This window comes from Corapipo altera, unplaced genomic scaffold, assembly GCF_003945725.1.
Source record: "Corapipo altera isolate COAL_440 unplaced genomic scaffold, ASM394572v1 63, whole genome shotgun sequence".
NCBI classification, from domain to species: Eukaryota; Metazoa; Chordata; class Aves; order Passeriformes; family Pipridae; genus Corapipo; species Corapipo altera.
In genome coordinates, this window is record NW_020884928.1 from 4,493,571 (window position 1) to 4,637,749 (window position 144,179).

At 40.9% G+C, this 144,179-nt stretch overlaps 3 protein-coding genes and 2 long non-coding RNA genes across 26 annotated transcripts in view; 4 read left to right on the forward strand and 1 right to left on the reverse strand.

Moving 5' to 3' along the window:
• RSU1 (Ras suppressor protein 1) overlaps window positions 1-3,283 on the forward strand; it is a 104,826-nt gene extending 101,543 nt beyond the window's left edge. For 2 of the 3 annotated variants that reach the window (XM_027658657.1, XM_027658658.1), the window contains exon 9: window positions 2,810-3,283. In XM_027658657.1, the coding sequence (XP_027514458.1) occupies window positions 2,810-2,912 (103 nt within the window). In that variant the 3' untranslated portion in view covers window positions 2,913-3,283. The remainder of the gene's footprint in view (window positions 1-2,809) is intronic. The other variant, XR_003530188.1, reaches the window with a different exon arrangement.
• A 25,460-nt stretch (window positions 3,284-28,743) lies between these two features.
• Window positions 28,744-37,406, forward strand: C1QL3 (complement C1q like 3). Its single transcript, XM_027658653.1, has 2 exons — window positions 28,744-30,105; window positions 34,626-37,406. The coding sequence occupies exons 1-2, from the start codon at window positions 29,518-29,520 to the stop codon at window positions 34,803-34,805; spliced, it is 768 nt and encodes a 255-aa protein (XP_027514454.1). The 5' UTR covers window positions 28,744-29,517; the 3' UTR covers window positions 34,806-37,406.
• Window positions 37,407-37,540: 134 nt separating this feature from the next.
• PTER (phosphotriesterase related) lies at window positions 37,541-59,630 on the reverse strand. Of its 20 annotated transcripts, XM_027658632.1 has the most exons (8): window positions 59,425-59,456; window positions 58,983-59,036; window positions 51,971-52,014; window positions 50,246-50,353; window positions 48,072-48,548; window positions 45,437-45,702; window positions 41,917-42,057; window positions 37,541-38,389 (listed from the first exon to the last, which is right to left on the reverse strand). In XM_027658632.1, the coding sequence occupies exons 5-8, from the start codon at window positions 48,501-48,503 to the stop codon at window positions 38,179-38,181; spliced, it is 1,050 nt and encodes a 349-aa protein (XP_027514433.1). In that variant the 5' UTR covers window positions 48,504-48,548; window positions 50,246-50,353; window positions 51,971-52,014; window positions 58,983-59,036; window positions 59,425-59,456; the 3' UTR covers window positions 37,541-38,178. The 20 variants fall into 20 exon arrangements, with proteins under 20 accessions (XP_027514433.1, XP_027514434.1, XP_027514436.1 ...); XM_027658633.1 differs by lacking the exon at window positions 58,983-59,036 and having other exon boundaries at window positions 59,425-59,498; XM_027658635.1 differs by lacking the exons at window positions 58,983-59,036; window positions 59,425-59,456 and adding an exon at window positions 58,469-58,708.
• Window positions 59,631-59,920: 290 nt separating this feature from the next.
• On the forward strand, window positions 59,921-77,693 carry LOC113954459. The gene is made up of 3 exons (XR_003530203.1): window positions 59,921-60,880; window positions 62,358-62,466; window positions 77,643-77,693. It is a non-coding gene; the product is annotated as an uncharacterized LOC113954459 (long non-coding RNA).
• Window positions 77,694-80,563: 2,870 nt separating this feature from the next.
• Window positions 80,564-87,568, forward strand: LOC113954460. Its single transcript, XR_003530204.1, has 3 exons — window positions 80,564-80,618; window positions 81,975-82,013; window positions 86,459-87,568. It is a non-coding gene; the product is annotated as an uncharacterized LOC113954460 (long non-coding RNA).
• Window positions 87,569-144,179: the final 56,611 nt, after the last annotated feature.

Here is a 144,179-nt window from a genome sequence, read left to right on the forward strand (position 1 = left end):
TGAAACTTCCTTGACATTTTGCCAGGAAAACCTAAGTAGATGTATTCGATTTGCTTATTTCAAACCCAGTAATTATTTTCCTGGATGAAACTTCGGTGCACATGATGATAGAAGTGGTTGGACGTGAGAATAAATAAAAGGAATGTGAAATTTTCTGTAGATGCCTTCAACTCATGTACATCTATTACTACTGGAGTATTTGCATGGGGCAAAGGGAATCACTGGAGCACCAATAGCACTGAACATTGTGAGGAGCAAGTATCAAAGAAATACCAAAACTCCATCCAGGTAAATTGGGATTCTTACATACAGTGACCACTGGATCTCATTTCACAGTCAAAAGGCGTTACCCACGTAGACTTCAGCAGAACTCTGAAGTTCATTCAAAATTGTCAATATTCAGTTTCTGCACTTGGAAAGCATCTGTGTAGTCAGTAGAATCCCCACCACACCCTTTTGCTTCAGGAAAAGTTCACTACCAGAGCTCTGCCAGTTCACAAACTTTGAACATTTGCACTGAGAAAGGAAGAAATGAGAGGCGTAACAAATGCCAAAAGGGTCACCTGAGAGGGAAACTCACGTGAAGTTTCCAAACCAAAAAAAGAAAAGCCTAAGCAACCTGTGCAAAAAGAGGGTATGTAATAGCTGAGAACCACTAAAGCTATTTCAGTCCTCTCTGGGTTGGCACTAACAGGACAGAGGAGCTGTGAGGCAGCAGGATGTGGAAGACAGGACAGTGACAGGGGACTTCTGTTCCCATCTGTGAAGGGGTTTTGTGCTCAAATATGGTGGACCAGTGGATTCTCTGTTAATTCAGTGCTTAAAATCCCAAATGAGGACTTTGTTATTCTATGAAAAAGAGCCAAAAAACAGCTTGAATGTTAATTTAGTATTTAGCTAACTATTGGTGTTCACAGATTTGAGTATACATTTCTACTTCTCTGTTGCTAACTTCTTGGAGTTACAAAATTATTGCTGACAGTGGTTCAAATGCTGCATTGCATATCGTTGAGAACAAGATACTGCTTGTTCCCTGACATTTTCTACCCTGAATCAGTCTCTTATGGGACAACCTCCTTGAATATCACTTCTGTGCTCTTCTACAGTGATAGTATTTCCTAATACCAAACCATCTCCTTCCATATACTCCCTCCCTCAACTCACTTAATGCCTTCCAAAACAGGACGGTTATTTAGGATAGATGTTTGATTAGTATGCATACTGTGTACTTGGATAAAATACAGTCCTGTGCTTTTGGGGCTCTATCTCTTATGAAATAGAAGAAAAATATGACTGTTGTAGCTAACACGAAGCATGTAGTTATCACAGAGGGTCAGGGCTCTCTGCATTCGTCAGGAAATGGCACCTGATCCCTTGTTGACAGTAGGTGAGGACACGTATAAAATTTCAGTAAGGTGAAGTAATGTCGTAGTTTACAGTTGTATTTTCCTTGAGCAAGGCTGTTTTAGCTACAGTACACCTTGACTGCAGCCTGCTTAGCAGTGTGATGTAAATCTTCGGCTGCTGAGAAGGTGAAAGCTAGCACTTCCTCTCCACCCCACCCTACAGGAAGCTCTAATCCCACTCCATGGTCTAGGAACCACAGGGTTGCAGTATCTTCCAGATACAGCAAAATAAAGCTCAAAGTGGGTGATAGCTTTTAACGTCCTGACGTATAATTAGAATAGTAAAGAAAAGAATAAAGTCACAGAATCATGAAGGTTGGAAAAGACTTCCAAGATCACATGTAATGGTGACTTGGGAAGACAAACACCATCACTCTGAACGTCCTCCCCTTCCTTCTTCCCCCAGCTTTATATGATGAACATGACCCCCTATGGCCTGGAATATCTCTTGCATCAGCTGGGGTCTGCTGTCCCAACTTTGTCTCCTCCCAACAACTTGTGCACCCCCAGCCCACTCGCTGGTGGGGTGGGGAGCAGAAAAGGCCTTGGCTCTTTGCAAGCACTGCTTAGCAAAAACAAAAACATCTCTATTATCAACACTGTTTTCAGTGCAAATCCAAACCACAGCCCCATACCAGCTACTGTAAAGAAAATTACCCCAACCAAATCCTGTGAAGCGCGTCTTCGAAAAGCGCATTATGTCAATAAGGGAAGTTAAATTTGAGCTGTGTTTATTTTGGGTAGGTTTTTAATTTAGTTTAATCGGGATTACTCATAAATTATCTATCAATTACTGTGTGATATTTAGCAAGATCCTCTCAGCCATGTAGTCTATTTAGCTTCACAGTGAATGCCAGTGTCTTAATTGTAGGATACTTTGTCAACATTTAATCAGTGGTACTTACTAATGTGGCATTGATGTGTTGGTAGCTGTCCCAGTGCTATCAATCATGTGTGAGCAGCAAAGGCTGCTGTGACACCATTGCTCTCTGTCACATTATCAAGCCCTTGGGTTTTCTGGTTAGGGATGATGCTCACTCTGCTCTAAGCAGGCACTCTATCTCTTCAGTTCAACCCAATTTTTATCATTGTCTACTTGAATACACGTCCTTGCAGCCTTCCAAGCCTTAATCCCATAACTGCAGAATAAAGGTTGCTAGTTTCTTAAGGCAAAACTGATTGCTCCTTCACTGCTCCAAAGGCCTGCTCTTACTGGTGTTACTACCCTGAAAAGTCACGAAAACCCAAATGTTAATGACTGCAGCGAGATCTAATAGAAAATTCAGTGTGTTGAGACAAAATGTAGATCTTACTTTTTTTATTTCTAGTAACTAGATGCATTGTTTAACATGCTGCAGAGTAAAATCCTGTATCACAATTTTTTTTGTCTCATTTCCTTACAGTCTTTATGGCAGACACATGCAGGCAAACCCTGAACCTCCAAAGAAGAACAATGACAAGTCAAAGAAGATCAGCCGTAAGCCTCTGGCAGCCAAGAACAAATAAGTGCCTGGCTTCTGCCTCTGTTTTTATATCTTTTACATTGCTTTTGCATGTGCTTATAATATTCCTTCACATCTCCTGTTGCTTATAAGAAAGCAGAGACTAGAATTAAATGCAATTTACTATGTATACCGCTTTAGAAGGTACTGCTAGAGGGATACAAATTTATATATTCTCCTAATTATGGTCACATTTATGTAACCATTTAATACATCACTGTCGAACATATTTTAGCTTTTCTATTTATATGTATATTAATGTCCTCTCTTCACATGTGTCACATGCTGTTAATATCAGGGGGTTTACACCTATATTATATGATATTAAATTTCATATTGTATTCCAATTGATTTTAATAAAGTTTTTAATTTGTATTGTTGTTTTGTTTTTTTAAGTAGGACTTCTGAAATAGAAAATTCCTTGAGGAACATAATGTGTCCAGTTTCCTGTAAGGTGTTCATTTCTTCTGTAGGAATGTGGTAGCATTTTATCTGATACAAATTAGTAAAAATGCAAGGCATTTTGTTTAAAGAGTGAAAAATTTTAATCAGTTTCTTTTTTTTTTTTTAATGTTGCTGTATCTTGCTCTTTTTGCCTTGAAGGTTATTTTGAAATCAAAGAGTAGGGAAAGGGAGACAGGAAAGAAAAAAAAAATTGTCTTTGTAAAGAGCTGCCAATTGCCAGCCCCAGTTTGGGGAAGAGAACTTTGTCATTGAAGAAACTGGTAATTCTGCCAATTTTTTAAGTGATTTTTTTTTCTTTAGGCAGAAAACCCAAATAATGTGTTTAATCTCTGCTGAAAGTGCTTATATTGAAGAGCTATTCCAAATGGCTTTTGAAAATGCCACAGGTTCTATATTTGTCTATACAAAGCTGGCACTGCAACCAAGCTCAGAAACTGCAAATTGTTCAACAGCTCAAATAGCTTCAGGTCTTACCAGTGGGGAAGGAAAACCTAAAAGCCAGTGATTTCCAAACAATTTTAGTCTTAGGAGAACAAAAGCTAACAAGGGAAGTCAAGAAGCAAGAACACATATTCATACCTAGATCGCTCATGTTGGGACCTTCCTGCCTTTGATTTCCAGTTCCATGAATTTCATACTCGAGCAACCCATTGAGAGTCGGCTGCTATCCGGACAGCAAGCTGGGAAGCATGCCCAGACTGCCGAGACAGGCCTGTGGTGTTCAGTGGGAGAAGAAAAGGTTTTAAATATCTCATGCTAGAAGTGATACCTTCTGCAAAAGCCATTTTGTGTCTGAAGATTCTATTATCAGCACCATCCTCTCCAGCGCATTTAGGATTACCCCAGCATTTAAGTAACATGGTTGCCTTAGTCTAGGAATAAATGTATTGACATATATTTTGCAACAGATTTTTTGAATTGGCAAGTGGGGCTAGGAAGTTGGCATCAAGCTTTAGACACATTTTAAGTGGTCTTCAGTACTTTAGAAGAATGAGGCAGTCTTGGTAGGCAGATGGAGAATAGTAAAAATGGTAGACTTGTCAGGAACAGTCAATTCTATCCGTTGTATGCTCTGCAGAGGATTTTCCAGACCTCTTAAGTGATTTGTCTAGGGAACAGGTCCAACTGAAACAGGCCCATGAAGGTGCTAGGTTGGTTGCATGCTAAGAATTCACAGCAAGAACTGGCCCCCATCTGGAATGCTCACAATTAAATCATCATCATCATGGCTGGGCTTCGCGAACGAAGATTTGGGGAGGGCTCTATCTGTGTTTATTGCGAGCGCGTTGGTGGCTAAAAAGGCCAATGCAAGATAGACATATCCGGTTGCAAAAGGTACAGCAGAAAGACTCCTTAGGTGGTATTTTCTGCAAGGCATGATTCTTTCTGCACTGTCTTTTCTCCTCAAGAGTGATCCTGCATGCATTGAAGATAGCGTGTCTCCAGACCTCCCGATTGGAGGCCAGAGTAGACCAGTGATGAAGATCAATATGGCCAAGGCTGAGATGTTGTTTCAGGGAGTCCTTGTATCAGTGTTTACAGAGCCATAGTGCTGTCTACTCTCTTATACGGATCTGAATCATGGGTCATCTACCGCCACCACCTGCATCTCCTAGAACGCTTCCATCAACGCTGTCTCTGCACAATCCTAAACATCCGCTGATCGGATTATGTGACCAATACATCTGTTCTAGAACAAGCAGCAATCACAAGTATTGAGGCCATGTTGCTGAGAACACAGCTGCGCTGGGCAGGACACGTCTCCAGGATGAAGGACCACCACCTCCCTAAGATCTTGCTTTATGGTGAACTTGCCACCGGCTGCTGCAAGAGAGGAGCCCCGAAGAGGAGATACAAGGACTCACAATTAAATGTTATGTAGGCATTAACACGTGAGGGGACCTAATGACAGTAATAACTGTGCTACAAGAAGTCCTGATGAAATGACAGTGAAATGTCAGAAGATCCCCAAACTACTATTACAGATTTTTTTGGAAACAAAATAAATAGCAAGGGCACATTTAGCAGGACAGGGTGAAGAGGCTCTAGACTCTTCCCTGGCACTGAACACTACCCAAACCCTCCCTCGAGGGTGGCACTGTCCTCAGGGTGGAGCCACTGTTCTCCTGACAGATCCTGCAGCCAGGGCTAGACAGCTTCTTTGAGGCTTGAGGATGTTTTACGTACGCTCACTTCCAGCTGAACTGGATTCACTGCTCTTCTGGAATCTCCCTGGTTATGCCTGGACATGGTTTTCTGTGAGCGGGGCAGCATTATGGCTTTCCTTTGACTTGAACAGAAATCCATCCAGAGCTAAAGGCTCAGGTGGTATCTGAGACTGCGTCCGTCACCTGCTGTGTCCAGGGGTTTGGAAAAAAAAAGATGTTGCTACAGGACTACAAGGGTTTCAAAACATGGAGTAGAGTCTCTAATGTAAAATTAAAAGCTTGTTGGGGAAGGCCTGGTGATGTTATTGGTGGGAAGCTACAGCACTGCTTTAAAATAAGCTTATGATTTTCAAACATTAGTCAGACTTCCATTAACTGCAGTTGCAAATTTTGAAAGTGTTAAAAGACTCATGCAATCTCTCCTCTGCAGGGTTTCGAAGTATTGATTGGAGCATTCCTGGGTGTTCATAGCAAAAAAATCCGCCCAACCTTCCCACTTCTTCCCTCATGAAGGAGGAAGAAACACAGTTTTGACAAGCAAAAGCAGGAATGAAGGGTCTGGGGAAGAGTAAGTGAAAGGCTTAAAGATGTGAAGGATAAAAAGAAATCCTAAAGGGAGAAGTATTATACTGAAGATGGTGGCAGATGGGGGAAAAAAAGAAGTTTCTTGAAAAGAAAGATGAAAAAATAAGATAATGTTCTGAGAAGACGATGAAAAACTGAAATGCATAAAGCTTTACAAACAGAAAACAAAATCAGTAAGGAGTAGCTCTTCAGAGGCTCAGGACAGAATAAAAGACAAGGGGAAGAAAAGCAAACTTTCTGGGTTGTAACATGCTAAGGTTTTAGAGTTTTTAAAAAGGTACTAGCTTCTTAGAGCAAACTACACAACAGTTTTAATATGAGTGTATGTATCTGTTCTCTAAAGTCATTGCTTTTTTAATATTTAAAAACAATGTTTTATTTTACTGGGTCACAATTATTTCACCACTGAACTTCAAGGAAAGGAGCTGCTGTTTTCTACTGTGATGAACCAGTTAATGAGCACTGCAGCTCGTGATGGTGCCTTTGCTGGTCCCCATAGTCATTTCTCCAGAGGATCCATCAAAGTGAGGCCCCTTCCAGTGAGCCCTTGGGTGCTACCCCTAGGTGAGCATGGGTGTTGTGCCAGTGGGAGCACCAAGCTCTGGAAAGGCAACCCTTTGCTCTGCTGGTCAGTATTGTTTCACTGGCCTAGTTGACAATGAGATCCCTGGTCTCGGGGTGCCTTGAAAAGAACATTTTTGCCATCCATTCTTTCATGGTCACTTGTTCAGATGCCTCTTTGGGCCACCCTCTGATACAGCCAACAGCTTGCCACTTCAAGGGGAGAAAATTATTCCTGTGAAGAGGAAATTTGTTTTTTATAACTTTCCAGTACGTGGGAGCTCTTTGAAAGCAATTAAGCTGGTAATTCTCTGTTTTGATTTTGCACATGGTGAACTGGAAAGAGTGTGGCGATTTTTTTCGCATACAGAGGAAGCTTTTTTAAATTACCATAAGATGGATAGGATGTGCCTGTGCAAAGAGTGGCCTGGGAAATTAATTCTCCTTGCTAAGACAGACAAAATGGAGCCAGAAAACCTGCATGTGCACGCACCATCCACACTTTTCTTGTACTTACAGTACATTATTGCCTCCTGCAGTCCTCCTGATGGACAGGTAACAGTTAAAAACAAACAGACAAACAAACAAACAAATCTCAGCTCTGGGAACATGGGCGCTGCTGTTACTCTCTTTCCTGTTTAAAAAAATATGTGAGGAACAGCACTGTGATTCTGAAGTTTTACCTTTTTATGATTGTTAGTCTGGGAATATGTTTCCAATGGAGTCCCTTTGCATCTTTATTTTGGTTTTAGTCAGGTCTTTCCTGTTAAGGAAATGACACTATAGCATCTGTTCGTCAGTTAGCTTCCAGCCTTACAGCTGGCAAATCACACCAGCAGCATGGGCATTTCTCCTGAAATGGCAGCTTGTTTGGAGGTACGATCAGAGCCAGCGTGGCCCTCACCTCTCCTCCCTCCAGCACTGCCTGTGCTCCCCATCCTGCTCCTCCGGGCCCTCCCCACCATGGTGCCATGCATGGGGCTAGATCCTGGGCCCCTGGAGGATCTGAGGAGAGAGAGAAACCTTCCTCCTGTTCTGCCAGACACTCTGCTCCCAGGGAGCTGAGTGAGGTCAGGAGGCATTTCCAGCCCCGGCAGCACTTGGGTGTTCCACACTGGCTCATGGCTTGGTGCTGGTATGGAAGCTGGGAGGGCGAGTCTGTGCTGTCCCCACACTTGCTGAGCAGCAGGAGCTCCAGAGATGGGTAATATTTCTAGTTTGAAGCGGGTGGTAACTGTTAATATCCTCATGACAACCAGGAGGAGTGAGATTGTCATCGGTTATATTAGTTGTTAATTTTGTAAATATTAACAATTTCTAGGATTATGGCACAGGATGTGAGCTGTCAACTTGCTTTATTTTCCTCCTACTCCCTCTTGTAATGACACATCTTTTATACTCCCAGATTCATGCCATGTATTTGTTACTTTGCACTGACACCAGGGCTGGCAGATGTTCTGGGATGAAACCACGATAACTTCCCAGAAGTTAGATTTTCTTCCCCTTCTGGATACTTTGTTTCCCCTGTTCAAAGGAGAAGTAATTTGCCTGTAAAGAACAGTGATTTATAAATCTCTGTGGTTGGTTTATATCCAGTGCTGCTGCCAAAGCCGCTGCCATTGGCACAGCTGAGCTCCTGCTTTCCTTTCCAGTTCACCTGAGTGCCTCAGGCAGGTACCGTCACTCTGGTCCCTCCTGGAGCAGTGGCTGAGTTACAGCTCACCAGGAACTGTATCCCTATTGTGAGAAAACCCTTAAAACTGACATTTTTACCGTATATCTCAAGAGCAAAATTTTAACTGTATTTTTAGATCACAAAGCACGTTAATTGTGTGAGTGCCAGTCGCAGGAATCACTCCTGCAGCTTGGTGGACATGTTCAGAGGCAGCTTTTGTGACAGTTTGAGGTCGGGGGGAAGCACCGGGGCAGGTGGCTGTGCCAGGGTGCTCACTCCTCGTCTCGGCTCCCTTGCTACTGGTGAGAGCTTCCCTGCCCACTCTGCCCCGCTCCTGTGCCTCCGGCAGCCCTGAATGTACAGCCAGTGCTCAGCCAAGCAGTGGTGAGCCCCAGGCTGCATGTAGCTTCACAATTTTCCTGACATCCCAGTTATTCAGGATAATGTTTCAAATGGCCTGGTGCCAGGGCAGCCACCAGCGCAAGGATGAGTGGGGAGCGTGGCTGTGGCTGACTGGGTGCCAATAGCGGGACAAGCTGCACCTTCCAACCTGGAGTGATTAGTGCCTGCAGATGGCACCATGCAAGTACTGGACTAAATACCCCTACTGTTTCAGTAATGCCTTCTGCCAGGGTGAGTGTCCTGCAGGCCCCCAGGGAAAGTCTCGCCCTCTGCCTGAGCCTGAGCGATGCTGTGCTGCTCGTGGTATTGCTAATCTTTGCTTTGCTAGCGTGGATATTGCAGCCTGGTAGCAGTGGATTTCCCAGTGGCACAGAGCTATTGCCAGGCAGAGCCTGAGGAGCAGGACACCTCCTGCCCTGGTGATTGCCCTTGCCATCCTCGCCTGAAATTCTGCACCCACAGGAGCCACACTAAGCTCGGTCAGCAGTGCTTCCCAGGACCGAAGTGCCGTGGAAAAAGTCACTCCTAGGAACCACTTGTGGGGCAGTGCTCCAACAAAGACCAGCCAGAGGGGAGTAGAGCCAAAGGGCTGCTCTGCAACCCAGAACACCACTGGAGAAAGGGCAATGCTCTAAATAAAGGCTATTGTTTGTGTTGGGTCGTGAGTGGCTCAGGTTCTCAGTGGGAGAGTAGATTTTAGCTTAATACTGGACTGTGTTTTCCCTCCAACTGAGTGGTTTAGGATCTAACATCACAGCAGTGACACAGAGGACTGGTGATCTTGTCAGCTGCTTGCTCAGAGGGGTAGGGTTTAGAAACCCTACTCTTGGTAGCCTGGTTTGAGCATCCTCAGCCACTTCTTATTTGCTCTTATATCGATCCAGATATTTTATTTTAGATACTCAAACACACCTGGCATATGTGAGTTCTCAAGATCACACAGAAATGAGCATCTGTGTTTGGAGCAGAAGAGAGCACTGATTTGGAGGCATGCGGTGCATGGGTACTTACTGGGATATGATTTTAGCAGCTACCATCCAGACTGTACAAAGTGACTTTCCTGTCTTAATTTCTGGTCATCATAAGCTCCTCAAAAGATCTCTGCTCTACTGGTTGGTATCCAGAGACACATTAAACACCTTGTAGATCAGGAATTCAATACTAATCCATTCTGAGGGCAAACATAAAAATCAAAGCTTTGATTTTAATCCTGGTACTTTGCTGATACCATGCGGGCTTGGAGTCCAGCTGTCAGTGGCTCTCCAAGCTGCCTGTGCAGCAATGGAGGATGCCTGGCAGCACCTTGGGATGCACTTTCTGCCTGTGCCAGCAGTGGGGGCAAGAATACAGCTGGAGAGGCGAGGGAGGGAACACCAGAACAGATCCAAAATTAAGGCCTGAAATCCTTTTCATTCCCCGTGTTGCTGGTATAAAAACATGCCGAGACAGTTCCCAGTGAACACAACTGTCACCCCCAGGCTTGGCAGGGTGTCCCCAGGGAGGTTCCTGGTATTTCCTTTCCCCTCACTTTGCTTTTACATCAACTCTGCCAATTAAGAAACCAAATAATTCAGAGGCGATCATGTGGCATCAAATGCTGCAGAAAGGGATAAAAATAACCCCAGAGCCTCAGGAAAAATTGCTCCAAGGGCTGTGCATCAAGCCAAGCCCCGTTGCAGTGTGTGTGAAGAGGATCACAGCCCTGGCTTGCCCCCCTTTGGGGGTAGCCAGACCCCCAGCAGCTGGCCTGGCTGTCCCTCCACACAGCTGGATTTGAGGGAGCAGGAAAGCCCATGAGGGCAGGCCCTGGCAGCATTCCTCTTCTGCACCTCTTCATGGGAGAGGCCCCGAAATCCCGTGGGGCCAGGAGTGCCAAGGCAGAGCAGGGAGGTTCTCAGGGCCCCCAGACACTCAGTGCTCTGAAGCAGGGGCCTCGAGCCAGCTTCTCCATCCCCAAGGCAAGCACTGACCTAGAGGTGGGTTCATGAGCTGGGCCTGGGTTTTGGACCTGAGGCTGATGGCTTTGCAAACAGGGAAACATGGAATAAAACTTAAAAACATCCTTTTTTATTTTTTTTTTCAGAAAGAAAACAGAAACAGACAGGAAATAAATATTGAAAAATAATCTCTCCAAAATCCTCGAAATGAAAAAAGCCGTTGAGCTTGGGAGAAAAATGGAATTTCTTTGGAATAAATAAGGAACCAGGGAAGGCCAGGCCACCTGACATAGCTCCATAGCTAGACCCACACTCCTGCCAGGTACAGGCAGTAATGAAAAAAATAAAATAGTGCATCCAGTTCTGCATAGAAGTTTTCTGTTCTTGTAAACCAAATGAAATTAATCATTACATTTATCTACAGGGTGTTCTATAAAATCAATAAGTTCTAGCACTGCATAGCAATCAAAATATGACAAGGCACTTAAACTTTGCCAACTCAGTCCAATTAATTATAACTTCGTTAGAAAACAGTCATTTTTATAGAGTCAGTTGACTCTTCAAGGACTATAATATGAGCTTGATATAAGCTCATTGATTTTTTCTTTATGATTTCCAGTTGAAAGCAAACAGAGATCACTCGCTTTATAAAACTGTGAAAATATGTGTGTATTTAACATACCAATATTATTTATAAGCAGCAGCTAATATTTAAGTACCTCTTGTACGCCTTGATAAAAGTGGTTCATGATTCAGCCCTCTCAGATGTTCAGAGGATGTTCTTCCACATTATTGCTATCGTCATTTGTCTTTCCCCTCTGACGTGCAGTTTTTTATGCAGGAAAACTGTAGATGGGGCTTGTCAGAAAGGAGGAGGGCAGCCTGAATACCTATGAGGTGTCACTGGAAACTGAGCACCTCCGGACATTCCAGATGGGCTCTACCATCTTTTTACGCAACAACCTAGCAGCTTAAAAGGCAGAAATGAGACCAAGGGATCCTGAGGAAAACAAGAGTGGAGGAGTATGGTGTTAGACATTGCAGGTGTTTGAGGTTGGAGGAAGTGAAAAGCTTAGTCAGTGGTAAGGAATTTTCAGGGTAACAAGTCGAGGGAGAAAGGTTTGGTTTGAGGTAGGGATTGGAGGGAGGAGAAGGACCCTGAGATTCGCTGGGTGCTCATAAAGCTCACAAACCCTCTGGAAAATGAAAAGACAAATACTGGAAAACATACAACAGGCATTGAATCCAGCTGCTCTCTAAAGAGTGCAGTTGGAGGCCACACGCTGATGGTGGCTGCTGTGAACATGTGGGTTTGAGAGGGGTGTTCCCATGCCATGTTGCCCCTCAACCACCCCCTGCATCGAGCCATCCCAAACAGATAGGCCTGAGCCTGAGCCAGAGCCAAGCCTTGATGCTTCAACAGTGCAAATCAGAGCTGAAAACCGTAAGTCACAGGTAAAGTGCCCACATAAATGACACCAGTGAAAACTCGTGCTCAGTCCCAAGGGCATGGGGATTGCACATCCTGCACACAGGCCCGGGGAGCTGGTCAGGCTCAGCTCCCTGCCAGGGTTTACAGGAGGTTTGATTTCAGTCCCCAGGAGCATCCAGGCACCAAGAGGCAGACAATGTCTGTGTATGCTGCAGAACAAACCTGGCCAAACAAGGTGGCTTCCTCCTGTCCTCCATCCCTGCACTAACCTCAGAAAACAGACTCCAGCATTTGAGTTAAAAAAACAGATCTATCACCAGCAGCAAGAACACCAAGGTAAATCTCATCAGTGCCATATGTTTCTTAGGAACAGTCCTGACCATGCAGGCAGCCACATTTGTAAGTGAAAAAAATCCCTCAGTAATTGCAAACGCTTGGGTTTTGCTGGTTTATTGTCATTAATAAGAGGCTTTTGATAAATATCTGGATCTGTGAGGGAAGGATGAGCCATGCTGCTTCTGTCCCATCAGTGCCTAGATCTTCCAAAAATTAAAGGAGAGTGTCCATGGAATGAGGATCTGAGGTCTCAAAAAAAAAAGATGAAAAACGAAGAGAAGACTGAGTTTTGTTTCCTTTCTAAAACATGACTCTTGTTTTCAGTCATGGTGCATCAGATGCAGATGAAAACAGAAAATAAAATTGCATTTCCAGAGTAGTTATTTGCAGCTCCATGGTGCACTACTCCTACTTTCTTGCCTTTCAAGGTAAAGCAAGCATGAGGATGTCACTAGCACATGCTGGAGATTGCCACTGATCACCAGCAGACAAGGAAAGGCACAGGCAGTGTCTGCCCTGGCGCCAGGCACAGGCTGTGTCTGCAAGCAGACAAATCCTCTGCCGTGGTGAGAGAGCTGCAAAGGCCTGACACCAGCCAGGGATGCTGCCATCTCTAGGGCATGGTCACCTGGGCTTGGCTCAGTGGGTAGGGCTTGGTGGCAAGAGCCACTTGTGTATTGCGGTGTATAAAAGCCTTCACATCACTGTGAGCTCGAGTCTTCAGGGAGGCAAGTTATAACAATCACAGAGGAAAGCTGGTCTCAGACATAAACTGCTCCTTTCCCTCTTCCCACCAGTTTTGGACGCTGGAAGAGGTATAACAGGGTGAATACCTGAATGAGTCTCAAGCCAATTTTTTGATGGTCTTGAAATCAGCCAAGTTAATGGGAGTTCCTCAAACCAACAACAGGGGAGGGGAGGAAAAAGCTGTGACAAAGGAGGTGATTATCAGGTGGCACCAGAGGAGCTCAGCCCAAGCTGGGGAGCTGCTCCAGAGCTGGTCCCTTCTCACAAACGTGGAGGCTTTCTTGGGATGAACGATTCACCCCAGCCAGGATTAAGTGCAAGCAGCATAATGGAGGCTTCGGTGCCACCTGCTGCTCTCCTGAGGCTGAGGGTCAGTGCAGCAGCTGCTTCCCTACCCTCGACTGGGTCCCTGGTGTGGGCCAACCCTGTGCAAGGCCAGACCTGTAATTAGGCTGAGGGCAAACAAAGGAGAGGCTGGATGCAGTGGGTGATAGCGGTGAGAGAATATCCCCACCTGTGCAAAGCCTGTCCAGTGGCCTGGCTAAGCCCTGCTCCAAAAACCATCATCCTCAGGACAGCAGCAGTGAGCTGGGGGACAGTGGCACATGGGAAGCACTGCCCAGCTGCTGTGGCTGGCCAGGTTTGGTGTGTCCCCGCAGAGGGAGGCTGCCCCTGCAAACACAGTGGCGAGAAATCCCTTACAAGAGTGAGTGACAGTAATTGGGAGTAATTGCAGCAATGCAGACATAGAGATGGCTTTTAGTAATTCACCACTTCCTATAATATAATATGAATAATCCCCCTCTAAAGTGATGGTTATGACTGCAGCCTCATTATTTTTTTTTTCGCATTTTGCCTTAAACTGGTTGTAAACTGAGATAATCAGGTCCTGTGGGATTATTAAGAAGATAGCACATCTATTATATATCTCAAATAAGCCGTTTTCCTACCTTGTCTTTACTTAGTGTCATTTTCCTTTTATACACCCTATAAAAGAAGAAAATTAATGTCCTTTGTCACTCAGACCTCTTCTCCTGGTTACAGGTGCCTTGGCAGACATTTCCTACCAAGAAGGAAAATAAAATTTGGCCCAAATTCTAAACGCTTTCACAGAGCTCACAGCTTCTGTCTCTAAGGTCTTGCAGTTTCCTCCGTTTGCTGGAACATGGCGTGACACTACAAGAGACAGAGGTGGGCATCAGCAGCTGGAGCAGGAGCTCAGGGTTACCTGGAATTTGGGGTGAAGAGTGACTGATGGCACCACGTAAGACCATTGTCCAGATATGAGCCTTCAGGACTATTTTGGGTGCAAAACTGCTGATGAAGCCCAAAGCACCTTTGCTCTGCCTCATGCCTTATTTTTTTTTTATCTGACAAGACTTCCTACCTTCCTCCTTCTTACCTCACATGTTGTCTGGTGGCTGTTCCAGGAGGATGGAAGGTACATTTGTAACCTGTAGCATGAATGATCAAAAAATTCTAATGTGGTTGAGTAGGAAATGCTCATGTTGTGTTTGGCATAAGCCTCGTGCAGTCAATATTTTCCATTTCAGCATAGCCAGCCAGCAGAGGAGGCTCAGCTGCCTTCAAGGCTGAACAATCATGTTGCTGAGAGACCTGAAGCAGTGGCTGGTATTCACCCTGGCTTGGGAGTCAGGTGCTACCATCCCAAAAAAAATGGGTATAGTAAACCCAGGGCAAAGGCTCAAGCTTCTTACAGGAGTGGATGAAGGTGGAAGCCCCTGATGGGAGTTACAAGATGTTATGAAGAGAAATAAAGTTTCAGGGCCAGGACAGGAAGTGGGTGCCCTGCTCAGGCTGCACCAGCAGTACCCTGCCTACCGCTGCCTCTGCGAGGACTTGGGGCTGAAGGCTCCTCAAAATGAAAAGTCCTCCATACATGGGGTCTGTGGCAAAAAGAAGTATTGCCACATTTCTGAAAGCCAGGCCTCTCACATGGGTATCTGGAAAGGGCTAATGGCACAACAGTGGGAATCCTCTGCCTTTATCTCACAGAACATGTCTCTCATGATTCCAAAAATCTGGTGTTCTTGTGAACTTTCTTCCTGGATAAAGTATACTAAACTGCTTCTGAGTAGTACAAAATACTTAAATCTGAAATATGGTGTTCTGGTATATGTCCTGTATTCTTCTTTCTATCAGTCACAATTCCCCTTTCAGGCAGCCCGGGAAGTGACTTCCCCTTCTGAGCATGCAGGTGGGCTATAGAAAATGTGAACAAGTTGTAAGCAAACTTGGATGTGACTTGCCACTGCATTTCTGGGGTTACCATTGGGGTGCACACAGTAAACCAGGTGGGCTGTGGTGGGTGTGTGCAGCTCAGAAAGAAGGTGAATAATTCTGCAGAGCAGAGATTAGCACCTAAACCAAGGAACAGAGGTCAGAGCAGCACAAATAGAACATTTGAGACAAGGAAGATTTAGATCTGGATTTTTTTAATTCTCTCTGGCCTCTCTAAAGAGTTCTTTGGGAAAATGGACAAACACATTATGCATTATGATGTATAGCATATGGAGAATCTTTGTTCTCTCATGCCTGTTGGGCGCTGGAATGCCAGCACTGAAGTCCAGAAGAAATTCCTAGTAACATTTTTATACTGGTAGTGAGCAGGTTTTCCTTCTGCAGACAAGCCCTATCAGTGAGCAGAGAGCCTTCTGCGAGGCAGGTCTTGGTGTCTCTTCTTCCCCCTCTTCCCCTTTGGAGCTGGCCACAGGACTTGGATGACTGTGAATCTTTGAATGGGATTCAGCACGGAGCAGTGCTCTGCTTCAGGATCTCTCATCCTAAACAGAAAGCCTACATCCATCTTGAGCTTACAGGGAAAATCTGCCCCTCTGTAGAGTCCAGAAACTTGTCTCTAAACAGAAATCTAGGCACCATCTCTAGAAACAACCTAGCCTATTCATATGATGGATTAAAAAAGGAATTTTCTGTCTAGCAAGCTCAAATAACTTTGTATCTGTCATGCTGGAAATAGCTCCCAGATATTTCCAAAAGCTCACTCATCATGCAGACTCCTTCTATACCACTATATAATCCTTTTAATTATCCTCTACAGGATGACTTGCCTGCCATGACACAAACCTGTTCAACTCAACCACTATGGATGTAATAGCACTTTCTTGGGCACTCTTCAGAAATCCCACCAGTGCCTAGCTGGATTTCTCTATTTATAGGACCTACAGGCACAGGCTGGTGGCTCTGATCGAACCTTGCCAAAGCTAGGGGCTTGGGTACCCCTAATCAGTCCTAAAATACAGTTTTTACAGTTGTCTCACTCCCTGCATAGTTTTGGCATCCTGATTTCAAATAAAGTTGCTAATTTCTGGAACAAAATGACAAAGATTTTTTCACAAGCAAGCTACCAAAAGCAACTTCTTTGATTACTAAATAAGGCAAGAACTGAATCAGCTTCATTTCCTTGTAGCATTTTTGGTATTCTGTTGGTGTTTCTAAGATTTCTCATCTCCTTATACACTGAGACATTCATCTTCAGTTACAGTCAAAACCCACAGGTTTACAGAAAAGTCAAAAAATTGTCCTCATCTGCTGCCTATGATGTAGTCAAATGTTTCAACCTAGCAGCTCCAAAATATCTCATCCCTTTTGCAGTGTTTTTTCAAGCATGTCCACTTCTACCCAGTTCTTTGCTCTTCTCATGGTGTTTCTCAGCCAATGGCTGTGTTTGAAGAGGGCTTCACTTAACACTTGCAACGTTACAAACATCAGCAGCCTTCGAGATGCTCTTTGAAGAGGCTTTAAACAACAGTGAAGCTGTAGGAAAAAAGTGGGAGCAAAAGTAACATCAGCATGGCGGACCAACCTGGTACTCCTCACAGAAACACATCAACAAAAACAGGAGGGATGATGGAATATCAGGTCAAACACAGAGCTACAAGATAGTGCCAGTGGGAGAAACACAGAGACAAATACATTTTTCAGAGGGAAGAAAAAAAAAGAGACATTCTAATTCTGTGCAAAATTCTGAAGTGGAATATACCTTCTAGCTGTTGATTGTTTTTCCCGAGCTGCTGAACAGAATAATTCTTATGGAAAAACACAGCAAAGATGTGAAGAAAAACATATTAGGAAATCAGAACACATTTGTCAATCTAAATCACTGAGCTTTAAAAAATTACCAGATACAAATGGCATCAGTAGCATTATCTGCACACATGTGCTCAAGGACCAGATCCTTGGGGTGCGAGGGAAAGGTATGAGAAGGTAGGGAGGCATTTCAGGGTGTGGTGGCTCTTGCTTCTGGTGCCAATCCTGCTCTAAATGCTGCAGCACAGACCTGCCAGCCAGCAGCTGCCTCCTCCCTGGAGGAGCAGAGCATCCCTCTGGCCCTGCTGAGCTCCTGTCGATGTGCTTCAGTTCTGGCTTGGGAAGGAAAATGCCAAACCATGCCCCACTTGAGGGAGCAGGCCTCTTGTACAGGGAAGAGTTTGCTCACTTCTATAGTCCTTGTCGCTGGAGAAGACCTGAATTAGAGGGATTTTTTTTCGGTCTGTCTGCCCAAGGACTTTCAACAATCAGCAGTTAGTGTATCCAAATCACGCTCCCAAACCAACCAACGTTTAGCTCAGGTGTCCTTTCGGGGCATTAGTTGCGTGCAGACACATTTATATTTCTATATTTATGCATTTCTATCACACACTCAGAGCTTCCCAGGCTGCTCTTATGTGGTACAAATCCTGTCTGTTTGCCTGAGCTTGGCCCTGGCAGGAAGAAGAAAATCACCCTCATTCAGTTGCAGTCACACAGTGCTTTTGGGGAGACAAAATTGCAGTTCCAGTGAGCTTCCTTAATCTAACAGAAACAAATACCACTTCTAGACATTGTCCTCCCTCCTACCTGACTCTGACAGGTTTGTGACTGTATCCCTGACTGACTCTGATCTGGACTGACAGGCACACTTTTTAGCTGTAAAAGAGAATACATTTCATTCATATAAAAAATGTATAGCACCTGAGTAGGAAGTGCATTGTGTATTCCTGTGAACTGGAAAGAAATGCAGGCATTGTTGGCTCCAAAATCCCTTGGGTAATTAAACATTATTCCAGAGCTGTTTGAACAACAGATGCCCTGAATTAACTACATCAATTAGAAATCAATTTTGTGTTACTGGCCTGGACACTGCCAGCAGCCAGAGTTCTGTGTTTTGGGTTAGCTGCAGCTGGGTAGAAGACTAAACCAATTTAGGTAGGCAGTGAGATGGCTAGTGTAAACAGGGTGCTGGTGCTGTCTGACACTACATCCAGCACCATTCCTGGAGGAGTTTGCTTTGATATGAGGATTTCTTTCCAAGTCAAGCATCCCTAAAGCCTGACCAGAGGTTGGGGTAAGAAGTAGTAATGCACTGCATGTTTTTACCAGCTACAGTGTACTTCAGCCCAGCTCGAGCATGCTCTTCCCATTATCCCTTTTCATGTAGCAAAAGGACAGTTCTACCTGGCACTATGGTAGGCCAAAATCCCCTTTGCAGCGGGCAAAGGAACTGTCTGTTCCCTTTCTCCTAGAGCAGCTAGGAAATTGTGTATCTTCAGGAAAAAAAATTTCTTAAAATACATTTTCTTTTGGAAAAAGGCTGTTGCTAAAATTTTCTTAAAGTCTGTGGATCTACTCACCTTCAGAGTGTAACTGCTGATCTTTGGCCAGACAGACACTGGATGCTGCCAAACTGCAGACAAGCATGCCCCTTGTAGACAAAACTCAGCACTGCTTTAGTGGCCTCGCTACTTGAGGAACTGGCGGCTAAGCTGCTTTTTCTGTGGGTCCTACATCCAGCTGAGCACTCTGCTTCCCTGGCACAAGTGGGCAGCCTCATCCTTCTCAATTTCGTGAGCCATGAGAGCCTCCAAACAGCATTCTCTTTAAAGGGGAGCAGTCAAGGAGAACTATGCTAATTATCTTGGGTAGAGGATCCTTTAGGTCCTTGCCAGTTTTTATCAAAGCATAAAAAGCAATTATTAAAATTAATGCAATTTACCATGTGTTCTACTTCTAGCAAAGCTATTTTTGGCAAGGGTTTCCATCTGTCCCATTCAGCAAGATCAGCCACAGACTTTTGCTCTCTATTCCACTTTCCAGAGTTCTCATGTGGAGCTAGGCAAACACATGCTTTGTTGCAGAGTCAAGTACCTCCCCTGCAGCGTCTACCTTACCTGAAAATTGTTATCACCTGATGGTGAGTGTCCTTGGCATGACACTTATACTTCTTTCCCTGTTGCTATCTGCTGGCACTGAGGATGAGGAAATGCTCCACCCTCTGCCTTGAGCAGGTGTCCAGTGGGAATGGCTGTGGGGCCAAGTGTCAGATTTGTCAGCGGGGTGTCAAAAACCAGCTTTTGTCTGTATTTTTCACTGTTCTATAGCCTATCTTACTTGGAGCAATTAGAAAGTAATTCATTTACATTGTCATACAAATGAAGACAAAGAGAGCAAGGAGAATGCATTTGTAGGGAATAAAGACCTGACTCCAGGATAGTGTTCATGGGCCCACAGATATTCAAAGTGTTCTCACAGGAGACTGGAAACCTGGCACAAACACCTGTATAAACAGGAACACAGAAGGTGTGATCATCCAGAGTGAAGACAAACGAATCTTTCAGGTGACTGGTGGCGGTTTTGCATTTGCTGTCCCCTCGCAGTCCTCTGGCAGCAGCATCCTCTGCACTGAGACCTCATGCTTATACAAGTGAAAAAGAACCTTGCAAAGGAAACAGCAAGGGCAGCTCAGTCTATCCTTTGTGCCACTCATCTGAAGTTGGGTGGATAAAGAAAGTCGGGTAGATGAAAAAGTCTAGTCTAACATGACTAGTCATGCTATTCTAACATGAATAGTCATACAACAAGTATGACACACTGAAGTCGTAGAGGTGAGGCAGTTTATTTTCACTGGAAAATAATTTAAAAAAAAAAAAAAAGGTATTTTTACCTGTCCAGTGAGTACAGCAAGAGGAAGGAAAACCCGGATGTGATGCTGTCCCTGAGATACCTACTTGCTGACTTCAGACTAGCTATTTATTAGCACTTCAAAATGAGAAAAGCTGTAGTAGATTGAGTGAGGAGGTGTGATGACATAATTAAGAATGGAAACCTAATAAAAGATACATGTTAAATGCCAAATAAATGCCTGCCCAGCAAAAAAAAAAAAAATTAATCTGGGATGTAATCCCTAAGGAGATGGTTAAATACATAAAGAGGAGACTCTAACTCAAAGTCTTTAGATTTGGTCTGGCTGGTGGCTGGATCCCACAGTGACCATGCTTGGCAGCACAACAGCATATTGCTTTCTGCTTGCCATACTTCCTGAATAAAGGAACCTGAGTGACAAACTTGACAGTACAAATTTGGTTTTAGCTTAAAGCCATTAATATCCCTACCTGATTGGAGACAAATGTTGGAGTAGCACTTACCAGACAAGTTGTCTGAAGAATTTGCTCAAAGCTGCCTGGAAGTTACTGTCATTCACCTTTGCTGCAGCACTGCTCCCTGTGCCAAAGTACAGAGATTCCTCCTGCAGACATATTCTCTGTGCTGCGTTATGTCTGGTTCAAAATTAGTTCTCAAAGTAATGCCTAAGTAAGTTTTTCTCAACATATTATCACTGCAACATTATGGCTAGAAATGCTGCTTTCCAGAAATTACATTCCCTTTTTAACCCAGGTTCACAACAGTCTCCCAGTTAGACGGTCTAACCTGTTCATAGGCACTGCCCTCTCCTCGGATATCTCCTTCTGGTTCCTTTCAGCATTGCAGGGAGAAGCAGCATTTATCAGGATACTCAGTACAAATTCTTTCCGCTTCATTTTCTCTCTCAGGCATTAAAATCCATAAAAGGTTCTTTCCTCTTTTAGATATTTAAAGACTGTCATTAGTGATTTAAAGTTAATTAAACAGAAGATTCCAGGCTAAATTCCATTCTCACAGCAGTGAAACTGTAATGTAAGTTCAATGAGCTTCACTGTGTAGCAGCACAGGAGCGAGGGTTCCTTCCAGGACTCGTGTCAAGTGCAAACTGCATTTGGCACTCTATCAATTAACTCAGTAGAGTAACTCCATATGCATGTCAGTGATTGAGACTATTTTCATGGGATATTGGGATATCCTGTTCTTTTGGGTTACATTTAAACAATAAAACAGAAAATAGCAGGTTGCTGAATTGTGATAGTCATAGCTTTCAGTGTTCTGATTTCAGAAAAGCATACACATTTCTATTTTACATTTATATGCGCACATGTGCATGGGCATATGTGTGCCTCTCCATATTGAAAACATATGTATCTCAATACATGAAAGGAATATCCTATCCGAGATTTTATCTTCCTGGAGATTAGAAAATCTGAGTCCCTAAGTGGTAGACATGCTCTCTAGCCAGTCGCATTCCATTTCTCACTTGATGTAGTTTGGATTTGTGCAGTAATCATGCATACTAGAGTTTTAATACTGCTTAGAAAGAATACAAGCACTCTAGCTGAAAATGTATGCATTGCATAAAGACATGCATATCTCAGGAGGTGGTAAATACTTCATTTTTTTCTCTCCGATCTGCATCCTTTACTTATTATTATTGCTAAATGCATACATGTAAGTTAAAATAACAAATACCAAACCCAAAGTTACATCCAGTACAGGATAGCCTATTAATAATTGCACTGGCAATACATTATACTGGGAAACCTACACAATGGTTCCTCTGCATGACTGTATCTCTACAATGCCGCGACGAAACGTCCTGGTCCCTCTCTCATTGTGGAGGCATAATCAGTCCCTTTGGGGAGGAGAGCACTCCCTGTGATTTGAAACCCTGTTGCAGCAAACTGATTTTAGCAAACTGGGTGAACAGAACTGAAACTGGATACCAAGAATGTAATGCAAATAGCAAACCCAATTCTGATCTCAGATGCATTAGTTAACATCTCATTTTACAATTTACTTCAATGAAGTCATGCCTAATTTGTGATGGATCAGACCTGCAGAATAATATTGCAACGTGCCTTTTTTAACAATACAAGGCCAACTTTCACAAAATTCTGAGCACAGTTGCTTACCATAATAATCAAAAGCTCAGCATCTTGCAGAATCACACCAAAGTCCACTGTATGCCATCTTGTTGTAGAGAAGATTGTTTGGGATCAAAGGCTCTCCTGCTTTAACTAATGAACAGATAGGAAGAAAAATTAATGATCAGAAGTTATTGCAACTTGCAAAGTAAATTACACCATTAACTACTCCAGAAATCAATAATCAGGCACAAAAAGAAATTCAGTTGGGGGATGACAGAAGAAAGAATAAATCTCTTGGGCATCTTGCCACTCCGGGGATTTTAATTTTGAGTTTTCCACTCCCAGCTATCCATTCTTATTGCCCATCCATCAACTTCCTGATGAATATAAAGGACTCCAGAATGAAATGCCAGAAGATTGCTGGGTTGGTAGAACAACAGAAAGGGAGTCTTTCAGGTTTGGAGGAGGAAGGGTAAATCGCAGATGACAGTTTAGAAAACCTTGTCTCTGCTCTTCCTTTTTGCCCCTAACATCTCTCTTTAATAGCACTGGCAGTCTAATAACCGTTTCAAAGGTAACCAAAATCATTCTCATGGGCAAATCATCTTGAAATCTCTTCCTGATTGACTCTAACTACTGACATAATTTTTAATAGAAGTGCAACATGATAAATGCCTTTGCTTATTGGTATAGTTTTAAGCAGGGACAAAGTGGTTCTTTAATCTTACTCCCATGTTAGAGGCATTTATCTTCCACCCTTTTGTATTTACTATTTACATCTTCATAAGAATGCTGACATTGTAGCCTTCACTATTAGCAATACTCCTTGATTTAATAGCATATTAGGAATATCTATATATTTTGGGCTTTATTAATGACCAATGTGTGTTCTTCTGTGTGCCTGCTTATGACAGGTTATCTGCTATAGATTTTGATCAGAAAGGAGTTAAGAGCAGGGGGGATCAAGCAAAAAGACTACATGGAAAACATTGCCACCACTGCTGTGGTTACATAGGCAGCTGCAGAAGCCAAGACTTCTACGTTAAAAGAGGGTAATGAGTTAAAATGCCTATCCTACAGGAAGGGAAAGGTGGGGTAGAGAAAAAAGGTGTTTTCAGCTGAACTAGACTGTGAGCTGGACCCTGCTGCAAGCAGATACTCTCATGGTGTCTGGGGGCACTGGATGCCCAGGCTTCTGTGAAGAAAGCTGAGTGGGAGTGCTGTGTAAAAAACCCTTACTGTTGGAAACCCAGTTCCTGAAATGCAGTGCACTTACTGGCAAATTGAGGCTATTTACGGAGGAGGAATTTACTGGTTGGTGCAAGCATTGCTCAATTACACCTCCATAGCACCATGGCTCTTAGAAACCCATCCAGAAACTCTCCAAATCCCAGCTCCTCCTGCAAAGGAAAGTGTGAACCTGCCACTTGGAAGGGGGGATCAGAAAAAGATCTCAGTGAGTGCAGCTTTACCCAGAGAGCATGAAACTGACCCCAGGTACAGCTCTAGCAGTTCCATGCCATCACTGGTGCAAGAACAATCAACTGGTCAGGCATCACTGGGGTTGGAGAAGTTCTATCATTATGATCAAAAATACTGCCAAGGTTGACTGTACACTTCCCCGTGCACCACAGCTTTGTATTTACCACCATTGATCACGGCTCTGGAGCGATGGAATAGAGAGAAGACAGAGAGCAGCAGGTTTGCAGGTGCATGGAAAAGAAGAAACCTGAAAGAACAATCTTTTATGCTTGCAACTAGTGTTTTAATCTTTGGAATAAACAGGGGCACTTGCAATTATGAGCATCTTTTATGATAAATTACTGCTATTTATGTTGGTAATTACCAAGTGTCATACATGATTATTTTATATTCTTAAACTTTGTCAGCTGAATGTGTAATCTTTAGCTCCCTATGTGTTTAAGACTTATTTTTACACACACAGTTACGTTTTTATATCTGTGGTAATTCACCAGTCAAAACATAATATGCATGACTTGGGTTCCAATCTTCCCATTTTAATTCTGTCCCCCCTCCCCCAGTAACTAGTCACGTTTGACTGATCTTTTCAGATTAAAAACTAAAAAGGAAGAGATATGTCGAATTTATTTGCAAATTCTTCTTGTTGAGCCCTGTCACTTTTGTGACAGCCCTCCCTGCATTCCCCCCTCATTTGGATCTGAAAAGTGGATGTAACCCTTTTAAGGCTGGACACAATTTCTTTGCATCATTTTTCTGTTTGCCTTTGCATTCAGAAGCTGATTTTCAAAGAGCTTTATTAATTGTGATAATCCAGAATATTTCAAATTGCATACACAAAGATGGCTTAAATCCCTGAGTAGCAGAGAATACCCTGCAGAAGGACTTCCTATGTTCCAAAGGACAGGTAAAAGCTTCAAAAAAATCAGCAAAGCAATTTTTTTCTCTTACGTGCAAAAGCTGATTTTCCTTCCATGAGCATGAAAATCCTAATTTTATTTAAGAATACAGCATCTTGCATCACTATAAACAAAGATGGTTTTCAGTCATGCTGACCAAAACAAGTTTTGTGAGTGTGTAGTTAACAGTGCCTGTATGAGCATTTACCAAAACTGGTGCAGGATGTGGCTTTCCAGGACCTACTGACACATGTGCCACCACTGAGATTTTACCAAACTAGATGAACAGAACTGAAACAGGATACGAAGAATGGTTTAGAACACCAGTATGTTACTGCCATGTCACCGTGGTACCTTTGAGACACCGATACTGGTATGACTATTTTTCCCTCTATGATTTATTTCGTAGTATTGAATCCGCATACCTGTTGGAGTGAGTGTATGTTTTTCCTTGACTGTACCACTGTTATCCAGGTTAAAATGCTAACCTTTAGATGCATAATTAAACCAGTGTTTATAACAGCCCAGTGTAGCAAAGCCTTAATTTTCGAATAGACTGAAATTTAAATGCTTCTCTAAAATAATAATAAAAAGGAGTGAAAACGTAAATAAGAGCAAAACAGAGGCAGACAGGAGTGAGCAGAAGCAGTACGAACCTGGTACAGCATTCAAATGCTCCTTTGGTAGGCATATGCCTTTTTCCACGTTACTCCTGCTTACTGTAGTTGGTAGAAGGTTGCCCTTCCTTACAGAGTATTTTTTCCCCAGGCTAATCCTTTGAATTTAGCGCTGCAGGAGCAAGGAGCCATTTTGTGCTTGGTGCAGAACGTGTTCCTGTGTGCCAGTGGGAACAGGTTCTTAGATGGTTTTCTTCAGTTTTCCCTGAAGTTAGTGCTGAGGCAATGGCACACAGGTAAAATGGACATACATGTTATGCTGTACATCTTTCAGTCTGTGTGAATATTAACTAATTAGTCAGTAAGAACTGTGAGAAGGCTGTTCCAAATGGCAAAAACTGCAGGGGACACAGCTCAAACACCAACTGCGTGTCTGAATGCTTAAAGGGCCCAGAGAACTGGAAGGGAAGCAAACATGCTGAAAGGCTGGAGCAAGCCTGCAAGAGGGCTCAGAAAATACAAATAAATTTAACACATTAAAACTGGCAGCATCTCATGCAAATATAACAGTTATATTAAGAATGGACTGTCAATCTGGACTGTTAGCCTTCAGCATGGAGAGATTATAACACAAGTGCTACCTAAGCCTTAATTACAGCAAATCAATGTTTTGACACACCACTTCAGGAAAACAAGTGTCCTCTGGTAAAAAGAGGTTTCTACATTTCTTTTTACTTTGCACCAGACTACTGAGACCTCCAGTGCATAACTTCTGAGGCCTTTGGTTTCCTATTCTCAGTTTTCTTGGAAAATACAATTTTTCCTTGGGAACTAAGGATAATCTGGTAACTAAATCCAAGGTCTCAAGTTATATTCCCAGTTAACATACAAGCTCCACTGACAAGCCAGCATCATTACTTGCCCTGTTCTCTCTATTCTGCTTACTCTGGCTGTGATTTTTGTGACTGTCTTCTCTTGGAGAAAGTCTGCAACAGTTCAGAGTGAATGAGCATCCCTGGCAATATGCACAAGAATAATAGTACCTATTAAGAAGGAAAACGTGGTTGGTATATGTCCTAGCTAGAACAACGGGTACCAGTTCATCACTGGATGGGTGTAACCCAAAACTGTGTATTCTATAGCTTTCCATGCCATTTCCCAGAAACTGTTATCAATGAACCATTTACACCATCTGCACATAGAGCCTGACTCCTCAGGCTATAAACTAGGTGTTAAGAGGCCTGAGAGATAGGAGGTTGCTCTTGTCCTCACACCCATTAAGGAACCCCCTGCCCTGAGGGAGGTACTGAGCATTCCTGCCTGAACTGGAGGATATATAATCTTGGAGTCTTAGGACTTTTTTAACCACTCGTGGGATCCAGAGGAAGACTGCAGATCACCGCTCTCAAACAGACTGCAACCACCACCCTCGACCAGACTGCAATCACCACTCTTGACTGCACCAGCACTCTCACCAACAGGTTTTTCCCCTCTCCTTTTACTGTGGACTCAGGGGGGCCAAAGAACACCACTCCGTTCATGCCCCAGGGTGCTGGGTTATATATTTGGGTTTTGTGGGTTAAAACCAATTGTTTGTCTGTATAATCCGACTTATTGTATTATTTTATTGTTATTCTAATTTATAATCTCTCTTTTGAGTTGAGTTCATCTCCCCTGCTGGTTTACCTTTAAACCAGCACAGTATAGTAGGACCTCACTTTAAAAATCAGGCTTATCATGGCTAGAGTAATGAATTGAGGGTGTGCTTGATGCCAGTAGGCCATCCAGCATCACTATGACTTGACAGATCATGATAGGTTTGTGTCTATTTGAGGATGAGAAGTCTGCTCTTTGCCCAATGTGTAACACAGCCATTGAAATGGAGTTTTATGCACACCCTGATGTCACAAAAACCACTTGGGTTAGGGATGACTAAATACAAAACCCCAAGGGCCCAGCTACAGGCTGAGACAGTCTAGTCACTCCTGGCCCAACTTTTTTTTTTCCTGCCCAGAAAAAAGAGCAATGCTGAAAGCCCTTTCCTATGGGGTAAAGAGAGTGATGAGATATGAACAGAATCCTCCAAGTGTGTTCAATGCTTCCCGGGTCTTGAGAGGAAGCTCTTAGCTGAGGGAACTGGCTAGTTTGTGTCAGTACCAGATAAAGAATTTTTTTAAGACAAGAAAAAAGAAAAAAATTATTAAAAAAAAAATAAAAAAAGGAGGGAGGGATATTTACAAGTGCATGAATGGAAGCTTTGTCAGGAGTTTTCTAGGGAGATAAGGAGCTGGACTGGTCCATCTCTAAGCAGCATGGACCCACTCACTGCCTTTGAGTCTCTCAGGAAAGAGTAAAAGGAGCTGCTGACATTTCTGCTTAAAAGGAAGAATCAATGAATCTTTGTTTCCCACTGCCTGCTTGTTTGACCTTCTTGTGTTATGGAATAGAAAAGAAATAAAAAAGAACGGGTGAGGGGAGAGGGGATTCATGTTAATAAAATCCAAGACAAGATCACAGCCCTCTGATCATCGCTGGAGATGCCATTATTTGGTTCTTGTCCTATTTGCTGCTGTTGCTCATTTCTGATTCTTGCCTTGCTGTAATAAGTCACACTCTTTCCAGCCATCATCCCTGTATTGACAGGCAAATGTCACCCACGTTTGATTGACGTCCATTGCTCCTGAATACAGAAGTATGATTTAGGAATCAATTCTGTTTGTTTATTTAAACAGCTCTTTGTGTACCTTGTATGTCTGTAAGCAGGACAAGTTCCTTAATATTTTCTCAGCAGCAATGCCACTAATATTGCACATTCACCTTCCCCACTCAGTCACAGAGGTGCTCACCAGACCTTGGGGGAGGAGAAGACTTTCATGAACACACACACACACAAAGAAAAGAGAAAACCCCAAGATTTAACAAAATGCTTTGCTGCCCCCAAGTTAAACCAAAGAGATCTATTCCTCGGGTCCAGGCATCTGTTGATTTGCATATGCCCCGCACTTTTCTCTGGCTTCTAAACAAAAGGGAACACTTTCCCTAGGTGTCAGTTTGCAAGCAAAGCAGTGGCTGGCTTTAACACCAGGAAACACTGCTGCCAGTGATGAATATGTCAATTTTAATTCCCAGTAAGAACTATTTCTTTCTCTGTCTTTGTGGTTGTAATCGGGGTGAGGGGGAAGAGAGAGATCCGAAATTGCCAGAGATGTTAATCTCTATTATTGTGGAGATATATTTTCAAATAACTTCTACTTGAACAATGGGTAAAGCATCTCTGCATTTAAAGAGGTATTCCCATAAAACACCAACATGGTAGGGTGGCCTCAGGGAAGCGTTAAGCAAGAGGTAGATTGACCTTTTAATTCTCGATTGGTGACCTGAAGGGTATCTGGAGGCTGTTAAGCACATCTCTTCCCTTTGGTTTGCTCCGGGAAGAGCTGTCATCGCAAGATGCAGCTAGTGAGTGAGGCTCACGATTTCGCTGTTCATCCGTTTGCGGGAGGGGTGGGGGAGGGAGATCAGAAAAAAAAAATATGTATTTCCCACACTGACAGAGTAATGCCAAACTCTCTGCGAGTGGGAAGAGCAGAGCAGATGCTGGAATGAGATGCCAAAGCAGCTCCCCTTTCCCCTGCGCTTTTGGGTGCCTATAAATTGCTCCAGCGCGCTCGTCAGCCTCCTCCTCTCCTGGCAGGTGGCACCCGGGCAGGATCCCGCTCTCCCTTCGGCTCCGGCTCCGGCTTCGGCGCGGCGGCGCGGACACCGGGCGGCGGGCACCGGGGCGGCGGGGAGGCGCGTCCCCGCTGAGGACAGTCGTTTCTGCGAAGAAAAAAAAAGAGAGAGAGTGAGAGCGAGCAGGCGAGCGAGGCGATCGCGAGAGGAAAGGCAAGTTCCAGGGAAAGTTGACTCGGACTGGCACAGCCTGCAAAAAAAAAAAGTCGATCGCCAGCGGGAGCATAAAAGTGCGGGCGGCCGAGGCGCGGCGGCAGCTCTCCCTCCTCTCCCTCTCCGCTCCCGTGCCCACCCGGTGGCTGCAGCGGCCGCAGCGAAGCGCCGCGACCCGCGGGAGCCCCGCGCCACCGCCGGCCCGTGGGAGGGCGGCCGAGCCCCAGGGGAGCCGAGCTCGCACGGGCTCGGCGTTTTTTCGGCTCTGAGGAGGAACCCCGCCAACCATCAAGATTTTGTCCAAAAGCAGACAAGAGGATCGCCCTGCGCTGAGCCGGCTGGTGGGCAGCAGGCGGCGGCTGATCGCGGCCGGCGCGCTGGGGGTGGTGATGGTGCTGCTGCTGGTCATCCTCATCCCGGTGCTGGTCAGCTCGGCCGGCACCTCGGCCCACTACGAGATGCTGGGCACCTGCCGCATGGTCTGCGACCCTTACGGCGGCACCAAGGCGCCCAGCACGGCGGCCACGCCCGACCGCGGGCTCATGCAGTCCCTGCCCACCTTCATCCAGGGGCCCAAAGGGGAGGCCGGCCGGCCGGGCAAAGCGGGGCCGCGCGGCCCGCCGGGGGAGCCGGGGCCGCCCGGCCCGGTGGGGCCGCCGGGTGAGAAGGGCGAGCCGGGGCGGCAGGGCCTGCCGGGCCCCCCCGGGGCGCCGGGGCTGAACGCGGCCGGAGCCATCAGTGCCGCCACCTACAGCACCGTCCCCAAGATCGCCTTCTACGCCGGCCTCAAGCGGCAGCACGAGGGCTACGAGGTGCTCAAGTTCGACGACGTGGTCACCAACCTGGGCAACCACTACGACCCCACCACCGGCAAGTTCACCTGCTCCATTCCCGGCATCTACTTCTTCACGTACCATGTGCTCATGCGGGGTGGCGACGGCACCAGCATGTGGGCCGACCTCTGCAAGAACAACCAGGTGGGCGCCTCGCCGGGGGCAGCCGGGGACATGAGGGCAGCAGGCGCCCGGGGATAGCCGGGCTCCCCGAGGGAGCGGGCGCTGTGCGGGTAGCGGGCGGAGCGGCGCGGGAAGGGCGGGAAGCGGGCGGGGAGGGGGAGCCGGGCGGCCGCTGGAGGCGGCGCGGTTGCGAGGAGGGGTGAGCCCCGAGGGAGCCGGAGGGGACCGGCGTTCGTCTTTCCGCAGCCGGCGGGGACCCTGCGGGCAGCGCCGCCCCGCTCCGCCTCGGGTGCCCGAGGACCACCGAGGGCCCGGGGGTTCCGCGCAGAGCAGAAAGCGGACTCGACGCTCTCTCCTCCCCGAGAGCCGCGCCGCAGGTGCCTTTCCCAGCCCGCCGTCCGGGCCGCCCCGCGGGCACAGCAGCACCTGTTCGGCGCCGCTCCCAGCCCGCCTGGGACATGGAGCGCTGCCCGCAGTTCTGCCGGGACGAGAGCGGGGGGCGGGCACGCAGGCAGCGCTGCCCCCGCAGGGGTGAGCATAGCCCGGCCCGCGGCCCGGCGTTCCCGGGAATGGGAAACTCCCCGGGAAGGAAGGGGAGCTGGAGACGGCGGGTGAGCTCAAGAGAGGGTAGTACTGCGTGGGGAAAGGGTGAGGTGGGTGGGAGGAAAGCAGGCATGGCAAGGGGCGCTGGGTTTGACACTCTCAGCCCCCCGGCGGGAAGCGTGTCACCAGCTCACCGCCCGGGAGAGCTGGTGACAGAGTGAGCTCGGCGGCCGCAGAGCTCGGCCCTTGGCGGGCCAGCGCCAGGGGAGGCACCGGCTGATGGATCGTGGCGGGGAGACACACCGGGCGACCGGAGAGCCCAGGCACGGCCCGGGTCTGTCGGCATCCCCCGGGGCAGGATGGAGACAACGGAAATAATTAAAGGTCTTGCGATGTTACCTGTCTGAAAGACACAGGAATCATTTCTTTTAATTAGGATAAACGTTGCCACCGTGCTCGCAGAGGCTGTGCCTACAACATTGCCTCCGGGGAGCCGTCCTTTGCAATTTTGCGCCTCTTCCGTACGTAGTTAACGGATGCGGATAGGTTGGCTCTAATTCCTACAGCGCTTAGCGGCACCGCCATCCCTCTGGCTCTGGGTGCCCGGGGGCAGTGCGGTGTGTGCCCGGGCGTTCCCGTGTCCATGGAGTTAGGCGGTGCTCCCGCCGGTCCCCCGGCCCCCCGTGCGGGGGGAGGGCGAGGGACCTGCCGAGCATCGGCTGCTCAACAGGTCCCTCACCGTCCGAGCCGCCCCGGCACCCGGTGGCTGAGGGGCCGTACGTCGGCTCTGCCGGGCTCCGAGAGCCCGGAGCCAGCGCTGTCGCTCTCCCCGGGCTGTTCACCCCCCGGCAGGGCGGGCTGGGGGACTGATCAGCTCTGTGCTGTATCCGTGAGACTGAACATCGGCCCCGTGCCCCCGCCGTGCCGGGCGGGTCGCGGACGGGCTCGTTCGTTTGAGCGTCTCGTCCCACGCCGAGCCCCTCTGGCTCACGGCCCTTTGTGCTCAGCGCACACCGGAGCGGCGGCCGCCAGTAAATTAACCTGATACACCACTTAACCTTTTGTTTATGGCTCCTCAGAAGGACTGTGAAAACAGAATAATGAGGACATCAGCGGCAATTAATTAAGTTAGAAAATACCGTCTCAGCAGATAAACCAGGACTAGTAAAGCAAAGTATGTCGCAATACATTCACTTCGATACCTTCATACAAAGGGAAATCTTGTATACTACAAGAATACCATTTTACATGCAAATAAAGCATTACTCTATTTTTTTACCCCTACTTATAATGTTTTAAAGTGTTTATTTTCACAAATCTTGAATATATATATAGCAGTACTTTTAAAGAAGTACCCAGTTATAAATATTAAATTGAGCCTGAAGTCTAACCATTCCCAAACATAGCTACTTCCAGTACGAGACAGACAAATTAAACTCGTAGTTATTCAAAGAAGAAAAAAAAAAAAGGCCCGGGCTTCTGTGAATATATTTGTATATACCCGTGTGAGACAAGTATTTAGGTAATATAAACTGCATATAAACTGTTTAAAATGGACCCGCAGTTTTAATTCATCAGTGATTATGATTTATACTTGAAACACTAAATGCCGATGTGACACTTATAATACACTTTGTGTATTATTTATAAGAAAGCTCAGAAATTTTGGAAGTTGTGGAGTGACAAAGGTAACGTTACAAATCCAGTGTTTTCTAACAATGAAAAAAGCCAAACCATTGGAAAGTGTATATCAAATATCATTTCTAAGCAAAACATATGTGGAACCTCAAGGTCCTCGGTGTTAATGCTACTTTAATGGTTATCAGGCTTGAACAGGGAAGTGCTGAGATGGCTCAGCAAATATGTGTGTGCAGCCAGAGAGCATAGCTTCATGAAAAAACTTGCATGGAACTTGTGAAATGTATTGTCCCTTAATGGTTTAATTTTGAGTTACATTTACTGTCTCGCAGCAGTACACTCACTGAGAATTCATTTGAGACTGTTCTCCTAGGCTTTAAAAAGAAATTGCTCTGGCTAACCAAGCAAGGAGGTAAAACCCCTAGGAATAGTGTACTGGAGTCTATGGGACCTTTGCTGCTATACACAGGGCAGTAAGATCTGCACTTTGGTTTCTTAGACTTTCAATACCCAAAATATTTTTTTTTCAGCCAGTATGTACTATGTAGAATCTTAAAAATGAAATATCCATTCCTGTTGTAGCCAGTGTCCACATGCTGACTCCTTTAGGATAGTCACTAATATAATTTGAGTTCTCCTTTACTATCCACAGAAACACAACGTTTTATACAAATCCACAAAGTAGCATTTCATTAGGATGTAAATGGGAATTGGAAAAGTATATTAAAACCATCTGCTTGCCAGTATGCAAGACACTGGAAGTTTTTCTAGCTCATGTATAGTCTTTTCACTTTTCACTCCTCACCATTTGCCCTTTCCATTTACACGGCCAGCAACCATTTCAGTCTGTTATTTTCTCTGGAAGGTATTTCCAGGGTTAATGACCCAGAGAGCCTTCGACTCCACCCTGCCCGTAATTAATCCCGAGAAAACATCCGGTGCTTAGAATAATTATCGCTTAAACACTAGCAAAATAGATCAATAATGGTAAACAATACCAGGCAAGTCAGAATCAAGAAGTCCTGAAATAGTCGGGGTTAATCATCATGCCATGTATCAGTTTAAATTTGCAGCCTGTCACAGCACTGCAAGCTCTTGCAGCCTTTCTCACTCTTCTTACAGGATGCATAAAGAATTTCCACCTACTGTGATCTTTAAGCTGCATAATGCCATAAGATCCTTCATGGTAAAAGAACTCCCTCCTTTATAGCATTTCAATATTAATGTGAAATCATATCACATGAAAATTTAATTTGGAAATTTATCATGTAAACTTTGAAAGGAATCCATGGAAAATTGTGACTTATAGCCTATTTTTTCAATTCAGAACAGATAAAATCCCACATATAGTACGCCAAGTCATGCATTATTACTTAGTTCAGCTTTGCAATGCCACTAAATCATTTACTGCTCTGTAACTACGCTAGAACAAAGACAAGCAACAAGCAGATGACGTGTTACACTGAAATAAATCACATACAACCATCTTTAAATATTTTACCAAACACGGTCAAATTATATATAAATGATTTGGAGACTTACAGTGGCACAGACTGTTCATTGCTGGAAAGCAGCATATATCTTGAAACTACAGATTACTTCCAGTTTGCAAGAAATGTCAAATTTAATCAGTAGTGGAATAGCAAGGGAGAAATGGGAAAAAAGTATGTTTAAGGGAAAGTTGCAAATGAAAAGCCCTCAATGACATGTAAATTCCAAAAACCTCTTAAAGCAAATAGTGACTTTCCTGTGATTTTTTAAAGCTGCGAACACAGCTTAAAACACAGCGAAATTAAATTTTTGCTTACTGAAATGTGGCAATAGGAGTTTTTTCAAACCTAGACTAGGATCCTTACCTGCTTGTGTGCATGTGTGTGGGTGGGTGTGTATTTCTTGTATTCTTTTCTGCAGCATGATCCTATTACTGGTATGACAATAAACTGCCTCTGGAAAAAGTCCAGCTAGGGAGCTCCCTGTGGATCCTCACCATTGTCAATCACTTGTCCCACTGAAATAAAAGTTACACCAATGTAAAACTAGCACATGACCATATCCAGTTCTCCCAACTCCAGTTATTCTTACACATATATTTAAAAAGGTTCCAGACATTTACAGGAGATCAAGAAGTTTTGTATTCATCAGATGACTGAGAAAGGAGCGTGTTATTGCTTTAGTTTCAGATGTTGTGTTGTAGGAGAAAATAAGCAACAACCATAGGAAAAAACATGAAATATAGGTTGCCAGATGTTTAAAGTGGCAACTCATGCATGGTGAATAAAATACTGAGGATATGCTATAAGTTCACAATGCAAGAAAAGCCACCTGAGTTTTCTTAACCACTCATTATGTATTTTATGTAGGTTCGAGCTAGTGCGATTGCTCAGGATGCTGATCAGAACTACGACTATGCCAGTAACAGCGTGGTGCTTCACTTGGAGCCAGGAGATGAAGTTTACATTAAATTAGATGGAGGAAAAGCACATGGAGGAAACAACAACAAATACAGCACATTTTCTGGATTTATTATTTATGCTGACTGATAATGAGTAAAAAGACCCACCAAACCGGTCCAAAAATGAAGCCTGCTCTTCTAAGTGATGGATTTGCGTGGCAAAAGTCAATGAAACAAGTACCCCAGCAGAGAGCGACCACCAAACACCTCAGTAGTGGGGGAAAAAAGTCAAATGCTACCTGATTCACATCTGTACAACACAGAGAAATCTTATGTTAAAAAACGACAAAACAAGCTCAAAACAGATGTGCGATCCACTACCGCCAAAGCAAATACTTCCTCATTGTTAGTGTCCATGTGAATGAAGTTCTACATAGATCAAAGTTTTATAGGAAAAAAGCCCACCTAAGGACGCTGAGTTATTTCTTCAGTGTATATGATACTTTGATGTGTTATGATCTTGCTGCTTTATCCATACTTCAGCTTTGGTTCTTGTGACTTACTTGCTAACAATGATGCTTGGATTCCACTGATAGTGTGGTGAGGAATGATTTTACAATAAACGGAAGAGGTAATCAAAATATACTTTCTCTCTGCAAAGAAATTGTTTGCCTTGTACTTTTCTTACCCTTCCACTTAAAACTAGAAACTAATCATCTTCAAGCCTTAACTCAATGTTCCTGCTTTGTAGGTTTACATTAGACTTTTAACATAAAATCAGTCCAGTGGAGTTGTTTAAATTTTGTCTTTCCCTTAGCTAGCTGTGTTCTAAAAGAAAAAGGAGGATAGAAGAAACACTTTATTTTCCCCTGAAAAATGTAATAGTTCACAAACTATTCTGTTGGATCAAATCCCTGATTCCCTCAAAGCCAATGGCAAAACTCCCATTGCTATTAGTGGAAAAGGGATTTGGCTTTTTTGATTTGTATACGTGTAAATATATATTTAGACAATTATTACAGGCCCATTCTTGATGGTTAGTTGTGTAAATATTTAGAAAGCCTATCATCCACATCATCACACTAAGGTAGAGTGTTTTCTTTGCAGCAATTAGTTTTCATTAGTCTTTTAGCACTTAGTCTGTACTTGGGTACTATTTTTAATAAAGTAGTTATGGATTAATATACTGCAGATGTTCCACTAGAATTTTGTAGGAATATAATGGGTCAAAACCTTAATTGTCTTAGGTGTCTTGTCTCACTGAAGTTAGTGGGATTCTTCCCACAAAGGAGGAGTGGGAGATCTGACACATAAGAAAATGCTGTCACATAGACCTTTTCCATGGAAGCTAGTTACCAGTCTGTAGTAAAGTGTGCCTATGAGATGGACACAGTTGAGCATATTACCAAAAATGATTAACACATATGCAAAGAAAGAAGCAAATATTTACATGCAAAAAAAAAGTGTGTATTAAAACTTATTTTTCTCATTAATATATGTATAGATATAGATATATAAAATCTAAAAGAGGTTTAATCCATATAGAGGATTAATGGCTTGGAGAATTAAACTAAACACAGATACTATGAGTTACATAGTTATAAAAATGCTTTAGAATCAGTCATACCAGTAATGTCCACAGAATATTTTTATTCAGAAAATGGATTTATTATTTGTTTTGGTTTTGGGAGGCTGTCTGTTTCTCTCAGGTTAAAACTCGCAGATTTCATTCTAAACCTAAATTTTAGCAAGATTACTAAATAGTTCTTTAGCACAGTTGGTTATGTTATTTATTTTTAACATTTTGGCAAAATCAAGGCAACATTTCTATAAATCATTAAAGTGTAATAGAGGCTACCCCTACCATTGCTATTTCATGTACTTTGCCACAAGCAACCTTGTCTAATGTACTAAGGGTACAAACTCAGATTTATCTGCACTAAAATGTCTGAAGTGTCTGCCACTGTGACAAAAAAAGCTCTCCAGTGTTGGCTGCTCAGTAAAAGTCTGATAAAGATTGTACACATCTCTCTAAAAATCTCATCTGAATAAGTGACGCTTCTCTTAAACAAAGCATGTTACTCTTTGTTTCTGAGTCGTCCAATTCAAAACAAATGCCGAGTGAGTCTCGGCTGACAGGATCACCAGGCAAACTCATGTAAGGTTTATAAGGGGACATAGTGCTGCCAGCTGCTTGTGTATTATCCCACCAGAATGGTTAACGCTCTTACTTTATGACAAAGTGCCAACCTGTATCTGTACATTGTAGTGATTACTCCTGTTTTATTTCTATGAGGCAATTACTTTAATAACAAATGTGTAACTGAACTTGGTCTGTTCGCTCCACTGTTGTTTTACTGGTCAGTGCAGTCACACAGCAGTGTAGCCAGAGATCCTCTACGTAGTGCCACACACCGATGCACCAAGCTAGAGATCATTCACAACCAGCAGTGTGTATTTACTAAGGTGTTTATTGGAAAGGCTCAATACTACAAGATGTATATGGTCAAATTTGAAGAAGCTTTTGAAATCAGGCTCCCACTGCTACTGGATAACACCATTTTTTGAATAGATCACATGCCCAGGTTAAAGTTAGACAAGAGCAAAGAACACGCTTTATGTAAAAACCACATATAAGGCAAACATTTCTTCCTTTTTCATCATATCTTGATATACTGATTTGTAAAGACTTATATCACAGCCTTTGTTATAAATATTAGAACTCATTAAAACTGTATTATGTAATATATTTTGACTTCTGGTGTTGCATCTTTACAAAAAGAAGCTGGTCTGTGTCAAGTTTTACATGATCACTGTGAGATTCCAAAAGTTCATGATAAAAAAAATGTGATTAAAAAAAGACATCTGTAATAATACTGCACATAGTTTAAGAGATCATCAAATTGCTTTATTCAAAAATATATTTTTCCATGTATTTTTTACACTTTCAGTTAAAATTAAGTAAATTGTTAAACTATAAAAAAAAATTACCTTTTTAGATTTATTTGAGATTTCTTTTGCCTTGTGTTGTCTACAGAAGCTATTTAAAAGTTACAGACCTTTCATCAAGCATTACTCAAAGAATACAAGGATAATGAGAAGATTGTCAGTGTTACAAAGATTAAAATCAGCCCCCAGAGACAGGAAACTTAACTGAAAACCATAATTTCTTTCAAAGTCCAGGTGGTGCATCTTCAAAAGTAGTTTGGGGTAACATTCAGTAATAGTATTAGATTACGCTCTTGAAACAATTATTTTAAAATTTCTATGAAAAAGATTTTGGGGTAGGCTCCTATTCAGTAAATCACTCATGAACAAATTTCCAGAAGGGAGAAGATGCAGAGACGGTACTCAATTTTGATGTTCTAATTAAAAAGAAAATTTATAATCAGTTTGTTTGCATCTCCTTAATAATTTTCAGTTTCTCTGAAAAGAACCAAATTTTAAAATGACTGCTCTCTGGAAAGAAATTTGAATTTTATCAAGCTTCTCTACAGAACAGGAATAATTATTCATTATTCCTACTTAAAAGTCAACCACCGCTTTGGATTTGCTCGGAGTATTTTATCAATTTTATCTTGGGATATGCCTCTAATTAGCATTTTAGGAACTATATTTTCAAAGATATGTGAATATCCATGACCTCCATATTTCATCAACCTGTTCTTGGTGTGCACATCATGAGCCATCAGAATTCTGTCTTCATAGCCTTCATCAATCAGTGTACGAATCCTGAAAAATTAAAAGCGCACCTGTCAGTGAAAGTTCTCATTCTGCAACAGCACAGAAGCAACCAGGATTTACATTTCTTATATTACTGTACTGCTGGACTCTATTATAGCAGAATATAGTTATTTTAGGTGCTCAGAAAACATACTCCTTATATTTACTTGAAATTAAAACACATTTTTTATTGCATGAAAAAAACCCACGTCTGAAAACATACCACCACACATCTCAAAATGGAGAAGGAAAACTCTTTCCATTTGGCACATGGTTTTGCATTCCCAGTCCCATGAAGTTCACAGAGGAATTCAAGAGCTTCAGCATCACCATGCATGGGACACAGGTTTTATATATATGAGTAAGTAATAATTTCCTACCTAAACTCCTTCTCAGCAGGTTACTTCTTGCTGCCATCACAAAGCTGATCCAATTACATTTGCTAATGACCAGACTGTGTGTGACAGGTCCTTTAAGAAGCCTGGCTCAATTGCACAAATACTTCCACATCTTCAGTTAAATCCCATTTAGCAAACCAGGTTAATAAAAATATGAAGTTGCCACCATCATGTTCCATATAGACAGTTATCATCCAAACACATTTCAAAGATATTCATTAAAGGAAGAACAGAAATAAGACTGGCATGGCACAGTGCTAGCATGTGCCAGGAAATAAGAGGAGTGAATATGGCAACCCAGCTGAACAGGTTTGGCAAAATGACAAGTCAGCTTGGAAAAAGAAGTAATCCGTCTGGTCACTCCCTTGTATCAGGACTGCTATAGGTCCTTCTGTTTCATGTTTCACTCAGGTAGCCTTAATCCTTGATCAGCTAATTTTTTAGAATTTATTAGGTGAGTCTGAACACCTGTATTACACAACTGTTAAGCTTCCCAGTAAGCTTCAGTTTAGTTTGGCAGTAGAATCCTGCATTGAAGTGGCAGAGACAGACAGACCAGACCTGGAAAGTGCTTGTTCCTCATGTAGGCCTCCAATTCAGTCATTTACCAGCACTGTGAAATTGTGATTCTTACCTTCCTGACTGTGCTTTGATCAACAAGAAAACAGATACTAGTTTTATAAGTAACTACACTGTATCTGAAAGCCCTTACTGTCAGTTTTTATTGCAATTAGTTATGAGGAGATACATGTAGCAGGATCTAATCAATATGGGCAGCAGGAAGAAAGCACATAGGATAGATTTTGGTCAAATATTATCATCTTTCAGAAAAAAACACCATAACTAGTGCCACAGAGTGCACAACACTATGTGCACCATAGCATTACAACATCACAAGTATCTACTCCAGCCTGAAATACAGAGAGACTATAGAATAGTATTATAGAATATGATGAGTTGGAAGGGACACATCAGGACCATTGAGTCCAACTCCTGACCCTTTGCAGGACACCCCAAGAATCACACCATGTGCCTGAGAGCTAAACGCTTCTTGAACTTCGGTTTGGTGCTGTGACCACTTCCCTGGGCAGCCTGTTCCAATTCTCAACAGAGAGTAAGAGCAATGGCACTGGGGGAGCTAAGTTGTTTGCTGACCAAACATCATTTAGAATCATCTTCTTTCATATTTGGACTAATTTCACGGGTTGAGGAGGCATATGATCCTTTCCATTTCGTATTCATTGCTCCTTTTTGCTCATTCTTTTAAGTTTAGTTAGTACTTTCTTCTGATTCAAATTAAAACTGTCCCTGAACAAAAATCAGTATTTTACTTGCATTAGCAGTAGATTGCAGTCAAACTGCCGAAGTACACAGATGGCTAAACTGTGTTCAGTAGATACATTATGACTACATAAGTTTATGTTTTGAATAGAAAAGACCTAAAGATATTTTTTCCCCTATGTATTTTCATATAGAGGTCAATTTGATTTCTACCTCTCTGAGTTGTTTCACAAAACAAAACCCTAAGGATATTGCCACTGCCATCTCGAGTCCATCGTGGGTGCATCAATATCCATTTAGGGGCGTTTCTAACTCAAATGCACATTTTCACACCATACAATGAGAAGACAAACTTTTCGTCACTTCTTCCTGTGAACAGCCTGCAGCAAGAAATACTCAAATGCCAAAGAGTTTAAGGAGAGACATCAGTGGCTGAGCAAGTATTACGGATGGAATGAAAACTCTGCCACGGTTGAACAAGCACTTGTTAACCAAGGCATAGTCCAGTTCTCTATATGTATTCCACAGTGCTTCCATAGAAGCTGACCTTCCATGGCACAGGAGAGGGGAGGAGGCACAGGAGAGGGAGCAACTTTATCCATTCTAAATGTGAAAACTGCAGATTCATTGCAACAGTTTAAAATACTGAGTGCCAGACTGAGAGCACTGTTAAGAGAGAGAAACTATTCCTAGTGTGAAAAGCAGCAGCAAATGCTTGGCAGTGAGTGGAAGAGTAACCACAGCACCTTCTTAGGAGGGAACAGTTTGAAAACAGAGATTAGTTTCAAGGTTAATCTGACAATGAGGGGGAGAGAAGCTATGTCTGAAATGTAAGTGGAAGCTAGAATTTACTTCATTAGTGATCAGAGATCATAAAATCTTTCTCATCAAGGAGAACATAAGAACCATTTTTGACTCTGGAAGGTAAAAAGACACAGGCAGGATGGCACCTCGACCCTCAGAAACCTGCCACTTCACTGCTCACAAACACTGTGGACAAACAGCACAGAAGGATCACACCTCCAGATGGAGTGGAAAGAGTGAGGTGCCCATTCCCAGCTGATCCTACCTTCTCTCAGACAGTTTCTGCACAGAATGCATCTTCTTGGCAATACCTTGTGTTAGCACAGCACAACAGATTTGCTGTGCAGCTGAGCTGAGACTGCAAGTGCTGATGAGAAGCAGGGAAGAGGTATCCTGCCAGTGGGGCCAATATTTTCACATTGTGAGTGAGTGTGAGGAGCATGAGAGTTCTGAGGAGACAGGACCTGCATCCTTCAAAAGAGAGAAAGGGCAAAAGGAAAGGGGGTGGAAAGGTGATAAAGTGCTTGGAAAAAAAAAGGTAGTTTTTCAGGAGAGAAGCACAGGATCAAAACCACCCAAAACAACCAGGAAGTTTTGCTGGGTTAGCACACTACTGAGGAGATATAACAGGCTCAGATGATGCTTAGTAGCAGCACTAGGTTTCCAAGGCTATGTTTCAAATAAAAGCCAAACCCTAACACAAATCCAGTATCACCAGCCTTTTTTTTTAAACAGACGGTATAAATGCGGTAATTTATAAAATTCAGCCAGATCAGCATGGAAGTAAGACGGAGGATAAAGTTAAAAAAGCTTTTGATGTTCTTCTCAAGTAACTTTGTACAACACTATGATTCTGCATCTTCCTCTGCAGATAGAAGAAATGATACATGCTGCTCTACGGCTGTGACTGCAGCAGGGGGAAATGGCATTATTTTAGTACGAAAGAAGACAATTTTGAACAGCAAGCAGAATCACTATGTGATGGTCTTAAGTACCAATAATATGCTTTTGTCAATGGCCATGCTATAGCTTAAACTGCATGGGAGCAGATACCTTGCAATTCTTTCATTGTCGCTCGGCATGTCAATATCAGGATGGAACTGGTAGTGAAGAAATTCTGTACCAAATAGGTCATACTCTAAGTAGCATCCAAGTTTAGCAAATTCCAGAAGTTTCTTTGTATCAAATATGGTCCTGTAGAACATATATAACACAGAGTCAGCACTGTAAAACAGGAGTAAAATATCTCATGGCATGAGGACAGTAATTTTGTGACCTCCTACTTGTAAGGAAAAAAACCAATAATCTAAGATTTAATTCACCCTTTTGAAAAACAGGACTCCTACTTGAAACATGCAATCTAAGCTGATACACAGTATTGTCTTTCTCACATTCATTTGGGATTTCATGCATTTAAAAAAAAAAACCAAAAAAACCCCAATTCTTTCCCCATGAAATAATGAAAACATCTATGATAATCTTCAAATGGAAAGAGGAAAGTTACTTACTTTTGATATCATTAACCCTCTCAACAGACAACCTAACCAGGAAGGACATTAAAGGAGGAGGTTAATTCATAGTGACATTTAGAAAAAAAAAAAGACAATGGATTACTTACACAAAGCAGATTTACTTTCCCAAAAGACTTATAGAAGACAGCTCCATCCAGGGCTTGTTTCATCCATCACACACCGGTAATACACAACTTTGTCTTTAGTTTCTATTCTGTACAGTGATGTTTCTAGATTGCCATTAGAACAGCAATATATCATTGTTTGCACTGGGATCTGGCCAGAACGCCTTAAGGAAATGCTCTCACCAAAATATATAATGGCACTGTGAGTACCTGGGACATGGGCTTTACAGCAGATTTGAAAAGTGAAGGAACAAAGCTTCTAACACATATCACCCATTTGGAAAAGAACAGCAACAGAAATAAGAGCTCCCTGGAATATTCTGGGTTTTCTTTGAACCATTTTTACCAAGTGTGTAAGTTGTCCAAAGGAAACCAAAACCACTCAAATGATACAATTTAATCTTTATAGCCACAACACAATTTTTTTCAGCTAATTAAAAACCAAGTTTCCACAAGAACATCACAGTTAACCAAAAGGGCAGTAGTTAATTTTTTTTTTATTATTGTAGATATTGATATCACAAAGCAGTTTTACCCTATACAATTACATCACAGTCTGTTGCTATGGAAATGACTGATGTCACATTTTCAATATTATGACTTAACAACGGGACTAAAAGTAGGAGGAACAGATGGGCTGAGAGAGACAAAACCCTTGTTCAAACAAGCCTGCCATCAGCAGGAGTCTAAGACTTGCCAACTGTAATTAATAAAAAATGTTATTTTAAAATAAATATTACAGTTTACAGAGACTGAACATTTATTACCAAATGAGTTTTTCAAGTGCAGAGCAAGACAACAGGTTATTTTAGATCCAGCCCTGCTTGGTTCATGGGAAGACAGCCACCAAGAGTATTCAGTCCTGGTGGACATAGCAAAAACACCCAACAATACATTTCAAAATCACAGCCCAACAATTTCTTTTTAAGACTATTGTTACTGCCATGCTTTTGGTGCTCTGTCCCAACGAAGAGCTGGAGAGCTTAGTTTCATCAGCCACTGGGTCCCATTGTGAGCTATGGGGATGTAGCAACAGCAGCAGTACCCAGCTCAGATTGCGGATCTCTGCGCTGGAATTGGATGTTTGGGCAACACTGTACCTGAGCTGCCTTGAGCTCATGGAAAAGGACACAGTGAAGCATTCTGTAGTTTGGGCCTCATCTGTAAATCCCCATGGGGACAGCCACCAAACCATTATGAAGCCCATATTCAGAGCAGTTGCTGTGAGCCTTCTAACAAAAGCTAAAAGTGAATGAATGTTGACCCCTACCAAGATACCTTTTTAACCTTAACCCCTAATGAATGGTCAAAGCCAAGGCTCAATACCTTTTGCTTCCCAACCTTTAACTGCACCATATGGACACATATTCCATTATGGACACTTGCTACCTTTTGTTCTAAGATGCTAAATTGCAAAACATGGTAGCCAGTATTTTAGCTTTATCATTTCATTGTAAATCCACTTGCAAACTACCATTCTGCCTACGTCAAATGCAGACAAGAAATGTGGAGCTATGTACAAATTTATCTCGCATTTAAAGGACTGGGATGCTCCCACATGGATTTTTCTCACTGGAGGAGACTTAAAATGTTAAATGCACATTGGAAAGCCAAACTTCACAGTAGTTTATGTTATAGCAAGTGCCAACCTGAATGTGTGAAAGTAATGATAGAAAGAGATATAAGGAAATGTCATATTGTGCATCAGTGGCTGTAAGTGAAACTGCACCACTGTCTTGACTATTTTCCTGCTTATATTGCTTAACTTCCACCAATAAATTACTTAATTCTTAAAATACTTAATTCAACAATTTATAACAATGTATAAAGGCAAAAAACCATAACTGTATCTTTATGTTTTATCAAAATGGCTATGTAAGTACTGATATCTGCAGCCTTCTCAGTTGTCTTTCATTAGAAGATTTAAGTGATCAGTTTTTCTTTAAAAAGGGAAGGAAAATACAGCCATAGATACAATGGAATGCAGGTAAATACATAAAGGAAGTCTGTATCATTTATAAGTAAAACAAGGAGCTTCCTACAAAACACCTGTAGCTCAAGTTGCTACCTCTTAGAGCCTACAACTATCAGAAATCTGGAGCACAGTGTTGTTGCCTATACTGCAGTCACACTGAGGGCAAACAATCCAATTGCTGAGAATCATATGACCACAAACAGTCTCCATTATTCAGCAACTGGCCAAACTAATCAATGCTTGGACATATTCCAGCTCACCGTGAGCAACACAAGGTCATACAAAACTGATTTGGTAATAGAGGCTGTATTTCTAAGCTGGAGACAAAAAAGTATCCCAATTTCTCTCCATGCCTGATGTGGAGCTCCTGGGTTTTGTTCTTGAGAAAGCTGTAAGTTAGCTACCCGGACTACACTATGAACTATTCAAAACCCAACTATTCTCTTTTTAAGCAATATTTCTTTTGTCTGGTAGCAGAACATTAAAAATTTGCCTTCTGCTTTGACCCAGAATCCAGCAAAATCAAGTTTTCCATTAGCTTCTGAGAGATTTTGGTAAGGCCCTTAAGAGCGATCCAGTTTTCAAAAACGCTGGAAGCCCAGCAACTTCCCACCCAATTTGGTGAGAGCTGCTCAATGTCCAATGCTTTGTAAATACAGGGATTTGTTCAGGGATACAAATTAATGGAATTCTGATTTTTAAAATGTGGTTACAGTTACTCCTAATCTCTCTCCCAGGCTTTCAAAGAGAGCATTTAAAATACCAAAGCCTCTTCATCAATAGGAATCTAAAAGTTGATCCTGACTGAAGTGCTGGACGCCAACCAAGCTCTATTAAAGCACTTATTTTTAAGACAGTAAACTTGAAGGTAATACTTCATGTCAACTATATCCAGCCTAGTTCCGTAAACCCCAGTGAGCTGTGGCAACACTGCTGGATGGACAGCAGAATAGTCTGCTTACCTGTCCAGGTGAGACATGACCGTCTTTGAAGCATCAGCCCCAGCTTCCTGCAGAATGCGGACAATCTGGAAAGGCGAGTCACTGCTCCTGCCAGGATGGATGATAACAGGGCATCCAAGCTGGGACTGAGCATGTGCTGTTGCCTGGAGCACACGGTGTTCACTCTCAGTCAAAGGCCAGGAGCAACCTATTTCTCCCACCACACCACACTTGATGTTAGTCCCATCCGCTCCTTTGAGCATCTCATCAACAATAATGTTTGTCAGCTAGAGAACAGGAAAATGAGATTTTTGGTTATTAATACTATTTGTATTAAATAGCATCAAATTTGGCCTATGGACACTGTACTTGTTATACTCCCAAGGTCTTTCTGAACTTATTTAATTAACAGTTGGGTGTGTGAAAACACTGTAGTTAAAATCTGGTTTCTGTCAACTAATGTTATGCCGGCCATTTACGAAGACCAAAATAAAGAGAGAAGCAAATTAATTTAACAGTATCCGTTCGCACATTTGTCCAGGTTTGCCAAGAACACTGGTCTACATATAATTTGTACTGTGATTTAGCCTGAGATAAGTTCTCTTTAAAAGAAAAAGTTAGTTTATTCCCAAACCTGTGCCTTGCACTCGTGAATTGGCTCCAGACACAATTCAGTGTAATTTCTTGCAAAACAAGGGCTCAGAGAATAAGGAAACCTTGTCATTCAGACAGGGAAGGGAAAAACTCTGGCAAAGACCCTGTAAAGACAAATTTAAGGCAAATCCCGCTTATGGGAATGTGGATGTAAAACAAGAGGAGCTCTGCTGACTTCAGGACCACAAAAACAAAGCTTATCTTACAAATTTACAAGGTCAAAATTAGCTTGCTTTTAAAATATTCACAGGAAAGAAAAGACATCAGAATCTCTTAATAAAAGTAGTTTGTTATAAAATCTTTAGTTATTCTTTTCCAGAATAGGCCACACATCTTAAGCATACACTCAGAACTGAGCAAAAAATGGCTCTGATGGTGACCTGCCTTCTGGACTGGATGAAGTGCTCAGTACAGGACATCTGTGGGTCTCCATCAATCTCCCAAATACAGAAGGGAAACCTTTGCCTCAAGAAAACTATTTGTATCAAATTTCAAGTGATGGAAAAACATTTAGGAAAAGCAGGACTGTTGTTACAGTTTGGGCCAGCTAGGGTCTAATTTTGGTGGCAGCACTGCCCAAGTTTTGACCATTGATTTTTAAAATAAATTTGACTCATTTGTGAACTGTAACAGATCTTTAAAATCTTTCTCAGCTCCATTCATTCACATTCACAGCCTCCTGCCTCGGAGAGTTCTGTTCCCTCTTGTCTCCATCATCACATTTTCTTAATAAAAGATGAATGAATATTTATTATTATAGGAATATCTGGGGACCTCAGTTATTATTAACACATTGTCTTGGGCACCATACAAACAACCTGACGTAGACTCCCCTGAAAAGCCTGGACAAATGACAGAGAGGAGAGATATAACACACAGCCTGAGCAGACCAATGATTTACAACTGACCTATAAATATTGCGATTATTTATGCTTTTTACAAGAATGCTGGGTAAACTCACTGGGAAACAATTAGCCAGAAAAAAAGACAAAAGAGCTAGCAAAGATATACTCCTTCCTTAAAAATAGTAAAAAAAGCCAGATAATTGGTGTTGTACCAGATGTCCACACATGAAATACTTTATTTTCCCTTTACCGTTGCATTATAATAAATCCCTCTGAGAAAATGGAGCTTAAGAACTGGAAATGCTGACAGATAGCCCCAGCACATGCAAGTAGTGCTGCTCCAGCTATATTGTTGCCAAATACCTCAGAAATCATAGGAAATAAAAGAACCCTCTAATATTGTCTTTTTAGTGTTAGAAAGCAAGGCATTTCTTTATTTGCAGAGCTGGGTGTCCATGTGGCCCACAAAAATCCTGTCTCCATACAGACACCAATACAGCACTTTTTCACCTATTTATACATTTTTAACAAAGAAATTAATGTCCATTGGTTCTAAATTATATAATTCCCTTTCATTAACTACAATTCTATACACTACTGGTTATAAATCTCTTGTTGCTTATGCTAATTAGTTCACACTTTTAGTCTTTTTAGTATCTTTTTCCTTTGGTAGGGATTTTCCAATACAAATACTGAGCCTTTATTAACCTTCTTAGTTATCTGCTGGTTTCTGCAAAAGGTCCTTGTTTCCAGATGTCCAGCTTCAACAGTACATCTTTCTCTCATGGGCTTTGTTCATTGAAGGATATCAAGGTTAACTTTAAGAAAACTTATTTTTAGTACTTTTCCCAAGCTATGTTCTCAAAAAAGTTGCTTATGACAACCTTTTGCTATATGCTGGCTAAAAATGATTTAAGGCCTAACACACAACCTATGATTAATTAAAACAACTAATTAAAAGGTTAATTAGGATCATTAAACAAATCAGGAAAGTTATATAATTTCCAACAATATCACACAAGCAGTAATGCTGTTCCCAAGTTTTTCACATTGAGAACCTCTGTATTTCATCTATTTTGTTGGAACTTCTGTCCAACTTTGGCTTACCCAGGGATAATTCACAGGAGAGGGACACTCAAGCAATGGTTAAGACTTACCTGCTCCACTGTCATGGCCTGTGTTTGAGAAGAATGAGTGGAATCTACATAAAACCCAGCACCAGCAATAATATGAACTCCAGTTTCTTCAGCAAGTTTCTTCAAAGTATTCATATCCCGACCAATTCCTGTAGTTGTGTTTTCCACTATAGTCCCACCACCTGCTGCTTTGAAATGCAACAGCTCCTCCTTCACAGCATCTGTTTCCTGATACAAAAGAAGGTTTTCTTTATGGCTGTAGGGATTTTGCTTAATCCAAAACAAGTTCTTCATCTCAATGGGCCCATCAGACAAAGGCTCTTGGCCTGGAGAAGGTGGACAAAAACAGCTGCTGTAGTTCATAGTCAAGTGCTCATGAGTCAGTGTATAGCCCAGGCAGTTTGGCTCCACAGGGCCCAAGACAGTCTGCACTTTCCCTCTCAAGGAAGGCATTTTTCTTCAACAAAAGGTTAAAAAAAAATCAGATCCTAAAAGAGTCTGAGAAGGAAAAAGAGAGGAAACAAAAACATTTCAGAAAACCTTTCTCAGGCAATTCCCTCCTCTCTCTCACACACATAACTTACACATTGTGTGTATTCGCCCGGGATGTTTTCAAACATTGTTCGCAGCAGAGTGGTCAGGATGAAAACCAAAGCATTGATTTTACCCAACTGCACTTGTGCTGGTACTCCAGCAACGTAAACACATCACATTCCAGTAAAGGAAATCATCATCATTTACTGTGCTGCAGTCAGCATCACATTAAGACAAATGTTTCCTATTTAGTAACAACCACTGTATGTTCATTTCAGATTCATTGCTCCTCAGCAGCTGTCAATTCTTGTCAGCTTGAGCCACCAGATGAATACACTTGGCACCAAGGCTGAATATTTCTTACTGGTATGTTCAGTTTATTTATCTCTGTCCTCCAAGACTCACTGTCTCCCTCAGATACCAAGGAAGCTGTTTGTGTTTGGGCACCTTGTCTGCTCCTCTATATGCAGAATGCAGGGATGGGGGTGATCACCTGCTCCTTTGGCTTCAAAAGGGCTCAGGTTCTCCTGCAGCTGCATTGTGGAGGTCTGGAACAGCCCAGGACAACTCCTCTAAGGCTGACAACAGTTGCAAAAGATGTAGTGTGGCCCCCAAAGAGCGGTGGAGAAGTCAAAGTGCTTCACTGGCCAAATATTTTATCATTTAAGTACAGACCTTAATCTAACACTTAACTTATATGGCTCAGCATCTCAGACACTTTTTTATTCATCTCTAACATGAAGGAAACAGTGATATTTCTCAAAACCTTAAATGAGCAGTGGCAAAGACAAACATTGAGGCTACTGTCTGCAGCTGGTTCATGTCAAAGGCCCTGTGCCAGTTTGGCCTGACTCACTGCAGGTTGGAATTATCTGCAGCTCTCCCCATTGGGATTTTGGTTTTTTTTTTCCTTTTGGGAGCAGGAGTTCATGTTAGATCTTCCTGATGCTAGTCACAAAGGCTTGAGGATATATAGTTAAAATCCCTAGTCAACCAAAATCATCAGTTATGAAACAAAATACATGTTTAATCATGTCCAGAGGAAAGGACTAACTAGAGCATGCATTATTGATTAAAGAGAGAGGTCTTTCCCATTCCTGTCTCCCTTTTAGGGAATAATGTCATAAACACGGGTTTGTTACTGGTAAAGCCCTCAGAGGACATTTTCCTTTTAACTGCTAAAGTTAATCCACCAGGATGACAGAAAAACTGAAATCTGAAGGGCACTGAACTCTACATATCAAAGGGCACAGGAACATCAAGACCTCTTTGGAGGTACTTTGATCTCAGGAGAAGCAGTCACTGTCAGAACACCAATGCACAAGAGTGACCCAGCCCCTGGAAAAGGCAGCTATCGCCTGCCTAGTGAAGTCTGTAGTGTTGGCAGTTCTTGCAACATGAAAACTTGGCCATCCATAAGAAAGAAACGACTGACTATGTTTACTTGCCTTGTGTAAAAGCAGACTTACTTATGAAGAACTGTTCTTTCAGGAATTTCGTTTTTAAACTAGTGTGTTAACTTGGTTGAGAAGGCAGAAGAATAATTACTCTCATAGAACAGACTATTGGCTGATTAATATAATGATTTATTTTTTTGCCAAATAAGAAGTGCATGATTTCAGAAAATATTATTTTTAAGCAAACAATTAAAAGCAAAATACCTGTCTCAGTCAGAAACTGCTGCTCACTGCAATTCAATTAAGCTGTCCAACCCAGTCATTAATTCCATCCTTGAACAAGGCTTGTGTTCTACAGAGTAACCTACTATTCTGGAGAAGGTTCAATGATATGAGTCATTCTTACATGCACAGCAAAGTGAATGACAATTCTAAGCGTTACCTTTGGGTTTTCTGCCTTTTTTATTTTAAATGTTAAATATCTACACTCTGGCACTCAGTAAACCCCTGACAGCATAAAGAGTGATAACTACACTCTGCATCAGAGACACACTTTTCTTTCCCCATGTTCACTGAGAATTTTCCAATCAATTTATTAAGTTAGCAAAACAAACCTATATACAAATTTTTCATACAATTAAATATACAAGTATTTAACTTCTTTTGATAAAACTTGCACAAATTGATTACAGTCTGTTTCCTTAACAATTTTCCACTTCAGTTACTTAGTTATTTAATAGTGTAGTTACTAAAAAAGGCCACTCTAATTGAATGTGAATTTTTGCTCACTTTCAGATTATACCTTTGATGAAAAGTTGACTTTCAGTATTTGTTCCCACTAATTCCTTTCTGACACAGTTAATTTAGACTACCCTCAATTAATCTGGTTCGCCCATTATGAAGACCTGTGGTTGCACATGTGAGATCATCTTATAGCCTGAGGCTGCTGTCTTCTGATTTATAACAGCAGGAAACATCTAAAATTACCAGTTCCAGGTTTCTCTTGTAGACACAAACCTGTTGATTTTTAGGCTCTAGATTTCATATTACAGCTCACATACAGAATTTACAGAACCTTTTGATTGAGATGAAGGATTTTATAAATATAAGAACCATCACAAAAATGGAAACTGACACAAACAGCATTTAAAGTAGGTCTAATTTTATCTGCATGAAAAATATGATTAATATTAATGCCTGTGCCTGCTTACTAACACAGATTTAGAAACCCACTGCTTTTAATAAAAGAATTATAAAACATAAAGACAGTCAACAACCTGTGACTGGAATAATTTTTAAAACCACTGTCTTGATATCTTCCCTACTGTCATTTACACAGACAGCCTACCCTCATTATGCAATAATGATACATTACTCCTAATAAGATTCACTTAGTGGAATCAGAATTTAATTGAGTGTTTTTAAAACAGATTTTAGGTGCAAATAGCTTTTAAAAGGAGTAAAGATTGCTGCTTAGTTTAAGTATGTATATGTTACTACAAAAATCAACTATCATATGCTTTACTAATGACTCGCATGCCACGTTTTCCACAGAACTTTCTTTTGAAAAAGTTTCTTCTTTCATACACCAAGGACTGAATTCATATCACCTCATTTAGCCATCTAAAATGATGTATGTCTTTTACAGAGCAATCATCTAGACCATTTTCATAGTGGAGATGGAAAGACATATTCACAGGCAACTCATGCAGGCTATTTTGAGTGTTTGTAATAGGACAGGACAAGTTACTTTTTGTTATATTATCCTCTTTCCATGGACTAAGGAGGGAGCCAAGAAACAATCTTGGACAAGTATATTCTAGATGGTCCTACACAGGACATGTGAATTATATTTCCTCAATCTTAACCCAGTCTGATGTGAGAGGGAAAGGTGCTGATTTCTATGATGGAAGATAAACAGGTAGGCTCATATATGGAAATAATAGCTATTTTGGTTTTGAAAATCACTAATTTATGTGGTGGTATTACGAAGGTGCTCCTGCATAGACCAAGGCTTCTGTCCTCCAGATGCTCTATAAAGAGAGAAATAAATATTTCCTGAAAATTACATATTCAGACAAAAACAAAATGAGAACTGCCTTAAGATATAACCAAAACTTGTATTTTTTCACAACAGCCTTGAAACAATACCTTAACAGTTTTGTGATAAACTCTGGACAAATCTTTACAACCACCATATTTTATGTATGGTACATAAAATACAACTCTCACCATCAATTATTAAATATTGCTGAAGTAAATATTTTTCCTAGAGGTATTGTTAAAAGAGACTTGCTGCTAAAAAGGTCATGGTACTGCATTCCTGAGTCTGGTAAAAACTCCACTGAGTTCAATAGATGTTTTGCCTGAATACTGATGACAAGATTTGTGTTTCCTCTTTTCCCATCTGAAACTTGCGCTTCAGTCATTGTGTCATTTTAATGGTCTTGTAATGGGAAGTCTCCTTGGGTTTGGATTAGTTGCTTCCTACAGTAATCTCATATTGCTGAAACATTATAATCGCATAAACACAGCTTCCACATGCTAATGCTGCATTTGTTTTGATTCGGTAAGCACATTTTAATGGCATTAGCACAGATTCTCTGTAGACTGGTATGGGAATCATTTTATTGCCGTTACATTACAATGTGAGATCACAGCAACACTAAATCCAGACTGCTGTGACATAAAATTTACAAAAAAGCAAAAAGAATGGCTCAAGAGGTATTTACTGTATCCAGAAAAAGTTAAATACGGCTGCCATTTAGAAACAAGGGCTGCCCTGGCTGCATCAAGAGCATTTTAAGCGGGTCGTTCCTTTTTAACCATGCAGTCCTGGGAAATGTGACATAGTGCAGGTTCACTATATATTTACAGATGGAGGAAATGTTCTGAGCATTCAATTCTACTTTGAGCAACCCCTACAGAGCATGGAAAAGCCACAAATTAGAAATATATGACACATCTTCAGGTAATTACCATCAGCTAGCCTGTGCTGTGTTATCTCACCGTTCCCTAAATATAAACATTTTGCGACAAGGGAAAAAGTCAGCAAGACAAAGGAAGACGTGAGGCAGAGCATAAGAGAACACAGGTAGACTATGTCAGGAAGAATTTAAAAAAATTAACTTCTCTCCCCCTGTTTCCGCCAACCCTGTAGAGGTTTACAGGGTGGAAGGAACTCGATACTGCCAGCACGGTTCTTCCTCTTCCCCAGTAGACAAGCAAGTTTTCTAACTTCTCCAAGAGATGGGTGTCAGATCTGCTTTACCTTCTTCAAAAATGTATTCACAAGTGCTAATTACAGGACAAACATGCCTTAAACATTCTCTCATACACAGGTTTCAAATAAGCATGGCTTTTTTGTTCATGCACAGCGTCAGGGAAGTACAGCTACAGGGGCTGTGGAGCAGAGCTCACCACAGCTGGCTGGGTGAGAGCAGCAGTATGACTGGATTTGCATCTGCTCCAGCACAGACACAGGCTCACCTGCCATTTAGTCCAGCAATTACCTCTGTGTCAGTCCCTGCAAAGGTGTCCAACAGCCTGTGACATTGCACTCCTACACAGGCGCCCTTACACCACCACTAGTTTGTCTCTATGTTACATGAGACAACAGCTTATCTTATGTTGCTTTTGGGTTATTTTGCCCAAGAAACAGAATTTGAAAATGGGGTAAAAGTACTGACAAAATGCAAATTGCTGGGCAAACTTCTGTCTCTTCTGCAGAAACGGCAGATATACTGCTCTGAAGGTGACAGATTATTCTCATTCAAGTCTTAAATGTTCTTCCTCATCTTCAGAATTGCCATTGGTCAGAAGAGACATTGGTCTTTTTCCTCTCCCAAAATGGAACTATGAGATCATCATGATTTCCTGAACTTCAAGCTAACTCAGAAAAATGAGCCAAGGAAAATAATCTTACCTATTCAGAAGTAGTGTTGTTGTTTTTTTTTTTTAAACTACCTTCAATCATGACAACTTTTCATAGTATGGCCCCCTGCCTAGTGCAGAAGTCTACTAAGGGGACAAGGGCACACTAGTATGAACACAGGCATCAACACTGAGGCAAGGTTTTGTGTCCTAAGGAACAATGTCACATGGGAGAACTTTCATGCCTTGAATAAAGCTCTTATCAGAGAGGAAGGGAACATTTACAGTGCCTCTCTCCTACACAGATCCTGTCTAACCCCACAGGAGCATATGTTGCAGCTCTTCCCTTAGTGGGACACCTGCACTTTCCCACCTTTGGGTGGCTGTATCTTCGTGCAGTGAGTAAGAACCTCACCATTTCAGATATGTGTAATCTCTCAACCAGGTAGAAATTGGCCAAGAGATTCAAAGCCTAGAGACCTCCTATTTAAATATTTAAAAAGCATCATCTATCCTTACCTTGCTACATTTTTTCACAAAACACACTCAGAGTAGTGGGTTAATGCTGTAGCCCTCAACAACTTACCTCTGGTCCGCAAACCATTCAGAAGAATATATTTCCTTAAGAAGTCAAGCTAAAAGAAACACTAAATATTGTTTTTCACTAGACTTTCTATATATGCATTAAGCAACCAAAAAATCTTTACGCTACGGAAGTGAGGAGGGATACTAAGACTTTATAAAAAGTTACTGTATGTGCTATGAAAAAAAATTAGGAGAGCTTTAGCCCAAGCCTTATATAATCCTACAGTGATAAAAGGAAGTCTCAGCAAAATATGCAAGTACACACACCACACCATTTACACTGCTTGAGTTACATTACATGTTTTACAGCCTAAAAGCAGTCACTTAAACTTTAAGAGAAATTTAAACACTAGTACACCTATGGGAAGAGCCAATATATTGATCCCCTGACCTCAGAACCTCCAGAAAGCACACTCTGGGGTGAGAAGCTGGTAAGTGAGAAGCAAAGCTTTTAAATGCTCCCCTGAAAGGTACGTGAAAATTCTTACTGCGTATTCCCTTCGTGGCTCAGTTAGTGGCAGACAGACAGACCTTCCAGCTTCACCTGGTCTGAGGGTCACATATAAAAACCAGATTGCTTCCTTACATTTGAACTGCCACACCAGACCAAGTGCAGCCCCTCAGTACTGAGGCCAAACCTTTGGATCAAAGCAAGCACATGTGCTCAGCATATGACCGTGTATGCCAATAGTGATTTGCCCCAAGAAGCAGAATCTAAGCCACTTTGTACTATGCGCAGTTTTTCAATTTGGTTAAAGTTTAGCTGTTGTGACTAGAACAGTCAGACTTCTATTTTACCTTATTTCTGTGCAGATAACAGTCTCAAAATCTAGGCTTCTCTAAGCAAAGTCACATTGAAGTTTCTCTTCCTCAGAGAGACCAGCATACCCGTAAGTGTTTTTTCATTAACATCTCCTTTAGAAGAACTTCAGGGGATTTTACATTTTGGGCAGCTTCCAAAATTACTCTCAATAAAAGGTCAGATAAAAATTCTCCTCCAGGGTCAAACATTACATTAATTATATTTTACATGCACACATAGTGTTTTTAGGCCAAAAATCAGAACTGAAGTCACATTATGCTATATGCAAATATGGGCTATGTCCTGCATGTTGATACATACATTTGTATTCTTAAGACTAAATGGAATCATATTTGCTTCTCATGGGTTCTGGGCTACAAGCACATATGCTCTTTCCTGCTAGGACAACAGGAAGTAGGAAAAAGCCTGTGCTTTTCAGAAATGGATATCCAGTCTTCATTCCCTCTAAATTTCAAATTTGAAACCAGTATACATCAAACACTACTCTTGCTGTTATTCTCATTGACCTTCATTCGTTTTGTCTCTACTTAAGGTCACATACACAGATTTTCACGTGACCTTAAACATTTCAGTAAGCATGTTGAGCGGAGCATTATCATTCAGTTGTACAGCCCTATCACCAAGAGCCACATAAAATCACTCTACAATCTTTACATGCAGAAATAAGGAGAAAAGGGATGGAGGTCTAAGACACCAAAGAACAGATATCACCCTTCTCACCACACAAATCTCTAAGCAATGGATGACTGATGTGCATTACTACCTCCTGATCAAGACTGGACATTACTAGCTAGTAAATTCATATGAATGAACCTCAAGGTCAGCTTTGCCACAGAACATACCAGTCACTGATCCACTGAGACCTGTGAAGGTGGAAAAGAGCATGGGGATTGAGTTTAGTGTTTCATTCAATACTGCAGATTGCAGCAACTGAGATAAGCAGAGACTTTCAGAAAACCACCTTCTTTACTAGTGAGTGACAAGCTTAGATGCGCAGAACTAAATTCAATGTCCCACTACTGCAAACAACTACCTCACAAAATTTGCAACCAACCTGAAGACCTACTGGAAAAAAAACATCCTCAGAAAAGCCTCAGAGTTTCTACTGTTATTGTTCTTTATGGCTGTGTAAGGAAATGGAACCTAAACGCCCTTCTCAAGGTCCGCTTCTGCTCTAACAAGAAACTAGCCCACAAAAGAAAAGTTAATGAGAGTCAAGGGAAAATGTAAAGGTGATGTGTGTAACAATGAGTATCTTTTAACTTAGAGACTGCCTTTACAGAGTCTGCATGCTTTGTCAGTGGTCAAAGTCAACAACCTCTTGCTTGCACAACTTCTGTTGTTTTTCAGTTCTTACCCCCAACAGGGTACAGCAGTGGAATAGCAGGAACAACCAACACATACAATTAAAAAATCCTTGCTACCCAGTCTAAAGTGAATAACTAAGAACAAAGTCCTGCAATAAACTTTACAAACCACCAGAGTTCAAGCATTAAAACCAGTCGAACATTTCCAGAACCATCTGAAAATGACCCATCAGCCAGAAGGTACACAAATCACAGCAAGGAAGAGTCGAATTCCTTTCACTGGGTGAATCATCCTCACTGCAGTGACACTGGACAAGGCAAAGACAACTGTAGGATAAAACAATTCTCCTTTTACACTTTGAGGTAAGATGCTGAAAGAGCAGAAAAAGGCAGAGTAGTTCAGCAGTACAATTCTTCTTTGGTCCCCCCTCCTCCACAGAAATTAGTTCAGGAAAAACCCTGTGGCTTTGGTTCGACAAAACTAGGGCTTCAGAGTGTCTTTGAGAAGAGTGTTTCTACAGGTCTCTGACATCCAAGTTAAAAATTGTGATTTACTTGAAGCTGTCATATAAGGGATGATGGTGGTGGCCTTTCTTCTTGGCAGTTAAATACTTGTAAAAAATATCCCAGCTGTTGCTAGGATAAAATGCTTTTCTTGGATTATTATCCACGTATATATTACTATCAGACCAAAGACATGGCCACTCCTTAGAAAATTCTGAGGAAGCTTTCTAATTTGTGACCAGAAAATGACATTAAAGAAGAAAACCTACCCTACCAGTTTTGAGAAGATGTAACTTAGAACCAGGGAGATGGGACACTCCCTTCTCTTTCCAATATAGCTAGCAATCCAGTTATCCAGAAATACAGAAAATGTAAAAATGTTCAAAACCGCTCTGAATCAAACTAGGGACTTGAACCTTAGGTTTCCACAGTTTAGACAGATTTCTATTCTCCCCCTACCAGACAGGTGGTCAGTCTGATGAAAGTAGAAGTCTCACTGTTTTCATGAACCTTAAGAAGTCTTCGTTTCAGCTTACTAAAAAATGAACTTGTTCAGTATTTCAAGTTTTGAAAGGTGGGAAAAACATTTTAGATCTACATCAAGTGAAATAAGGAACAAAATTCACAGAATGTTCAGAGAAATAGTCCTTTAATAAACACAGAACTCACTGGTGCCATATGCTTCACTATATACTGATTTTTATGTGTGAGAAGCAAGCTGATGGCTCCCTAACCACAGAGGGAAGCAGTGACACTTGTTCCTGCTCCACCATGCATTAATTTAATAAGTTAGAACTGGTCACCTACATAAAATATAATTAAGCATCTGAATGCCATTATTGCCATCTTTGATTACAACTACAAAAATGAATGTGACGATGGTGACATGATGGTAAATATTATGTCTGTTAAATTCCAAACCATGAGAGGCATTCATAATAATAAATGACATTTATGTACTCTTTCATAAAACAATCCCAAAGTACCTGACAAAATGATACAAAACTACCTATTAGAAGCATCACTTCACCCATCACTGAAACAGCCTCCAGCAGAAAGAAGGCAACAACCTTTAAACACTACAGAACATATTACAACAGAGAACATTGAATAATGTATTCAACACAAAGCAGAAGGGAATTCCAAACAAGTAAAATAAAATTTCCCAAATCCAAGTGACCTCTGGCTAAAAATTTGTTTCGTTCAACAGCTATGACAAGCCTCTAGCATACAGAAGATACCATCCCTAACAACAGACACCTAAAAAGAATAATTGTTCTTACAAGTATCTTAGAGATCATATATACATTCAAATACTTGCTAGGTTCATCTGAGTTCCTCACCAACAGGACTTGTATGCTTCAACTTGAGGTCAAATTCATCACAATACAAGACCTGCTGCAGAGGGGTTGCCAAACACACAAGGTGACTGCCCAGCAGTGGCTTGGCTACAGTACTGAAGCAGACTTGGCAGGGGGACCTAAACCTCCCTCGTTCCTGCACTCCCCTCCGCACTCACCAAACCCATGCAAGAGGAGGAGAGAGCAGAGTCTGTCACAGCTGTGGCTTGTAAAGGGCAGCACGCCCCAGGCCACGGAGAACATGCATAGTGTGTGAATCCCAACAAGGCTCACAGGCAAGTCTGGCGCTTTGCCGTTGAGCCTTGTCAAGCTTAAGCAACTCTGGAAGCATCTTGCACAGGGATACGGGTGCTTCCAGATGGAGAGTGAGCTGCAGGCAGGCTCTGAAGATCCTAGTTTTGGATTGAGGCATTTGTTCCTTCCCAGAGCCACCCTCGGGGACTGTCGGGAGGGAAGTACTAGAGGGGACGTAGTTCCAATATTTAACTTGTTATGACAGTACAAATATTAAAAATCAGCGGTAAAAATAGCAGCGTAGCTGCACTCACACAGTTAAGGCGCCTGAGCTCGAAGGTTACTCTGCTGGTAACTATCATCTGGTCCTGTGAAACGCTTTTCCAGAGAGAAGGAGGAGTTCATCCCCTTACACTCCTGACTCAGCGCCCTGTCCCGGCCACGCTCTGCCCCTCGTCCCGCAGCCGCCCCCTCGGCCGGGGCTGGGCCGGGCCCCGCCACAGCCCCGACCCGCACCGAGCAGGGGCCCCGAGCCCCGGCACCCGCCCCTGCGCTGCCCAGCCCCTCGGCACCGCCAGCCCTTCCCGCTCTCCCGCCCCGGCTCTCCCGGGCCGGCAGCGTAGGGCTAGAAAGCCGCTCTCGCCCCTCAACTCCGGAGAAGTTTCCCGGCCCGGGCGCCTTGTCGGGCCGAGGGCACCAAGGGCGCGCCCGGGGGGCGGCTCTGGGCCGCGGGAGGTCACGAAACCCGCCTCTCACCCCACAGGCAAGAGCCTCCACGGAGCCTCCGCCGACAGCACCGCACCCCGGCAGGGCCCGGGCTGGCCGGGAGCCGCGACCGCCCCGAGCGGGGCGGGACTTCCCGGGCACGGGAGCGAGTGGTGGAGCGGGCCGGGAGGGGGGTGGCGGGGGCTGCCAGGGGCCAGGGAGCCCGGAGGGCGGGCGAGTGAGAGAGCGCAGGGGAGCGGAGCGCTGCCCCACGGCCGGGCACCGGGACGGGACTCCAGCGCTGCCCCACGGCCCGGGAGCGGGACGACAGCGCTGCCCCTCTGGCTTCCTGCGGGCCCCGCCCGGCTGGCTGCCCGGCGCTGGGCCCCCTCCCCGTTCCCAGGAGCCCCGTGGAGTGAGGTGCAGCAGTGCTTTGTGCCAGTCTTGGCTCCAAGTACAAATGAGAGTCGGTGGCTGTGAGCATCCTGCCTGTCCTTGCGCGTACCCCCTGTTTACACAGTAGGAAGGAGACTGGGATCCACTGAGTCATTTCGGGGGGTTGGGAGCTCGCGCTGAATGCTCGGGCTTGCAAGTGGCAATATTTTCTAATTTGCCCTTGCGATGCAAGTAACTGGGAAGGTTGAAGAGGTGCTTCCCAGTATCCGCAAACAGGATGACAATGACAGTAATTCTGGAAAAAAGTGCAGGTGCAAAGTATGAAATGAAAACAGAGCTGACACCAAGTTAGAATCATCAAGGTTGGAAAAGAACCAAGTTCATCTAGACCAACCTTTGGCCACCACGTTAACTAAACCATAGCACTAAGTGCTATATCACGTCTCTGGACAGCCAATTCTAATACTTTTTAACCCTTTTAGTCAGTAAATGCTTCCTGATGAAGAATTCACCTTCAGTATCCTTCATCCAGGATCTCAAAAGTGTCTTATTTCCCTAAGGCTCACAACATCTTGTGTGGTACTATTCCATTTTATAGAAGGGTAAACAGATGCTGGCAACATGACCAGCAAAGGCACAGAGGACAGTGAACTTCTCTAGCCCTTACACACAGCCCAAGCTGCAGCAAAGCCACCCTGTGCACTGTGCAGACATGTTACCTGAAGTCAGGTGGGAGACCTTTTCTGGGGAGAGAGGCTTTCCTGGGAGAAGTACTTGCTCTTCTCGTTGTTATCTGTTCTGCTTTGACTCCTTCCCTGTCCCGATTTGTACCAGGTTGGGGCCAGCACTGAGCACAGTGCCTGCAAATGGATTCTGGTGTGCCTGCCTTTAATATGGCTTTTCATTGCCTGGGGGAGATAGATCCTAGCTTTTATTCAGATCCCAGATAATCCTGTGATGCAGAAAGTGAGTGGGCAAAACTGGGAATGAAAGCCAACGCATGCCGATGCTCAGGCCGTTTATCATCTGTCTTACAGCAAAGGACAAAAGTGGAGGTAGCGGATGAAAAATGAGGAGGGTGCCAAAGTAAACAACTTTAGAGAGGTAGGAGGTAAGAGAAAGTTGTGCTTTTATGAAAGTGATAGAGAAATGGAATTTTGTCTTTAAAAAAACCCCAACCCAAATAAACCAAAAAAAACACAAAAGAAAACAAAACAACAATAACAAAACACAAAGAAAAAAGGCATTGTGAGAATATTAGAAGTCAAGGGTTAGAGTCCACAATGACTGGTGATACTGGTGTGGGGAGGGCTCAACCTGTAGGGTCTCAACTGAAAGGCAAATTACTGCCCAGTGAAGGAAAAGTAAAGATGAAGACAGTGAAGCAAGTGAAATGCTTAGGATCTTTTGAATTAGCAGCCACTCACCATGTATATGCAGCAGTGATTAATACAAATAGATGGCTAGAGCTAAGCTGCTGGGATGGTTCCAGTTGTCAGTGTCACGTATTTTATTTGCTTCTCACATGAAGTCAAGGAAGTAGAGGTCCTGCAAAGATTAAACAGAGATACGAAAGTCGCTTATATTGCCTTGTATTTCAACGTGTTCATATTGCTGGGCAATCAATGCAGGAGAAATAATGTATGAGAGTTATGTTAAAAATAGTCATGCAATGCTTTATGGGACATCATTTGTCAGTGGCCATATCAAACCTGTTTTGAAGATTTGTGATGAATTTTACATAAGGCCTGTACTTCTACATTTCTTTTGTGTTTTAAAATATAAAAGCAGTATTAAAATTTGAGTAGGTACAAAGTAAAACCATGTTCAATCTACATTTTTACACATGCAGAGTGAGCTTCTTTTTAAAGCAATCTTCACTATGTCCAAAGCAAAGTTAGGTACTATATTTTTATTTTTTACGTCCTTGACTTCAACCTGCAACAAAACCGAGGTTTGTAAACATAAAGTAACAAGACTGTCTTGTTCAGACGAGATGCATAGTGAACAGTGAAAACAAGTTAGCAGCTGGCAGAGTCTATACATATGACACTGTATTCACAATTTAGGTGATATACAACTGTAGGTAATGTATCTGTCATTTGTATCCACTTTCCTGAATCTGAAAACCAGGCTACGGGCTTTTTATTGAATTGATTACCACGTTAAATGGTTCATGATACTGGGGAAACAACCCACTACCCTTGTCCCCCAAGCCCCTCAGCTATACAAATAGCAGCAACAACTGTCAGTAACATCACAAGCTAATATCCATATTGCATAATTCAGAAAAAAGGAGAAGTAGTTTACTATTAAAAAAAAAATAAAGAAAAGGTGTTCTTTGTTTTGTCAGCAAAGCTTGCTGTCAGTACAGTAGCTTTTGTAGAAGTTACAGTCTGCTCAGGGCTAAGTCATGCCTGTGCTTTTGTCCCCTTCAATCATGGAGTGACCAAAAAGGTCACTGAAGCCCATGTTCCTTTTTCCATTTGGGATACTGTTGTAAACTCTGTCAACTAACAATTGACACAAAATAAGGACCGAATACTTGCAGTACTTGAGCTTCAGTAGCATCTCTTCTCTTTCCAAAGGTGCATGAAGAAGAGAGCAGATCAACAGCTGCAATGCCAGGTCAGGCTGACCCAGGGGAAAGTGCTCTCAAGGGACCATACCCAGAGAATGCAGAGGTCCCAAAACCAGGTGGGATTTCCCAGGGCAGAGAGGCTGTGACAGCCATTGCCACCTGGGTAGTTATGGCAACAGCTGAGCCACTGCACCTGGACCCTGGGGACTGAGTGATCTTCTCCAGACTGAATTCTTCTGCTCCGGGGTCAATTACTCAGGTGTTGCAGAAAATATAAAAACCATGCCATATTTTAGGTTTACTTAGAGAGCAATTGATAATGTTTACACTAGCTTAAATGTAATATTTTTCTTCTTTGAGACAAACCCCCTTTTGAGAGGACTGTGGTAACACTGAAACATTATAGCACTCATTAGGCCAAACTCATTAGGGCTGCTCAGGGAAGTTGTGGAGTCACCATCCCTAAAGGTATTTAAGAGACATGTAGATATGGTGCTTAGGGACATGGTTTAGTGGTGGGCTTGGCAGTGTTAAGTTAATGGCTGGACTCAGTGATCTTAGAGGTCTTTTCCAATCTAAAAGTTCTATGATTCTAATGTAACTGGAAAATCAGACAAAATTCCAGACATAAACAAGCACTTCTTCAATATCATGTTGTATATGAGTTTTTCTTCTGGTATGTCTCAAAGACAAGGAAATTCCAGTTTGCTTTAGTAAAAATTAGTGACCGAAGGCTAGAGATTACTGCTATTCCTTCTTCAGAAAGATAATAAGGACGGAAAGAAAAAAGAGACAAAATGTAACTTAAGCAGTATTTGTGCAAGGGCCATTGGAAACATAAGCATTTGCACATACTGTTGAGGAATGGGAAGTGAGAGTATCGTTTGCATGCATGCACAATATAATCCACAATTTACAAGTTGGTAGTAGAATAAATAGGAATCCCAGAACGTAAAAAACGCTGCAGAGAAAATCCATTTAGTAAGGGTAAAATATGAAAAATTTAATCCTCCAGGGAAACCCTTTATTGATCCTTATAGCAAAATTCCCCCTGCTCTTTCCAAAGGGATTCCATGGACTGGGAGGGTTAGAAAGAATAATTTGCTAGTCAGTCTGGCATGTACCTGTTGCTTTTAAATGACAGAACAACAGGAGATGAATTTTATGGTAAGTAGCATATTAAAATCTGCTGTGACTGTTTGGAAGGGGCTTCAGGTATGTCTTTTTTGTTTAGGAAGGCTTTTTTTTTGTTATTAACAGTATTATTCAGTGGCTGATTTTGAAAAATTCTGGTATGCTAAAGATGTAGGTACCAGCCTGACTGTTAAATTGCAGGTGCTCCAAGGAGCAAATAAAAATTGGAAGTTGTAGGCAATACAAAATATTTAAAAGGAAATAACACAAAGCTATTCATTAACAGCAAAAGTAAATATGTCTCTGGAAGCAAAAGGCAGAACAACGTTAACTTTGACTAAAGACTTACTTAATCCTACATTCTTAGTTATTACTTGAGTTAGTGGAGGGTATTTAGAAATAGCTAAGCTAGGCTGATCATTAAGAAAGTTTGCAGAATTCAGCTTTAATATTATTTCAGAATGCCACTGAATTCAATTCTCTCAGCACCTTCATCTGCTTTTTCTTTGTCTGACTAGGCTAGAAACTGTAAGCAGGTTATATGATGGTACCTCTTCTGTTATCTTATTGATTAATATTTTAGGAGGGAAAGTATTCAAGCTTTTGTTTGATCTAAAAAAGATTTTATTTTTTTCCCGGAGAGGAGTATGCAGACAAGTATTCCTGGGAGTCTGTAAGCTTCTGAGATATTTTCAGCAAAAAAGTGCATGTTCACTTTCTGTGTTAAGAGGAATTTTTTCAAAGACATATACGTAAATCTATTCGATCTAGATGGCAAGTGACTATGCAGACTTTTTTTTAGTAAATGACAGGTTTAGCAGTCACATATAATCTTAAACTGCAGGTGTTTTACTGTTGATGATTGCACGGTAGAGGAAAAGAAGAGGGAGAGGAATGAGAAGGAACAGGGAAGGAGAGGAATAGTTCACTGCCAGAGTGGAAGACAGGATGGTGGGGCAATTTGCATAATTTATATTGGGCTGCTGATCAACAGTAAAAAATTCCCAAATAAGCATTTCCATCTCTTTTCACTAAATATTACACAGCAATACAATACAAAACAATATTAGAGTGAATATTACTGTTTCACTCATTGTTATTGATTTCAGCATCATTTTATAGTACTACATGGAGGAAATCTTGAAACAATTCCTGCTTTGTTTCCAGCTCAGTGCTAGGATGACTTCATTCAGCAGCACAAAATTCAAGCTTATTTCTGCTGGTGATCAGTGATAACACACATGAGTAAACCAAGAGTTGACAATTCAGCCTGCCACTTTACCTTTGTTCTTTTGATAAATCCCAAGAGCTGCAAATAAATGACTTTGATACCATCTCTACTTGCAATTAATACCAAAGTTACAAATATGTTCGTGTGGATGTAATTGAGGGCAAAACTTGAGGCTGCTAGATTTCAATTCACTGTACAAACACAATTTCTTCCAGTTAGCTGACACCTTTTAAACTTTATGTCTTTAATGAGAGAAACTGAGAATGAGAAAACTCCTTAATGAGGGGAATTGAAATGGAGATGGCTCTACAGGTTCAAAGTAAATCATAAAGAGAGCCTAGACTGTTTTGTTTTCCCACTAACTCATTGGATCAAATCCTATCTCCTTAAATCAGTTCCTTACCTCCCATTTCTTTATTGCAAACCAGATTTGTCCTTTATAACCTCAAATTTCCATTACTTAGGAAAAGGGCTCTGAAGGTCATGAAATTGCTTATATTAAAAAAAAAATTGGCTTGCAAACCTTTGTTTGCTTAAAGCACATTTCTATTTAGTTTGGATATGTTTCTCTGCTAATTTGGGCACAGAAAGATGCTGTAAGTAGTGTTCTTTAAACCTAGGAGTGAATTTAGGGGCATGGGATCAGGTCTTCTATGCCTCATTCTCTAAGTAGTCTTAAAATTAGTGAGGAGAACACTGCCCTTGTTCTGTCCAGATGGTTATTGAATTATGAACATTATTTAATAGGAGATACAACTGATGGCAATTTAGCAGCGTATGAAGTTAACATGAAACATCCAGGCTGCAATCCAAAGTGGAACAGATGGATCTGAAATTGGTTAATGCTAGATCAAGGAAAGCTCAAGTATTTGTACTTATTGATGCTATCTAGGTTACCCCTGGTGATGATGATGCAGCCATGCATGCCTTAGCTTGCCTGTACTTTGCACTAATCTAGCCTAATCCAAGAAACTACACAGGCAATAGAGGAGTTGTCACATGATGCCTTTAATCATTTCCCTGCTGAGTAAAACTTTGATAGTTCTGCCTCCAGCCATCCACATACCAGAAGTTTTATTTGTGTTGGCTTCTTTTTGTAAACTTATGTTATTGGTATATATTTTTTCACAAGTAGAGTTTCTTTATTTTCCCTTCTTGCAGCATGGCCATCTGCCTTCACTTCAGCTTTAACCTCATCTTCTAGATTTTTGTTCTCACTTGTTCACTTACCCATTGTTTTCACCTGTCTCTCTAAGTAATAATAAACATACATCTTTCCATGCTTCAGTGTCCAGCTTCTTGCTCTGCTCTATCTTCTCAGTTTTTGCTCTTTGTCATGGCTCATGGGTCACACGGTTCAAAACTTTCTTTTAGAGAAGTGAAAGATATTGTATTTTCTCCAGTCTCACTTTAACCTTGATCTTTTGTCTGATTTTTTTTTTTTAATAAACCAGTGCCTACCACTAGACCGAATAGTTGCCTCCCCACACAATGTAATATGTTATTATTTCATCTTTTATTAAAAAAATTATATTAATTTGTGCTTACAGCAAAAATGTAATACAGCTTTAGGCGTTACAGAATTGTGTTTAGCAGATTATAGAACAATTGTTCTGATCCGTGAAATTAACTACAAAACACTAATCACAATCAGATCTAGCACAATAAAAGGGAATTCAATTAAAAATTTAAATGCCTGAGAGTTTTACTTTCTGATTTGTAGAACTGCAGCTCACTCTTACCAACCTTGACTATATTGTTTTTTCCTGATACCTGCATCGAGAACAGTAATTTCCATGTGGAATCCTCTCTTTAATCCCTCTCTTTCTGGCAATATCAGTTTATTTGAAGGGACAGTCTCTCCCACTCTTACTCCACTGTCATATTTTCAGTCAGTAAAGATACTGTGATGGTAGGTCTGTAAGTGACCTGGAAGCTCCCCTGGGATCAGATTGCTGTTTAAGAATTGAGCCCTGTCAGTCTGCCTGCCCTGTCAGGAACTTGCTCTTATCTATGGTAATTGCTTTTAGAGCTGGAAAGCAAAAGGGCTCTTCTCTGAGATTCCCATGCTTCATCCTTGCTTATGGCAGACCAGTTTCACAGCTGCTCCAGCCCACTTAGGAGTCATTTTTCTTTCACCTAGTGGATATAAATCTGCTGCGTTACGCCTACAATTGACTGTCCCTCTGCTTTGCTTCAAGACTTGTCCATTCAGCATTGCTTAATGATCCTGCAGTCCCTTTAGCATTGGCCATAAGTTGGGTGGGAGAAGGGTCAAGTTTTAGGCTGATTGATAGAAGCAGAAGTGACTGCCCCTTTCAAGTCAAGCTAGGGTGAGCCATTTCTGCTGGCTTGCTCAATCTAGGGTGCAGCTGCAGTCCATGCTATTTAAAAGCAAATGTTTACAGGAGAGAACCAGTTTACACAAGGCAAACAATTTTCTCTGGTTCTAACAGATTTTCTAGTTATTGATCAGCACAGCTACTCTTTGAAAGGGAAAGAAAGAGTTCACTGGGGTGAGCAACAAAGTAGCAAAATTTACACTGTATTAATTTATGTGATACCAACTGTATGCTCAGTGGTATTGCTTCCAGCCATATTACATAGCTGTAGAAATTTCAAGGCTGAGTACTGTCACTTCAGGGGCTATAGCAGCTTCTGGGAATTGTTGGAGTGAGAATGACCTGGATTTACCTTTTTCCTGCATAATTCTTCAGTTAAAAAAATTCTAAGAGGGACAAGAATCCAACTCTGAAAGTAAAAATGTTTCCCTTCTGCTTTGTGCACACCATGCAGGAATTGGTGTAGCCATGGGAAAAGGGGAAAACTGACAGTTCTTTAAGAATAACCAACTGGAGATCAGGCAAACAAATAAAAGGGATTTTCTCATATTGAATGTTCGTGGGAGAACAGGACAAGAAAAACATTTTTTTTTTATTTTCCATTTACAAGAATCTCCTTGAGTTTTTAGATCTATATTGTTTTTTGATCTTTAGTCAAGTGCCTGCTTTAGACAACATTTTGCATCATTAATTCCCCCGATCCTGCTGGCTGCTGCATGTGGGAAGCCCTGTGCTCCCATGTGGAGCCTCACCATTTTTAATGGTGTGCTGTGTGGGCAAAGGCAATTCCCCCTGGAGAGAAACTTTCAGCATGAGGTGCATTAGTCAGTCTTCCCTTGTTTATGTTGATCTTCCAGGAAAAAAAAAAAAAAAAAGGAAGATAGAAGGTAGCAAAGAACTGAAAGCTGCACATGCATCCTCGTCCACACACACGCGGAACTACACATGCACAAAGACAAAGCAGATATCAAAAGAAGCTATTCTAGTTAATTTTTGTGTTGTCTAAATTATGAGCTGACAGTATCCCCTTGTATCCTGAAACAGCATTATCAATTGCAGCATCTCACAGGGAGAGATTTCTCATTTTCTCGTGTTTTGATTTCTGAGGATAGAGCTACAGTTATTTTATATGTACATTTTAATTTTTTATTCATATTTGCTGTTGAATCACAGTTTTACATCCAGATGAAGAAAGTCAAGGGCAGTTCTCTTTCAGCTGAAAACATTCTTTCTTTAAAAATTTGGCTGCTGTGTTCTTTGATTTATTGCCTTGCTTATGTTTGACAAGATACCAAGTCTCAGGCCACAATATTCTTATTATGAACAGGAGTGGGTTTTTTCTCCTCACTTGGTGATAGATAAATCAGAAGAGCTTGCACTTTAGGAGGGAAAGTTACAGTTTCTGAATATTATATTAATTATGTCAGACAGTGCACTTGGGACACTGTACCTGCCTGTTTAATTGCCTTGCAGAAGCTCTAGGTCTGAGTTCCTATATTGTCATGCAGATTGTATAGCCAGTTACTTCTGTGCAAAGGAGTGTGAATATTCTACTTAGTGAAATTTCTCCTCTTGTTTTAGCAGTGACAACAATTATACATGGAAGCCCATGTTTACAGAGAGATCATTTTCTAAGGAAATCAAATGGGACAAACTAATCAGAGATAATACATACATTTTATAAATTTAGAGTATATTTTTGTTTCCTGTTTGAAAGTCTATCATTTCAGAAATGTTAACTTGGTATATTTATAAAATTGTATGTGACATGGGTGCCACTTTGTTAGAAATATGCAGAGCCAGTTCCAGCTACTTGTTTCCTAACAATTTGTGGCTTCCTCTATTAAATTTAGGAGAATACTTACGACCCAGAAATGATTACATGAGTTGTGGACTCAGCCTGAGTCAATATGATTTTCCAGCCAGTGGCCCTCGAAACACTATCCAGATGATGAGGATCCTGGTCATACCTTCCTTTCAGTCATATCATTTACCCCAGGGACTCTGAGAAGTGGATTCCTCATCTAACAAGGACACCTTTAATTACTGGAAAATATGATGTTCTGTAAAACAACAGGACATTTGTTGCTTATTTGTCTAAGTTGCCTTAAATAGCTACTTTTGTCTACAAAAGAAGGAACTAAGAGACGGCTCCACAGCCAGTAGAGCTCTGTTGGTCTTGCTGTTGGGAGCACAGCAGAAGGAGTACACACTAGGTCAGCTCCAAAATATGTCTGCACATAAAACAGAGTTGAGAGAAAACAGCCATGAAAAAACCCTTTGTCATTGCCTGCATCTGAACCTGATGAACATTTAAAAAATCTGGTAATTTTTAATAGAATGAAGACATATTCAAAAAAGCACTGAGCAGGATAAATATTTCTATGATCAATATCATGAAAATAGCCAGTCTTAGGAAGCATCAAAGAAAGGTGTGAACATATCCGTAGGACTGTTTATAACCCTAGCTATCCTCCCACGGAAAGACCCTATTAAGTCAAGGTAAATGTTGCCAACTGCCCTAAAATGGTGCCTGTCTCTTCTAATTTTTTTGATGCTGCAAGTTGAAGTTTAGTGTGATAGTGATTGTACTGACCCATTAAGGCTGAAATGGATAGGAAAATGCAGTTTTCACCTACAGCTTTGTATTTTGGTGCAACAGAAATATTCTTTTCTTGCACCATTCTTGCTTGGAAGAGACACAGTGGGCCCTTGCTTTCACTGTCCAATTAGGTAACACTGGTACGTTTTACTATAAGGTTGCATTGTAAATGTTTTTTTTTAAAATGCATTTGGCAGCCTGAAGACACTACCAGAACAAATTAGTTATTCTTAGTGCTGCATTCGAACAGTACCTTTTCAACTGCTTTGAAAATAGAGTCACTCCACACTTTTAGTGTTTTATTACAACTCAGTACAACTTGTGTCGTTCTGCTTAAACTGGCTTGGTGACTCTTCCCTTCTTAATTTTTTTTGTGTGAATTTAGTGTTCATAAAAGATGCCAAATGAACAGCCTTGGAGGTTTTCACTTATTTTTCCAGAGGAAATTCAGAATACCTGCAGTGAGAATCCGGTGTTTGCTGCCCCAGTAATTTGACATTTAGTTGTCCAGCCAGTGGAAGGAGAAGGTAGTTCAGACTCATGCAGGCTGGGTCTTTGCTTGTCCTGCTCACACTGCTTCAGCAGGAACAGTGCAGTGCTCTGTGGCATTCAGAGCTGAAATCATAGATTTTTCTCCTGTCTGCCATGTCTTCTTTCATAACAAGTCAATAGCTTTTCCTCACATTTGCCAGGTCTGTTGCTTGCTATGGGGAAGTGTTTTACAAGGTTTGGTTAAAATGCTGCACGTTGATGACTTTGTAGGAATGAGTTTAAAAAAGCAGTTAAACATAGTCCTGCAGAAGAGAATGGGCTACCTGTCTTAATTTAAACCCTTTCTTAAGCGTTCTATTGATCTCTGTCCATTCTTCTTATTTTACTAAAAGCTCTCTGATACTAATCAGTTTTGCTTAATATTAAAAGTTGTTGGGTGGTGATCAAGTCCTCCTATAACCCTTTATAAAGCCATGGAAAAAGCTTGTGTTTTACATATCAAAGCATGCAGATGTCTGAGGGTACAGGACATTTCCACATGTGTTTGACTTAGGAGCTAGCATCTTGACTTTTTTGAACATATTGTTTCTAGTGCATACAGGACTTCAGGTTCAAAGACATATATTTTTGCAACCATGATATAGCGGGTGTCAAGCTTTGCTTCCCTCTTACACTTAGAATTCAATTGTGTAAACTTTACACCTGAGTACTTGGACCATGAACAATTTATTTGAAGATACCAGTCAAACAGTTGGCAGTACAAATACTCCCAAATGCACCTGCATTTGATTTTTCATGTACAGAAAGAAAACTGGCTTTCAGTGCAGATGAAAGCACCCACATTTTGTTTCTTAATTAAAACTTCGGGGTTTTGAGTTTGGTTTTTTTATAGATGCATAAGGGCTGAAAGAAGGGCAGCAGCAGATTTTTAAAACTAGTTTGGGTGAAATACCCAGGAAGGAATTATGACATTATGTATTATTATCAATAGACTCACAGTAGTTTTTTCTCAACATTTGACAGTTAGATTACCAGTCTAGTGATACAATTTGCTCCTAAAGTAACCCAGTAAGAGTCAGATCAGGCTTACAGAGATTTTATTTTTTTTTGCACAAAAGTGTTAGTGAAGGCACTTCTAACCCCTCTACCATCTGAATACCTGAGATTAGCTCAGTTGTTTAAAACCTGGTGCTAATAACACCGAGGTCATGGGTTTGATCCCCTGTATGTGACATTCACTAAAGAGTTGGACTAATATCCTTGCTGTTTAGTCTTTCTGTATGTAAGTTGTTGCATCAGGAGGCACACCATCTTTCTCCAGCCATCAGTCTGTTAGCATTCAGTCTTGGTGTACTGAAGCACCCAGGAATGTGTCCTCCTTCACTAGGAAAGCAGGCTGATGCAAACCTACAGAGTATATCACATCTGCATTAAAGCAGCAAAAAGTAATTAATGCAGTTCAATATGTTCAGGGGACTTTGCTGTTGTGTAACTAACTTAAAGACAAGGTCTTAGGTCTAGGCTGCTGATAGTCCTACAGTTCTGAGGGTTTTGTGCTATGAAATGTGGTAGGTATGTGCTAATGCTGTCCAAAAATCCTGGAATTTGATTTGGATAAAACATTCTTATCTTTCAAAGCTTGAAGTATAGTTTATTATCTATGTACACTGTTAAACAGCTCTCAGGTTTCAGATTAGAGGTGTCTGTATTTTGCCATGAGGCACGTGTTGCAAGAGCATATAAATCAGTCTGGCATCTCACTGTAGGAAAGGTGATTCATTTAGGATAAACCTGTGCCCCTAGTGTCCTTCCATGGCAGACTAATAAAACAGAGATGTTTTCTGTAACTGAAGGAGCAAATACAAGCAAATGATCTCATTTAAAATGTAGTCACAATTGACTAATAGTAGCTAAAATATGGAATATCTCCAGAAACTTCCTCTCCTGAGAACAAATTGGCATTTTTGGTGTAATCTAGCTCATTCTAATGTGGTTTTTCATGACAAGGCTGTTTCCTGGTCTTGTCAGAATATCCTCATTTTTTATTTCTTTGTGTAAAATGTCTGTATTTCAGGTGTCTGAGAATCAGTGGATGCTGAAAAAGACAATTTCCTGGGTACCTTAGACAAAAGTTTAGTTACTACCCTCATGGTAGACTGAACACAATATTTTCTTTTTCTATATCACTTGTTCTTGAAGGAATTTGTAATTTTTTTTCCTTCACATAATCTCTTCTCTTAAAGGTACCTAAATAGAAAAATAAACTAAAGGAAAGGAGAGAGGAGGGAAGGGGAAAGGGAAGGGGAAAGGGAGGGGGAAGGGCAAAGGGGAAGGGGGGGAAGGGAGGGAAGGGGAGGAAAGGGAGGGGAGGGGAAAAACCTTGTTTAAAGCAAGGAAGCTCCAGAAAATAATCTAATATGCATGATAAAAATTAGTTTATATTTCTGAAGCCTTAGTCATCACACTTGCAACTGCATCTTGTAATGAGGACATATTAAATAATTAGTGGTAATTGCATGCTGAAATAGTCCTATGTATATATTAATGTGAGCCTGTTTAGGCCATAGACACAGTGACTTAGTAATTGCTGTATTAACAAAGTTAATAGTCAAAGTAAAGAATGATACTTGTTTGCTGATATTGAGATATTGTTCCTTAGCTGTAGTCCTTGAATAGGCTGAACATTTCCAAAACCAGATGAATATTCTATAGTTACATTAAAAAAAAAAAAAAAGAGTTCCCTGAATTTTCTAGATTCATTACAGAAGATGGATTCTTGAGATTCATGAGCTTTCCAGAATGTTTTTCTTCATAAAATTTTAGGTTTTTTTTAAAAAGAAAAATTCTTTACTTTTCACATCTAAAGATATCAACATTTACAATTGACCACTTCTTATAATGATTTCTAGAAATTCAATTTTCAACTTGAAAAATAAACTGAGAAGGTGAGGTCGATGTTACCTGTATTACCTGGAATTTGGCTACTTATTAAGTCTCACAGAATGAGAAAATGGGAAAATAATTATCTGTCTGGAAGAAGATATCTGTTCTTGCATTGCTGCTGTTCATTTGTCTTTCTAATTATTTTTGAATCATCATACTAAAATGTACAGATACAAAAATCACAGTGGAGTAAATTATATCTGCTATGCTTACCTGAAAAATATGGTTTTTAGTTCATCCCCATATGAAGACATATCTAGGCTCAAAGAAAGTATTGATAAGGCAAGGGTGTGATTCAGTAATATGAAAATGACACGGGAGTCACAGCAGACAATCATAAGAAGCCAAGACCCCAATCTGATGCTGTATGCAAGAGAACAATATAATTCCTGCATGCTTACATCTACCAATATCAAAAAAGAAGTAAGCAGATGGAATTTTCTCAGTGTCACATGTAACTGCATTAAAAGATGTCACATGAAAGGGGGAGATTTACCCAAACCCTTTGTGTTTCATTAGTCTGTCAGTACCCCCAGAAAGGCAAGACCCTTGTGCCCAACCAGTGTGTCAGCATCCCGTTATGGGGACCCTTCACTGAGCAGTTCACTAGATCAGGAGGGTGGTTTCACTGACTTGTTCAGGGCCATATTCCAGACAGAGAAACACCTTCTTGGGTGTTTACCCACTGCCAATAACTGCCAGTGCCCTTGAAGGACTCACATTACCAGTTTATAGGGTAACACTCTTTACAGGTTAAGATTCAAGAATGGTTGGTGACAGTATCTGACTGCAAAAATATATTCAAAGCAATATACTAGCTCAAAGCAATATACTAAGCACCTCTAATCCCCAATAAAAGCTAGTTTGAGATAATGATTCAGCATGCATAGAGTACAGTTCTTATCCCTGTAGAGGAGATGACGGGTTCAGCTTGTCGACTGATCCCAAATGTTACGTTGGAGTCTTCCCTGACTTCTCCCCATTCTTAATTCACTTTTATAATACTCTGTTATGTTTAGGTGGAGCTTGAGTGACTGTAATCATATATCTTACTCAGTGAGTGGTGATCATACTGTGGGGGCAGGTGTATCAGGACAGTACCTGAGATAACCTGGGGATGGAGACATGTATCAGTCCAAGGAGAGCGATTTTGCCATGGTTGCTGATTCACCAGCAGGATATCTTCCTTTATCTCCCTTAGTTTTCAACTGCTGTGTGGCTTATCACCTAGAAAGTACCAAACTGAATTTGAAACACATTTAGCTACAGTTTTGCCAGTGTTTTTAATTGCAAAGGTAGCTATCTTTCTGTCAAGTTTTTTTTCACTTAGCTGTGAAAGGACACTTTCTTTTAACACCTTTTTTTTAACAAAAAGGGCTCTTCAGACACCAGTAATAATAACAAAGTCCAAATAAGAAATGTTTTTCAGCCTCCTTGGAAAAGTTTTCTTGATTGCCTGTTCCACGTGGGGATTAACCAAAGAGTGTTCACCTGTTTTCAAAATGGAAAAATGAGAAAATAAGATAGATTGGACATTCAGGATAGGCATAAATATTATGTGAATTGGGACGTGAAAGGGGAAGCTTATTCCTAGTCTCAGGTTTAAAAGTGAAAGTCACACCATACAAAATAAGGGGGCCACAACCTATCCTGCTTTTGTTATTCTGTTTCTGGTCTTGCTAACCTTAGAATGACTGAAAACACAGTATTTTGGCCAGTCATCTGAGAGAAAAGGGTTGGGATGCAAATATTAGCTCTGAATCTTTCTTTTTTCCCTCCTGCTCCCTCCCCAGCACAGGGGAAGTTATCTTTATTGAAGCATGTCTATTTTTTGCACAAACTTTTGGCTTTGAGCAGTTGACATCTTTGTGACAGAAAGCTATTTTACCAGAAAAATTCTGATCAACTCCAATATTGATCTTTTGGAAGGCAGTAGCAGGACTGCAATTCTATCAGGAATTCAATCAACAAATATAAAAGTAGAGAATTTAAGGCATACATTTTCAAATGTTTTCTCTCTTCTGAGAAGAGAATTCACATCTCCTGTCACCTTTAGTCTTGCTTCTACAAATAAGCCAGATTTCTTCTTACTTCAAAATGTCATTATGCTTGTTCTCCAGCTGCTTTAAGCCAGCAGAGTGAAACATCTCCGTATTTTGTAGAAGAATATATAAACTTTGCTATTTGAATCTTTCTGCCTGGTTCAAAATAGTCTTTATATATGATCTAGTATCATAACAATTCTTTTGTCACGTTAAGATAAAATGACAACTTCTATATGTAAAAGGCCAGATGACTCTTTCCATTTAAGCTTTTGCAATTGTAAATATGGAGCATGAGAGCTAAGATACAGTTATTAATACAGAGAGAAGTGCATTACTCTGTTATTGTATTTGCAGTGCAGGAGGGCTGACGTGGTGGGTAGCACTGGTACAATGTAGGGATAGATATCAAAATGTTCACCACTGCATGTCTTTGACTGTGCACTCACATTCTGAAATGGGAATAGAAATTGGCATGCAAATAGATTTATTATCTTTCAGAATAACTTGCTTTTAACTCTTGATTTCTTAACATCCATTGCTGTAGATTCCTGCAGCTGCAGTTATGCAGTTTGTAAAACCCTGCTCTGCTCAGATACACAACTTTAAAAAGGAAACCAATTGCTCTTCCCAATCATCAAGATAGATTTTTCCAGTAGAGCAACTGTTTTCCTTCCCTTTATCCAGCCTCTGTTTCTCTTTTTTGTTTGGTGCCAATTTTCAACGATAAAAACCAAGTAAAATTGTGATGCCATCAACTGGCTCAATAACAAACACTGGTGTCTAATACTGAAAAGTTTGACCTCATTCAACTAATGCTTAACATGGCTGAAACATGGAAAATGGTGTTTGTAATGAGTAGGAAATTGGAAGAAATGTTAGCTACCAGATCAGAGGAAGAAGTAATAGCATTTTAAAATTGTTTTTTTCTGAAACTAAATTGTATGGCATCTATGTGCATGAACGTGTGAATAAATGGCTGTACATTGCCCTGCGTGGCTCTAAGTCCTCGGCTTGCTACCTCTGCCAGTTCTCATCATTGTATTTCTGATGTTGTAAAGAGCTCATAAGTCTAAACAGGTTTTTTTGGAGAAGAGGTAAGTGGATAAATTTACACCAGACCTCTGTTATGAGGTTAGAGAGAGTCCTGACTTGTTGCAGTGAGATATTTTAACGCAGAAAGAGTCAAAATTGAAAATTGTGCTCTTAGTGTCCTCTGGAGTCACTGTGTCCCTAAAATGGCAGGATTGTTAACAGTTTTCCCTGAACTCACAAGAAAGAGCTCTGTAGCAGCCTTTTTGGCAAGGCTCAGGGATGCCATATTCCCTGACAGGTCCTGTGTAATTTAGCTGACAAATTTGTCTGCCTACCTTGTCTAGAGCTGGACATTTTCCTTTTTTTGGCTGATATTTTAACAAAAATATGAAACATAACTTTATTACAAAAATTGCTAGGAAAAATTTATTTCAAATTTTAAAATTAATTATTTTAGTGATTTTGCTTTGAAAATGTTTTAGACTTCGTATTTTCAACAAAACTGTTTATTTGGCAAAATAGGTAGGGTTAGTCCTTAAAGGTATGTTATGCAATTAGTTGGAATTTCTAACCATCTCCAGCACACACATCTATGGATTAAATAACATTCCTAGAAGGCTTCACTGAGCTTTTTTACACTGATCTGGCATATTTGCTTGTTCAGATTATTCTTAAATGGTGCTGTACATTCAAATGAACCCATCATAATTTCAACGAATACCAAAGCAATTAATAATGATTAAACACTTACATTAAATGTCATTCTCTGTATTTCAGTTAGAAAAAAAATTCTGGCATCTATTTTTATTTGAAGAGAGTCACATTGCCCACAGAAAATTTCAAGTACATACTCAAAGTTTAGCAATTAGCATAGATCAGAAGGCCAGGAACAGAACAGACAGCGAGAAGTGGTTTGGAATTTTGGTTATTTTATGGGAGGCATGTGCTTTCTCAAGCTGTTTCTTTCCTGGAGTCAAGATGAAAATCAACATGTAAAAAAAGTCTTTTCCAGCTTTTTGAAGAAGAGATGAGAGAGGTTTCTTTTTTGCTGTTGCCCCATTTGGTTATGAAAACCCAGAATGGAAATTTGAGTGCAATCATTTTCCCCAGGTCTTTTGGCAGTCCTGAGGCATCAGAAGATTTTTTTTCTGTTTAGGTTGTCACAGTGGGCATTTCAGCTGTCACTTCAGAACCAGGATGTAGGGCTAATGGAGGGCCCCTTAGTCTCCCTTGCCCAATTTCTTTTGTGACCAAACATATTTTTATATACACAGACACTAATAGTGGGGAGGGAAACAGGAGACAATCAGAACAGTTTCATATCTCTCTGATCATATAAAATGTAATAAGCCTTGTGGTGGGATTGAAAAGAAGGTGAGGATATAAACATCCTTCAGGGGCAGTTTGTCACTGATTTATGACAAAATCTCCAAAAATCAAATTGAAATGGCTTCCATTTTGCGTTTTGCAGGCCCCACCATAATAACAGCCTCATCAACTTTCAAAGGACAAGAGGTAAGAGTGGTAAGTTCAATACTTGTACAGCAGCTCAATATATCTAACCACAAGACTATTGAAATTATTCTACTTTTTTGGCATGATTGTGGACTAGAAGGACATGGAATTACTGACCTTCCTAATAAGATTCATTATTTCTGATAAAAGGAAATTATTTATCCCTCACTGCCTGTTTTTCATGGTTTAGGAATGATACTTCCCAATTCAGTGCCCTCACCAAGACTCTCAAAACACTCACCACTCTCTCTCGCTGCCCCATTTTCCCATCCCCCTCCCTGCTGCAGCGGGATGGAGGGGAGAATTAGAGGTGCAAAAGGCAAAGATGACAGGCTGAGATAAGAACAATTTACTGGAAACAGCAATGAGATAAGAAAATGAACAGTAACAGCAACAATGTATGACAGAGGCTATAAGAAGAGAAACTATTCACACAGAAAAAGCCTTCCCGATAATAGACAATACTGGATGGATCACGTCACCGTGTTTTCTCCACTGGAAGGAATCCCTTCTCACTGCAAGAGTCCCTTTTCCCAAACCCTGACAGTGAGGTGAGGTGATATAGAATAACCTCTGTGTCCTAGCCATGCCCCTCCCAGCTATGGCAAAAAATTAACTCTGTCCTGGCTGGAACCAGGACACCCTTTTACAAGCTTGGTGGTGTTCATAATTATTACCCAGAGTCTTTTATCACACAAGATAGTCTGCCTTGCTAAAGAGCACCTGATGGAGAGGGTGCAGAGCAGATAGGCAAATGGATAGAGCAATTTCATCATGGTCCCTTCTTGCATGGTAGCCTTTATGAAGGAAGAAGCACACTTCTTTTTTTTCTCCCCTTTTTCTCAGGGTATAGCAAAGTGACATTAATCTGCCATGATTGAGATATCAGTTTGGTTAGCAGGCACGAAGCAACCTTAAGCAAAAGGGCAGAACAGCTTGAGAACTGTTGGTTGTTAGTGTTTGGTAGCAACCTGATCGAGAAGCCCTGAAGTGGTTCAAATCACAGACTGCCTGCTAAGTGGTCTTCGGGGAGGCTGCTCTGCATCTAATCCCGCTGAGAGAAATATGAACGGGAGTAGACTGGAGATCAATGTAGGTGCCTTGTTAGGGATATTAACTACCTCACCTTCACTTCTAACTCCTGCAGCATGACAACTCTATTCCCAGAGGCCCAGAGGATTCTGCTGGGGTCTGTAGCGAAGTCTGTTGAAAGCAGGAGAATTGACATTTTGCTTATTGTCTCGACTGCTTTGACATCTCACAGGCAGTACAAATGATCACTTATGTAAAGGTTATTTGAATAAAGGTAACATCCCTTGGTGTGACTTAACTGTGAAAGTATTCCAGTTCCCTTTAGAAGTCCCTCTGAGATTTCCAGTATCCTAAAATGTGCATGTATTTCTAATTTGCCTGTAGGCTAAGAAAAAGCTGGAATCTAAAGTCTGCAGAGCTTTTCTGAACTGGCAAAATACACTGAAACTAGGATTATTCAAAAAGGCTCTTCCAGGGCTACAAACAAGACATGAAAAAAAGTTTGAAACATTTGTGTGTCAGAGAGCTGGGGTGGGAGTAGCCAGGGAGCTGCTGGAATGAGTGCTCCTGCTCACAGAGTTACTGGATAAGGGAAGGATTTGCTCTGCAGCAGGAGCAGAGCAAGGGCTGCCCACTCCCCAGTGTCATGGGGAGAGTTTCTCCAGCAGTGTGGGAAAGGGGTGCTTTTGCGAGAATTCATGCAGCTTGAGCTCTCATTTAGCTTTTCAGTCTTTGTGAGCACCTGGGTTATGTTCAGAGGGTTTTCTCAGCAGCTCCCCTTAGGGCTAGAGATGTTGGGAAGGGAGACGTGCTGGTTTGTTTTTTTTAAGCCAACACTGTACATTTTTAGATGAAACTGTTTAACTTGATGAAATGAAGTTTTAAGAAGCACAATCAAATATCTAGGCTCAAGAGAGATCATGAACCTGGTGCACATGTTGTTTCATGTGTTGATTACAAAATAGCCTATGAAGATATGTCATATGAAAATCATGTGAGGGTCACACTGTAGTTATGTGAACAGATTTCTTATTGCTCATTTCAAAAGAGTTTCTGCTGTGACACCAAAGTCTCACCAATATGTTGAAAAGAAGCCCATATTTGTACATTCTGTGCAATGTAGCTGAAAAGCTTTGTACCTGAGTCATAATATTCCTTAGGAAGCTTTTCTTACTAGGCCATGGACCAGAAATCCTGATTTACTTTAAAGACAGTAAAACCTGAGCCTACTGCTGTTGCACAGAAAAATTTTCATTGCTCTGGAGGTGGTCACAAGGTTTCCATCAGAAAGGTACAACATTTATATCACCTTTCACAACAGTATATCTACACTCTCTACTGACACAGAAAAGCCTAGTGTGGGGAAGAGAGCTGGTGATTTTTTTCTGTGTATTTTAGTTGTAAGGTTTTGCTAGAGCTCTTTTTAAAAATGAAAATGCTGTACCATATATACATGAAGAACATGAGCTGATGCCAAGCTGTAACAGTCAAGCTATAGCAGTCATCTGGAATTGCCTGTTGGATTCCTGCTTGCAGTAAATTAATGTATGATGATTTTTATAACAAATTATGAAATGCCAAGTAATTATTAATTATTGGACACTTCTTATACAGTATTGCCTATCAATGAGTGACTCCATCTGGTCTGAAACTTTTGCAAATACTCTAATGCAAGACTGTTTAAAAGAGTAGGAAAGACTTCATAACATGGAAAGTAAAAGGATGGAAAAATAGAAAAGAACAACTATTTCCAACTTTTTAATTTGCTTGGTGCTAAGTTTCAGTGACATTCTTGTTAGACTTTTCGGAGTCCTGTAAGGGACCAGCCCTCCATGCAGAGCTGATTGCATGAAGTTGCTTGTGATGCAGACTGCCTGCCCATCTGTGTTCTTACCGACAGGTAGGTCCATCTGCTGTCCAAGAGGAGTGGACTAGCAATGAGATAAGAAATTGTTTTGCTCCCATCATCATCATTAACAGGCTTCTCTTAGACTTTCTGTGTTGAGGAAATGTAATTATAAATTTCTTGCTTTTTGTCATATTTCAGCATTTGCCCTCCAATAAGAGCAGGAGGGTTCCTTTGCTGGATATGTTAGCTGACCCCCCACATCCCATCTTAATTTCTTTCTAACAAGGCATTTCAAATGTAAAGTTGCAATTTAATTGCTGAGAGGCATTTGAGCATGCTTAGTGATACCAGAAACAAGGAACTTTGCTGATGTGCCTATTTGTTACCGTAGTAATTCCACTGTTCAAGTGGATGTGACCAGCTGGCCCAGCTTCATGCAAGAGTTGCTTATACTCAAAGCTATGAGGCTTCCGAGGTTCTTTGTGTAAATATTTTCCTTTCCAAATTGAAAAACAGGACTCCACATCTGAGTTGGATCTCTCAAACATCACTGAGTCAGTGTGGATGATTCCTCCACCTTTTGGGTTTCATTGTGATTTGTGTTTAATGATACACTTGTGGCTTTAGTTAAGAAAGGATTTTCCTTCAGTTACACATCTGCTATTGACAGGCAGCTAATCACAACAATTTGAAATCTTTGGGCCAGAAACACCATTGGTGTCATTTCAGTTGACGTGTACTGATTTCCTGAAGGCAGCTGAGGATGTGGCAAGATACACAGACCTGTCTTGCTACTTCTTTTACCTATCGATGGTTTGAGTGATCAGCTTCTACTGAAAGGCCATCCATTTTTTTTCTCTTGGACCATAGTAAATTTGTAGTCCCTTTTCCCTCTTTGTTGGTTTTTCCCTCTTCTTAATCATGTGTGATGTTTGGTTTGGTTTGGTTTTTTGCTTCCTGTTTGTGCGTGATCTGTTTTCTGAATCTTCCTCTTAATTCCCTGGTTTACTCATTTCTCTGTGCTTCCTGCAAAAAGTATTTTGTTTTTTATTCCTAGGTAACATCTGACCATCTCTTCTGTCCTTTTTGCTTGTCACCATATTCCTTGCCAGAGTCAGCACAATAAGAAACAATAAGAAACAAATGTCTTGCTTGTCAGTGCTTTTTCCACTTCCTGCTGTTCAGACTGCAAGGGTTAATTCTCACTCAAAATTCAGTCACAAGAACCCTAAAGAGGAATTTTTCACACTTGCCAAAACGTCCTTCCTCCATTAAAACTCCTTTTGAAATAAAATTATGAGATTTAAGTCTAACCTTGCCCAGGTGAGTAATCAAAAGAATTTTCTCTATTACTCCCCGGAAGTGCTTTTATTTTCTGCTGAACAAAACAAATTTCTTTCTTGCCAGCCTCCAGCTGTCTCAGAAGCAAATCACAGCAATTAACAGGTAAGACTGATATTCTGCAACTCGGTTGCCACTTGACTGCAGGATTTCATCAGCACTTAGCTGCTTTTTTCACTTCCTTGGGGTAGTGTTTCTGATGGTAATCACCTCATCTATCAATTACAGTGGGTGTCTTCTCAGCCAGGGTTGGGACTTTGCAAACTCTGGTCACTGTGAATAGTCACACTCACACCAAGAGAAGGTATTTCTGGTGTTTTAGCAGAGTAAGAAAAATGCAGAAATTTGGTATGGAGCATTTCTACCACCAAAAGAATGCCAGACAGAGGAAGAACTATATGGGGAAACATGTCCAGGGAATCAAGGAAACAGGGAAACACATAGGGATCAGGGAAATGGCAAGTTTACTTTTGAGTTGCCTATTGAGGTAACTTCCAACAACCCTGGCCTTTGCCCAGGACAAGCCACCCACTTAAAGTTTTCTGCATGTGATTTTTCATGCTGAAAAATGATCAGGAAGTCAGATGAGGCCAAGTGCAGCTCATTTAGATTTGTACAGCTAATTTAAATAAACTCAGTGGTTGTCTGTATGCCAGAAGAAAAAATAATTTTATTTCATGGTAGTTTTGTGTCAATAGGACTGATATTTTTCCAAGTTCTATTTGCACAGAGCTGTCTCAGCTGTCCTGAGCACCTGTGGCCACCTTTACCCTCACAGCAGACAGGAGCTCACAGTCCCTAAGAAACTCATTGGTTCAGTTTGTGGCTTGAAGGTAAGATGACATATTCCAAGGAAAGATCCAGACTTTCAGCAGATGCAACTAGTGAGTAATAGCTATTCTAGAACCTATCATGCACGAATCCTGGCTTTCTGCTAGAAGTAACTGTTTTTATGTATATATTTTTTGTTTGAATCCTTGGCACCCAGGGACTGACTGGATTCTGTCATATCCCAGAAAGCAAGAAGAAAAGGCAGAATTTAGCAGTTTTCTCTCACTAACAAACCATGCTTTTGTTGATTTATTGTTTATTTTGCTTCTACTTTAAAATGTGGTGCTTAAGAACTGTATTTTAATTGCAAATGAAAGAAACATAGCCTTCTTGCTTCCGTGGGATGAATGCCTGCCTTCCAAGAATGACTGAGAGGAAAAGGCTCTTTTGGCTTTCCCCTCAGAAACCCTGGGGAAGATGAGGAGCATGGACGAGCTCAGTAATGCCGGGGCTCCGTTGGGCGGATGGCGGGTGTTGTGACTCAGCCAGCGTGGGAGGCTCCCTGGCAGCGGCGCTGTGGCTGTGTGGGTGGTGGAGAGGAGGCTTGTGAGAGTGCCGCGCTGTGTGGGATCATCCTGCAACAGTTCCTCTGAGCTGGGGTGTCTCAAGGAGCCATTAAAAGCAGGCTGGGATCACTACCCTTTGTACAGGATTTCTCCCTTCCCTTCTCTGGGATCCGTGTTTGTTGTCATAGTGAGGGGACATAGCTCAGACAGCAAATGCTTGCTTTTATTTGACAGAAGTCTAAACAAAAATAAGGGCAGAACAGTCCTGCATAGTCCTAGAGAGAACCCTTCTCTGCTTTCAGTGCTTGCCTCTCATCCAGTGAAAATTCATGCTGTTGCACAGAACCGTGCCCAGGATGGCACACTGCAACCTGCCTTGGGGAACCACACTCAGGACTGGAGCTATTGGGACATAACAGAAAGAGGGACAAAGAGGGACAAAAAGAAGATACAGGAATAGAGGGAAGGTAGTTCATTTCTGGGATGAGAAGTGTAAATGGTGCGTGAAGAAAGAGAAAGAGAGTTCAAGAAGTGTTTGGACAACACTCGCAGGTACGTGGTGAGATTTTTGGTGTGTCCTGAGCAGGGCCAGGAGTTGGAATCGATGATCCCGGTCGGTCCCTTCCAACTCAGCATGTTCTATGGTTCTATGATACCTGTACTGCTCACAATAGCCACAATAGCATGCTATGACCTCTCCGAGGCAGAGGAGAGCAATCTCGTAGCCAGGGAGAAAGGACAGGTTTCTCCCAGGACTTGAGCTAACAGTGCTGCATTTGTGGACCTCTGGGGTGCTCTAACATAGAGCTTGTCTGTGGTACCAGCATATCCTAGGGGTCTAAGAAAAAGCTTGTGTTTGATTCATGTGCCCTGCACATCAGCAACTAGGTTTTCCTGTCTACCAAGATATTTCTACACAGTTTTTAATCTAAATACCAGTAGATATGCATATTATCATATGTTCTTACACAGAGAAAGACTCAGAGGTGGGCTTTTGCTCACCTCTGTTAAATGACCGTCTTTATGACAGTGCCTTAAAGGGAAGCCCTTCAAGGAGAAAGAATAAGAGTGCTAGTAAGAAGAAACTCAGTCAAATATCTCCTAAAAAGGAAAACAAACATCCAGGTACAGAAGGCATTGATCATGCTTCCTGTGTGATCAATGGGAGTTTTGCCAATGACACAAATGGGAGTGAATTGGCAGGAAAGAGAATGGGAAATATTTGTGGAGAAGTGCATCAGCTTTGCATGTGTAGAAGAAAAAGCAGCTGCATTAGCAACTGTCCCATTAGAGGGTACTCAGGGGAATCAAGATTCATTGCTTCTATCTTCCAGGCATTAACTGTACATTTTTACTCTAACTTCCAATTAGAAGATTTAATTGGACCGAGTCCCTTTACCCCCTTCCTTGTATGCAATCTAATAGGCTCAAGACAGAAGTTAAGTTTAGAAGAAATGAGAGAAGTCTCACACAGTAGAGTGTATGAGGGTGTTCTTTCTTCAGAGACTGAGATTACTGCAATCCCTCCCCAGCAAGTGCTCCCCAACAAGGGCAGACCAAGAAGTGACAGTGTTGTCAGTGTCTCCAGCTTGACATGCATTTAAACATGACCTTCTCTGCTGCACATACAGCAGACAAGGGGTATCAGCCCTCAGCCATCTCACTCTACCACATCTTTGTCATTACCAAATGACAAAATTTTATGAAGATATACCAAGTACAATGGGTGGGACATTAAACACAATTTGCAAATTTGGAGGCCCCTTCTGAAAACAGGATCTCTGATGGTAAAAGTTTGTGTGGGAAGATATAGCAGTGTAAGTGGGAATAGTCCATGATTTCTTGGGTTGGCAAGTAAATAGTGAGTGCTCTTGAGGATACTCCAGAGTGCTGATTCCCTGCAGGACCTAAAACTGATCCCTTGAAAGAGTGGATTGGCAATCGCAGCTGAAAGCAAAACTTACCAGAACACCAGATACTGTGTTAGATTTAAGCTTTCTGGATTACCAGAAAGTTTTTCTGATTAAATAGAAGCATAGTCAATGACTCTACTAATCAACTAGATTTCCATATGTGATGTTATCCTCTTCATTAACCAGATTTGTTCCTTCATCTCAGTTCTCTAAAATACCAGCTTTGCTGAACTACTAATTCTTACTTTCCAACAACCAGTTATGAAAAACTGTGGTTTTGAAAATATTGCTCTTCTGTGAGCAGTCTCAGCCTTCTGCAGTAATGATATCCTAAAATACTCCTGGAGAAAAATGTCTACCCTTTATTACAGAACCAGATGCTCCTTTCAGTAGTAAAGGGACAGTTACTTGCATGGCACCCTTCTTTATTAGTGACATGGAAAAATTAAGCAATACTAAAATATGGTTACAGCAAAGATGTCTTCTGATATGTAATTTTTCCCCTCTTTTATGTAAAGAGCATATTTGTTTTTTACATGAAATACATTCTGAATATAGGAAAAGAAATTGTTGCACCAGAAAATAATGCAGAGACACAAAACAGAATAATATGAAGAACTTGGTAACCAAAGGACTAAAACAGATTAGGTAATAAAATGGGGTAAAATGTAATTGCACTTAAGGGAGAGTGATGTAATCTTTTAAGGTAAACTGGGAATTCATAGGTTTGAAATGAAAAAGGAGAAGAAAACTGGAGTGTGTCACTCAATGACAGTGGTTGTAAGCAATAATTGTCATGCAATTGTGAAAAACACAAATTTGATACTAGCATATGAAGCATTTGCAGAAAAAAAAAAGAGAAAAGTATAAAAGTCGTTGTACAATATAGATTATTGGAAACAGTTCTGGCTATCTGTGTGCTAGAAACATGAATTAAAATTAGAATTGGTGGAGGGAGTGAGGATGGCCAGAGGAATAGAGATCACAACAGTTGGTTGGTACAGCTTAGCAGACGGGCTGGGTGGAAACTGGGAGAACATATGATTGTGCTCTATAAATGTGTAAAGGACATATGTAGTCAGAGTAAGACAAGCTATATAAGCAAAAGAATCGTATAAGCACAGAACAAATAAATACATATCTTAAGAGGGGAAAATAGGAGAAGCGTGTTTCCAATTGCTGATAAGGTTCTGGAACAGCCTCACACAAGAGGTGGTTTCAGCAGTCTGAACACGGTGAGTTTATGAGAAGTGCCTGAAGTTGCAGAATAAAGGACACAAGACTTATTTTCCTATTCCAGTTCATAAACTGTGTTTCCTCACTTTCACATACAAGTCAGCAAAGAAGAGACAACAAAGACTTACAAAAGGACAGGAACTTCCAACCAGCAGTCCAGCGAGACGAACAGCCACAGCCAGCTAACCATGTGAATGACCATTGCAATGGCTTTTCTTCAGACAGCCTATAAAGAGTCACCGTCTGACACCAGGGAGTAAACTGTGTGAATCACTGTCTTCCAGTTAAATGTCAACACTGCTGCAGTATCTCAGACAGCCACTTATAGGAGGGATCCTTGGTTGGGGCCCAGCAGCAGAAGTCTGTGCAGCAAAAAACAGACAGAGGGTCCTCCCTTTGCTATACACACCAAAATGCTGCAAATGCAACATTCAGTTGCTAATGTGACAAATGTCAAATTCAAACTGTGTTTAACTGATTCAAGCTTATTATGGAAAGTTTCTAGTCAAGGCAGCAAGTCCCTCTCTGGAACAATTTCTGTTACAGAAGAATCTATGAACTAAAGGGTCGGGGACAGAAGTAATAAAAAATTATTGGTTTATAATAAAAGAATCAAAATGTTTGCATTGGCTCTCCTATTGGCTCTCTGAATAATCATTCCTACCCTAAAACAGGTAATTATTTTCTTTTGTGTCCATTAAAACCACCCTTTCTGGTCTTGCATCACAGATTTTCAATTCTGATTAAGCTTCAAGCACAATTTTCTGTCAGGAATTGGACTTTCTCAGAACAAAGCAGTTTTCTACTGTGCACTGTAACTATGTTCTCCATGGCTGAGTAGCAAAAGCTGCAATTCACCCCCAGCACCCAGTTATGCATAGTATGTGGGGAAAAGCAGTAAATTAAAATGACAGAATTGTCCTCAGACTCTGAATATTATACTAAGCATGCTTTGGCATCTTATATTTAGAGTGAGCTATTTTATGCTCATTTCCTCTTGATACAGTTTAGTTAATAGCTAAATTCAGTCACAAAACCACTTGTAAATAAGCACCTTGTTACAGATTACAGTGTTCTCAATCCTCATGGCTCTTCGACCCAGTCTATCAGCCAATAAAATCTACCAATACAGTATATAATTTCTGTCACGTTTGAGTGTTTTTATACATTAATGGAGCAGCTTGTAATTTCACCATATAGGCTATGCACTCCTGGATATACAGGATATATGAGATAAATAAGCTGTCCAAAGAAGACATTTGTATTGGATGTTCACTGTTGGTTTCTTCCCATACTGCCCTCAGATGCAGAAGCTGCCCTGGGAAATGAATGTGCCAGGATAAGTTATCTGGGGCTCATAAAATCTTTTTTAGAAGATTGAAATAAAGTCAGTGCTTGCAGAAGACAAATCAATTGTGACATTTCTGAATAGAGTGCGATGCATTTAATTAGCACAAGACATACTGGCAAATGCTGAATTACCCAATAAATCACTGAATGCTGGAACCCATACAGAGCCAGGAATCAGCTGTCTTGAGAGATGTACAGCAAGTGATAATAGGAAGATCTGGCCATTTCTCCTCCATTTTCTGCTAAATTTCTTCCATTTTGACATTTGCATGCCAGACCATTTTAATTATTTTAAAGTATGAAAGAATTTCTCCAGCCTAATCTGAGAAATCTGTGCCATTATCTGCATCTGCTGAAGAATTAAACACATATCTTACAATATGCTACAGTTCTGCTATTCAGTTCAAGGCAAATAATGGGATTTTAGCATCTAGGAATAAAAGTATTTATAAGAAAATGTGCAAAGCTAGTCCTAAGGGAAAGCATCATAGGACAGGCCTTGTAGTGACCACTGACATTGGCCTTGATGTGTCAGGGTCTCCCTGTGTGATGAGCAGAAGGGGCTTCAGGCTTTTTGCGTCAGGGAGAAAGGGGAACGGTGCTTCAAGGTTTACATGTGCAGCTGTGCTGGAGATTCCTGGCCAGCAGCTCTCTCTACTCTACAGCAGAGTTATGATCACGTCTGTATACATGTAGGCAGAAGTGTTGTCCTTAATGCACAGTCCCCATGCACTCGGTATGCCCTAGCAGAGCTGCTGATATGCCTGGTATGTGACGGGAGTAGTTTGATAATAACTTTTATTAACGCATAAGAAATCTTTCCAAGTGTTTACTATGCTCTCACCACCTTGCTACCAGAACTCCTCCCTTTTATCTTACTTCTCTGTACTCCACTTCTAAACATTACAAAAAATTTGGAAGCTAGGTGTGGTTTTCCAAAGACTTGGGCACCTAAGGTACTTCAGAAACAAGGAAAAAAAACCCAAACAAATAAATTGTAAGATCCTAAGCTATATACATGCTTTACATCAGATTCTTGTTTGCTTGTTGCTATAAAGCTTAATCACAGCTTAAAAATACGGTTGTTTAATGGGGAATGATTTTGCTGTTTCAAAACACTTAGCCTCAGGCTAGACTGAGCTGTCTTCAGGAATAAGATACAAAAGACATACACAACTGTACTGCTGATTTTGTGCCTATAGTGAAAGAAAACTGCATATGCAACTACAGCCATGGGATAAATATTTTGCACTCATTAGAATGTCTGTGATTTTTAAAATTTGGCATTTCATGATATCCAGCCATGCAGGAGTGGCCTACAGTCCCTGCCTAGCATCCTTCATTAGGCAAAAGACCAGAACATAGCCTCTTCTCAAGAAGAAATACAATTGCTTTGGGTGTTGTTGGTATTTGATATTTATTTAAATCTGTGTTTATCACTGTGTTTATCAGTATAAAATAAATATAAATTTAGCTTCATTGCCTAATTTCTCTATTTCTCCTGGCTGAATATGTTCAATTCAACATTGTGAATATTTTATAACTCATCCTTCTTCTGTAGAGAGTTTATTTTATTGTCAGTTTTACATGGTCTTGTGTTTGTGTTCAACCTAGTTGATATCACTTCCCTGTGACAGATGATCTAAACCACTCTACCAATCTTAGAAATTATAGGTACAACTCAGATGACACTTTTGTCTTCTCCTTATCCTCAGGGAATCAGTAGGGTGTCCATTGGTGCTGGTTGAGGTTGCCCAGGAGTAGAATTGGAAAAAAATAGACTGAGTGGTTTCTAACTTTTGTTTCTGTCCTGTTTATATAACATCAGCAACCTCCAGCTTTTGAAACTGATTTAAATTGTTAAGAGTAATTAGTCTTTGAAATAATTGTTGTAAATAATGATAATTAGCAAATATGTACAATTATTCTTATTTGGGGAAAATTGAAACAGAGGAAATTAGGAGACCTTAAAATAATATCCTAGTAATTTAAAAATCAGAAAATCAAGATCAAAGCAGCAGTCTGGTAGATGGGTAAAGATGAAAGTGGCGAAATCCTCCTATACCCTCTCTACCCTCTTGTGCCTAATCCTATAGAAGGCTGATTTCCCTCAAGCTCCAGAAGCTGCAAGGTTTCCTCTTGCTCTGAATTTCACTAGTTCTCTTGAATGTTAGGGTCTTTTAAGGCAATGAAGCACATTGATTCCTCAATTAGCCATGGAGCAATACACTGCCTTCCCTTTCCTGTAATCTCTGCTTTATCTGTTTATGAAGGCCACGGAAACAGGTGTCATTTACATTCCTCTGGTTCTCTGTGTCTTTCCTTAAGTTCAGAGCAGTAGAACAACAAAACAACAAAACAGAGATGTGAGTCCTTTTTATTATCTATAAAGATGATTATATCATCGCTTACTGAGGTATTAAAGTTTTTATCATAAACAGTCTGCCAAAGGCCAAGGACCTAGAAACCCATTACTGTACTCTTCTCTGAGTGTGCTTACAAAACAATGTTTTCCGTAAAGAAATAAATGGTTAGAAATTCTTAAGCTTCTTAAAATGGAAGTATGTGTGAATTAATGTGTTTAAACTAGTTGATATATATAACATATTAACAGAGGGATTTCCAGCTTGAGATATTGCTCGGGTTGGGATCGTCCAGATAAGGGATGCTACTTTTCAAGCACATCCTCCTCTATCTGTCTTCCAAACAGTGACTGTTATGTTGTGTCCCATAGATCTTTATACTGGGATGAAAAAATATATCCATGCACACTGATTCCTTAGTCACCAGCATAGACAAAATCGGAGCTTCCGTCCCAACTCCCCAGCCTTTTGCTTCCATTGTAATGCTGCATTATTTCATCGGTAGACACTGTTTCAATTATTTTTTAAAGCTGACTGCAAACAAGCACCTGGCTAAAACCTTTGTGAGCCTCTGTGCCTAAAACTACCCATGCAGAATTACACAGAGCACTGTCAAAGCAAGCATAACACCCAGCAAGACCACATCCCTCTTCATCCCCTTCATTCCCCACTGCAGTGCATATTGGAGAGGTGACCCAGTATATCCCACTGGGGACCAGTGCCGAAGGTGCTCTGAGAGGGAAAGGGCTTTTGATGTTAGTGCTTCTCGAATCCTTCCTCCCAGCTCTCAGGCCCCAGGGCTTTCAGATCAAAGCTGAGGCATTACTGCAGAGAGCAGAACGGTTTGCCAAAAAGAGAAAGGAAAGTCTGCCAAAAAGAAAGCTCACTGAGCTTTGGGGTGTGTATTAGAAACGTCACCTTTGGTTCTCACTGGAGCTCAGGAGCCCATGCAGACCTGCTTGCCATGGGAGCACCACCTGTCCCCCTCCCAGTTTTTCCTAGGGCTCCTGCAGCCTGGCCTTAAGAACAGGGAAGCTACCCCATCCCAGAAAGGGAATCAGCTTCTGATCCTGATAAAACTCAGACACAGGACAACAGACATCTCTGTTGAGCATTTTATATCACTTTGACTTAAAAATTCATAGTTCTGAGATAAGCTATTTGCTACAGAATTTAGACTGCTATCTTGGAGTAGCCAAAAAAGAATTTTTTTGCCCCTTCCTACTAAATCCTGGTAAACTTCTTGTCCTAATTGTATTACTATTCTGTTCCTCTCCTCCCTGTCACTAAGTTACTGCTTTTTTCTTTTGTGTTGTTTTGAGTCCCCATCATGATGCTGGTAGTCCCCAGTAGGGTGTCAGAAGCACCCAGATCATTTTGTGCATCCTTATGTTTGTGTCAGTGCCATTAGTAAAAATTTTAAGCATGCTACAAGACTTGTGTTTTGGGAGTTCCACCAGTAACTTTCCTGTTTCTTTTTCCTTTGCCAACGCAGTCGGTTTCTGAGCAAATTTATGATTTTTACACTAACAGTGATCACTTCAGTAACAGCTTAACTTTTCTCATATGGCACCATACGTAGATTATCTTAAATTTAGATAAATGAAATTTAGGACAGATCATCAGCAATTACCATACAACTCCTCAAAATATCAGGATAGTTTGGCTTTATCTATTCTGGAAAAAAAAGTATTTCCATCTCATTTCCTGTATGTTTCTATATCTTTCACTTTTTTTCCCTTAAGAATTCTTTCTCAAGTCTTGTATACTGTTGATGACCCCCATAATTATAGATTTTCAATTAATTGATTTTTGATATGTAGCACATCACTTCCCCGAATAGTTCACTTGAGACCCTTCATGGAGAAATTCCAGTCCTTTCTTACTTTTGCATAGGGATTTGGCTTCCACTTTAAATGTGCTATTTTCTATCTCCCATCTTTCGCTGGTGCCAGTGAGACTTGAATCTGGCCTTTTGTTGGAAGCAGCAAGCGACAGCGTGTACACAAAGCTGGGAATGCAGAGAGGGGCAGATGGGATTTCAGAGGCTGTTTTTGATAATTTGTCCTTACACATTTGTCCTAGTACACATGAGGCATAATAGTAAGCAAAAGAAGGGAAAATTAATCATCTTGCTAATGGACAATTTGTCTCCTGGATGGTCCCTAATGAGGGGGGTCCCTCACAGGCTGTTGTCTTTGTAGAGCTCAAGCCCCATGAGGCACTGTATGTATTTTGCTCTGTAATGCAGAGTTTACCTGCTGCATTTGCCTTTTAGAGAAGCTGATTGTGAACTTCACTGAGTTTTTTCTGGATCATAGATGTCTGACCTACCTGAGTCAGGGAAACTGCCTGGTATCTGTACAGGCTGGGGGATGAAGGAATCAAGAGCAGCCTTGCTGAGAAGGACTTGGGGGTGCTGCTGAATGAGAGGCTGGACATGAGCTGGCAATGTGCGCTTACAGCTCAGAAAGCCAATTGTATCCTGGGCTGCATCACCAGCAGTGTGGCCAGCTGGTCAAGGCAGGTGATTTTGCCCTTCTACTCTGCTCTGATGAGACCTCACCTGCAGTACTGCATTCAGCTCTAGGATCCCCAGCACAGGAAAGACACAGGCGGGTTGGAGCAAGCCCAGAGGACAGCCACAAAAATGGTCAGAGGGATGGAACACCTCTCTTGTGAGGAAAGGCTGAGAGAGTAGGGGCTGCTCAGCCTGGAGAAGAGAAGGCTCCAGGAAGACCTCCTAGCAGACTCCAGGCAGATTATAAGAAAGATGGGGACAAACTTTTTAGCAGGTCATGTTGCAAAAAGACAAGGCATAATGGTTTTAAACCAGAAGAGGGTAGATTTTAACTAGCTAGGAAGTAGACAATTTTTACAATGAGGGTGAGGGACTCTGGAACAGGTTGCCCTGTGGATATCCATCCCTGGAAACATTCAAGGTTAGGCTTGATGGGCTTCTGAGCAGCCTGGTCTAGTTGAAGATGTCCCTGCTCATTGCAAAACTGTTGGCTCAGATGACATTTAAAGGTCCCTTCCAACCCAAACTATTCTGTGATTCAATCATTTTCATAGTCAAGAACATTCCTTGCTAGTTCTCTTTCTGCAATACCTTGCACTAACAAAGAAAAATAAGCTTTAATTGGTTATATTAAGACATGTATTTTATATATTACATTTATTGCAGCTATTGTATCTTCAAAATACCTTTCTCCTTATCACTCAAAATATGAGATGGCATTGACTATATATATATATTGGCAGAAATGAGAGCAAGTTAACAGGCTGATGGCATTTTAATTATTTTATTGAGATGGCATTGGCCCAGCATGCTTGTTGGAATTTACAAATGTGCGTTGATTTATATTTTATTTTGTAAACCAGGCCCAAGAGGCTGACTAATTAGAAACATGACTCAAAGCTATAAGGGGTACTTATTGATTCAGATCATGAAAAGACCAGAATGATCAAAAGTAAACATCTATCTCCCTCTTCATCTGGGGTTCAGGAGGTTAAGTGCCATTTGTCTCAAATCCATGGCATTATCTCCCTCGGTAATGGAGCAGACAATTAGCATCTACATCTATCCAGTTTTAGTATGCAATGTATTATTTAAAACAATGTGCTTTTCGTGATTAAACCATGCACAATAATCTATTATCAACTCATTTCATTAGCTGATATTTTGCTTTTTTCTCCCCTTAACTTATATTTTTCATTCTATTTATTTAGAGTTTGAAATTAAGGCTTCATTTTAGAAGAAATAATATGATTGTCTAAATATACAAATTTTGTGCTGCACATCTAATTTACATACTGTGGCAGCATCTAATCACTTCATTACTTACTTGGGACCAATTTTAAATGGCATCAACACTTCAGTGTTGCCACAATGCAGCAAAAATGCTAAAATGTTAATGCATTCATGGGGTTGCCACAGAAAAGACAACTCAGAAGCGTTTTATACTGTCTGGCTGCTCCAGGTCTTCACTGGAACCTGGTTTCAGGATTGAAAAGGAAGGCAATGTGCATGTTGAAAACAGAGAGATAATTCAAACCCCTCCTGAATGCAGCTGAGAGAGAATTTGTTTTCTGGGGAAGAGAGCAGGCAGCATCTGTACCTGCTTCCTTCTGCCCCATGTTCTGCCAGGGTGGGACCAGCTTTGAGCTGATCTGGGTGCATTCTTCTGTGCCACCAAGGTACTGCAAAGGGACATTCTGTTTTCATGGATGTCTCAGATTCTTAGGCACCTTTTTCAGACTGAAGAGTCTAAAGTAAGAACTGTGAATTACTTTTTAGTATGTAAAAAAACACAGATAAATGTCAGAGTCTTTAGAGTACTCTTCTGTTGCCCTGGCAGTGTTGTCTTACCGTGGTGCACACGCAAAGCCAAGCTAATTGCATTAGCACTGGGGTACAGCAAGAAACATATTGGAGCTAGGCTTGGAAAGCAGTGCTCACAGGCCTATGCCTGCTGCAACTGCCTGTGCCAAAGCATTCATTACTATGAACTGGAAATATTCGCACCCTCCCACACACAAGGACTGGATTGAGAAAGCTTCATATTGCAGAGTTATTGAAATTATTAAATAGAAAAACAAAGGATGTCTCATATAGGAGACTAACTGATTGAGGTTTAGCAGTGCTAATGGGAAGCAGGACTTTCCATTCCAGATCAATAGGCTTCAGTAACCACAGCCACCAAATCATTGCAATCTCATTGCTGCTCAGTGCCACAGCACAAGTGGCTTAATACTCTATACCTTCAGAAGAAAATAAAAGGTATTTTCTCTAGTGACAATTTTCATAGCCTCACGTGTGAGACCAAGCATTGAGCAGCCTCAGCTTTCCTTGCTGGTGCAGGGACCTGAAGGTGCTCAGCATGGGGTGCACTTGTGCTCTCTGTGCTGCATTCCACTTTCTTTCTCAAAGGTGAGAGTTTCAAGTTGGAGCTCCAGTAGTCACAGGGTGTCAGGCAAAACTGCTTTGGATGTCTGCCTACTTTGTTCCTGCTCAGTGGATGACCATTTTGAATAAGAGTGGGAGCAGTGGCATCTGAGGACATGGTGCCATGGAGTGATCCGCAGGTTACAGACACAGCTAAAAGGTTTCTTCCTCCCCCAAGATACCCTATCCCAGCTTGTGACCAGTCATGTAGTAGTCTAAGTCAGGTCACTTCCAGTTTGCTCTGATTCAGGCTTTGGCATGGCAGAGCCGTAAATGACACTTACACGGCATCTATTTACAAAAAAAGGAAAAAATATCTGCAGACAGCTTTTAAAAAACAGGCTTCCATAACCAAATCTGATTTTGAGTGCAGCCTACGAGACAGATGATTTAGTTGAGCTAATCTAACAATTACCTCTAGGGAAAAAAAAAAGTGTTTGTGAACAAGTGCTTTAAAAAAAGCTCTCCCACAGTGGAAAAGAATGGGAACCACTGCTTAAAGCTTTGTCAAGCAGAAATTTCATTTACAAAGGACTTAAAAGAGACATTATCATGTGGCTAGAACAGTAGGTTGGAATCATCCAACTAAATATAGCTATCCATATCTGAGTTGGTCGATGGAGGAACGCTTTATATGATAAGTAGAGCATAAAGCATGATTCCTTTCTTCCTAAAGGTGTCCAAATTAGATGAATCTCAGCAATTAAAATACTTGTTTCTCACCAGAAAGGAACCTCCAGTGACCAGCTCAGACACGGATCCTTGCACTATAGATGAGTGAAGATAAGTGAACAAACCCTTCTCAATGTGACAAGTATTTTTGCTTTTTCAAACATTCTTACCATTGCTTTTGTTCAATGAAATGTTTGAACTGCAGTCACCTTGCCTCCTTACTCTTACTGTTTTGGTCTGTACCTTATTAATTTCTTTGTGCTGCAAAGGCTGTCAAGAGGACATTGTTCTTTGCCTGACATACCTACTTACTGCAAAGCACTGTGTACACTACTGTATAAATAACATCTCTGGAAAAAAATGAATAATTGAAAGGGATGGAAAACTTTTTTCAGTTGACTGAAATAATCTAGTAGAAGCTAAATGAAAACAGAGTCTATTGGGACAAAATTTCCCAAGCATATATCTTAGGAATTCATTTTGGCAGTTCTAAACAGAGTTCTGTAAAGATACAAACAAGTCAACATACGGTTTTAGAGAACACAAGTGGTTAATAACAAACCATGGAGCCCTGCTGCAGCTGAGGATAAGCTTATTGATGTCTGTTTCTAAAAGTCTTCCATATGTGGAACAACCAATAAGAGAACTTAAGGAAGCCCGTTTCCTAATGGACCAAAGTGTTTTATTTTCTATCTAGATTGTGAACTGCTTGGGAGCACCTTTTCACTTTTCTTGATTGGTGCTGAACCTGCAACCATTTCCATGGTATAGCACTGTCCCACTGCCTGCATTGACACAAATACACAAGGATTTTCCAGGAAGACACTTTGAGTCTGGGTAAAGGGCTAGTCAGGTTCAACTTAGATTGCACTAGGTGAGGGATCTGTGGTGAAGATTCATGAGGAGTGGATGGCTTTTGAATATTACTGTAGATTCCTTCACTGGTCATGAACAAAATCAAATAATTTTTCTTTTCCTTTGTGTCCTGCTAAAGATTTTGGTACCCTAATCAGACTTCCTTTCGTGTTTTACACCTGTCTTATTTAGATTAAAAACTTGATGTGCTTTTTACTGTAGTAGCAGGCTGATTGTTGCTGGATTCCTCACACTCCTCCTGCAGCATGGGGTCCCTTCCACGGGAGACAGTCCTCCATGAACTTCTCCAACATGAATCCTTTCTGCAGGATGCAGTTCTTCAAGACCTGTGCCAGCATGGGTCCCTTCCATGGGGTGCAGTCCTTCAGGAACAGTCAGCTCCAGCATGGGTCCCCATGGGATCACAAACCTGCTCCAGCATGGGCTCCTCTCTCCATGGGGTCACAGGTCCTGCCAGGAGCCTGCTCCAGGCTTTCCATGGGGTCACAGGTGGGCATCCACTTGCTCTAGTGCGGGGTTCTGTATGAGCTACAGGTGAGTATCTGCTCCAATATGGACCCCTATGGGCTGCAGGGGAATCTCAGTTCCATTGCCTTGAGCACCTCCTCCCTCTCCTTTGACACTGACCTTGGTGTCTTCAGAGTTGTTTTCTCACATATTCTCACTCCTTTCTCTGACTGCAGGTTCTATTCAGGATTTTTCCCCCCATGTTACCTGCGTTATCCCAGAGGTGCTACCACCATCACTGATGGGCTCAGCCTTGGCCAGCAGTGAGTCCGCCTTTTAGCCGGCTGGCATCGGCTCTGCCAGACATGGGGAAAGCTTCTGGCACCTTCTTACAGAAGCTGCCCCTCTGAAATACCTCAAGGGCCATCTGAGGGAGGCATCATTCCAATGCTTAGGAAGTGGGAGAGCTGGCATTCCTGCAAGCAGCAGTGGACACCCACCCCAGGCCCATCCTCACCTAGGTGCAACCAGACAGGGTCTTGGCAGAGAAGAACAAGCTCTGCAGCAACAAGGTCTTAAGAAGAGGAGCAGAGACTGTCCATTTGGACACACTACCAAGTAGTAGTGTGCTGGGTAACTGGTAAATGCAGGCTTTCAGCCTCCCCCTCTTGTGAATGTGCTTACCCCCGTGGATAACCCCGTTTTATCATCTTCATATGTTTGTGTAATTTTTGTCTCACAGATAGACAGGGTGTTAGCAAGGCAAATACTTCCCTGAAAAGTAGCATCTTCTGTATGCCCACATCAGTACTGTCTTTTTTTAGCTCTAGAGCTGAGCATTTTATTTTGTTTGAAATAATAAGTTTGGGGGGGTTTTTTTCAAATTTTTTCCTGGTTTGCATTGAATATAGTGTTTGTGGGGGTGGGACTAAAAGAGAATTTTGTTTTGTTCTAGTGACTGATATTTTCAGTAACTGTTTTCTGCCCATGGCTGTGTTGTTGCTAACAGTCAGACTTGGCCCTTCTACATTTGCTATAAACTGGACCATGAGATCACACAGGTGATAAAGCACTTCAACCTTTGCAGACTGTGCAGGTTGCCAATCAGTATTAGGCATTAAATTGTAGCTTCTCACAGTATGTATACCCTTAAGAAAAAAAAAAGAAATGTATTTAACCTTTTATATAAATATATATTTATCTTTTATACACATTTGAGCCACTCATAAGGAACTAAGAAAGGTGGTATGAATTTGTAAATTATTTATTACAACACATGACTTCCTACTCCAATAAAACCCCCTCACATTTACATACAAAATGCAGCCAGTAAGAAAAAAAAAAGTTTGGAAAATAAATCTACCCAGACTAGTACATCTCTCCTCCCTACCTTGCCTCTGCTTTTCCTCCATGCTCCTGGTTAGAAGTTCAGGGACCCAGAGACTGGATGGTCTCTGGAGCTGGATGTCTGTCTTTGAGGGAAGCTCTCAGAGCAATGCACTGAGACAGGGGGCTGCTGCCCCCACCTGCTGAGACATCCCTGGAGGAGGGCAGGTAGCAAGTGGCCTCGGTGGCCATCAGCAGATGCACTTCCTGCACTTCCTCTGCACTTCCTGGCCATGGAGACAAGCTTGGGGTCATGTCTCAGTGCAAGGCAGCATCTCTGAAACCCCACTTACTGCAAAAGGCACATGCCCCATAGTCAAGCATGTTGTCCTCAACTCTGCTATATACTTGAAAATGCATTTATTTAGGTATCAAAACTAAACATGCAATAAAGACAGGCCAGTCATTCTTCTGATTTTGTGTCATTTTCTTGTAATAAAGATAATGGTAAAATATCAGCAAAATATGAAAAACAGGGCTTTTTAAAAGCTTATTGCTATTGACTGGTATTTATTTTAATTCTTAATGCTAGGTCTGTAAAGAGATGGTCACTTCTGACCTTGAGTTACAGCAGAGTCCTTACAAGAAAATAAACTCAAAATCTTGTAGCAATGAAAAGCTAGGTGCTTATTGGGAGTATTATTGCTTCTACATTTCATATAGCTGCTTCATCATGTTCCTTATATTGGCCAGTGATCCCCCAAAGACTCCTCTCAAGTGTATTGGAGGTCAGTCTGACCTTGTTGAACTGCCTGCCAGCAATTTTACTTGCCAAGATCAAGGTAATCAGCATCTGGAAGTAGCTCTCTCATGATTGCAAGAAGATACTATATAACCTATTGTTAAAGATGAGAAATAGATGAATCATCCTGATGGATCACCAGAATAAAGTATCAGTATTTCAACTGATTTGGGTCTCTTTATGTAGCACTGTGGTGCCCTGTACAGGCATACATCCACTAAGCTGTGATTAGGTACCACAGGGTGACCACAGTGTATACAGTCGTATGAACCTTCCTGTGCACACAAGTTTCCTGGTTTCAGCAGCAGTTTCAATGCATGCAAAGGGCAGCAGGTGGCTCCTACTTTTAAATGACAAAGAACTCCTAGATCCAGCCTGCATAGAGATGGTACTGCAGTTCATGAATCAGATTCACGGGGAGGGCTGTCTAGTAAAATTTGGATGCCCATAGCCTGTAAATGATTCTGAGTATGTGGAAGAATAAGTTAAAAGATTGTACAAACAGATGACCTGGCAACATTAAATGATGACAAATTGAAAGTTAAATGCGAGTAGCAGTATTGGAGGACATTACTAACTAGCTTAAATGGCAAAAGTTTTTATGTATGACATGATGCCAAAGTGAGTGGGTGACAACGGAGGTCCAAATACCAGCAGGATTTATTAATGTTAATATTGCCTTGAAAAGTACTTACCAAACATTTAAAATCATGTTTTCACATTCCTCACTTAACTGCAGTCCCTCACGTCTGATTTCCATTCCAGATAAGTTGGCAGATAAAATGGATGGGTTTTCCCAGGATTGGATGTTAGTTTGTGTTATTTGTAGACATTTTCCTTTATTGCCTGATGGTCTCCATTGCTATGAAGCTGTATCCTTCAAATACAGTTAATCTGTCTCACTGTATGTGTCCGTAGTTTTCTGTTCTGACAGATGATGGCATGATCCTAGACTAGGCTGAATGCCTTGCTGTTGGCAGTGGGACATTACTCCCACGATATAGGTGTTCCTGTTTTCTCCAGGTTCACCAGGAGACATGATGCCTAAGCTGCCTCAGAGTGGTTGGTCACACTGGAGGTTGGGGGCAGGTTCAGAAGTAGCATCTAGACCTTTTGAGTCCATTGGCCTTCCAGGGACTTGCACCACCTTACATCCCCTCAAAACATTTGTTTCTTCCACTACTGTGCCATATAGCATCACAGAATGGTTCAGGTTTGAGGGGATCCTGAATGTCACATGGTCAGAGCTGGACTAACTTCAAAGCTAGACCAAGTTGCTTGACTGCCCAGTTGTGTTTTGGGTGTTTTCAAGGATGGAAATTCCAGAAACTTACCGGGTAGCTTGTTCTGGAATTTGTTTAGTTTCACTGTTAAGATACTTTTCCCTATGTCTTGTCAAATTTCTCTTACTGCATGTATCTTACTGATATATTCCCTATATCCTCACAGGAGTTGGTTGAAGAAGACAACAAGACCTTAACCTGCTCATCTTCAAACTGAACAAATCCTGATTTGTGCTCCCACCCTGTAATTTTCTTGTTATCCTGTGGAATCTCCCTTTTGTTAATGTCTTTACTGCACTGGGGAACGCAAATCTAAATATAGCACACCAGATGTGGTCTCATTAGTGCTAGAAAGAGGGGAATAAACACATCCCTCGATAGAACTCATTGCAGACTCAGGTTCAGCTGCCCCTCCACCAGTGCCCACACTGGACCCAGCCTGTGCTATTGCAGGGGTTATTTCATGCCAGATGTACAGCAATACAGTGATTTGTGAGCTAGATCAGGTACAAGAAAGGGGATGGTCTGCCTTTTGAGTAAAATTTGGTGTGATTAGATTTGTGTAAATGGCATACAAGGTGGTTGTAGTGCCTCTCCCACCGTACATGGTAAGATGTGCAGGGCACTTCACACCTTTCTATTTAGTGATTTAGGATTAAAGGAAACCCTGCTTTACTAAGACAGACAAGGACTAAGTACAATGTGAAGAGGGTTTAGGCTTATCTGTTAAACCGAGTTCACAGTCTTTTACTAGTGAAATGAACACAGTAGGGGGAGGAAGAAAACCCAAACAAATAGGAAGGCTCACATGGACTACAAAGCTTCTTTCCTCTCTGATTTTCATGAGAACATGCAGATAGGAGGTAACTGTAACTCTGTTAGTCTCCATCGTGGAATGAGACAGGGCACAAGGCAGTAATGAGGCAGCATCACCATTATAGCAGTGGGGCAGCATCTCTGTAACACATTGAGTCCTCCATACCACACTGGCAAGGCTCTGTGCTGTGGTCAGTGGGCAGCAGGAGGCTACTCTGTGGCTCTTCATTGCTCAAAGGCAGTGATATGCTGTCAGGCAGGAGACATCTGTTCTTGAGAAATTATAATAAGAAAAAACTTATGGTCTGAAGAGTGCTGGGACCAGTCCTGGTCAAGAACTGAATGAGACAGAGCTTATGTGTGCAGACTGATATTGCATGACAAGGATCATGAATTACCTGTTAAGGAGTCATTAAAATCTCGCCAGCTTGATAGGCAACGTTTTTACAATGAGTTGAAAGCAGATCAAATATTAGACAAGCCTATAATTTCTCTGATACTTTCTGTGGTTTTATAGTCTTTTATTTCTGGGTTGGATTTTTTTTCAGTTTTAGTTTGTGAGCCTGTGTGTGTGTTTCTATAATTGAAGCAAATGTCAGGTGACTGTCTAAATTCCTTTAAGAGAGTGCTCCCAGAGGCACAGTGTCAATAAACTGAAACATGAAGGATTATAATTATCTGTGATCTCTCTAATAGAATAATAATTTAATATGGTTAGGCACAAAGGGTCAGTTCTGTGGTTCAAATTAGCATGTCTCCATCGAATTAAATGGAGCTCTGACAGACTTCAGCAGCTGAAGAAATAGCTCAGTATCTTCAGGCAGATTGTGATTTCAAATAGGCAGTTCACCTTAAAAAGTGTGTTCAGCAGTGGTGCACCCAAACTGCATCACAGAAGAAGATGTCACTCTGTAGAGTGATTTGCTACTTCTTTCTGTATGGCAGTCTGAAAGTGTGTGTGAGCTTATTATATTGTTCAAAGAGGAATTCCACAGTGCCAGAAAGTGAATGCTGGTCTTTACCATCAGCAAGGTGCTAAATAAGGTACAATTTAGTATAAGGAATTAGTAAAATAAGACAAAACATCTTCTCTCCCATGAATGTAGAAGTGTTTTTTTTGATTCCCAGAACATAACCTGTGTTGATTGGATGACATGACATTAAAACTGCTGACATCCTCGGAGATGGGCTGCTTGTTTACAATGTATTGAAATTCAGATCCATAGTGTCTGAGCAAGACTGGCTGCAGACAATTTAATATTGTTTTCCTTTCTCTGAACCATTTCTCCAACAATGGTACTGGCTTCTGCCAATGACACAAAATATGTCTGTGCAGCAAATTCAGAAGCATGTGCTGGCTCAGGGGATTCATGGTTTCTATGATCCATTAACCACTTTACGCTTTTATATTTTTTATTTTCAGAAGATAGATCTCTAGTAGACTGGTCATTTAAAGAGGCTTGTGGGCTAAGAGCTAGGCTGGACCATGCTGAAGCCTCATGACTCCACCTCCTGGCTATTTGGAGCTGAACATAAAATCCACCTCTGATGTTCCTGTGGTCAGGAGGGGAGCAAAGATTTGTGGTTTAAGGCATTGCAGATAGTTTGGACAGAACCTCCTGAGCTATGGCACTCATTGTTGTACTGATTTATTCTAAAGGCATACTTGGTTAATGTACATCGCCACCCTCTGTTACTCGAAGGAGACAGGCTTGAAAAGACAGCAGTAATTTTGAAATGGGCCCATATCTACTCAGGCTTAGAAACTTCATAATTGTCCATTTCCTGTAAATGATAGAAATGGAAGATAATTCTGAGTCAGTATGAACTGAAGATTTGTGTCATTTAAGACTCTTTTTCATACTGGAAGTTCCCATACTACTTGCTGCTATGTGAAATGTGGTAGTTATTCCACCATCAAACAAACACAACTGATATATTCAAGCACAGACTCAGAAAAACCTTTAAAGCACTATCTCAATGTGAAAATCAAGCTGTGCAATTCCTTGTTATGATAAAACATATGGGTCCGTGGAGACCACTTACTCTTTGGAATTTGTGTATGGGACACTGAAGATGATGCCCTCTGATGACTGACCTGTTTGCATATGGCTACAGAACACAATTGGGAAGAGGAACAATGTTGCATCACCCAGGGTATGATCATTCCAAATAAAAGTTTTGTATTGGTGTGAGACAGAAAAACTGCCGAGATGTTTTATGGCCAATGTGTATTTTGTCATGATGCCTGAAGATAGTGATGATTTCTTCCTATCCTGTTAGAAGGCTAAAACTTACAATGTTTTCTTTTTGCGAGCTAAGTTTATTGCAAAGAAGATCTATATGCCTTAAGATATGAGAGTTTCAGGGCAAATGAGATCTATAAAATAAGGAGCAGCTCAGAAAGAGTTAATGGGGAATCAGTGGTGGCTCTGACACATTCACTTACAAGATCTGAGGAACATATAACTTCACCAGCAGGTAGAAAGTTCAAAGCAAACAAAGGAGATGGTTTTTGCATACTATGAGATAATCTGTAACCCCTTGAGTCTGGATTCTGTGAATACTAAGAATTTGCACAGATTTCAAAACACAACTAGATAAAATTCACTGAAAAGAACCCATGAGCATCCTTTAAATGGAATGGCAACAGCTCTTGTTCAGAAAATCTCTAAGCTACAATGTTTTTTGGAGTCAGGGACAGAACTCAGGGAAAATATAACTACCTGCTTTCCTTGCTTTAGTATTCCTCTGTTGTTGACCACAGTCAGGAACAGGATGCAGTGGTCAACAAACCTGTGATCTGCCTCAGTAACACCAGTCTTGTGTTATGTTGTGCTGCATTATTGGACTGGATCTCAAAATTACTGTAAAGACCCATTATAACTGGAAAAACAAGGGACTGAAGGACCTCTTCTGAGACCCATCTCTTGTTGTTAATTTGCTTGTTCATTGGAGCAGTATTTTCTGCCATAAAAAGTTGCAGATCTAGACCACAATGTATTCGTTCTATTTATCTTCATTGAAATGCTAAGGCATTTTCAAAGGCTTGATAACAGTTGAATAGGAACCTCAAGTACATGAGTTTTGAGATGGAGTCTCCATTTGCATGATCCTTCTTCCTTGCACTCCAAGCCAACAAGGTAGAGTCATGCTACAAATGTCAGATAAAGCTAAACCAATTTGCATTATCTGAGGTTTACATATATGCAATCTTGTCAAATGAAAGCCATAACAAGCCTGATACAACAAAGGACAGAGTGCGCTCCTTATGCTGTTTGTAGTGGGAGCATATAAAGCGTCATCCCTCCTATAACGGCATTATGTTTAAAGAGACTGGGAAAGATGCCCATGTTCTAGCAATTTTTTACTCATCTGTGTTAAACAGAAAGCAAGTTACTGGCACAGTAAGAAGTCAGACTTTAAAAATGGTAGAAACATGAGTCTTGGACCTGTTATATATACATACATTTATCAACCCCCACAGGAGAAGAAAGCATATTATAGTGATTACCCACAGTGAGGAGCTGCTAGAGTGCTAATAGCAATCTGTCCTCTTGAGCTTGCAGAGCTCTCCACTGAGCCTGGAGACTCTTCTCACTTTTAATTTAAGCATATTGTCTCAAACAGAAGCTTTGTTGCAAAGCACAAAAAGGTATTTTTATAAAATGGTCCAGACTGAATTGCTGACTACAGGACAATTCTACAGCTTCACAATAGGAATTGTAGGGTTCCTGCTGTCTTCTTAACTACATGATAAATTGCAAATCTCTTACTTCTGTGCCACAGACTCAGAGAGCATTGTGTGATCACCATTGCTTTTCTGATTTAATTTTCATGGCTACTGATGCCCATATAAAAAAATATCTCTGTTTATGCTCAGGTTTCCTCAATTTTTCTCATGGGTTATATAGTACAACAGTCAGATTGGCAGTTAATGTAAGCATATATCATGTATGTAATGTTAATCACATTTTAATTCTCTATGTCCATCACATCTGTCATCTCAGTTTGTGCACTGTAGCTATGAGGTTGTTAATCCCATCATCAGGGCTCTGGAGATCAGTTTACTCAGGTTTGCACAAGGCCTGGATCTGCACAATTTTGTGTACATAGCAGTGCCAAAGTTTTCTGTTTTCACACAGAGTTTGCAGAGTATTTTGCTGTGCAGTGCAAGGTGTATGTACCTGTTCTACTTTTCTTCTACCTACTGTCTATTATGGTTGGAAGCTACCCTCAAGTGTGAGCAATATATGGAGGCTTGTTTTCACCCAAATCTCTGTGACTAGTGTTTTTCTTTGTAGAGGTTCTCAGGGGCATCAGGGAGTCAGTTTTCACCACTGTTAAGGTACAAGGAATTGATGGAATTTTGTTTGTTTGAATATCTCACTGGGGACCTTAAGTTCACTGAAATTAACAGAAAGCCTGGTACTGGCTACAGTGAGATTTTGTTCCAACTCAGGAGTGAAGACTTTGCGCTGAACACTGTGTAACTTGAATAGGTCAGATGAGGAAAATGCCAGATAAGAAAAACAAGAGAGTAGATGTGAATATATGACCACAGATGTAGGGGCTTTCATGAGAACCTTTCTGTGCTAGTGAGAAACTGAGCTGGCTAGTCTTCTCCTAAGCCTTGGCCTTGCTGGCTTGTAGGTGTAATCTGATGGCTTCTGCTCCTCAGTGAAGAGATTGAACACATTTGAACCTAAAAAGAGACCTCACCAATGATTATCTCTGAGATCCACCCAATAGACAGTTTTAAATCTTTTTTAGTTTGTGCTTCAGTGGTTCATTTAAATGTTTTTAATCAGGATGTCATACTATATCAAGTAAAAGAACCTTTGGAAATCTAAGTGTATTATGTCAGCTGTCACTTTTTATTAATTAAGCTTGTCAAAAATACTAGCAGTATTTCAGTGTTAAATGCTAGCATTTAAAACTTTACATTTAACAGGGATGCTATTGTTTTCATTAAGGTGTGTTTCTTATTTGCATCTCACATTATACTTAAACCAGTCTTTAACAATAATACATATGTCATGCTCAATCTTCCCCCCGATTTTGCTTAGGATGAGTGCTAAGTTAACAAACCAGCAGTCAACCATGTGTCACCTTTTAGCCTTTGGAATTTTTGCCCACCAGTAATACTTTACCTATTCGTATATCTGCATCTGTCATTGTGAGCATCAAACACAGACAACTGTTATAAAAAAGATAGATTTTGGTGTAGGCTAAATATGTTCTGCATGCAAAAATTTCAGCTCTACCAAAAGCACCTACAGATGCTTTTACAGATACCGCAAAGATAATCACAGCATAACTCCTAGATTTTGATGCAGCCTCTGGCTCTTAACTCCTGCATTTACCACAAGTATTGTTTGGTGGAGTTACAATGTGTCTACATTGGTTAATATTTACACAGTGCTTTGAAGATACAAACTACTGAAGTCCAAAATGGTATTCAAACCTACATAAACTTACTGGTTTAGTACAAGCACTAGAAATATAGGCCACCTAAGGCAATATAAAATCTTGGTGAGCAAGAGTGTAGTACAAAGCTGATGTTCTAGAGTGACAGACAGGGTCCTGCGTTATTGAAAAATCCAGAAATACCTTACAATTAGCTGGCCATTATGAAACACTGTAATGTCTAAGTTGTGACATGGTTACAAGCAAAGGACATACAATGACACTGAGCAATTGAATCAAATATTCTATAAAATAACAGTCCTAAAATAGTAAACGTTGCAATGAATTATTAAAGTTGCTTATTTTAACATTTTATTTACTGAATTTTGCATTATTAAAATTACAAATCATCAACTCACATTGTGCTGTCATTGAATTTAGCCTTCCTGAGATTTACTTTGTTCAGTCTATCCAGCTAGTTAACATGAACTTGGCTCCTGACCTTTTCCTCATTACACCCTTGTGATTCATGCCACTGACTCCTTGTTGCCCATTCTGTCTCATTTGAATTTTCCTGGCTGTGCCAGGAAAGCTTTGGAAAGCTCCAGCACACCATGAATCTCTCATCATGTGTTTTCCCATGTGCAACACCTCTTGTCCTCCTTGTCTCAGGGTGCTAAGTTACTGCCTTATTTCATTTAATTTAATCCCTGGCACTCATCTTTCTTGCAATACACAAATGAAAAAAAAAGTTAAAATTACTTTGTAAAATGAAACCCCTCATGAGATGCCCAGCATATGCCAACTTTCCTGTGATTGTTTTTATACTGTATAAATTTTCATATATATTTTTTCTCAAATATATAGCATGGTTTCATGTACAGGTCAGTCAATGATTTGTTTAGCATGGTGACAAGGACAGATAGCTCCTGTGACATACCCCAAATGGACCAAGACTTTGAGATTAAATTCCCTAAAGAGAAGGGAAGAATCTGTAATGCTAAAAAGGAACACACGAAACAGAAAACTTTTTAGACAGAGTGAAAGTACAAAGGTATAGAAACGGCTCTACCTATACTCTTCCAAGTTCCTGAGAAAAGCCTCTGTCCCATCCAAGGAAATAACGCTGGCCCAGGTGCAGAATGACATCCCAGTCTTTTCCTGCTTGTGTGTCTCTCCTCCTCCATGTCTTCTCCGATGACCACCCACAGCCTTATTGTAAAACATGATGTGTAGGCACACAAAAAAGGAGAATCACCCATCGTGATTTTAAAGGACCCTGAGAGGGCAGGTCTCATGGACTCTTATATCGTCTTCAACATAGTTTCTGTCCTTCTTTGAGGTCAGAGAATGTTGGTAATGCTGATTCCTCCTGGAGCAAAGTCACAGCACAGATAATCCAGGCAGCAACAGCATAAAACAGGGTCTGTCTTCTCTTGTAGCTTGGATGCTTTATATTCAAAACTACCTAATTATAACATTTCTCATATGAATGCTAAAATAGTATCTGCCATTTTTGAAACAACACTTATCTGTTCTGGTGAAATCATTTTATTTTTGAAGCTACCTACCTTGTGAACGTAGTCATACTGCTGGCAATGACAGCTGCGCTTTGACTCAAGTCACTCTAGAAACAGTGTTTTACCATTACACCTCACTTGCCTTTTTCTCTTTGAAACTTCTCCAGACAGATGAACTTTTGGATATTTTCAAAATATCAGTTCAGTGGCTGATTAATTTTGAGACTATCAGTGATACCTGCCTAACGTCTGAAAAGGGATGCTAAACTGCTATCTGAGCACAATGCTCACTGTCCTTAGAGCAGCCTGTGTGGGAGGACAGGCTTCCTGCTCATCAGCCAGGGTAAGGCATGTGTTTAACTACAGATGGATAGTTGACAAGTGACACTGTTAAACCTGCTACTCATCACTACATGAGTCTGAGATTTTCACCTTGCTCCAGGGAGATGCAGGTGGTGCTGGCCAGTGAGAGTAGTGGGAGCTTCACCCTAGCCTGACACAGGTATCTAGGAGCTGGGCTTGTTCAACTGGAGGAGAGACATGGAAGTGGAATGTGATTACTGTTCTCGGGTACCTGACAGGGGTTAGAGGGAGGGCAGTCAGATTCCTCACAGAGACAAGCAGTGAAAGAAAACCTTCCCACGCTGCAGCAAGAGAAATTCAGATTAGAATCAGAGAATCATTTAGGTTGGAAAAGACTTCTAAGATCATGAAGTCCAACCATAAAATTTACAGTGCCAGTTCCACTACCAAAACATGTCCTTAAGTGCCTCATCTTTTAAATAACTCCAGGGACAGTGACTTAATCACTTCCCCGGACAGCCTGTTCCAGTGCTTGAGTTTTCATGCTCCAATTTTGACTGTAAAAGAGATTTGGTGAGTCATGCCATAAGCATGTTTTGGGGGTCATGCCTTCCTCTCCAATGACCCTGCAGGGGAGCTGGGGTGAGCAGTTCAGCTCGAGGTGGTGGTGCTGCAAACACCAGCTGTACCACAGGAGCTTCTTGTCTCCCCTGCTTGGAATCACCCATCTGTTTGCCCTTTGGTCCTTTAAGATATTTTAAGAATAATAATAGCTTCCTTAGTAGTCACAGAACTCTTTTTAAGGACACATAAAGTGGAAGACATACATTCTAGCTTATTGTTATAAATGGGCATGCATTTGATATACAGAAAATGTTTCTACATACATTTTTCTTTTTCCTAAAAATGCTATTGCTTTTCTTGGGCTTAAGCTCTCTTTGTCATTAAAAATGACAGGTGATCAGGTAATCATTCCCAGAATATTTCCATTTCAGGCTAACAATCAGGAAAAGCAACTACTGAGGTAGAGTGTAATTTAATACTGCTGTCAAATTCTTCAGGTTTTTCCTATAGAACTATTTATACTCCCTCATGAATGGTTCCCCGGAAGGTTAATCAAAATAATGTCAGTGTGTATTTTCTTCTTTGGTCAAGCTATCTGTTCCAGAGCAGTATGTTTATGTGGAAAAGCCAAGATACTTTTCCAAATGTAGCACCTAGCACCAAGGCTTTCTGTATCTGACAGCAATAGGACGAGGACTTGCAGATGCTGGCCTCTGTGATGTACTGTGTTAACTAGGCACAGTCTTGTTTTGGTAGGATTCCACTCTTACTGGGATTGTCACAAAATCTGTCAACATAGGTGGATGTTCAATGCTGAAAAAGCTTTGTTTACTATTTGTGCTAGAAATAAGTCAAAAAGCTCTATGACCACCTTCTGGCCAAAAGGTAATGCTAGAGTTTTCTGTCCAAAGATAATTTGGAATCTTAACATTTTCAGAATCATGTAGAAAAAAAATATTTTGAAATCCCACAGAGGCTGAATAACATATGAAATACAGTTTATGTGAGGGTCCCAAAGACTTCTGCCCAAACTGGAATGAGGAGATACCTTCTCCTCCTTTTGTTTCCAAGGCAAATTTTGCACAGCCTCAACCAGTACTCTTGACAGAAGGTAAAAGCAAGAAAGTTCTCCATATAGTATTTGGAATTAAGTACTGCACAGATATTTTGCTAACATCTGTCTGCCTCAGTTTAGGGAACAGAAACTGATTCATCTGAGGAAGCTGCTGGCAACTGACATACAGAAAAGCTGAATCACAGCCAGCATCAGAATCACAAAAATTCACTGTTTTGTTCAGAGGGAAGAATTTTGTCATTAGCCATGCCAAAACCTGCCTTCCTTGACAGAAATGGATGAGAGCACGTTATCTTATCTCAACATCCAGTTTAGCAGGTCACACACTTGCAGAGTTGTAATTGCATGTGGGATCTTGCAGAGGTGATAAAGCCAAGCTTGTTCCTCGCTCAGGAGAAGCTTCTTTATACGTGTGTCTTTGAAAATGGGTTATGTGGCCATCCTCCCCCATGGCAACAGGCAGCCCTTGTGGGGAACCTCCTCTATGATACTGCTTTTTTCTCCTTTTCATCCCCTTTTAGAAGGGCTCTGTTGTGAAGGAGATGATATCTGGAGATAGCAGAAACCACTGGTACTGTGGCTGCTCACTAGCCCTACATTGGTCCACTCAGTGAAGTCCTCTCTGAATAAAGGATTTGCCACCCCAAAAAGCCCATCAGGTGAGAAATGCACCATCAGGAACAGGAGAGGTCAGACCTGCCCAAACCCTCTGTTGCTGAGGATGGGAATTTTGGAGGGCAATACTTTCAGCAAGGAGGCCAATGGAAAAACATTGTTCTCTTCTCCAGTCAAAAAGTCATTAGAGAAATTTCTGAGATTTTTCAAAACATAAATTTCTTCTGAACATTTCTAGATTATTTTAAGAGGTATTCTTTCGTACTCATTGGTTCTGAGGACCTACTAAGGAACACTGCAAATACTGAAATGAGAAAAAGAGAAGGAAAAGTCATATATCTTCTTTTTTTGCTTTGTCATCTTGGAAGGAGCCTCAAGTACTTTTTTTTCCTCTCTGCAAGTTGTTTATACCTCCTGGGAGAGACTTTTAACAGAGGAAAAACAATTAGATGGCTCTAGGAATGTCACCAGGAAAATACTGCCTTCTCTTGACTATATGAGAGCAACTGTGCAGCTGAGCCTGCTAATGTGGACAGATGCTTGTACAGCATCTTTAGCACTTGTGATAGAAAATGAAAGACTGCATCAATTCAATAGCCCAAGCTTCTATTCAAACAAAGAAATTTTTTTACGTATAATAACACAGTTAAAAGACATTTGGAAGTGATAGGCAAATAGCTTAAGTTGAGAAATAAAAAAGCAATATTAATTATACAAATAATATCAGGTTGTCTTGATCTTAAGAGAACTTACTCCTCATTTCAGCTGGTTACATCTGACTTTGTTACTGTATTGCATGACTTATATCCAAAACACATAATATTAAAGATTTTTCCAAGTCTTTTAAGGAAAATTTGAAGACAACAGGACCTTTAGGAACCTATCAACCTTTGTGGTAAGCATATGTTTACAATGATCCATTGAGTGTTCACTTTAGCAACAAAGGTTCAGGAGACAGAATTATGCACCTTTGCTCATGCATTTAACAGTTGATCAGATTGTACAGCAAAGGGATCTCAAGCTGTTTGCATACTCATTTTCAGATGTTCTCTAAGAAATCATCTAAGGATTTGAGGAAGGACTGCAGTAATTAATTGAATTCTAAATTTTTGAAAAAAATATTTGACATCTGTATGAGGAGGCTGGTTTTTTTCTGTTGTGACATGTATCGGTGAAGTTTAGTGTTGTCGTGAATGACCATGTACTTCTGGAAACATTTCTAGGAGACATCTTAGGTCCCTAGACCTTTTGGAGGACCTCCTACATTGACTGAATTTCTTAATCTGCATTATACCTCCATAATAACATTGCTGGTTTAAATTGATATGAAACTAGAGATACACTGGCTCAAGCCAAACACCTCCCTCCCTGATCTCATTGTAAGTGCCTTGAAGATATTATAGGTGAAAAAAGAAACATTTTTTATGAAATTATACAGCTACTCCCATATACTCTATATATGCAGGTGTGAAGAGCTCAGAAGGAAAATACTTGTAGTAATACCTTGCTCATCCACATCTTTTAGAAGCTCTAAAAAACCCCAATAAAACCAAATCTGTATTTGTCTTTTCCCAAGCATTTCAGGGAGGTTATTGTAAAAGAAATTACATTGTGTTGTCCCATAATACTAAGACAGCAGCATTGTCCAAATATGCTACCAAATATGTTTTTAAGTCATTGTAGCTGAACCACTGAGCTGGAGTAAGGCAATGAGGTCCTGCAGTGTGCTGAGTGCCTTCTCAAAAGGTAGTGCACAGGGGAAGGCCTTGAGCACAGGTCATGCCCAACAACTTGCAGGATGAATCTTCTTGGAAATTATTTGACCACCCCTAGATGGTTTCATGTATTTTATCAAAAACTTCCCAAATAAACTTATTCCCAAAGGAACCTCCTGTTATTACAGAGTTGGGAAACGGCAAGTTTCTGCTCTAATGATGAAAATATAAATAAATAGAAAGGACACAATGTCAAGTGAAGGGTCAAAGGCATGCTGCTCAGAAGTCTCTTATCAGAAAGCAAGACCTGCCTCAGAGCTGCTGTAAATTACTCACTTCCCTATTAATGATCTGAAACTTGTTTGTTGCAAAGTGCCCTGTGACATCCTTCCAATGGATGCTGTGTGGCAGTATTTTTCAGTAACTAAAGGATTTTTTGCAATAAGGGATAAATCCACGGGGCTGTGTTCCTGCAAAAGATTAGCCTTTGAATGATAATTTCATCGATGAGACATTAAGACCTTGAGCGAAAATATCTGGAAAATCAGATAGAGAGGAATTGTGATCAGGTAATAGATGAAACTGTCCTGAGAACAGCATGGTTACTAGTGACCTTACAAAAATCAAAGTAACTACGCAAAAATTTGGCAGGTTTCATTCAAAACTACACTTTGACCTCTGTCTACCATGGTTTTTTAAAGGATCATTTCAGAAAACATTATCCTATAGGTGGCATTCAAGGATAGGAAATTACTCCAGTTTTGCACGCAGGTATAGTGCTACCACACTTGGTCACACAAGAATGTTATGAAAGTGCTAATTTTTTCATAAGCTGTGAGTATTACAATGCCATTCTCTCTGGGACAGGCTGGCCAGAACAGGAAATGCATTTTCCCTGTCACTGTTTACAAAATCAGAGAACCATAGAATATTCTGAGTTGGAAGGGACCTACAAGGATCATCGAGTCTCTTAAGTGAATGACCCATACAATGATCAAACCACAATGCTGGCATTATTAGCACCAGGCTTTAAACAGTTGAGGTTCCTGGGAGCTGTCAGCTGTCTTTCTTCACAAAGTTCTGTGCCACACTACAGACCCTCCATTTTTATTTTTGGTGCTGAATTGGCAAATGGACTGGGTAACTAGTGGTCCTGGGCTATGGTATGAGCTGAGCTCCAGCCACGTCTGCCTTCCCCTGGCCAGGGTGCAGCGTGAGCTGCATTAGCAAAGCCAATGTACCCTCCGCCTGCTGCCTGCTGCTTGGAGGAAAGGTCTCAGCAGACTGCAAGCTCCAGCTGCCAAACCTGGATGTCACTGGCAGTGCTGTGCTGAGCTGGCACTACAGCAATATGGATGTCTCCACAAAGCGCCCAAAGCCAATCCTGGCTATGCTCTTACAGATTGGTCTGTACTGGAAATAAAATCCCAAGCAACTGTATTTCCTGGCAGAGACCAAATTCTGACAACCCAGTACCTGTGGTCTCTATGAGGGGCCATTGGATGTCTTCTCTCTAGATCATACCTAGGCAGGATGACCAGACTGCAAAATGCAGTGAAAAAATAAAGTGTTTGAAGAACATAAAAAAAGTAATAGCAGTATTACCATTTTCTTTCTTGCAAACATTAGTGCAGCAGAACTTGAGACTAGATGTGGATGAAGAAGCACCTGGAAAGGCTGAGGGGTAGTCTGGGACTTCGAGTATGTGCAGGGACAGAGTGTTGGCTTGCAGGTGAGAATGATCCTGTATGAGTTGTTTTTCCCAGACATACAAACACTGTCCAAGCGGGTCCCACTGTACCTGCCTAAGCCCACCCCTCCACAATGGGATTGCACTCCTTCCATGGTGTCAGCATTCAGCACAACTCACACTGCAACTGTGTCCTGGAGCCCAGGCCACCCTCAGAAAAGAGAGGTTTGCATCTCTTTGAACCAGTACAGCAAGCCATCACCTTGGTCCTCAGCCCAGCATACCCAGGAAACGGGGCATACAGTCAGGATAACACAGCATAGCACCGTCTCTTTGCTAAGACACAAACTACATAGGAGTGTTGTCACCTGTGAGCTACCTCTTCTCCGAAGTGTGCCTATATTCTACCCATCAGCACAGGCCAATCCCTCAGAACAGCTTCCTGTGATTGAATCACCCTGGGATTTTATCCCCCGATACTGCCCTCATACCTCACCCCGACTGGCACTGGGGGATGCTGGTGTGCACCTATTTCCATTCCTGTCATTGGACTGGAGATCCCCATTAGGAGTAAAAATCAGACACAGCCTTTTTATCTCCTCGGCATAGCTGAAAAACTTCTCAAGTCTCCTCCCACTCTTACAGTGTGTGGTTGGTGAATTCAGTGGCCTTCTTGCAGGGCAAAGCAGGGAGTTGCTCCCAGCATCGTCTGCCTTTGCTAAATTCAGAGGTCTGCAAGGCGTGAAGTGTGCTAATCTTTCACTTAAAGTTTTTCTTAATAAATCTATGTTCTAGCCAAGGTCAAACCCTGTTTTGCCATTGCTGTAACATTCTCCTTTGTATAAGAAACTTGCCCACAAAGGACTTTTCCCCTGTAAATTTTGCAAAGCATTGTACAGGGGGTAATTAAAGCAGTCTGTTTCTATGGCACGTTCTGTCTGTTTCTTCTTTTCATTATTAGATGTGATGACACATTTGCCTGTGTGGCTTCCCACAGATGGCACGGAAATTTTGTGATCAAATGGTAAGAGTAAACCAACTGTCAGCTCCGATCACAGCTTCCCATGTTGCTCTGCTGGTGTAAGAATACCGTTTTAATAAAAGGCTTCTTCTTTTTAAAGTGATAGGGTTTGCAGCAAGGATGAAGTTTGAGAGTAAGATGTCTAGTTCAATATTAACAGATTCAGAGCTCTACTGAGAAGTTCTATGTTCTAACTATAGATTTTATTTGCAAACACTTTTAAAAAGGCAATAAAAAGTCAATATTATTAGAGAGTGTGTTTTAATCCACAGGAAATTTTGATGGCAAGCTGAATAAAATACAAAATAATGTGGGTGGTGAATAATTCAAATGCTTTGAAAATTCTGACTTCACAATAATCAAGTGTAATGTAATGCATACACATACACACAAAAAAGAAAAAAAGTCAGACATGTTGCATGATTTTGTTTTAAAACAGAAAGCTGGTTTATAGGGAAGATAGATTTTTCCTAGAGATGCCCAGCATAGTGCTAATACAAGGCACATACGCGCCTAGCACTGACCAGCTCACCTCAGCCTCCTCTGAACGGATCAGACTTGTCTTAGGGGCAAGCAAATTTGGATATGACATTGAGAAATCTGAGTAGGAGTTCTGCTTGATAAAGCAGATGTTGACAGAACAGCATAAAAGATGCAGATCAAACATTTATTTGCTGTTTTAGCTTTTTCTGCTATTCACAAATTGTCTATGAACAGAATTTGATTTTGACAGATTTGTTCAATATTCAAAATAGGCAGAACATATTCCAGGTTATATCTTGTTTGCAAATCATTTGTTTTCAGCACAGATGTGCATTCAACTGTTTGCTGAACATCATCCTCTGCTGCTGGTTGGAGGAGCAAAAGATTTTACAACAGAGAAAGGAGAAATCTAGCTTCCTCACACTAACAGGCACCTGCATGAGCAGAGCAGACTCTGCCAGAAGGGTCAAGTTGAGATATTCTTGTAGAGAACTGATGGAGGCACCTGGTGTTGGTTGGCCTTCTCCCTGCTTCACCCAGAACCTTGAGCCACCTGGACACCTTTCCCCATCTTGATCCCTCCCCTAAATGTCCCATAGGAGATTTCACACTCAATCCCTTTAAAATGTCCCATAAGTTTTGCACAGCTCTTCCCCCATACGGTCCAAACTAACTCCCACACTCCTGCGCGCAATGAGCCCTTGATTTGCTGGAGATGGCCAGGGAGGGAAGGATCTTTCCTTGACCTGTCTCAGTGTGTTTTATCCCAGGAACAGTGGTCTGCTTGCCCTCCTTGTATTGCTTCAGAGTAGCTGATTTGGGGGCTCTGGTTTTGTTCTCTTTATTGGGACCTGGTGTTTCATTTGCTGAGTCTTTGGTCAGGGAACCTAACCAAAAGGTTTGAGTATCCTCCATTTTTTTTCCATTGTCATTACAAAGGGAGGGGAAACCTGCTTCAGTGGGGCAAGTGGTGAAACCAGCCAGTGGTCTAGGTTTGTGAGTGGAGAGGGGAAAGCCCTCAATATGAAAGCCGGGTGCCTAAAGCTAATCCCAGGCTGACACTTCCACACTAATCAGATACTCTTCCATCTTTCTGGTGCTCTCAAGAGACTGATTAAATGGAGGGATCAATGGATGGCTTCACGGTAATTTCACACTCAGAGAGGATTCCTTTCACCTCTTGTTATAATTAAAATAACTGACATTTTTCTATGTTAATAAGCTACTTTATTGCTTGGTGTGGCTTAGTAGGGCATAACGAACTCCAGCATGGACTGGTTTGCTAATGCATATTGTCCTTTTTAGTTCTATAGATACAGATGGTTTCTCAATACCACATGAAAGATCAATTTGACTAAGATATGGTATTTAGTATTAGAATTTCTCATGCACGTATTAAACAGTATATTTAAAGGTCATAGCAATTTAAATTGTGATCTGATGAACCTTGCAGTTTAGTACATTATACATTAGATGTATGTTCAGATTTTTAAGTCAAAGACATTAAAAACCATTCTTTTATAATTTTATTCTGAAATTGTTGGGTTTTGTACTTGTGACCTTTAGTGCTTTTACCTTGGGCAGAAGCCGTATGATTTATTTTTACACCGGCTCCTGTAATCCCCTTGGCAGTGGGGAATGCCCAGCACAGAAAAAGGCATGATCACGAAAAGTAATCTGGACTTGGAAATACTGTACGCCCTCTTGTTTCAGCAACACAGAAATAAAATGTCTTGTTTTTAGAAAAATCAGATCAATTTCCTAAGGGTCTGGTTAAACTGCCGAATGTAAATTGCGATTGGAATTGGCTGTTAAAGATCTTGGTTGAGCAGGTTAAACATCTGCTGGATGTATTACAGTTTTATTTGTACTTCATCTGTAACTGGTACGATTAAGCCAATCAGAGTAAGTGAATCAAATCTAATTTACTCTCTAATGGACCAAAAAGGAACGAATAAACACAGCAGTATTAGATTCAAATGATTAAACATGTCTCTGAGGTATTTTTTTTCTATTTCAGCGTACAAGAGTCACAGTGTTTATGCTGTAATTAATCACTAAGGAGTGATGTAAACTAGTTTGAACATTCATTCTTTTTTCATATGGTTTCATAAAAATGCTAAACAAAACATGTGAATGCAATGAAATAAATTCCACTGGAATTGGATACATTTATTCATATAACCATTTACCTTCTATCTAAAATAATTATTGGATTGACACAGAGAGGCACATTTATCAAATTGGATGAAAATTTGTTGTAGCAATCTTTTTCACATTACTAGGCCTTTTAAAAACAAAATTTAGCCTATGTGTACATAGCTGTCTAAGATACACATGTTCAGGTTCATTAGGTGAGCATAAAAGCTAAAGTTACATAATCAGGATTAATTTGATATTTTAAAACTATGCAAAATGGAACTGCTACTGCTCTGCATTAACTAGAAGCTGCACACTGTAAGTTTGGAGTCCTTCCTGCTTCTCACCACCAGAAAGTAAACCTCAGCCTACAGCTGTTTGCTCACACTGCCAGCTGGAAAGAGGATTTAATCTAAAACAAGTAAGCTAAAGAAGAAAACTATTTAAAGCATTAATAAATGGAGTACACAGAATGATTTAACCATATCGTATGAAAATAACCCTTTCCTTTGGAATGACTTGCTTTTTTTGTGCCAGTGTGATGCCTATAGGTTTTCATACTCCAAGAGGGTCCATTTATTAAATAGCTTCCTTTGGTGTCTCTGGAGACATTTTACCATGGCAGGAGGCAGCTGCAGTTCCCATGGGGTTGCTTCACACCCCCTTGTTTCTCACTGCACCTTTTCTGTCATCCTTAGCCTATATGATCTTACACGGAGTTATGTTTTGGCTCTTCTGCTGTGGCAGAGAAAGTATAGTGTCACATATGAAGAGACTGGAAATAACAAATACTTGATATGTGTGAATGTGTTTTATTCCATGGTGAAACATCTTTGCAAATATCAATATTCTACAATGACTGAGTGTTTCCACAACCTCCTGAAGTTCTTTGTCAGGACTTTGTTAGGGCACATCTAGGGCAGAGTTAAAAGGAAAGTCAGAAATTATTCAGAATATTTTGTGAGAAAGCATGTTGGTCTGGAACTTGTAAGTTTACTTAGATATTTAGCAAACAACTGAAGATAAAAATAGCAGGATTTGTACTCTGGAACCAGTACTTTTTAACAACTCAGGCTATCATCATTCATCAAATCACTTACTTTAAAAAGCAAATTCTCAGTGACAGTTTTTAGTCTGGGCTTGTACAGTATCTAGAGTGAGGAGTCCTGGCCCACAGCTGAGGCTTTGGAATGACATAACCATCAGACATACTATGTTGCTATAGCAAATTTACCACTGCCTTGGCATAGACTATAGCGCATATTTTTATCAGTCAGTACCATTCCCAAAAATATTTTTGCAAGTGGGGCCACTAAGATGAAGGAATCGTTTCCACAACCTGTGTCAGCATGTGATTCCTGACACGACTGGGATGTGACTTGCAGTGATGGCATGGGGAGCTCCTTGTTACCTTGGTGAGCTGCATAGCCCCACAGAGGCATCGCATTCGTGTCTGGGCTATGCAGGCCGTGGTGGAAAGCACACCAGCACAAAGCCTCAACGCTTACCCTGGCCTTTGGAATGCTAAGAGAAACAACAGGCCAGGTGTTGCAGCTGTGAGGAAATTTCAGCAGGTCCTCTGTGCTGCATCCAAAGGGCTGGGCGGGTAACCCCATCCCCCTTGTACCTTCAGACACTTACAAGCCAAACAACTGGGCTCCAATATCACACAACCTGTGAGCCCAACTCGGCTGAGAGGAGATGACGTTTTAAAATCACCTTGTGGTTGTCCCTAATTTTATGAGTTTTCTTTTCAGAGCAAAATCAGTTTAAATCATGACTGACCTGTGCAATTTTGCCCTGAAATGGCATGAGAGAGCCTGGATAGTCAGTGAGAGCTGAGACGGCTGGAAATATAAAATTGATGTAAGTATGTGGAAGGATTCAACCTGTACTAAACGTCAAATACAGATGAAAGGTTTGATTTTTAGCAGGCATCAAGTGAATGAACTCAGCACTAATGCTCAGCCACCTATCTGTGTAAACATGCTATTCACACGCATCCTTCCTTTGCTTGGGTTGCTGCTGTCATGTGACACAATCCCGATGACAAGAACCAGACTCCTAGGGCATTTGTACCATGCATATGTTATATCAGGAGTGAGATGCATGCCACAAGCCTGTTGGATAATCTGCAGATCTTTTGCAATAGTCTTTTCTTCACAATGTTTTATTTAAGGAATTGAATCAATAAACCTATTCTTGTAATACTGTCCAATCACCTGTTGCCTTCAGTGAGTGACTTTTGTGATCAATGATCCATGGAGTCAGTTCAAAGGATGCATGTACTCTGCTTGCTGCCCTGGTGTAATTGCTGATACCAAGTCACTGGTTATGAAGTGGATTGGCTCAAGGAAAGTGAAATCTGCATGTAAGATTTTCAGAGCTGAGTGTGAGAATGGATGTTGAAATGCAACATCTGCCTACAGATTTCTGTTTCTTTCATTTTTACTCAGGCTTACAGCTGGGTGTTAAGTAATGCAGTTCTAAAACATATGTAAAGTGCAAAACAAGCTGTTTATTTTCAAAGTGGCAGACAAATTCAAAATTACAATGAATAATTTAACTAGCATGATTAATAATTACTTCCTCTTAAAAATATAATGAGTATGGCTTTGATGGGTGGATTTAATGCACTGTACCTAGCAAATATAGTTTTTGAAAACCACTTTAAAATACCCTAACTAATCACCTGGAAAATAACTGTGTGCCAAATGAAAGGGACAGGAGCAAGCAATTAATTAGCAGCATGACAGTGAGAAAACACCTTTCCAGAGTCATGACATCAAAGTTAAAATTCAAAGTATCTATCACTGAAGAAGCAATTGTGCAGATATGCAAAGGAGTTTAAACTCCTACAAATGGACAAAGAGTAAGGATGAAGCACAGAGAAAGCCTAGAGCTCTTCCTGGGGATGGGCTAGAAATGGGCTGCCAAAGGGAAAACTGCAAAGATGGTTTTGATGTGAGGCGTGGTCAGAGGTAGGAGTGGGAAACAGCAGCTAGAATAGAAGAAACTTCAGTGAGAGATCTTTTCTCAGAAACAGGGCTATAGACGTGCTGGATGTTTATAGCATTTGCTTTTCAGAATGATTCTTGGGGTTTAATTCTTGATCACCATATAATTTCTTTTATGCAATGTGACTGCATGAAAACTGTTTAATACTGTTTAATGCATGCTTTTACTCATGTGTTAGGGCAAAGCTTGAATTAACGCGCTCTGAGCTGCATGCCATCTTTACAGATCTGCATCATCTTGCTTTCTCCTACTGTCTCTCCTTCTGACTATAAAATTTTTCCCACTGTTTTGCACAATAGGGAACATGTACCAGGCAGGAGGCTCATCCCAATGTGCCATACAGATCTGTCTGCTGGGAAATGAGCTTGATCTGCCTCATGCTGGAAAGGACTCAGATCTGAACACCAGACTAGCTGATAAAATTATGTTGCTACTGACTATATTTTTTAAAGAAACAAAAGGAGCTGGTTGTCTGTACCCAAAGGGATGATTTAAGTGACAGAGTGTTGGTCTGTGAATCTCACATATGTTTTTTGAGTCTGGGGCCAGAGAAGGAACAGATGTCTAAGTCTGGAAGAAACACTCTTCCTTTTTTAGCACTTCCTATTGACTATTATAAGGTGTCCCCTCATTCAGTAGTGATTCCTCCATATCTAGTTCTCCCTGTGCCTAATGTAGATGCCTAACTTGGCAGTGAGAGCTCAGTGGAGGAGCAGTGCTCCTGATGTAGTGCTCCCTGGTGAACACCTCCACATACGGGGGCTGCAAACCCACAATTGTAGCGAGTACAGGGTGCAGTAGCTGTCAGGTTCAACTTCAGTCTTTTCGTCTCAGCTCTTTATAAGTGTGCTTAGGAGAGCAAAGTTGGTATGGAAACTGCCACTCACAAAGGAAAAGTACTTTGTACCACAAGATCCTGGAGGAAGAAGATGTGTCAGGAAGTGAATGATTTTTTTGTTTGTGGCAATGACCTCTCCAGAAATGCTAATAGTCTCTTGGTAGATATTGCTATACAGATTAGCCTTTGTATGTAATAAAGGGTTGTTGGAACCCTTCAGTTCAGAAAGGGTTGGATTGATATTTTATTTTTGAATCTGTTGTTCTTTACCAGTTGCTGTAGGTATTGCTAACTCCTTTGGCAGAAACGTTGTAATCAGGAGGACATTGATGGCTGAATTGGCAACATTATTGCTCACTCTCTTTGCTCATTAGAGACATCATAGTATCTGCTATTCCTGAAGCAGACTTTCAAGAGTGGGAAGGGCATATTTTCTCTAGGTTAAGTGGGATGTACTATTATTTTGAAGTTAGCATGAGTTCTGTTGTGATCTTATCTTAAAACAGGAAATAATAGTCATCCATTCTCATTCTACAGCACCTAAAATACTGATAAAAATCCATTTCAAGTTTAAGTGCATGGCACTGTCTTTGCCATGCAACCTGTGGGCTGGCTTCCCAGGTGGCTGCAGAGCAACCCTAGTGGGTTTTTGGTTCGCCAGCAAAGTCAAAGTGAGAGGTTGAGACTGTGCTCTTCACCCCAACTCCACCTTTGAAATCTGCACAAACAGTTGAGGTCACACATGGTAGAAATCCAAATGATGACTTGAACACAGAGGCTGCCATGGAAGCCCCTTTTCCTCAGAGGTGCCATTGCTAGCACCTGCTGCCAGCAGAGAGCCCCTTGAGCTGCAGGTTGTGTGCCAGCCCACTCACCCTTTCACTCAGACCCCCTGGCACCCCTCGATCATCCCAACTGACCTGGGACTAAAGTGCACACCATAATTTACCCAATCCACACAGCTAGCCATCTGAATAACCGTTCCCAGAGCACATCCCACTGCAGGACCTGTCCTCCTACACAATTCCCCCTGTCAGGCACTGTTATCTCATATCCTCCTTCAGCTCTCTCTCCTGCTCATGGATGCTGCAAAGATGGGCATTCATAATTAGTTTTTGGTTTTAATAAGATCCATTCACCCATTCTGTGACACAGTTCATTTGTGACTTTATTATAGAAACACAAAATTTTATTTTAAACAGAGGTAATTTTTATGAGTGAAGTGCAGAGTGCTGCCAGTTTTCTCCCCTGTCGCTCATCTACAAAAGTATTTGGGTGGATATAGGAGAAGGTAGATCAGAAACTTCTTCACACTGTGCCAGAGAATATAAAACTTGAAGGCAGCTGACAAAAGGTGGCAATGAGACAGTAAGAGAACTATGTTGTTGCAGAGGGATAAAAACCTAATGCCATAAAGACAGCATTACTGAAAAATAAATCTAAGTTATGAGCACATATTTAAAGAGCACTTGAAGAAGGCAGCAAAATCATATTTATGTAAAAGAGGTAAAATCTGTGGTTGCAGAGTTTCGAGAAGCTTCCAGTTGACAAGACCATTTATTGGCCTCGGCATGTCATCAGGCTGGGTTAGCACATCACTTATCACAGCCAGGTTAGCTCATCACTTATCATAGCAAACTCCTAGCTACCCTTTCTTTATATTTTTCTAAACATCTAAGGTTCAAGCTGCCTCTTAATGTCTGAAAATACTGATTACACATACCTTACTGATTAATTGCAGTCTGAATATTAGTATTATAGATGACATGATTTAAAATACTCTTTTTGATGATACAGTGTGGATAAATTTGGATTACATATGTCTCCTTATGTAAAAGAGATCTTCTTCTTTTGGTAACACATTGTCTGCTGCGTTTGCCTAGCACCCCCTACCATATGCTCTTTAAAACAAGCTGTTGCATTTCAAGAATTGTCCCTAGTAATTAACAGGAAAAATATTGTTGTTTTTTTCTCTGAATAAACTAGAACACCTTGCATCAATTAAGACTAATTTTTTTCCCCTCTGGCTAGTTGTTCCTGTAAGGCATAAAATCACTTCCTTCTGTTCAGTTCCTCACCTCCTGCCTGTCAGTTCAGCCTTTAGCACACTCCTCCCAGTAAATACAAAGCAAGCTTTTTCCAACCATCTTTTCATCTCCCTTTTCCTCTTTGTCTCTGAGCTTCTTGAAATCCTTAAATTTAATTTGCTCTGAGATCTCCTTTTCGTCTGTTTTGCTCTCTTTATTCTTGTGCGTAGGTTTTTCCTCTCTTGCTTCCAGAAACCTATGTCTGGACCAGTCTCAGAGCTGCTATTTGCATCCCCTTGAACCTCTTTCTTGTTTCTGGATCAAGAATTAGCTTCCTTCTTTAATTCCAGAAAAATTTTGCCTCTGTGACTTTCTGTTCTTCCATATAATCTCCCTAGTACTTGATCAGTCAATGCTCTGGGCCATATGGGCTCTCTGTTCCCTCTTTCCCTTTCAGCCACTGTAATCTTCAAATCCTTTTCTTTTCCCTCCAGCACATCAATTCTGGCCCATGACATTTGCTTATTGATAGCTATAGGTATATTATATACATACGTATTTGTGTCTATAACTATGAGTCTCATAGAGTCCCTCAACTCTGATTTCCTTCCTTCTTACAGTTCCTCTCCTTTATGGTCTGTCTGATATGCCCTAGATACTCCAAAGCTTTCTTAAATCCAGAGTGGTGGCAGTTGAAAAAGTTGTCCATCACTGTCTAGTTCTCTCCTTTTTGTGACAGTTGCAGGTTTGCTTGATATCTAGCCATCCAAAATTCAGAAAACAAGATAACTGTCTTAAGAGAAGAATGTTTTTCATCTCTTGATGCCTAGAGTTCTCTTCTTCAAAGTTACCAAAATGACTTTGTGTTCTATTGGTTTTAAATTATTTTCCACCACTATCATATAGGAATAGTTTTCATATAAACCTATAGCTAAGTTCCCAACAAAATGAGGAACCTCTTCAACCAGAATTTTGCCTAGGTTTTGTTTAATTTGTGGTGGGTTTTCTTGGTTTGTTTTTTTTAAAGGAGGCCAGAAAATGAGAAGGTTGCTTAAATGGCAAGCTTCTTCTTTGGCAAAGAAGACATTTTCAGGAATATTAAAGAGTCCACAGCTCCAAAATTAGATCCTCTTGACTGAACATGCAAAAGAAATCATGAGTTAATTGCTGTCTTAAGAAATAAAGCTGTTGTGATGTCAGAAGCTGATCTTAATTCCAACTTTAGGTATTGTAATTCCTTGTGCAGGTGTATCAATTACTTTGGCCTGCTCTTCAACTTGGAAAGAGATCAAGGTTTCCTAGAAAGTTAACAGGAAAAAAAGGTGTTCTGAAAACTGGTTATCTGGTTTTCACAGGGTCTGACCAAAGTCTGAAGATGCAGAAGACTGCAGAAGACTGAATGTAGTGGAAGACAACTGGAAAATTGGAAAATCCCTGTTTTCTTTAGATTGAATCTCCACTTAATTTTAGCATGCAGGGGCTTTGTTCGATTTACAAAGACCATCAAATGTGTGGATCAAATACAGCAGCAGTTGAACTCTGCCTCACAGAGAAACGTTAATCCAACACTTGGACGCATCAAATGATGATTTGACTCCTCTTGGAACTCATTGGTGATGGATTTGCTTCTTCTAAAACAGCAGCTGTTTCAGTTATGTGTTACCAATTAGGAAATCATTTTCCCATATATTGAGCCCGTAGAACATATGGTATGTTGAGGTCCCCATAATCACATTCGTATGCACCCTCACCACTGACTATTCCCTAGAGAATCTAAAACTCTGCTAAATACAGTGTATAGTCCCTGAAATAGACCCCTATAAGGTCCGGCCACTACTACTACAGGAGTAAACCCCCACTGGTATGGCCTCCAACTATCTCTCCAAAATTACCCTCCTCTGGTGAGATGGTTATCAACATAAAAAATTTCAGAAGTTCAATTATATTTAATTTTGTAACAAACATTTATTTCTGAGCATGTTTGGTTTTTTTTTCTCAGTGTTTTCCTATTCTAAACTCCAAATAAGATGTTTTTTCCCTTGGGTTTCATTGCTGTATATCCCATTCTGCATGAAGGGATATGTTAAAGGAGAAAGGAAGTGTTTGCGTTTTCAAGCCAGTCCACAGGTCTGAAGTGGAAATGTGTAACGGTTGTATTGTACAATGGCATCTTGTGCGTGTCCTAAGTGGCTTGGAGTGCCAGACAAACTGCCATACAACAGTGACATTACACCACAATGTGGTAAAAGTGGATCAAAGGGAAGATCTTAGCCATACCCTATGGAGAAGTGCAAGAATCTTGGAGAGACTTGTTCTGTCTAAGCCAGGAGAAGACATTTTTGCTACTCTGCATTGAAAAGCACTAGGTGAGTTCTTCTTATTCATTCCCTGTAACACTGAAAGCTGCTAAAAGCTGGTTGAAGAGGAGGAGTTTGTCTGCTCCACTGGCTTGGGAGAACCTTCAGACCAGCTGGTGGAGAATCTGCAACCTGCCAGCACCTGAGTGAGGGCTGCCCACAGACGCCTCAGAAGCCTGTCTCGTTCACAGACAGATATTTTGCCACCTGACTCAAAACAAATCTCTGCTCAGAGCATGCTTTTTAACAGTCAGCTTTCATCACTGCTTCCAGATACCGTCTTCTTCTTTGCAGCCTGGAGAAGGATGGTGGTCTGGGTGATTTCCAGAGAAGTAAATGTTAGTAGTGCTGGGAGCAGCTTCCCTGCATTCGGATGTAATGGTAATGAAACAAAAACAGTGTTGCCAAGTATCACATCTTTTCTCACGTATTCTGTAACACATAATGTTCTCTAAAGCTTCAGTTCAGAATATCATCACAAGAAAAATCTATCTTGTCTTTAATTCATTTGCATATAACTTCATAGATATATACCAAGGTAAAGTAAGTTTCAAACAAAATTTAAAACATCTAAGAAGCTCAGTGTACATTGATGTTCACTTGGTTTGTGTACTTTGGTATAGTAATGAAATTAATGCCATTTACAGGTAATTATAGCAACTATCAATGAAACAAAGTTTCTAAAAAAGAAGTAAAAATTAATGGAATTTTTCTGAGTTGTGTTGCTGGTTATGTCTTCTTATTCTGTTATTTTAGCTCTAGCTAAATCAATTTTTAGGCTTCTAAGTTATTTTAAATTTTAAATAACATTATTTAACTTAGTTTTACCTAAAAAGTTTTCAACATTCTTTTAAATCATATTCAAGCTCTGACGCTTTTTAAAAAGAACTGATACATGAATATACACTGTGGAACTTAGTCTTTAAAATAAATTGTGCTGGGATGGCAGTAATGATAACAAGGAACACCACACTCTGGGAGGGGAACTGTAACAAAAACCAGGTATTGGCTGTCTCATGTATCATCAGTATGGAAGTGAGAAATTTCTTATCACTATTCTCAGCTAGTTACATGAAATTTAATTCTTCCAAATTCAACTAAAAAATACATAATTCTAATTTTGCCGTGCATATGTCCTGTACAGGGCCAGGAGTTGGACTCAATGATCCTTGTGGGTCCCTTCCAGCTTGGCAGATTCTGTGACTCTGTGATTCTGGTTACAAGAAGACTATACCTGTGGCAGATGCATCAGTCATTCAAATTAGTAAAGACCAGCAGAAAAGACACATTAACAATAGCTTCTTACTGTGGAGTTAATATACAGGACTCTCACAGAGTTAGTGGTATAATGAATGCATAGGTGAAGCAGATAGACCTTCCTTTTTATTGTGTGGGTTTTTTTCTTTTTTTTCCCCCCATCCTTGAAAGGAAATATTTTAAAAAGTGAACTATTTGCTAAAAGAAACTATATGCACTATCAGTTCACTGCAGTGGGAACCACTGGGCTGTACCAGATGGAAACTCCTATCTCTGTGTATCTATTGAAGGATGACTTAATGACTTTCTTGCCTGTTCTACATTATCTAAACATTTATAAATTACTTTTAAACCTGGGATGAAATACAAACATGTTTGACTTCCTGTCTTTGTCAGAAGTGTATTTAAAAGACTACTGGCCATATTCTGGTCTATGAAGTCTCATGTATACAACCTTTGATGCTGCTCCTCCTACAAATCGTTTGTACCTTATGCACACTGTATTTTTAAAGGTGCAACTAATAAGACATCTTTACTATCTGCTGGCTCTGTCTCCCACAATCTCTTCCTTTCGTTAATCTTGGAATAAAGTCTCTGAAAACTAGCAATATCCTTGGTGTATATATAGTTCATTGGGGCACCAACCAACTGCTGCATTACAAATTACTATTAATAAATCATTGCAAAAATTCAAAGATCTTAATTGCATCAGAATAATGGTTCTGCTATAGAGAGAATGCACAAGGGGTAAAATTGCACTGCAGGATTGGCAACTGTTTGCCTTTAATATTAATAGATTAATTAGAGAGTGCATTTGAGACATGATTGCCTGCAAAAATTTTCTTCCCAAACTGATGCAGTGAACTCAACAAGATGAAACTTTGGTTGTCAATGGTTACTCTGTAGATCTCTGAAGAAATTTATTTTTGTAATAACTTACAAAATATTGGCATCATCATTACATGTTCAAATGTGATTAAGAGTTCAGTGAGTGTGATATTTCAAAACATGTTCAAGATGTTTAATGCTAATGCTCTTGAAATAAATCTTATGCCTTCCTAAGGTAAAGATTTCCTTTGGTCTTTCAAGACCCACATCATCCCACGAGACATACAAACCCTATGGATTTTTTGAAAAGATTTTTTTTGTTAGCGAGTGGAATTGCCACAATCTGAGCTCAAGTTCCAAGAGTAGCAGCTGGTCTATGGAGAAAAACAAAAGCCTGGGTGAAAAAGAACACAACAAAGGAAACAGTGAAAACCATGACTCTGAAATGCACAATGGTACAGTACTGAATCAGTGCAGCTGGGAGTGTGAGCTGCCATTCAGACTAATTGGTGATGCATTATCAACGCTGGAGTGATGTGTTTGAAAATAGCTACCTGTGATTGCAAACACAGCACTGGCACCATCTACCAAGTACCGATGCTTCTATGAGAGCCATTGCAAACCTAGTGAAACAGCATCCCTGGCTAACCTGTGGCAGAATATGTTATCACAGTTTAGAGCTATAGGGAGCAACACGTGTCTGCACTGATAAGTTATAAACCTAAAATCTTTGATTTCTGACAGTTTCTTCCTGCAGCAAGTGAAGTATGACAGTTTCTTCCTGCAGCAAGTAGATTATTGTCCAAAGAATCAAAAGAGCAATGAGTTTAAGTCATGGTAAAACAATCCCAGGTGAGACAGTAGGTTAAATTCCGTAATGGCAATGACACAATAAGGCAGCAGGATGCAGAGGATATAGGCATGGCTTCTCTGGAGCTGCAGAACTCTGAGCCCAGCTGCCGTGAACAGCAAAGGCAGAGCTGATCCTGCAGTGGGGGAGAAGGAAGGGAGCAGATCATATGTGAAGACTGTTCCTAGATTTATTTTTCCATATCTGTTATTTTCTTGGTTTGCACTCTTCATTTTGTTTCTGTTTTGTATGTTCACCTAAAATATAAATATATGCTACACCTAAGTTTAAGCAGCATCCTATGTCTATATAGTTATTCTGTTCAGTAACATGAACTGGTTTATACAACAGGGATGCAGCATTTGACATTACAAAATGAAACAAAAAGTACAAAAGCATGGTACTACACTGACATAAATTTCTTTGCAGATTGAAATTCTTAGCCTCTAGCCCTAAGAAACTTGCTCTCTTCCATTTTAGAAACTTCAGAGCTCTCATACCTTATAGTTAATTAATAATAAACTGTTACATATAGTCAGAAAAAGCTGTCAGAAGTTGATTTAATCCAATATGATGCAAGCTTGTCTTAGAAATATTCCTAAAAGGCATAATATGAAGGCATGATATTTGAATAGCAAAACAGTCAGAGACAGACTCTATAGCAACAGGCAGCTGATGATCCGCCTTCCCCAGCTGTTAAGCTGCTGTTTTGCTAACAAAGAATCTGCTAACCTCACTCTTCAGACAAGGTGTTATTAGGAATGAAACCAACTTAAGTGAAAGTGGAAACACCTATGCAGATGTTTCAACAGCAATTAAAAGATTACTGAATTTTGTCCCCGATCTTCAAATCAGAATTTTAATTAACTTTAATTAACTTAAGGGCAATGAGAAAAGATGAGAGGGAAAAAAGTAACAAGACAACCGAAGCTGCTGTGTTCTCAGAAAGAACAATCATATTGCCTTCATGATTTCAGGAACTACTTGCAGAAGTCTTTGCAAATGGAGATAAAGTGTAGGTCTTGATTTCAAATGCATGTAAGTCATTTATGTTCAGCAATGGGCTGTCCAGCTCAAGAGCTTGGTTCAGGGTTACTGAGGTTATTTAATTCATTTGAAATCAATGGATCTAGAGTTGCTGAAGATCTTTAAGCATCCCTATGTAAGTTTTGTGGCTTTCAATGGCCTCATAGCTAGAGAAAATAGGAAATACTACTTTAGTTACAGACATCCTCAGTGGCTTTGAACAGATGTTTCTAGCAAGGCTGTATGCCGTCTCCACTTTAAAAAAACAGTATTTTTTCCTGTGGCCTTCTTATGTGCTGTGAAGAAAAATCTGATGGTAGAGTTTTGACGGTCTCAGTCTCAGCAGCAGATAATCTGGCTGTAAAAAAGACACCCTTTCATAGCAGGATGAAACAAGAAACACTCCAAATACTGAAGAACAATAAACTGACCCACCATGAAATAACCAACTACTAAGCATTTAGGGTGCTAAAGGCAGTGGGAAATGCAGGTTGAAATCCTCCGTGTACTTCATGCAGAGCAGGGAAGGGAACCATGGTTTCTATGCCTTGGATGATCAATTATGGGGAGAAAAGCTTCCTTTCCAGTTAAAAATTCTATCCAAAACCTGAAAGACCTTTTTCAGTGAAACGATATACTTTCCTTCCAAGTGCTTTTTTTGACAAATGCAAGTTTTCAAACAAAATTGTGTTGCCAAAACATTCCAGTCAACTCTAGCACTCAGCCAGTGTGCAAAAGAGCCCACCTACACAGATCCCTGGAGAGGAGCCCCAGGGAGTCCCACCACCATCAGAGTTTACCCCAGTGTCACTGGAGCTTCGGGTCCCCTTTACTTTCTCACTTGTGTTATTTCATTGGACTTAATGCCAAAAACAAAGCACAAAGATCTAATGCAGCAAAACACAAGGAAACTCAGAATCAGAGACACTGTGTCCAGTGTGTACCTTGTCCTAATACAGCAAAAGAGATAATTCTGTCAAAGACACAAAATAACTAGGTTATTTAACATTGTCTACTGAATTCTTGCTAGGTAACCAGTATGGGAAGATTAACCCATAATCCTCCACCTGTTTCTAAGGGATGTTGAGCCACAAGCGTCTTATACTCCCTCTAATGTCACACTTGAGTGACAGTCCATCACCATTTATGTTCACTAATAGGATGTTGAGAATGAAATCTCTGCTTTTTCATTGTGTAGTGCTCCTCCATGTATATATCCAAAGGCTGGCTATCAAGACTGTCATGAGCCTTCAACTCTCTTGGGTACCACTGTGATGAGCACAAAGCATAAATGTCTGGATTGATAAAATGAAAAGTTGACAAACTGCTAAGGTAAGATAAATCCTGAAATCACAGCATGGTAAGCCATGGCAATGGACAATTCAGCTTCTAATATACACTATAACAGAATGATAATCTTTCTTTACCTTACCGCCTATGGACTTCTGTCTTAGACTAAAGTTGTAATTTCTGTTTGTCATGGATCCACCTTTTCCTTCTGTTTGTACAATGCCTAGGACAGGGATGTTGAAACTGTAATGTGTCCTCCTACTTAGGCAAGACTGCTCCTACAACACTGATAACAATTATATAGTCAGTCTTTCCAAGAAGGAAGGCTGCATGAAGAGAATAATGAAATTGCACCTGCTGTTCCTATATTGTGTAAAATGTCTAAAATGTCCATTATTTTCTTTTTTAATATACATGTAATGCTATATATGTAATAATATTCCAGATCATTCCAAAAACAGTGAGACTCTCTATTAATTTCACTTGTGATCATAACGCTAGCAGCCGTGCTTCTTAATCATTTGAATATGCAATTAAGAAAATGGCATGCAACTTCAAATTGGCAATGCGTAGGATAAAACGTCTTCACCCTGAAGGGACTGAGTTAAGCTTCCTTAAAGCAACATCTTTCAAGGCTGCCCAAGACTTTTTTTTCCATTTCTCTCATTCTTCTTGCGAATATAACTGTACACCAAGCCATACGGGCAGCATAAACCTTTTGAAATATCTGGTGTGCTCTTCCTGCACAGCTGAGAAAAAGAAATTGGAAAAAGTCAAATTGCAAAGCTAGTCCTTTGCTTTCCATGGAACCAAGCCCAGGCTTTGACTCTGTAGTCAAAGCTCTAACCAAGGCAGGAGTAGAGCAAAGGGTTAGAGTTCATGTTTAATCTCTTTCCTTACACTTTCAACTCCAATAGTATGCTTTCATTGACACTCAAATTTATACAAAAATTAAAAAACCCCTGAAGTCTCTGCCAACCAATAATAATGAGTGTCAGTATTTTGATACATGAAGCAGCTGGTATCTCCTACTAATATTTCAATTAGCAATATGAATGCTAGTTATAAATATTTCTGTGCACTTTGGAAATCTACAGTTGGAAGGCTTGGCTGGAGAAGATTTGGAATTGCTAGCATTTAGTGACATAGCCTGAATACCTCTTGAAGCAGCAGGTGGAGAGGCTGCTATACAGATACTACACAGGTATGTTTTCATATTGCAAACAAGATCCCGGCACTGCTTGTAGATAAGATTTGGTATTGATTCCCAGTGCCCCAAGCAGGAGCATGAGGGAGCCAGAAAGCTCTGTTTATATGTGTCAAATTTCTGCCCAAATTACAATTTGAAAATTCACTTGGCTTGCGATCAGTTGAGGTTTATTCAAATTTAGGTTTTTAATGCACTGACTATTTCATAATATGCAAACTCTGATATGTGTGAGCAAACTGGGAGCCTGAAGGTAGGTGAAAGCTGAGATGAAGGGAAGAGGTGAAGGAACAAAAATGGGACTGGATAGGAAAGGGTGCAATTTACTGATGAGGTATGAACTAGATCCCAAAAAGATCCAGAGTCAGCAGGCATGTGAAAGACTGAAATCGAGGGAGGGGAAAGGAGAGAGTCTGAAGCTGAAGACTAGGATTGCTTGAAGGAAGGGATGAAAGTGGTCACACTTCCGGAGAAGCTTCACTTTCGACTTTGCCTTCCCCCCCTCATTAATTAAATATACAGCACAGCAACAGCACACAGATCTTTGGCCATTCAAGGAAAGCAATGGCCTTGTAGTACTGACATAGTTTTCTTGTTTGGATTTTCTTTTTCCTTTTAGCTTGAGAGCTGCATAGCTATTTCACTTTATCTTAAAAACAGAATTAGAAGAAAAAATCACTCTTGCTGTTATCTTTCTCTTCCCAGCAATCCCTACCTCTGATGTGGAGTTCTGCTCTCTGTTCCCTGTTCCTGTGCTTCCTTTCTCCTCTGCTAGATTTGTAGTCTGGCCATGTAACAGAGCATGTGACTTTTTATATCCTGAAAACTAATGCAGAGGTGTTAGAAATACTGTCATAATTGTTTGAAGAAAACTGCTAGCCTTTCCAGAAGGAGAGGGGAACAGCAGGAGGGTTCTTTTAATGTAAGTTTAATTATAATGGCCAAGTAGCTCAGCACCATCAGAGCATAAGTTACAGCTCCTTGTTTATCATACACCTGCCAGGAGAAATTTCAGATTCTTTAAGATATATGTCTAATAACTGGTGTCAGTCCCTAAAGGCACAAACCTTCTGCTCCATATCCTTTTCCACTTTAAATTGATCATTTTTTATTGAACTATGAAAACACATAGCAACAAATCCTCTAAAATTAATAACTTATACAATGAAGTGAGATTAATGAAATTCTTTATAAAACAGCTTAATCAGTGACAAGGCTAAATGCTGCAGTTCACAAGTTCTGAACTTGGAAATTCACAAAATAAATCACTTCTGTTTATTCAAGCTGAGTTTATGCAATTCAGACGGTAACAGTAACCTTCAATGGACGTGCGAAGATTCAGTGGAAGAAGAACAAAGCCAACAGATGGTACCACATGTAATTCTTTAGCAGTGTTCGCTAACTTTTTATTTCATTAAATTATTTAATTTTGCATGGCCATTTGTGAATGCATCAACAATACTCAATTTAGTATATGACACAATGTTTCTTCATGCCCATGAGTAGCAGGTCTAAAATTTTCAAGACCAGTTTTAGCACAGCTATAAAAGCTTGAATGGAGTCTCAAAATATTTTATATCTGGAAGCTGATTTTTTTTTTCCTCTCTGCTTTTTCACTGACTATCAAGACTGTTGCAGAAACACCTCCCAGGCATGTCATTGTAGAATGTCTGGTGGGTGTGCAGTGGTCTTCAGCTGTGCCTGTTGTTGTAGGAGTGCTGGGCAGCAGTTTTGGACTGTATTATTGACTGTGTGCCAGCCTTCAAATCTGGTGCTAAACTTAAATGCTTGTTGTCAGTGGTACTATTCCCTTGAGTATTACTTGCAGGATTAGGTATTACGTGCACAAAATTACCCAAATTGTATGGTTGCTGCAAAGCTGAGAGTAAGTGTTCTGGAACTATGTTCTGAGATTCTATGGTGGGCTTTGCTTATTTTTAACACTACTCTAAATCACAAGGAACATCTTCTACCAAGATACCAGTGGTGTAAGTCACAGCTTAAAAGACAGCCAGAAACAGGATCAGGCAAAACTCTCCAAAACAAATGAGATTTTTATAGTACTTTAATTATACATCTGAGAAAGCAAAAAAGAGGTTGGAAGAGGATGATTCCTCCCACAGACCTTTTCTGGCAACACTATGTCTCCTGGAGACCAGAGTACATAACAAAACCCAGGGTAGAGTTGTAAACTGGTTGCTTTTCTCTTCTTTTCTCTTCATCAGCGCTTGCCAGGTTCTCCAGTTCCATTTTCTCAAGTTCAAAAATAAAGTATTGTCTTCAAATATAGAAATTAAATTTCATCTATGGACAAGAAAAATCTCTCATCAGAGGTCACTGATGGAGCTGTAACATCTCTTGAACAGTAAGAAAATATATGCAAAACTTCAGGTGTTTGTCTGCTGTACAATTCTGATGTCCACTTCCACATTTTCTCTTGAAATCTGCTTTCCTCTTCCATATGGTGTACTCATCTGCTATATCCTTGAACACCTTATCCATTGGAAAAAAATATTCTGGGTTTTCATTCTGCTGCATTCGTTATTTAGACATTCCAGTAGTAGTATATTCATTATCAAAGCAAGATATTCCTGGGACAATGTATTTAAACACAAATTAAAGCACTAAAACCATTTTTGGACATCTAAATGAGATACTTACTTTCCAAAAGAGCAGAGGTAAAATGAAGTGGGTTTGAGCCTTCCTGGATATTGGGCCAATACTTTTATAGATATCTGAAAACTTTAAAAGGATCCCAAATTTGGATGAATCCAGTTGATAGTGCTGGCCCTATATCTTTCTCCTGAAGCTGGAGAGATGTGGAAGATGAAATGGGGATACTCAGAGCATGGGAGAGAGAAATGCAACATCTTTCTGGTAATGTTGCCATTGCCTTTCCCTACCCATTGATATAATGAGTATATCACAAATACACTTTGTTGTCTGTTCCCCAGGAAAAGAAACCCTAACGTCAGCAGGGAGCCCTGGTGCCACAAGGCCACACTACTCAGCTGCCACTCGCCCATGTGGGAGGGGAACAAGAAGCCCAAGGAAAAATATAGCCATTTTGCATAAGTCAGAAGATCTACAGCTGCAAACCTGAAGAGCACTTTGTTACCCTCCTAAACCAAACAGTGTTTAGGAATATTAAACTTGAATTTACTGATGCGAACAGTCATTTGAGAAAAGAAACAGATGATTGTGTGGTAAATGTCAAAAAAATCCCAAAGTTGTTGTCTGGTGAAGTTTAGTAATGTAAGCTTCCCCTACTTAAATACAGACTGCTGTTTAACAGGGCCAGTGCTGAGCTCTTGCTGAGCAGGACGACACTATCACAACGTTCCAGTACCAGTGGCAACGCCTGGCAGGGGGCCAGGGGCCAACTGGACTCTTCTGGGGTGATGCAGCCCATGCTGGTACAAGGATGAAGGAACCACTGGGATGAAGCAGCCTTCAACAGACCTGGGCCTGTGATACCTCTTTGGGATCCACTAACCCATCCGGGGCAGAGCCACTACAGACACTTGAACCTGATTCGAGCGGGCAACGAGAACTGTGCAAATATATTCCTCTGATTAGTACTGCTGGGCCCTTTCTATGCCGGAGGTGAAAGGTGAAAAAACAGGTTCTGGGGCTGAACTTGGTGACAGTGGGACAGCAGCTGCAAACCCAAGGTGCCTGGTGCCCCAAGGGGCTTGGCAGGGGCTGCTAGAGCCTGACCAAACATACCCTGACTTTTTAACAGGGCTTTCAGAATGGGGAAGTGAAAATCTGAGGAGTGGTTGCAGGAAGAGAGGGGAGAAGTGAGAGGTGGAGAGAAAGCAATGACTGAAGGTGATGGAAGCATCAGTGGGAGCAGAAATCAGAGTAAAGCCTGTACAGAGCTGGAGTTGAGGGGACGAAGCATTGCAGTGGAGAGACGGAAAAGGAAAGGAGTGGTCTGAGAGCCTGTGTGTCTCTCATGGTGAACAACAGTGAATCTTAACATTTTAGTCACTACAGGAGCATGAGTTTAAGGATAAAGAGCAAGAAACTGCTATTTTACACAGGTGATAAGTTAACCTGGGCAGCTGACACTGCTGTGCATTCTTCATGGGTGGTATGGTCAGGGGTCCTCAGGGAATATGCTGGAACTACTCAGTTGTGCCTGCACTCTCAGCACCTTACTCACTTGGAAAGTGGTAATGAGAAGACATTTACTTAAAGGCTGATATTTAAAATAACAACTACCAGTTTTACAAGCATTGACTTGTACCAGTTAATAACTCTGCCAGAAAAATGGAAGGTATTTTTAACAGCCAGCTCCTCAATCTGAAAGCCTTGACATGTGAACAAGCTACTCCTAGAATAACAAGTTACCAGAAGGTGATGGCTAAATTAAAAATTGCACCACTATGGCTTTAGATCAGCTTAAAATAAATTTAATTAAATCAAGTAAAACCTCTATTTCTTCCAGTTTATCCAAAGGTCCTATAGACTTAATCTGAACTGTTTTAAAATCATATGAACCTTCTTTAAATACAGTCAAGAAATTCCTGTGGGTCAGCTGCACCTTGTGTCTGCCAGTGGCAGAAGCACACAAATGAACCTATGAGGTGCTCATGTCCAGAGTTAAGTTAGGTAAATGGGAATGTTTTTCCTTATTAAGCAAGGTGCCTGTCTGTGTACTTGTTTGGGCTGGGAAGATGGCCCTCAGGAACCGGAAAATGAGATGGCATGGTAGTGGTGCAGAGATTTGCACGTGTCTGATCCTCCTTTCTGTATACTGACAGCTTTTAGGTGGCAGCCATATTAAAAATAGACAGATCTTTTGCATAGTAAAAAAGCAGTAACAGAGAGCTGGAGAAAATAGTCTCTTTTTTTCATTTTGTTGTCTTTTTCACACATAGCATTTTCTGTGACTGTTTAAGTCTGTCAGCAAAACCAAACTCTCCTTATTAAAAATATGTGTGTTTCTGAAGGGAAACACGTATCCAATATAACCTTCATTACGATGCTTCTAATTAACCAATCTGCTTCACAATAAAGTATCTAGCTGTCATCAAAATCAACACTTTTCAGTTATTAATAGATTAAGGAAAGAATGTTAATTCTTCTAGCTCCATTTCATTTGGTCTCATTACTTCACAAACCAGATGGTTGCAGGGCCAGACCTGTCAGCAGACACCAGGAGGAAGAACACACTTGCCGAGTGGCAAGCTGCAACACACACAGCATTTGAAAACCCGCACTCTGGGGCAGCTGCTTATAGTTCCTGGGAATTATTCTGCAGAGAGAAAAAGAAATCATGATTTGATGTAGTTTGGTATTATTTTTCTCACCTTTCCCTCTATGGTATCCAACATCATCTCCAAAATAGCAGTGTAGCGCATATCCAGCTTTGAAGGAGGTAGCTCTCTGTTCATTTTAGGTAGCCAACTAATTGCCTTTTTCGTTATGGTAATGGGTTTTTTGGTCTCTTCCAAATTGGCTAAGGTGATGCCAAGTTGGAAGAAATGTTGCCATCTACATCCAATTTGCTAGAGTCTTTCTTCCTGCAGTATAAGTCTTAGGACTAAGAGAAAAGCACTTTGTCTTGCTGATCAATCAAAATTTGTGGTGCGTTCCCAGGCTCACATGGCAGTCAAACCCAGAAAGAGAAGTTCACCTCCATTTACAGTCCAAGTAAAATGGCTCTCATGCTGAAATTTTAAGAGGGTTTTTTTTCTCCTCTTTTAAATGAATTAAAGCATTCAAGGTTTTGAAAGATAATCACCACTAAAACTTCAGGAAAAAAAAAATCCCATTTGTTTTTTCATCAAATCTCTCCAAGATTTTATTTTTAATCAGAAAAACAAGAAAAATTTCAATTTGACCTGAAACTAAAATTTGAAAATGATTTTTTCATGCTCTGTTTTGTCTTCTTGAAACAATACAGGGAAGGTAGTTCAGGACAATACAAGTCTGGGTAAGGTTATCTTTCCATAATGAGGTAGAATCAGACATACCAAGGCCGTTCTGGAAATACGTTCTTGGAACATTCCATTGGGAATTCTGCCATTTCTCTGAGTAGCCTGTAACAGTACTTTTCTATTGTTAGAATTAGCAAGGTTTTCCTAAAGTCAAACCTAAACCTTCTTTGCTGCAAATTAAGCCAAAGTCATCTTAACCTTCCCTATGCTGAACAATGGATTATTTACTCCTTTAGCATCCATTTTGTGTAAGACTATTAATGTTTCTCCACCTTGAATGTCATTTTCTGTATATTAAAAAGATGTCTTACTTACAACAAGCCCAAATTTTCTAAGTTTATTTCCATTCTTGGTCCTCTGTCTGTCCTCAATGACGTTTTCTATCCTCCCCAGCTTACCAGTGTATCCATGACTGATTTTTTTATCTTGTTCACAGCTGAAAAGCAAAACTAATTTAAAGTAAGCTGGAATGCTTGTCTCAAAAAAAAAAAAAAGGAAAACTATGAACATTTTCCACAAAAAGTAATGTTCAACTTTTTTATAGAAAATGGCCTTAGATTAAAATATTTTACTACCCCAAAACCACTATCTCATCAACTCCCAAAGTGTAAATGTAGAAATGGTAATTTTTGTAAAACATTACAGTGAAAAGGTTCTGAATGGAAGCAGAGCACAAATATACTATGGCATGGGGAAACCTGTGAAGAAAATATATCTGTGTTTATCCACCTTTTGTTGCCTCTTGTTTTGCTGTGGGGAGGCCAAGCTGCAATTTCCTTATCCATTTTAGATGGGATGAGCAGGACGATGCAGGCAGGCCCCTCCCAGCCCCATCCCACCATAGCTTGCAGCCCAGAGAGGGAGCAGCCACAGCAGCTGCTGCAAGTTGGTGAACTGGTAATAGCAGTGGTAAAACTAATGGCAGATAGAGATTAAAAACTATCTGATGGCTCTAATTACGTAGTCAGCTTATAGAGTTTAAACATAAAAGGCTTTCATGCAAACTCATGCGTATGATAGCCATATCAATTAGATATTGCAGAAGACCTAGATTAATAGTAATAGAGGCCATTTTAGAAAGGCCAGCTAAAACTACTCAGAAAATTAGTTGTCAGAGAAAAAAATAGAGGCTTTGATGGGGAATTTATCAGAAAAAATATCTTGTCCTTCATCTGAATAATACCGAGGAAGGGGAAGCAAGTAGCAATATCAAAATGGTAATCTGGCAAGAAAAAGATAATAAATCCCATAGTTTTTAGGAAACAAAATGATTCAGCTGGCACCACACATAGCAAAAAAGAACTATTTTTCCATTGTGCACAAAAAGGCATTGCTCCTGCAACTTTGTTTTGGCCTTCACCAACCTGTTTTCTCATCAGAGCAGAAGAAAACAAGTTTAAGACCTCGACTGCTACATTTGTTAAAGTTGAATTTATTTCACTTATACACTTTCTTGGTGAAGAGTCTGTATATACAGAGAGGATAGATCAGCAAATGCAAGCAAGGTCAGACTTTCTCTAGACTTCCCAATCTTTGCCACAGGGTTGTGGTGGTTTGGGCTAGGCCTTCCTTGGTGACCAGTTTGTAACCAAGGAAGGGTCCAGATCTACCCAGTATTCCCTACGATTTTTACGTAAACCAGACAATAAGAAGAAAGGAGGAGAGGCCTTTGTTCTCTTTCCTTCCCACGGCTTGGAGGTGCAGGTTCCCTGCTGTTGAGTCTGCCGTGTTGGGGAGCGAGGCCTGGTAAGGCCTTGTCGACCTTGGGAAGCGGAGATTGCCGGCGATTGTGGAGTGACTCTCGGTTGTCCCAAGGAGAGAGTGGTGGGATATTTCATTGCTAAGTCTTTAGTTACTAGATCTCGGGCTACTGATTGGGATATATACATATTTTTTATTTTGGTTTTGTTCCCTTTCCCTTCCCCCTTCCCTTGCCCTTGTGAAATTGTATATATTTTAATTGTATATAATTGTAATATAAGTGTAAATATATTTATATATATCACTTTAGCTGTCTCTCTCTCGTTTTGGGTTTTCTTGGTTGTTTTTCTCCCTCTTCTCCCTGAGGTTTTGGGGGGAGGGAACTCTTGTGGTAAGGTTTGGAGACTTGGCAGGGAGCCAGCTTCAAACCATATCAGGGTCATAGGCCTGAAAGGTTCTGTGGGGATCTTATAATATGCTCATCATCAAGACAAAATCAGTGATAGCCAGGACTCTTCTGAGAAAAGCTATTTTAATCTATTCTTTAATCTTTAATCTGGAGTTCTTAGAGAATTCCAGTAGTGGAGGTGTTGCAGATTTCCTTGCCAATTAATTCTTGTCCATTTTTTAGTACATACATATGAGATATATATATTAACATGTTATAAAACTTTCTTGCAGCAATTCAAGTCCATTATTTCTTTTTGTATTTACTCTTGCATAGATTCCTCCCATCCTCGCTGCAGTTGTGCTGAGGATTGCTATCATTAATTCTCTCATTGTCTTGTTTAGACAGTCCCTGTTCATTTGTTCTTGCCTCATACATCACTTTTTCAAGTGGTTGATCATCTTTGACGCTCAGCCTGTGATCCATGTCTCACATTAGCTTGAACTTCTTCTTCTCAGGGATGCATTTATCTGAAGTGCAAGGCTTGGTGGTGAGGCTAGTTCAGTCAGGGCTTTTGTCTACAAAGATCTGAGATATGTCTAACATCAGGATAAACCAAATTCCTTCCCTGAAGCAAGTTGCTTGTCCTCTAAATGCCTCATTTCCTTAAAATTTCATAACATTACTTGCCTTTGCCTCTACATGATAAGCTAAGAAAAAAACCATTAACAAAAGCAGAATGTCTGTTGATCTTGGAGGTCCCTTCCAACCCAGCTGATTCTATGATTCTATGATTCTATTTACTATACAACAATATAAATGCTAAAACTACTAGTAGTATGGTATAAGATAGGTTAGGATAGTGTACTTTATTGAAGCAATTATTGAAACAATTATATTGAAGCTAGCAAAAAAGAATTATTAAGTAGAGATATGATGTAACTCACCCATACCAATGCTCATGGGGAGATCTCTTTCTCTCAGCCTCCAGGAGTATCCTTGGTGGGCGTCCCCAGCCAAGGAAGGAATCTCCACACATACACATTAAGAAGGGTGATGTTAGAAGAACCCGACTATGAGAGGGGACTGGACTTTTATAGTGTAAAGTGATTGACTGCTAGTCACAGATCTACAAGCCACCTGAGTGGCTTATCTGTCAAATTGTGTTTCAATAGCAGGATGTGTATTCAAACTCTGGTGAGCCAGGATGGTCTTAGCATAGTTTAAGACCAAGACAGCACCCTAGCCCAGCAGCTGATAGCTTGCATTGTATTAGATTTTAGGTCTTATGAGGGATTGGCTCTCCTGCTACAGTTAGATCTCCCAAAGAAAATGGGGGGGGAGGGGAAACTAAAGGATTCATATAATTAAAAGTAAAAGGAGTTAGCTGCTATGCATTAAAAGTAGGAAAGAGTGATTAAAGATAGACTGGGTATGGCCTAAAGATTGATGAATATGAGTCCTTAATTTTCAATAATGATATACTAAAAATCTTTCCAATATTTTAAAAAAATAAATTATAGAAAAAGATTTTTAAGACACTCATAAAAACAGGGATTATATCAAAGGACTGGAGACTAGCAAATATGGTAACTATTTTTAGGAAAAGGAGGACAGAAGAAATGTAATCCTCACAACCACACCATAGTTCATGGTCATCCCAGAGCACTGGATGTCTGGGGGTTTTGAGAGCAAAGTATGAGAATGGTGTTATCAAAGACTCAGAAACAAAGAGATGAGGATTTATCACACCAGGAGAGAGAAATTAAGGGGCTCTGTGTCCTCTATCCCAGCAGCACTGGCTGGTGTTACATAGGTGGTACAGCCGCTGGAAGGATGGTAGTCAGTGGTGGACGAGCTCTCACGTAACTGTGCAAAGGCACCACTCAGAGCACTGATATTTTCAGTTTCTTCCTGTAGGAAGAAGATAGGATAAAATTCAGGATAAGATTCCCAATTTTTTTCTGATAACCTAAAAGTATCTACTGTCGGAATAACCCGGTATCTTCCCTTGACAACTTGTTTTTCCATGGCAGGTGGCAGCAATTTCTGTGCAGGAGCAATGACCGAACAAATGGCAGATATGGAGAAAGGCTGATGAGAAGACGGCTAGGAATTAAAAACCTGAGACCTGAATAATTTGATTTCCAAAGTCTCTCAACATGTGGGCTGGCATGATCACTCCATGGATGCAACAAGGAATGACAGAAGGAAGGGCAGACAGATGGACGGAAGGAAGGAAGGACAGAAAGAAGGAAAAGAGCTGTTCCAGTTAACAGACTTATATTAATCTATGAAGAGTATTGAGCTTAGGACAAAATTAGGCTGGACACTAGTGGGGTCTCCTGCCATAAGAAAAATTATGTTCTTGAATTGCCCTCCTGCAGAAAAGCTGGGAACAGAAAAATCGCCTAAGTCATTCTAAGATGAAACACGATAATTTTATGAAAAGAATTACATGATACGACTGACTGAGACAGCAGTAAGGAAGACTTTATAATTAAGGAGGACAATTCCAACCCTTCTCTCCTGTTTCTATGTGGATCAACATTCACTTTGCATATTAATCAAACATTTTAATTTCTAATAGCAACAAGATGAGAACAACAAAATGTCTAAATAATTCTGAGGGTTCTCATAAAGAGCCCAAGGCTTTTCCACAGAAAACTGTTAAGAAAAATCAATCTGGTCACCCTTCCCTTCCTTCAGGCTACTGGATAGTCATGGAATTTGCACCTTTGATACTTAATATACTTATTTCAAATGCAGCCCATATGTGACTTGCAAATTAGTTATTAACAGTAACAGCCTGACAACTCTAAAATGCAGTGCTAAGTCTCCACAGCTGTGCAAGTGTGCTCCAGCTTGTGGCCTGCAGATCCAACCCTCTGGCATCTAGAGTGCAGAGGCTCCTGGAGCTCAGTGTAATTCTCTCCTTTTCTGCTCGTATGAGTTTCCTACTAAGTGTACTGCCTTGCTATGGTTAGAGGGGGCATGTGACTACAGAGGTTAGGGAACAGCTATGTGTCCCAGTTTAAATTTATTTGAAGACAGAAAGGCAGGACAACCTCAGCGATAATCTGGCTCTGGAGGAATTTTATGGATCTCCTGCATTGCATACCTTCTTTTTGACCAAGTTTCCTCAGGTGACTCTGTAAAATGAGTGTGGAAATCATCATCCCAGCTTACTGGATAAGGGCTTGAGAAAGTGCACACCTGTGATCATAGGAAGTGGGCTTTTTTAATTCAAGAGGGTAAATATGACATGTAGTTGAGTTTCATGTATACAGGTGTCTCATTAGTAGGCAGAAATGTTTGCTTTGCCAATAAATGCCCATTATTTAATTCTATATTGAAATGTAATGAGAATAAAATGAAAGATAAAATCTTAGCTCCAGAAAAGGTATCAGGAGATTGAATACTTATAGGAAAATATTAAATAATTAAAATCTAAATTTCTAAATTTCCTTAAAGAAAACTTTTTACAAAACCCAGACTGTCACAAAGTCTAGATTACCTATGTGAACTCACTAAAGCTTAAACTATGATTTTTCCCAGGCTGATTACAACTCTGTTACCCTTCAGTTCTGCCAGGACCTTTTGACCAAAACGTTCTTAGAAAAGGGATCT

What these genes read in the sequence shown, in the direction of transcription:
- C1QL3 (XM_027658653.1), top strand. Translation starts at nt 29,518, where the DNA reads ATGGTGCTGCTGCTGGTCATCCTCATCCCGGTGCTGGTCAGCTCGGCC. An exon ending in ACCTCTGCAAGAACAACCAG is followed by an intron (nt 30,106 to 34,625) that starts GTGGGCGCCTCG and finishes TATTTTATGTAG; the next exon opens with GTTCGAGCTAGTGCGATTGC.
- PTER (XM_027658639.1), bottom strand. Translation starts at nt 48,503, where the DNA reads ATGCCTTCCTTGAGAGGGAAAGTGCAGACTGTCTTGGGCCCTGTGGAG. An exon ending in AGGCCATGACAGTGGAGCAG is followed by an intron (nt 45,703 to 48,071) that starts GTAAGTCTTAAC and finishes CCTGTTCTCTAG; the next exon opens with CTGACAAACATTATTGTTGA. An exon ending in GACAATGAAAGAATTGCAAG is followed by an intron (nt 38,390 to 41,916) that starts GTATCTGCTCCC and finishes TTAATTTTTCAG; the next exon opens with GATTCGTACACTGATTGATG.